The 144,179-nt window shown below is 44.0% G+C and overlaps 3 protein-coding genes and 1 long non-coding RNA gene across 9 annotated transcripts in view; 2 read left to right on the top strand and 2 right to left on the bottom strand.

The window, feature by feature from the left end:
* LOC117354791 (ly6/PLAUR domain-containing protein 2-like) overlaps positions 1-93 on the top strand; it is a 20,913-nt gene extending 20,820 nt beyond the window's left edge. Inside the window, exon 4 of the mRNA XM_033932771.1 lies at positions 1-93. This exon is cut by the window's left edge and continues 223 nt beyond it. Coding sequence (XP_033788662.1) covers positions 1-4 — 4 coding nt within the window. The 3' untranslated portion in view covers positions 5-93.
* A 12,430-nt stretch (positions 94-12,523) lies between these two features.
* On the bottom strand, positions 12,524-43,887 carry LOC117353460 (ly6/PLAUR domain-containing protein 2-like). The gene is made up of 3 exons (XM_033929408.1): positions 43,833-43,887; positions 17,506-17,625; positions 12,524-13,306 (listed from the first exon to the last, which is right to left on the bottom strand). The coding sequence occupies exons 1-3, from the start codon at positions 43,861-43,863 to the stop codon at positions 13,080-13,082; spliced, it is 378 nt and encodes a 125-aa protein (XP_033785299.1). The 5' UTR covers positions 43,864-43,887; the 3' UTR covers positions 12,524-13,079.
* Positions 43,888-75,596: 31,709 nt separating this feature from the next.
* Positions 75,597-96,695, bottom strand: LOC117353445. 2 transcript variants are annotated; one of them, XR_004537942.1, is made up of 4 exons: positions 95,895-96,693; positions 95,011-95,062; positions 94,612-94,715; positions 75,597-75,707 (listed from the first exon to the last, which is right to left on the bottom strand). It is a non-coding gene; the product is annotated as an uncharacterized LOC117353445 (long non-coding RNA). The 2 variants fall into 2 exon arrangements; XR_004537943.1 differs by lacking the exon at positions 75,597-75,707 and adding an exon at positions 92,891-93,126 and having other exon boundaries at positions 95,895-96,695.
* A 14-nt stretch (positions 96,696-96,709) lies between these two features.
* On the top strand, positions 96,710-100,192 carry LOC117353444 (histidine-rich glycoprotein-like). Of its 5 annotated transcripts, none has more exons than XR_004537941.1 (3): positions 96,710-97,495; positions 98,168-99,572; positions 99,919-100,192. XR_004537941.1 is itself a non-coding variant. In XM_033929384.1 (3 exons), exons 1-2 carry the CDS (start codon positions 96,901-96,903, stop codon positions 99,563-99,565), a joined length of 639 nt encoding a protein of 212 aa, XP_033785275.1. In that variant the 5' UTR covers positions 96,710-96,900; the 3' UTR covers positions 99,566-99,572; positions 99,919-100,192. The 5 variants fall into 5 exon arrangements, 4 of the variants coding, with proteins under 4 accessions (XP_033785275.1, XP_033785271.1, XP_033785274.1 ...); XM_033929384.1 differs by having other exon boundaries at positions 99,522-99,572; XM_033929380.1 differs by having other exon boundaries at positions 98,168-100,192.
* Positions 100,193-144,179: the final 43,987 nt, after the last annotated feature.

Genomic DNA, 144,179 nt, shown 5'->3' with positions numbered 1-144,179 from the left:
CTAATGAGCGTGAGAAACAACGGGGGATTCCGAATCGATGAAGACCCATTTAATCTGTTGGTAGCACCAAATGACTGTAGAGTGAACAGCGAATGGAAGCCACATAGACCTTTTCGTCATACATTGGGAATCAGCCCAGCCACTGACTTTTAGCTCTGCTCGCTACGTAGCTTATAGGATTTATCATTCTGTGGGTGCTTATGCTATAGATTGATATAAAATAAAGTTCTCATTCCTCCTCCACATGTAAATCATATTTTTATTTCTTCAACTTTCAATATTATATCAAAACATGTTTCTTTATCTATATACATAAAATCGGATGTATGTATGTATGTGCTGCGATCACGCAAAAAAGGCTTGACCAATTTGAACGAAACTTGGTATGCAGATCCCTCACTACCCGGGATGATATGTTCTGGGGGTCTTGCGGCCCACCTGCACACCTGGGCGGAGCTACAAACAGAAAATCAGATTTCACCCATTCATGTCAATGGAAAAAATGTAAAAAACTGCCATTCTCACAGTAATTCCAACTACCTGGGGTGATATGTTCTGGGGGTCTCGCGGCCCACCTGCACACGTGGGCGGAGCTACAAACAGAACATCAGATTTCACCCATTCATGTCAATGGAAAAAATGTAAAATGCTGCCATTCTCACAGTAATTCAAAAACGGCTTGACCGATTTGAACGAAACTTGGTATGCAGATCCTTCACTACCTGGGATGATACGTTCTGAGGGTCTCGCGGCCCACCTGCACACGTGGGCGGAGCTACAAACAGAACATCAGATTTCACCCATTCATGTCAATGGAAAAAATGTAAAATGCTGCCATTCTCACAGTAATTCAAAAACGGCTTGACCGATTTGAACGAAACTTGGTATGCAGATCCCTCACTACCTGGGGTGATATGTTCTGGGGGTCTCGCGGCCCACAACTCTATGTTGCTTGCTCAAGGGTGGGTTCACCCATTCTTGCTCCAGGAGGTGAAACTAAAATTGTTGTTTATAATCACGTTTTGCGTTAGTTGTATTGTATTCATTTTGTCAAATATTTCACATTATAATTTGAATATTGTACTTTTTATTAAGCTGTAAAACAATAATTTCATTCACCACTATAAAGTATCTTTATTTCAATCCATTTACAGTGTTATTGCTATAATTAAATACCCGTGCAACGCCGGGGCATCAGCTAGTGAACAGATAAAATGTCTCTCTCATTTCCTCTCCTTGTCTCCTCATCCTCATTGTTCCCTGTCTGAAAAAAGCAAAGACCAGAGACTTTAGAACTGGAATAGGCACCCATAAGAATTGCCATACTGGGACAGACCAAAGATCCATCCATCAAGCCCAGTTTCCTGTTTCCAACAGTGGCCAACCTAGGTCCCAACTACCTGACAGAAAACCAAAGAGTAGCAACATTCCAGAGCTGAGACTGTGATGTCATAATGCCTCATTCCACCAATGCCTAAGAGCCATCCTCATCAGTGATGTCACAATGGTTGGATTGTCCTATACTTGGCTCACATAAGAACATAAGAGCTGCCACACTGGGACAGACTGCAGACCCATCAAACCCAGCATCCAGTTTCCAATAGTGGATAACTCAGGTCCCCCATATTCATCTAGATCCCAAGTAGTAAAACAGATTTTATGCTGCTTATCCTAGGAATAAGCAGTGGATTTTCCCAAGCCTTCTCACTAATGGCCTATGGACTTCTCTTTTAGGAAAATATCCAAACCTTTTTTTAAACCCTGCTATGCTAACTGATTTCACCACATTCTCTGGCAATGAATTCCAGAGTTTAATTATACACTGTGTGAAGAAATATTTTCTCCGATTTGTTTTAAATCTACTACTTAGTAGCTTTATCGCATGCCCTCTAGTCCTAGTATTTTTGGAAAGGGTGAACATCTACCCTTTCCATTCCATTCCACTCATTATTTTATGTTCATGTAAATCTTTATATACCGCATATACAGCCCAAAAAGGACCATGTTACCCCTGAGCCATCTCTTCTCCAAGCTAAAGAACCTTAGCCACTTTAGCCTCTCCTCATAGGGAAGTTGTCCCAAACATTTTGTCATTTTTGTCACTCTTCTCTGTACCATTTCTAATTCTGCTATATGTTTTTTGAGATACAGCAACCAGTATTCAAGTTGTGGCCATACCACAGTTTGAGGGGAGTTCGGGGTGGTGGCAGGAGGGAGTGGGCATCCTCCCTGCTGTGGCCGCTCGGCTGATTGTGGCAGGGAGATTTCCTTCCTAGTTGAAATGTAGGCCAGCATTTTTATTGAGCTTAAGAATCCCTAGGCACCTCCCTGCATCCGTGACAAATGCCTATAGTGTAGGTGGCCTGCCTCTGGGTTTGTTTGTTTTTTAGAAAATGTGAGCCCCGATTGACTGGTTAAACAGCCGTTTATAGAATTTGCCCCTTAGTGAGTCTGGGTGGCAAAGTTATTGAGGTCTATTATTCTCCAGTTTGTCTTTATGATCTGTTTCTTGGTTTTGCAACAATTCTTCAATAGCAGATTTTGATTTGATTTGATTTAGATTTTGAATTGATGTTATAGTGTTTATTTTTAAACAGGGGTCAGATTTTTTTTTGCATGGTATAATAACTTGATTGCTGTGTTTTGAATTACATATTAACACGGTAACATAGTAGATGTCAGACAAAGACCTGAATAATCCATCTTGTCTTTGGTATTACTGGGTCATAGACCGCAGAAGCCTGCCCGGTACTGTCAAACCCTATCTAAACCCATTTGCAGGATACAATCTGTAAAAATCTGCTCAGCACCGTCCTCATGTTCAAATTACTGGAGTTCCTGTACAAGCCCTCCCCAGCCCATTCTAAACCAAAAGGCCGCATTGCAGTAATCCAGCTTTGTTATCAGGAAAGAGAGAACGAGTAGTACCACAAGATGCCACGGCAGCCATTATGCAGAGGCCCACTGCGAGGGTAGAAACAATGGGGCTTATTCCTGCCCCCAGTGGACCACCGAGCATAGAAGGTAGTCCTGGGGAGGAATCTACCTTGACCTCTGTGGGTGAGGGTAAGGTGGGAAGGGCTTCTTTCTAGGGGAGGCAGAGCACTTTCAGTCTGGCAGACTGGGGGAGAGGGTAGGAGGGACAGGAGGCTATGTGGGGTTGCCGTCATCATTCTGACACAGCATCAACAAAGGCAGGAGCGACTGGAAAATGCTCCTGCCCCATAGATTCCAGACACCAGAATTAGAGAATGACACGGTGACAAAATTCATCACCGTTCCCGTCCCCGCGGATAACCGCGGGAAATAATTCCATGTCATTTTCTAGTGTCTATTTCAACCTCAGTCCTTCTACACCAGCATTCTTCAGAGCAAAGCTTGCGGGTCAGTGGTTGTGGCCATTCATACTCTGATTCTTATGGGAGCCAAGGATAATGAAGCCATTGTGACATCACTGATGTGATTGGTTCTTAGGAATGAGGCATTATGACATCACAATATCTGCTCTGGATACCAGAGACTGTCATTCTGTAGTGTCTGTTTCAACCTCGGTCCTTCTACACCAGCATTCTTCAAAGCAAAGCTTGCGGGTCAGTGGTTGTGGCCATTCATACTCTGATTCTTCCCTCTCTCTTTAAAGAATGACATGAAGATGGTTTCCCGCGGTTATCCGCGGGAATGGGAACTGTGATGAATTTTGTCACTGTGTCATTCTCTAACCAGAATATCATCAGCTAGATATGGGGAGGGGCTCATGGGAGGTAGGAGGTGTTTGTGGGATGGGGTGGCTCCTCAGGGGAAGGGGGTTATAATTGTGGGCCAGAATATAGCACTGATTGGCAACTATGCTAGCTGACAACTGTAAAAGTTTTAAAAACTGACTGCCGCCAACTGAATGTCAGGGGAGGGAGGCTACTATGTCAATTGAATAATGCATCTTAAGGTGGACATTGCGAACTGTATTATTCCTGGAAAAATAATATCAGCTTATTTTTCCTGCCTGAGAGTCAGGGGCATAGCCAGTATTGGATTTTTAGGGGGCCCGGGGTAGACTGGGAGTGAGGCACAATTTGTCTCCCTCCCAGTTCCAGCAGCAGATCTCATCAGCAGGTGAGGACTGGGCATCTTCGCCAGTCAATCAAAGGGTACACCAGTTGTGGAGGGGACCTGAGCCCAAACTGGGAGGGCTCATCCCCCAAAGCCCCCCTGTGCACCACAGCTGGAAGCATTGGGCCTCAAGGGGTTTCCATCGCCAGTTTGACACAGAATCAGCAAAAGCAGGAATGATTGGGAAACGCTCCTGCCCCATATCTCCCAGATACCAGGATATCAAGCTCTAGGTCTGGGGAGGGGCCTAGGGTGGGTGGGAGGTGTTTGTGGGATGGAGCAGCTCATCAGGGGGGGAGGAGGTTATGATAGGGGGAATTATCTCCTCCTCAGGGGGGGAGGGGGAAAAGGTGAGATTTAGCTTTGATTGCCCAGCCTTTTTAAGTTTGCTCATAAGCTGCATTATTCATGTACCTTAGGAATGACTAAGCTACAGAAATACTTCAGTTTAGTAACTTCCTAGGTAAACTAAGATGGGACAAAAGCTCAATTTTTACTGCAACCCACCCCAAGTAAAATACCCATATGAAAAGAGTGGAAGTTTTCATAGCTCATTTCCGAAGATAAAACACTCTTTTAACTATTAGAATGACTGACAAATTCTCTCCTTTTTAACGGCTTGCACTGTCAAAAAGCAAAACCATTTGTCACACAGTCTTTTAACAGGAATTAGCGAGCGTCTAAGTCACCTTTTTTTATTTGGCTTCAACTGGATGAAGCCAAAATCTACTTTAATCCTGAATAATGCTTTTCTATTTAAGATTTTAATCCATTCAGAATGCTCCCGGGCAGAGTTTTAGAGTCAGCCACTCTGGATCCACTGGCTGGATGAGAGAGTACCTGAAAAAGTACAGGATACCCGAAGCAATCTGGCTGCCTGATAGAGCTGGAAGGAATCAAAGGACTTCATCTGGAATTTATTTATTTGGTTTTATAATAAAAGAACAAGAGGGCATTCAGAAAAGTTGAAAGGGGACAGATTCAAAACTAATGCTAGGAAGTTCTTTACCCAACGTATGGTGGACACCAGGAATGCGCTTCCAGAGAGCGTAATAGGGCAGAGTACGGTACTGGGGTTCAGGAAAGGATTGGACAATTTCCTGCTGGAAAAGGGGATAGAAGGGTATAAATAGAGGATTACTGCACAGGTCCTGTACCTGTTGGGCCGCCACGTGAGCGGACTGCTGGGCACGATGGACCTCGAGTCTGACCCAGCGGAGGCATTGCTTATGTTCTTATGGGAGAGGAGGAGATAGTGGATGCTGTGGATGGACCATTTGGCCTTTATCTGCCATCATGTTTCTAGGTTTCTATAACCATAAAGCTCTATGACATCACAATGCAGGTGTAAAGACCCTTAGCCAATAGGAAGAGGAGATGCAAATGTTAAGAGCCTTAGCCAATGCGCTTCCAGAGGACGTAATAGGTCAGAGTATGGTACTGGGGTTCAGGAAAGGATTGGACAATTTCCTGCTGGAAAAGGGGATAGAGGCGTATAGATAGAGGATTACTGCACAGGTCCTGGACCTGTTGGGCCGCCACGTGAGCGGACTGCAGGGCACGATGGACCTCAGCAGAGGCATTGCTTATGTTCTTATGTTCTTATATCCTGTTCTCCCAGGGGTAGGGTTATCAAACGTCCGGATTTCCCCAGATATGTCTTCCTTTTGAGGACATGTCTGGGGTTCAGACAGCTTTTCAAAACCTGGCACTACGTCTGGGTTTTGAAAAGAAATCGCGTCGGAAAGGGGCATCCGAACATGCACAGATCCAACACAGTGACATCAAGCACCTGCGTGTGACATCATCGTGTTGCATACGTGCATGGGCGGATGCCTTCCGGCTCAACGAGCAGGCAGTGGGGGTGGGACTAGGGATGGGGATGGGGCATTATGGGGGCGGGGATGGGTGGGCCTGTGGGCGGGTCTAGGGGTCTGGATTTTACTGGAGGAGGGTTGGAGGAAGGGGAAAAGAGAGAGAAGCAGTAAAAGGGTAGAGTGGATGAGAAGGAGAACCAAGGAAATTTATTTATTTAGATTTTTATCCCGTCCTCCCAGTAGCTCAGAACGGTCTACATGGGTGGAGTGTGGGCAGGGGTCATGTGTCCTCTTTGTTTTGTCCTCACAAATATGGTAACCCTATTCCACTGGCCATTATCAGTGTTCCCTATAAACTGTATGAGAGTCCTCCTTCTATATTCCTGCAGGCGGTGGTGCTGTTTCAATATTACATTTTCAATAGCAAGGGATAGGCTGCAGAACAACAGAGGATCTGCCTGTCTCAAGTTTGACTCGGTGACAAAATTCATCACCGTTCCCGTCCCCGCGGATAACCGCAGGAAATAGTCCCATGTCATTTTCTAGTGTCTATTTCAACCTCGGACCTTCTGCACCAGCATTCTTCAAAGCAAAGCTTGCGGGTCAGTGGTTGTGGCCATTCATACTCTGATTCTTATGGGAGCCAAAGATAATGAAGCCATTGTGACATCACTGATGTGATTGGCTCTTAGGCACTGGTGGAATGAGGCATTATGACATCACAATATCTGCTCTGGATACCAGAGACTGTCATTCTGTAGTGTCTGTTTCAACCTCAGTCCTTCTACACCAGCATTCTTCAAAGCAAAGCTTGCGGGTCAGTGGTTGTGGCCATTCATATTCTGATTCTTATGGGAGCCAAGGATAATGAAGCCATTGTGACATCACTGATGTGATTGGCTCTTAGGCACTGGTGGAATGAGGCATTATGACATCACAATATCTGCTCTGGAATGTTGCTGCTCAATCTCAGCATTCTTCAAAGCAAAGCTTGCGGGTCAGTAGTTGTGGCCATTCATACTCTGATTCTTCCCTCTCTCCTTAAAGAATGACATGAAGATGGTTTACTGCGGTTATCCGCGGGGACGGGAACGGTGATGAATTTTGTCACCGTGTCATTCTCTAGTATCAAGCTCAGTCACATAAGGGCCCGAAACCTAAAACACAGGCTAGGTCACAGGCCAAATTTTTTATTAAGATCCTGAGTATAGATCCTTCCTCACCCTCAGACACCTGTGGCGCGGTCAGGCACTTGTGTGGCACGCCCTGCTCCAACAGCTTTTTCACTGGGACTGGGTCCTTCTGCCTGCAGATGGATACAGAGGCAGCGTGCTGAGGAGCTTGGAGCACCACTGGGACCGGGGCTGCATGGTCAGGCGTACAGATGTGGCACAGTCACCACGGGCCACATAAAACGGCTAGGCATTCACTAATAAAAAATTCTATGGGGTCCAACAGAGGACATGAGTTGTTCCTATGGTTGGGATGTTCTGAGAGCGCAGATGGAAGATACCTGCAGCTTTGTGTTCCCCCTTTTTTCCCTACCCTGCGCTGTTTGTTATACTATAGTTTTCCCACCATCCCTATGCTCTTTGACGGTGCGGTTGCTTGTATTGCATTGCATTGTTCATCGCCGAGTTTTGGCTTGATTCTGCTTTTCTCGTATATACTTTTTGTATGCCCTGTGTTACTCTGGTTGACCTCAATAAACATGATATACAAAAAAACCACCAGCTAGGTGGGCCGGATTCGGCTCCCGGGCCTTGGACAATGTGTGCTTTGAACTATTAAACGTTGGTATATAAATTGACATTTTTTTTCCCAGCAATGCACTCTGTTTACATGAATTATGGGGACAGAACAGGAAGTCTTATGATAATGGGGTCAATATTTAAAAGAGGTTAACTGGTCAGAAGAGGCTCCCAGTCAGCATAAATTCATTGAGCTTGTAAGCTTACATTTCCTTCTTCCAGGTTTCCACCTCTCCCCCCTAATGTTTTTCCATTTATGGTTTCAAGTTTCAAGTTTAATAAATTCTTTGATTAGATCGCAAAATCTCATTTCATTGCGATTTACATCAGATAAAATAATAAAATCCACATATATCACATATACTGCTAATTGACATTAAAACATTAGGGAAAAGGGCAACTTAAATTACAATATTAAAAAAAAAAAAAACCAAAAATAAAATCAGGTATAGGTTTAGTACACACAGGATGGGAGACACCTACCCACATATTTCATTAACCTCCTCATCCTACCCTAAAATATAGTAAGACTGATCTATTAAAAAGCGTCTTTAAAAAGCCAGCTCTTTAGGAGACTTTTCAATTTGTTCAGTAGTTTTTCTTCTCTTAGATTAAGTGGAAGTAAGTTCCAGATTTGGGGGGCTGAAACAGAAAAAATCATGTCTCTCCTGCACTCTAAAAATATTGAATTGTAGTTCTGCCCTTTTTATTACCTAGTGGTTGGTCTGTAAGTCTGTTGGTCTTACATTACTTCTATTCCGCCTGTACCTTGCAGTTCTAGGCGGATTACATTAGAAGATAACTGGACATTTCCAGGAGAGTTACAATTTTTTGGTTACAAGTGAGATAAGAAAGCTGGATATTTCCAGGAGAAATTGAGAATTAGATAACAAATAAGCTAAGTGGACATTTCTAGGCAATATTACAAATAGGATAACAATTAGGAAAGCTGGACATTTCCAGGAGAAGTTGTGGAAGAGGATATCTTCCGTCTTATAGGACCTTCGTCCACCAGAGGGCATCCACTGAAAATTAGGGGAGGAAAATTTCATGGTGACTTCAGAAAGTATTTCTTCACCGAGAGGGTGGTCGATCATTGGAACGAACTCCCACTGCAGGTGATTGAGGCCAACAGCGTGGCAGATTTTAAAAATAAATGGGATATTCACGTGGGATCTCTAATGAGGTAAAGGCAGGGGGTGGTGAACAAATTCAAGGCGAAGGGTCACTAGAGTGGGCAGACTTGATGGGCTTTGGCCCTTTTCTGCCGTCATTTTTCTATGTTTCGGTGTTTCTAGATAACAAATAAGATAAGTGGACATTTCTAGGCAATATTACAAATAGGATAACAATTAGGAAAGCTGGACATTTCCAGGAGCTTTACATTTTAGGGGACTGTAATCTAGGTTGATATTTAGAAGAGGAAAAGATTACCAGAGAAGTGGAGGCTTTGAGAGGGGATTTTACCAGGGAGGAGAGGGATGAGGGTGAGAGTTAAGGTATCTGGACAAATTTCTTGACTATTGTTTTAAAATGTTTAAACGTTATGTTAAAATAAATGTTATTATTTTTTTTTTCCAATGTTGTAACTCGCTTAGTAAAAATTAAATGAAGCGACTCATCCAATTAAAATAAACTTGAAACTTAGGGCTCCCTTTATCAAGGTGCGCTACGGGGGTTAGCGCGTCGGTCATTTCATCATGCGCTAAGCCCCGCGGCACGCCAAAAAAACTAACGCCTCATCAACGGAGGCGTTAGCGACTAGCGCGGCAGGCGGTTGAACGCGCGGTATTCCGTGCGTTAACCGCCTACCGCAGCTTGATTAAAAGGAGCCCTTACACTTGAAACTTTGTAAAGTGCAATAATTATTATCCACCATTTTCTCTGAGCGCTGCCTGTGATAAAACACTAGAATACACTTCTCCCTCCGTATTTGCGGGGGATGCGGGCAGAACGTAGCCGTGAATACCGAAAAACCGCAAATAAATTTTTGCATGTTATTCACAGTTTTTCGGTAAAATAATATATAATAATGATAATAATAACTTTATTTTTCTATACCGCCATAATCTTACGACTTCTAGGCAGTTCACAGTAAAGAGAGCTGTACAATCAGCGAACTACAATATAGTATTAACATGTTACGGTGAAGGGGCTGGATGGCCAGCGAATTACAGAATACAAATGGAGAGGAAGACACTGAACCGACAGAGAGTACAGGATACAATTAGTGAGGGAGCGTAGTATCAGCATGAAGAATAATAATTATTAGAAGGAGGGAGTATTTTGACTAGGAAATAAATCTATTGAACAGAGCAGTCTTAATTTCTTTCCGAAAGGCGCCGTAAGTCAACCTGGCTCTATCAATGAGGTTGCCTAGCCAGGTTTGCTGTCTGCTAGCTTGAAACTTAAAAGATTCTTCAGACTGGCGGGGGAAACAAAAACTAGAGGGCACTCAGAAAAGTTGAAGGGAGACAGATTCAGAACAAATGCCAGGAAGTTCTTCTTCGCTCAGAGGGTGGTAGACACCTGAAATGCACTTCCAGAGGAAGTGGTAGAACAAAGGGGGATTGTGGGATTCAAAATGGGACTGGACAGGTTCCTGAAGGAAAAGGGGATTGAGGGGTACAAATAGAGGGGTACTATGCAATACAGAATGCTTTAGAGTAATAGATGACTTACAGGTCATTTGACCTGGGGGGCCGCCGCAGGAGCGGACTGCTGGGCAAGATGGACCTGTGGTCTGACTCAGTAGAGGTGATGCTTATGTTCTTATGTCCAGAAAGGTTCTGTATTTGCAATCTGTGATCTTCGGGTAGGCAAATAGATCTGAAAAAGATAAACCGCGAATAACCCGGCCTGCGATTTGCTCCACACGCCAGGAGCAGCGTTTTCCTCCATGAACCATTGGGAGCAGCGACTTCCAATGTGAAACGCCGGGCTCAGTGATGAAAATTAAGGAGCGGAGTCAGCAGTGAATCCGCAGATACGGAAACCGCGGATACGGTGAGAGAAGTGCACATGGTTGGCTGATAGCACTTTTGTGACAGCATTTGCCTTTTTTGCTTCAGCTCTCAGAGAAATTAAGGGCTCCTTTTACAAGGCCGCACTAGCGGTTTTATCGCACGCACCGGATTACGGCACGCTATAGCGCGCGCTAGCCGGAAATCTACCGCCTGCTCAAAAGGAGGTGGTAGCGGCTAGTGCCCGCGGCAATTTAGCGCACGCTATTTTATGCGTTAAGGCCCTAGTAAAAGGATCCCTGTTTCCCCTGTTTGGGTTTGTTGTAGAATGGTGCCACCTGCTGCATAGTCAGGAAATGACACTGCCCTAATTTTTATTTTCAAAGTTAACATTATCCTAAATTTAGGAATTCCCAAGACATGAAGCCTGTCTTTCCTCTCACTTCTTTCTCCTTGCTCCTCAGAAAGTTCCATCTAATTTTATTTATTTATTAAAAAATGTATATACCGCATACAACTATTCGGTTTCCATATGACATACATAGACTCTTGTTTCCCTCCGATTATCACATATAACATAGACATGTCAAGACAACATCGTTAATTTTCTCACAGATGTTCCCAAGAAATGACCTGTGAGTAGACACTTTCCTCCATTAGGCACTGGCTTCCTGTTGAAGCGAGAGTACTTTTCAAATTTGCTTGTGTTAGTTATAAAACTCTGTTTGGAAATGCGCCATGTTATATGTTAAAACATTTCAGATTTTCAGGCAATGACTGCCGTACATGTGGTGGCTCTTTTTTTTTTCTCTTTTCCATTCTTAAAAGGATGTTTGTGTACAAGATTCCTTGAAAGAACTCTGTCTTTTCAAGCTGGTAAATGGAGTAAAAAGCTAACCTCCTCTTCTGCTAAACCGTGCTAGTGGCTTTAGGGAAGGGAGCCGCGCTGAATGGCGTTGCACGGCGGTGCATAACTCAGGAGCGTGACCTTTGCGCTTCCTGCCTGGTCCCGTGCCGATCTGTAATTGGCTGCAGTCAGCGGCACGGGACCAGGTAGGAAGTGCAAAGGTTGAGCTCCTGTGTTATGCGCCGCTCGGCAATGAGAAAGGCAGCCGTCCAGCAGGAGACCACGCTGGACCACCGCCAGTTAAAAAAAGGTACCAGGGGGAGCTGCGGGCTGCTTTGGGCTTCGTGCTTCCCAACACCAGACGCACCTACGTGTCGAGGAGGAAGATCCAAGAAAAAAAAATCTGAACCAAATTTTTTTTTCTTGGTTTTTCCTCCTCTACACCTAGGTTCGTCTTATGGTCAAATACGGTATGTGATAAATATCTGCAACAGTTTACTTTGGGACTCAGATAAGTTGGACTGCTTTCATGGTCACAATATTTAATTGCATAATATCAACTATAGTGATTTTTTCATGTGAAGCAAGTCATTGGACAGTTTGGGGATTTATAATTTTATTTCCTTCTCCATGAAACAGCACTGAGGGCTTCTTTTATGAAGCTGCGTTAGCCGAAAAACTACCGTCTGTTCAAGAGGAGGCGGTAGCGGCTAGCACGGCCGGAAAATTAGCGTGCGCTATTATGCGCATTAAACCGCTAACGCGGCTTCGTAAAAGGAGTCCTGAGTGTTACATAAGAACATAAGAATAGCCTTACTGGGTCAGACCAATGGTCCATCAAGCCCAGTAGCCCATTCCCACAGTGGACAATCCAGGTCACCAGTACCTGGCCAAAAACCCAAGGAGTAGCAACATTCCATACAGAATCCCAAGGAGTACCAACATTCTAGAATCCCAAAGAGTAACAAGATTCTAGAATCCCAAAGAGTAGCAACATTCCATACAGAATCCCAAGGAGTAGCAACATTCCATGCTACCGATCCAGGGCAAGCAAAGGCTTCCCCCATGTCTTAATAACAGACTATGGACTTTTCCTCCAGGAAATTGTCCAAACCTTTCTTAAAAAGTTTTTTGGTCACAGATATTTATCACATATACAGTATATTAAAATAATTGGAAAATCAATTGCAATGAATTTCTTTGTTGATGAATGTTACAATGACAGTTTGGTGGTATATACATTTAAGTGTTTTGTGCATTTTTGCATTTAAAATTATGTATGCAATGTTTTAATCTGCCTTGTATAAAGGCGGAATATAAATAATAAACTATATTATTAGGTCTATTGAAACACACATTGGATGTGGTTTTGCCTGCAGAAAGGTATAAATAAACCAACGGTATTTTTGTGAATATCCTGCAAACTGGTCTGGTTAGGTATGTCTCCAAGGCTGGCTTGGGATACACTGGGTTAGGCTGCGCCAGAACGATCTGCTCAATCAAACTAAATCAACCCATTACATCACTGATTTTTCACATTAGCTACTTTGTGAAAAAAAGCATGTAGTTGCATCTGACTGCCTGAGGCGGTGTCTCACATGAACAGTTTGGGTGTGAGTAGGATACATAAGAGACTAGCAGCTAGTATTGCCAGATAGTTGAGGTGTACGCTGGTGGTCCCACTCTGAAGGTCAAACCGGTTGCAAAGGTCATAATTGCAACAGTAAACCGGACGTCTTATGGCAAACCAGCTTGTATCAGACGGAGTGCATTCTTCTGCACAGAAGCTGATGATGGTCTTGTCCTCCTGGAACGGAAAACCTAGACGAAGGGACACACCAGAATGCATGGTTAGATCTCTAAGTACGTTTTTGCTTTCTGAGGCACAGGCCTCCAGTATCACTGAAAAATAAAAATTCTGTCAGAGAGAAGGCTTCCGACACAGGCGTGGATTGTGAGAGGAGCCGCCGTGGCAGCTTTAAACTCAAAAATCAGTAAACACCACTGGTCTAGGTCCTAATCTAAGTACTTGCAAGGGACTTGTACCCGTGGTAATCCAGTTTAAGAGATTTGGGATTAAATATAGGAAAACTAGTGTTTAATCCCATTACATTAACGGCTGTTAGAATATATGTCTGTCTGTCTTTCTTTCTGTCTCTTTCCCTGCCCCTGTCTCTTTCTTCCTTTCTTTCTGTATCTCTCCCTTCCGCTGTCTGTCTGTCTTTCTGTCTGTCTGTCTCCTTGGCCCCCTTTGTTTTTCTTTCTTTCTGTATGTCTCTCTCTCTCTCTCTCTCTGGCCCCCTGTTTGTCTGTCTGTCTTTCTTTTTGCCTGTCTCTCTCCCAGGCCTCCTGTCTGTCTTTCTTGCTTTCTGTCTGTCTCTCTCCCTGGCTCCCAGGCTGTCTGTCTTTCTTGCTTTCTCCATCTCTCCCTGGCCTCCTGTCTTTCTTGCTTTCTGTCTGTCTCATATATTCTACTGGTGACCCCTCGTTTCTACCTGTGTGTCACTCCCATGGTTTGGAACCTGCCCCCTCCCCCTTGTCTGCCTTAAAAGTGGTCTTCTTTTGGTTTTTGGTACTGGTGCACATACGCTGTCTGTAACCTACTCCAAAGCTTTTCCTCTTGCTTGCCCCACCTCCTCTGACATCACTTCCTATTTCTACATGGGCAGGACCTGTCAGAGGAAAAGCTGCAGGCCAGGCTGAAGCTGTCATGGAGCAACAGAAGGCCATTTTTAAGGTAGACCAGTGCAGGAGTCCGGTGATGTTGAATTGAGGGTGAGGGGAAAGATGCTGTATCATGCCAAGGACAGGGGTTGGGAGTGAAAAAGACCAGAACAGATGTTTGGAGGAGACAGGAGATGCTGTAAATTGCTTAATTTTCATAATTATGATTTTTTTAAAATCACAATTAATAATTAATGCATTAATCACAGAGTTAACTGCAATTAACTTGCAGCCTTTATATATAGATATATAAGACATTCAATTAATTTGTTATGAGAGACCTCAGTAAATACATTGTGACTTCAAAAGCCGTATGAGACACAACATAGAAACATGATGGCAGATAAAGGCCAAATGGCCCATCCAGTCTGCCCATCCGCAGCATCCACTATCTCCTCCTCTCCCTATTGGCTAAGGCTCTTTACACCTGCATTGTGAGGTCATAAAACTTTAGTAACATAGTTAACATAGAAACACGATGGCAGATAAAGGCCAAATGGCCCATCCACAGTAACCATTATCTCTTCCTCTCTAATCTAATCTAATCTAAATCTTGGGTTTATATACCGCATCATCTCCGCAGATGGAGCTCGACACGGTTTACATGGTTAGGGAAGGAACGGAACTCCAGTGGAATTATATAAGTATGAGAGAAGAGAGGTTGGTGTGAGAGTGCCAGGAGCGGGACGGGGTTACGTTCTGGAGAAGAGCCAGGTCTTCAGATGCTTACGGAATGGTAGAAGGGGGCTCAAATTGCGGAGAGGGGAAGGGAGACTGTTCTAAGAGATTCCACGTGCCTATCTCAGGCTTTCTTGAATTCAGACACAGTCCCTGTCTCCACCAGCTCTTCCGGGAGACTGTTCCATGCATCTACCACCCTTTCTGTAAAATAGTATTGAGCCCTATAAAATGGTTCCCATTCACACAAAATACACCACTATTGAAAAACTATTTTGTCATCTGTACTTATTCATGTACTGCATGCAAACGATCCTACAGCCACGTGGAACTCAATAATGGCCTTCTAAAAAGCAGTGAAGACCTTCCTCTTCAACTGAACGGCTGTCAGCAGACAGACCCCCTCTCTACCAACGCTTGTTTTGCAGCCAGTCATGTCCTTACTTTACTGGGAACTTCTTTTGTAAATTACTGTGGATGGTCTCCGTGTAAACAGTCAAGTCCTTAGCTGCCGTGAATGTCTTTATAGACTGTGAATGTCCTTCTGTGTAACTTGTTCTGAGCTTCCGGGAGGATGGGATAGACATTGAAATAAATATATAAATAAATTATCCTTTTATGAAGCCGAGGAGGCGGTAGCGGCTAGCACACTATTTCATGTGTTAAACCGCTAACGCGGCTTCGTAAAAGGAGCCCATTGTGTTGGGATTTCCCATTTTCTCAGTAAATGATGTTTGCGTTCTTAGTTGGGTCTGCCATTTTGTATCCTTTGGCTGAGGAAGGAAATGGTCTCAGAAACAGGGCTCTGTTGAGCCCCTTACCCCCCCCCCCATCCCTCCGACTAGGAGAGAAGGGCAACATTGAGATAAGTGGATGTTTTTGATGATTTATTTTTAAACAGCGATTGCACTATCACATATTCCTTACGTAGTTGTTTTGGACTTTGGACAAACTTTGACATTTTGGATCTTTTCATTGTTACATATGGCGACAAACATTTGGTGGGTTATCACATTAAGAATTGATGAATACAATATTTCACAAGACACATTGGAATTTCATGTTTGATTACACATATTTATTTATTTCATTTTCCATACCGTTCTTCCAAGAGAGCTCAGAACGGTTTACATGAATTTATTCAGGTACTTAAGCATTTTTCCCTGTCTGTCCTGGTGGGCTCACAATCTATTTAGTGTACCTGGGGCAATGGGAGGATTAAGTGACTTGCCCAGGGTCACAAGGAGCAGCACAGGCTTGGAACCCACAACCTCAGGGTATTGAGACTGTAGCTGTAACCATTGCGCTACTCTAGAAATCAAAATGTAGCAAAAGTGAGCCGAGTAAAGGACAATCCAGCCATTGTGACACCACTGATGAGGTTGGCTCTCATTGGTGGAATGAGGCATTATGATGTCACAATACCAGCTTTGGTTATCAGAGGCTGAAGCTTTTCACTCATTCATTTTTCTATACTGTTGTCCCAGGGGAACTCAGAACGGTTTACATGAATTTATTCAGGTACTCAAGCATTTTCCCTGTCTGTCCCGGTGTGCTTGCAATCTATCTAATGTACCTGGGGCAATGGAGGGATTAAGTGACTTGCCCAGGGTCACAAGGAGCAGTGTGGGTTTGAACCCACAACCTTAGGGTGCTGAGCCTGTAGCTTTAACCACTGAGAGCCCAATGATGGTGCATTTCGTGTGAATGGTGGTCTTTTCTTAGGGCTCATATTCTCTTGTGACTCATAGGCTTGCGAAAGGCAAAGCCTCATTTGGAAGTCACAGTGAACGCACTGAGGTCTCTTATCCCAAATGAATTGCACGATCGACGTCTCATTCATCTCCATATACTGTATATATCCGGAATATTGATTTTTAGGTTTCTACTCCCGCTTACTAGGTTTTTGAGGCAAAACGAAGGTGCCAGGTCTGATTTTAGTCACCATGGTGACATGACGCCTGGGGATTGTCAAGTCCCGATAGATAGACGTCCTTTCTTTTGTGTGTTAACCTGCTCATGCCAATAAAGCTAGATGAATTTGTGCCCTGCCCCCATCCACTCCAGTTCCGGGACACCGGCAGCATTCAAGCGCATGTGAAGGATGTTTTGATGCTCTGTCCAACCAGACCGACGACCCGTGGCTTCGACCTGCATTGCTTACCAGTCACAGATTCGTGGACTATTTCAGCATTAGTTACATGTTTTTATCTTCCCATAATAGAGCTCTCCATGTTTTGTACCATGTGGAACATATAAAATTATATATGTTTTTTATAAAATGTTTAAAAATATTTTGTGTTTGTTAGGCTTTCACATTTTGTATAGTTTTCAAGTAATTATTTATCATGTGTATTTTTTCTTTAGATTTTTAATAAGCAAGTCACTTTACCTAAAGACCCATGATTGATTGTTTTTCCCAGTAAGGATGAAGAAAATTTGAATAAAATAATGCCTTGGGAAATATAAGGTCTGGTAGTGTATTCATATTTGATATGTTTTGTCCTCTTTTTGCATTTGATTTATCATTTTTTGGACAATTCTAGTTTTTCTTCAACTTTTTTTCATGCTCTGTCCAACCAGACCGACGACCCGTGGCTTCGACCTGCGTTGCTTACCAGTCACAGATTCGTGGACTATTGTCTTGCAAACCGTCTGATTTTCATGGCAGTTCTGGATTATTGTGCACTTCATAGACGGAGATGGAGCCTGGCACAGGTAGCACCGCAAAGAAGAAGCTGCAAGGAGAAATGGTGTATTCGTGATTACCTTCCAAAAAAAAAACGACACGCACAAAGAGTGAAGCTAGGGTTCCAGATTTTACGCCTGTATAATCTGGACCCCCCCCCCCCTTAGCTTCGCCCCCAGGCCCGCCCAGTTCAACCCATCCCTGCCCTGTTACGCCCATGCCACACCCCAGCCTAGTCCCGTTCTCTCAGCCTGCTTGTCTCAGTTAGTCGGGTATCCACGCTTACGCTAGATGCCCCTGCCCAAGCGATCTGCTTTTCAAAATCCGGACAAGTGCCGGGTTTTGAAAAGCCATCCAGATGCCTGGATATGCCCTCTAAAAAATAGACATGTTTGGGTATATCTAGCCGTTTGGTAACCCTAAGTGAAGCCAGCATCATCATCTTTCACTGCTAACGACTTTTGCCTCACGCCATTGCTGATATCAGGGGGAGGAAGGGAACAAGAGATGTTTGGTCAAGGGTTGGAATGAAAATGAAAAATGAGTCTCTACCCTGAAATCATAGTCAGGACTTGCTGCGTGGTTTGTTGTTGGAGATTTGGTTTCATTTATGATACAATAAGGACAATCCTATGAACTTGCACCTTCACCTACGTGCCACTTACATGAGCACCAATCATTGTCAGCTATCAATAACTCTGTGTATTTCAGTATAGAGCCCATGCATTGTAACACCTCACGACTCCTTATGGTAACATCTCTCCAGAAGCTCATGTAGTGTAGGGCCTTTGCAGAGGCTCATGTAGACCGCTCTGAATTGGCTCCCCAGTCATTAGTAATCATACGATAGCACCTAAGTGCCGTAGCTCATAACACCAAGGGATGCACATGTGGGTGGAGCTTGGGCAGGCCACGGGCATGATACTAAGTGACACATTCAGCTTATAGAATGCTACTTTGGGGCATGGCACACTTAGGTATGCCAGTTGATGCCAGCAATCGACCTGGCATAAGTGGTCACCCCTAAATATTGATGCAACAAAGATGTTTTATGCTAATATTCTATAAAGTTTTAGGCACAGCCAGAAGCCGTTATACCTGTGATTCCCAACCCTGTCCTGGAGGAACACCAGGCCAATCGGGTTTTCAGGCTAGCCCTAATGAATATGCATGAGAGAGATTTGCATATGATGGAAGTGATAGGCATGCAAATTTGCTTCATGCATATTCATTAGGGCTAGCCTGAAAACCCAATTGGCCTGGTGTTCCTCCAGGACAGGGTTGGGAACCACTGCGTTATACAACTGGGGCCAGATTCTAAAAACGACGCCCAACTCAGTAGAAACCCAGCAAAGCGGCACCTACTGCATATCAATCAAGATAGGCACCAGTAAGCGTCATAATATTAAATGCTGGAATATTAAGCCAGGGTTATCTTGGCCTACTATACCAGCACCTAACATAGACACCTTCAAATTTCAAGTTTATTTTTGACTTATTGAATCGCTTAATTTAATTTGCTAAGCGATTTACAGATAAAAAATAGATACATCAGATTAATTATAAAGGATACATAAATTTGACACATTATCATACAGAATAGTAAATAAAATCATACAAACTAACGGATTCACGGGGAAAGAAAGGGTAGAACTACAATCGTATATATAAAAGAAAACATAAATGGTAAAAAAACAACAGGTGGGGGAGATAACGGGGAAATAAAAAGTTAAAAAAAGGAAAAATTTGATAATAATCCTTAGTTAAGTTTATAAATTAAACGCGTCTTTAAAAAGGAAACTCTTTAAGCTGCTTTTAAACTGTTTCAGATCATTTTCTACTCTAAGATACTGGGGCAAACTGTTCCATAATTGTGGGGCCATTACAGAAAAAATGTCAGGGCGACGAGTTCCGATGACTTTTAGTGATGGAACTGTTAGGAGTTTTTGATCGGTGGATCTTAGAGAACGAGACGTATATAAGTAATCTTCAAGTTTCAAGTTTATTGAGTATTTGATTAATTGCTTATATCAACTTCTAAGCGACGTACAGAAAATAAAAAATATTGAGTTACATAATCAAAGGGAGACAAAATTGTATAAATATGACTTACAAGACAGGACGATAGATTCGAAGGGAAGGAGGATAAGAAATACAAGTTATAAATAGTAAAGAAAACATATAGGGAGAAGGACATTAGGGAAGGGAAAAACAAAAGACCACAAAGGAATCAGAGCCTAGGCTTATATAAAGCTCCTGATCCAAATTTATTATTATTAACTAGTTTTATTAATTGTCAAATGCATCTTTAAAAAGAAAGCACTTTAAATTGCTGTTAAATCTTTCCAGATCCGTTTCTTTGCGCAAGTATATAGAAAGTAGATTCCATAGTTGGGGGGGGGGGGGGGGGGGCAGTAACGGAGAAGATAGTTTGTCGCCATGTATTTATGGTTTTTAAGGTAGGAACTGTCAGGAGATGCTGGTCAGTAGATCTGAGTGATCTAAGGGGAGAATAAGGAATCAATAATCTATGGATAAAAGCTGGTGCTTTATAAAGAAGGGATTTGAAAGTCAAAAGACATCAGTCCATACCTACTTTCCATATAGGCGGTGGTAGATGCCTCAGTGTAGATATCTACTGTGAAGTGGTAGACACATACAAGCCAATTAACCTCCCCCCCCCCTTTATAAGTTGGGCTGCTGAGCCAGCCAAAGGAATAGAATGGGCGGTTCAGCATTTAGCTCATACTGTTTGGCAGCTTGTCTTGATAAAAGGAGGGGGGGGAGGGTGTAATTTTTTTATCTTGGGGTTTTTTCATCAGTTTTTAATGGCGCTTTCAATTATCAGTGCCAGTTAACTGGATTAAAAAAAATTAAGTTTGGCGCCTTTTATAGAATCAGGGTCTTGGTGTTTAACGGATGCCATTATGACGCCTACTTTGAGATACCAAGTTATAGAATTGCACACAATATTTTGCATGCCCAGGACTCCTATGTGGCTGGCATAAATTAATAATAATAATTTATTTCTTATATACTGCCAAAGCCATAGTAGTTACCATTCATTTCTTCTGTATATGTGCTTTTGATCAAATAAAGGACTTTAATGCATTTTAAAATACCACCTTTAAATAAATTACAGCCTTAATCATATATCTTATCCTTTTCCCCCCTGATTTACATTCTTGAACTCTTATCTAACTGCAATTAAATATCAAATTTTTATGAAAAAACCCAACTTTGTTGATTTCCCCTCGAAGTGCAATAATGTGTTTGTAATATTTCTTTAATATGTTAGGTATTTTTCTTGTAACATATTTAATAGATTTAAAAAAATTTTTTAAAAACCAACAACTTTGTTACACAATGGAGCTCATTTTCAAAAAAAAAGAAAAAGAAAAACATCCATAAAAGGGCATAAAGTGGAGATGGGTGTTTTTCTCGCCAAACCAGTGGCGTAGAAAAGGGGAGGCGGTCCGGCCCTGAGCACTGTCTTGGTGAAGGTGCCAGCTCTCCCTCCGATGTCACTTCCGTGTCTTGTGCCTAGGCACGTTAGTGATACTGCTTGCACCAGAGACGTTAAAAGAGGTACAGGGTAGGGAAAGGGTGTGCACGTGTAGCAGGAGGGATGGGGGTGGAGAAGAGGGCAGGGGAGGAGGAACCACCACCAGGGCGCTTCTCACCCTCGCTTGCTATACCACTGTGCCCAACGGTGTCAGGTCAAAAGCGTGCCGGGACAAAGGCGCACCCAGACAATTGAGAGCAGCGCGGAGGCGCGCGCCGCTCTAAATTACTGTTTTTAGGGCTCCGACGGGGGGGGGGGGCGTGGGGGGAACCCCCCCACTTTACTTAATAGACATCGCGCCACGTTGTGGGGGGTTTTGGGGGGTTGTAACCCCCCACATTTTACTGAAAACTTCACTTTTTCCCTGTTTTTAGGGAAAAAGTTAAGTTTACAGTAAAATGTGGAGGGTTACAACCCCCCAAACCCCCCATAACGCCGGCGCGATGTCTATTAAGTAAAGTGGGGGGGGGTTCGCCCCACGCCCCCCCATCGGAGCCCTAAAAACAGTAATTTAGAGCGGCGCACGCCTCCGCGCTGCACTCAATTGTCCGGGCGCGCCTTTGTCTTTCGCGCCGTTGTCTATGAACCGCACCCAACCCTTCCAATTCGCAATTTTTGAAACCTACATGGATAGCTGTGCTGTTCATCTGCAGTTTATCTAAATCTCAAGGGGTATGTTAGAGGCGTGCTGTGGGTGGGGCTAGGGTGGGCTTTTGACCTGAATGGTTTTCTAAATGAATTGCTGAAACCAAGACTTCTCAATATATGAGTCAAATAATAAATTTTAAATATAAATATTAGTGAAAAGAGAATAATACAATCTTCACATACACTCAAATTTGTGTAATCCGACCAAGAGCCAAGGCTCCTATAGTCTCAGCTCAGCTGATCCGCACCTAGCCCCGCCTGCTGCGGAACTACGTCAACATTCTCCATTTTGATATTTAAGTCGGCGTTCCTTTCACCGCCACATTAATGAATAATCAGAAGAGACTTTTTCGTTTCAACTTATGGCAAGTATCCTTCTTCTGTGTAGCCTTTTTAGAGTTCTATTATAAATATGTTATTACAGTAGTATGCAGTATATTTTTTAAGGATTGTTATTTATATATTTTTCACTAGAACACAAGTCTTTCGTCCGAATCACACAGCCACCAATTCTCTGGCATTTGAAGTTTTCCATTTCTCCTTTGGGTTCCTTGAAACAGACCCTCGAAATATGGCCCATGTCGGGACCTGTTAACACACCTTAAAGTTAAGTGGAGTGGTTTTCCTCTTATTGCCATTGAGAACAAATATAGTATGTAAAGAGCACATTGCCTTCAGTTCAACTTTTTTGCACTAAAGTCATACACAGTGATAGGACGGTGGGTTCGACTATAGGAGCCTCGGCTCTTGGTCAGATTATGTGAAGATTGGATTATTCTCTTTTCACTAATATTTATATTTAAAATTTATTATTTGACTCATATATTGAGAAGTCTTGGTTTCAGCAATTCATTTGTCAACATTTTTGACCTCTCAGCGTTGTATTCATTGAGAGCATTCACCTCACTATTAGTTATTTTTGACTTAGTCTGAATGGTTTTCTGCCATAATCAAACATTTAAGAATATGTCCAGGACACAATTTAGATGTCTGGGGCTAGACCTGTTTTAACAAAGAATAATTTTCTAAAAGGTGCCAAATCTGACTAAATAACCACTGGAGGGATTTAAGCATGACCTCCCCACACTCCCCCAGTGGTCACTGACCCCCTCCCTAACCCCCAAAGATATGAATGAAACAGTAGATACCTGCCTGTATGATAGCTTCAGATGTTATGATCAGTCTTAGTAGAGGAGCAAGCTGAAAAGCCCTAACCGTTTTAGTCTTTCCTCATACGAGAGGAGTTCCATCCCTTTGTAAACCGCATTGAACTTTACACGCTCCCGTTTGGGCCCACGCCGCTTTCCAAATGGCTGCCGGCAGTTCTCGCGAGTCCCACAAGAACTGCAGCCAGCCATTCAGAAAGCGGCGCGGGCCCAAGCAGGAGCGTGTAAAGCTTGGCCCCGACCGCCATGCTCCTGACTCGTGTACCTGCTGCCTGAATATAAAACAGAGCCGTACACTGGACCACCAGGCTTGGAAAAAGGTATGGTGACGACGACAGCGGTGGCGGCGGGGGGGGGGGGGTGGTGTTTAAAAAAAAGGTAGTACAGCTATGGCGCGGGGGGGTGTTTTGTAATTGTGCAGGGGGGTGGCAAGCGGTGCTGAAAGATGGGGGAAGCGGGCAGTGTTTAACAAGGTGGTGCGGCTGGTGCGTGGGATTCAAAGTTTGCACCTTCGCTTCATAAGACGCACCGAGATTTCCACCCACTTATGGGTGGAAAAAAGTGCATCTTATGGAGTGAAAAATACGGTAAGTTACATAGCACCAGTCCTAGTACAGACCCCTGCGGCATTCCACTGTTTACCCTTCTCCATTGAGAAAAATGACCATTTAACCTACTTTCTGTTTTCTATCCAGTAACCAATTCCTAATCCACAACTCAACTTTGCCACCTATCCCATGACACTTTAATTTTCTCAGGAGCCTCTTGTGAGGAACTTTTATCAAAAGCTTTCTGAAAATCTAGATACACTATATCAACTGGCTCACCTTTATCCACATGTTTATTCACACCTTCAAAGAAGTCAAGCAAATTGGTGAAGCAAGATCTCCCTCGGCTGAACCCATGCTGACCCCGTCTCATTAAATCATGTTTGTCTACGTGTTCAACAATTTTATTTTTTTTTTTAATAATTGTTTCTATCATTTTGCCTGGCACTGAAGTGAGGCTTACCGGTTTATAATTTCCCAGATCTCCCCCTGGAGCCCTTTTTAAAAATTGGCGTAACACTAGCCACCCTCCAATCTTCAGGAACTACAGACGATTTTAGTGACAGGTTACAGCTCACGAACAGCAGGTTAGCAATTTCATGTTTGAGTTCTTTTAGTACCCTGGGATGTATACCATCCGGTCCTGGCGATTTATCACTTTTTAACTTGTCGATTTGGCTTAATACATCTTCCAGATTCACCGAGATTTCTGTCAGTTCCTCTGCATCATCACCCTTGAAATCCATTTGCAGTTCAGGTAGATCTCTTACATCTTCTTCTGTAAAGACCGAAGCAAAGAATTCATTTAGAGCCTCTTTTACGAAGCCGTTTAGTGCGGGCCGCTACAGTAATGGCCCCGAAGCCCATAGAGATTTAAAGGGCTTCGGGGCTGTTGCCGCGTGGCAGCCACTAGTGCGGCTTTGTAAAACAGGCCCTTAGTCTTTCCGCTATGGCCTTATCCTCACTGAGCGCCCCTTTTGCTCCTTGATCATCCAACGGTCCCTCACTGCTTCTGATGTACCTAAAAAAATTGTTATGAGTTTTTACCTCTTTTGCAAGTTTCTCTTCACATTCTTTCTTAGCTGTCTTTATCAATGTTTTGCATCTAACTTGTCAGTGCTTGTGTTTCTTTTTATTTTTTTCATTTGGATCCTTTTTCCATTCTTTAAAGGATGTTTTTATGGCTCTAATAGCCTCTTTCACTTCACCTTTTAACCACGCCGGCTCTCGTTTTCTCTTCTTTCCACCTTTGATGATACATGGAATACATCTGGTCTGGGCTTCCACAATGGTATTTTTAAATAACATCCATGCCTGGTTTACAGTCCTAACCTTTGCAACTGATTCTTTTAGCTTCTTTTTAATCATTTTCCTCATTTTATCATAGTCGCCCTAGTGGCGGCCTGGGCGATTAAACGCCTGGATGTCCAAGTAGGCCATCCTCAAAAGAAACCCATTTTGGACATACTTTTCGAAAACGGACATTTTCCTTCTGCCAACTTTGAGCGACTAGCGCCTTAGCCAAACACGGACAGCCTTTTTTTTTTTTTTTTTTAAATTATGCCTTTCTATGGATCTTAATAAAAAATGTGGCCCATGATAGTAAATGGGGACAAGTATAGGGAAACATTACCAATGAGGGGACAAGTATAGGGAACATTACCAATGAGGCTGGTTCTTAGGCATTGGTGGAATGAGGCATTATGACATCACAATACAGGGGGGCCGCTGAAAAGTTCTCAGCTCAACTAAGAAAGGAATGGGGAGAGTGTAGTGCTGTGGGTTCAAACTCACACTGCTCCTTGTGACCTTGGACATGTCACTTAATCCCCCCATTGCCCCAGGTACATCAGATAGATTGTGAGTCCACTGGGACAAACAGGGAAAAATGCTGCAGTACTTGAATAAATTCACATAAACTATTTTGAGCTTCTTTGGGAGAACAGTATAGAAAATTGAATGAATATATGTTCTATATTTAACACTAGCTGATGGCCCGGCGTTGCACGGGTATTTAATTATAGCAATAACACTGTAAATGGATTCAAATAAAGATACTTTATAGTGGTGAATGAAAATATTTTTTTACTTTATAAAAAGTACAATATTCAAATTATAATGTGAAATATTTGACAAAATGAATACAATACAACTAACACAAAACTTGATTATAAACAACATTTTTAGTTTCACCTCCAGGAGCAAGAACATATACATTATTGGGTGAACCCACCCTTCCCACGTGTGCAGGTGGGCCGCGAGACCCCCAGAACATATCACCCCAGGTAGTGAGGGATCTGCATACCAAGTTTCGTTCAAATCGGTCAAGCCGTTTTTGCGTGATCGCGGCACATACATACATACATCCGATTTTATATATATAGATACTATGAAAAGGCAGAAAACATATAGAAATAAACTTAGATAAACATTTAGATGTTCTTGCCTTTGGGTTGGGATATCTGGACTGACTTACAGCCAATAAATTACAGAACCTGATGTCCACTCCCTAGCTCTTGCAAAAGAAAAATCCAACAGGAACTGCAGCAAAGCAAAAAAACCCCAAACAACTGCAGACTATGTACAAGATGCAGGCACTGTCTATTACAAGCTTTAATGGTATATACAACCTTATTACCAAACCAGGGACCCGACACAGTCCGTGTTTCGGACAACACGCCTTCTTCAGGGGTCCGTGGCATTCGCAACGTTTTTTATAATCCAGCACTACTTTTTTGGGGCACTCGTTTGTTCCTTTTAACGCTGTTTGTCATAACACCTTATCGACCATGGACCCCTGAAGAAGGCGTGTTGTCCGAAACACGGACCGTGTCGGGTCCCTGGTTTGGTAATAAGGTTGTATATACCATTAAAGTTTGTAATAAACAGTGCCTGCATCTTGTACATAGTCTGCAGTTGTTTGGGGTTTTTTTGCTTCACTCCCTAACTCTTTGCATGATTACAGCTTATTTTTCTCCAAAGAAGCATTATTTATGAGTACAGCCTCCTTCAAGGATATAGAGCCATAATTTAATGAGAGAGCAGAGAGGGTGGAGAAGCATAGTTTGGACAGGACTCTTGAGTTGACACCCATACTCTTCTCTTGTGATGTAAAAGATTCATGTGTCGTAAGGACAGTAATGTTGACGTGGTGCAAAGTTTGCCTGATTCACTTTAGAGCCCATTTCCCAATTATGACAACAGGGACAATCCCACGACACACCTACAGGTCTGCTTTGAATAACTAGAGGACTGGTTGCATTCAGTGGCGCAACGAGCAGCACCTGGGGTGGTGGCGCCTCTCTCCTGCCCTCCTCCCCCCCCCCCGCCGCACGCTCCTTCACAGTACTATTAACTGTGGCGCAAGCAGCCACCAACTTGCTGCCTGCGTCGGCTTTACCATTCTCTATGACATCACTTCCTAGGTGCGGGTCCCGGAAATGACATCAGAGTGAGAGCCGAAGCTGGCACAAGCAGCAAGTAGGGGTCTCTGCTTGCGCTGGCGAAGAACTAGAGGTATTGGGGGGGGGGGCGAAGAAGTGAGAGGGAGCAGGGGGGCGGAGAGGAGGAGGGATGCCAGTACCCCCACCAAGACAGCGCCTGGGGTGGACCAACCGCCCTACACCACACTTATTACGCCACTGCTAGGTTGCATAAGGAGAGGTATGGTCAGTAGGAAAAAGGAGGTATTGATGCCTCTGTATAAGACTGGTGAGACCTCATTTAGAATATTGTGTACAATTCTGGAGGCCACACCTTCAAAAAGAGATGGAGTCGGTTCAGAGGAAGGCTACTAAAATGGTGTGTGGTCTTTGTCATAAGGCATATGGGGACAGACTTAAAGATCTCAATCTGTATACTTTGGAGGAAATATGGGAGAGGGGAGATATGATAGACTTGTTTAAATACCTACATAATATAAATGCGCATGAGTCGAGTCTCTTTAATTTGAAAGGAAGCTCTGCAATGAGAGAGAATAGGATGAAGTTAAGAGGTGATAGGCTCCGGAGTAATCTAAGGAAATACTTTTTTACCGAAAGAGTGGTAGATGCGTGGAACAGTCTCCTGGAAGAGGTGGTGGAGACAGAGACTGTGTCTGAATTCAAAAGGGCCTGAAATAGGCATGTAAGATCTCAGAGGAAGAGATAATGGTTACTGTGGATGGGCAGACTGGATGGGCCATTTGGTCTTTATTTGCCATCATGTTTCTATGTTTTTAAATGCGCCTGAGTTGAGTCTCTTTCATTTGAAAGGAAGCTCTGGAATGAGAGGGCATAGGATGAAGTTAAGAGGTAACAGGCTCCGGAGTAATCTAAGGAAATCCTTTTTTTACAGAAAGGATGGTAGATGCATGGAACAGACTCCCAGAAGAGGTGATAGAGACAGAGACTGTGTCTTATTTGAAGAGGGCCTGGGATAGGCATGTAGGATCTCTTAGAGCAGGGGTAGGGAACTCCGGTCCTCGAGAGCCGTATTCCAGTCGGGTTTTCAGGATTTCCCCAATGAATATGCATGAGATCTATTTGCATGCACTGCTTTCAATGCATATTCATTGGGGAAATCCTGAAAACCCGACTGGAATATGGCTCTTGAGGACCGGAGTTCCCTACCCCTGTCTAAGAGGGAGGAAGAGATGATGGTTACTGTGGACAGGCAGACTGGATGGGCCATTTGGCCCTTAATGTGCGCTAAGTGCCGCATGGTCCTTAGGTAGAAAGTAGAATGTACAGCTTTTAGCGCACGCCAACGGTTAGTAAAAGGGCCGTTTTGTTATTAACAAAACATCAGTATGACTTCCCTCTGGTACTTTTTTGATTGTAAAGCATAGAAACACCATGGCAGATAAAGGCCAAATGGCCCATCTGCAGTAGTGCTGCCTGATTCATGATTCGAATTGGTTCACCGATTCACTTCAGGTGAATCGATTCGAATCGATTTAAAAATCACAAAAAATCAGCTTCCCGATTCGGCTGACCCTACCCCCTCACCCCCTAAAGCAGAAGCGGCAGCACTGCTCTTGTTGGCCGGCCGCTACCACACCTGCTTTAGAGGGTGAGGGGTGAGGGTCAGTCGCGAAGTGCCGCTGTCCAGTACCCACCCCCTGGTGTCCAGTTCCCCCGCTGGCGTCCGCTTCGCCCCCCCCTTGGCGTCTGGCCTTTCTGCACCCGTTTACCTATGAAGAACATTCTGCACAGAAGATCGCGGCGTTAGTGATGTTTGCAAACAGCTTCGGAGCTGTTTCCTCTGCCGCGTCCCGCCCCTCCTCTGATGTCAGAGGAGGGGCGGGACCGCGGCAGAGGAAACAGCTCCGAAGCTGTTTGCAAACGTCGTTAATGCTGCGATCTTCAGTGCAGGATGCTCTTCAGAGGTAAACGGGTGTGAGAAGGCCAGGGGGGAAGCCAGACACCAGTGGGAGGCCAGGGGGAACTCGCAGGCCTTCCAGGGAAGGGGGGTGAGTAGTCCTTCAGGGGGAACAGGCAGGCAGGCCTTCAAGGGGGGAGACAGGCAGGCCTTCAGGGATGGGATGCAGACATTTAAGGGGGGGGGACAAGCCTTCAAGGGGGGAGACAGGCCTTCAAGGGGGGGAGACAGGCCTTCAAGGGGGAAACAGACCTTCAGGGGGGATAGGTAGGCCTTCAGGGGTGGGGTGCAGGCCTTCGGGGGGGACAGACCTTCAAGGGATGGGGCCCTGGTGTAGAAGTACACAGAGAGAGGGAGGGAAGGGGGGTTGAAAGAGACATGCATATGCTGGACTTTGGGGGGGAAGAAATAATGGGTCTAAAAATAGAGGAGAAGAGAGATGATGGACAATGGGATTTAGGGAAGGAAGGAACAGAAAGGGAGAGTAGTTGGACACAAGGGATGGTGTGGAGGGGTGGTGGTGAATAGAGATACTTGATAGGGGCGTAGTTGGAAAGAGAGAGGGAGAGCTAGTGGTGGGAAAGGAGGGAGAGATGCTGGATGAAAGGGTAGTTGAGAAAAGGAGAAATGATGGATCTGGGGATGGTGGGGTCCATCACTGCAGCTGTGTGGATGGAGATGAAAAAAAGGAAAGATGCCAGACCTCCGGAGGAAGGAAGGGAAACAGAAGGGGAGGATAGAGATGGAAGATGGATGGTTAGCACGGAGAAAGAAGGAGACCCTGGCAAGTGACTTCTCAGAAGACAACCAGAGCCTGGGACCAACATGATTTGAATAAAGACCAGACAACAAAAGGTAGAAAAACTAATTTCATTTTCTGTTTTGTGATTACAATATGTCAGATTTGAAACGTGTATCCTGCCAGAGCTGGTGATAGACCGCAAACGTGACCTAGGATTTAAGAGAGAGAGGAAAAGTCTTTTTTGTTTGTTTATTTTGTTTACATCACAGTGCCAGTGTGGTTAGGAGAAGGCAAAGGGGGTGAAGAGGCTATAAAATAAACCCACCAGGATGTATGAAAAAACACCCAATTGGGAAGGAAAGTCAAATCGAATCAAAAACCAATTCAATAGGCCGAATCGAATTGAATCAAAATTTTTTTTCCTGAATCGGGCAGCACTAATCTGCAGTGGTTAAAGTTACAGCCTCAGCACTCTGAGATTGTGGGTTCAAACCCACACTTTTCCTTGTGACCCTGGGCAAGTCACTTAATCCTCCCCATTGCCCCAGGTACATTAGATAGATTGTGAGCCCACCAGGACAGACAGGGAAAAATGCTTGAGTACCTGAATAAGTTCATGTAAACCATTCTGAGCTGCCCTGGGAGAACGGTATAGAAAATTGAATGTATAAATTATCTCTTCCTCTCTCTCAGAGATCCCACCGCTCTCCCATGCACAGCAAGTTTCTACCATTTGAGCTAATTTCCTTGATAAAAACTTGCAGCAAGCAAAGAAACCCAACCATTCCACAGTAGAAAGAGAATTGTATACCACCTTTTTGTGGCTTTGGCATTTCAAAGTGGTGGGTAGAGAATGACACTGTGACAAAATTCATCACCGTTCCCATCCTCACGGATAACCGCAGGAAATAATCCCATGTCATTTTCGAGTGTCTATTTCAACCTCGGACTTCTACACCAGCATTCTTCAAAGCAAAGCTTGCGGGTCAGTGGTTGTGGCCATTCATACTCTGATTCTTATGGGAGCCAAGGATAATGAAGCCATTGTGACATCATTGATGTGATTGGCTCTTAGGCACTGGTGGAATGAGGCATTATGACATCACAATATCTGCTCTGGATACCAGAGACTGTCATTCTGTAGTGTCTGTTTCAACCTCAGTCCTTCTATACCAGCATTCTTCAAAGCAAAGCTTGTGGGTCAGTGGTTGTGGCCATTCATACTCTGATTCTTCCCTTTCTCCTTAAAGAATGACATGAAGATGGTTTCCTGCGGTTATCCGCGGGGACGGGAACGGTGATGAATTTTGTCACCGTGTCATTCTCTAGTGGTGGGCACTGGAAGATTAAGTGAATTGCCCAGGAGCAATAGTGGGATTTGGCCTCACAACCTTAACTGGTTTGCCACATTTGCATAACGAAGGCACAATTGAAGCAAAATATGGAAAAGGGGACTATAACCAGGAACTTGGTATGTTTGTAAAAACTTGAAAAGTTGTTTATCTCCCCCCCCCCCCCCCCCCGCAAGCTACGCTCAGCTGATAAGTCCATCCTATAGTTTAGAGTTTATTATTTATATTCTGCTTTTAAATAAGGCGGATTACAGTACTCCCCCCGATATTTGCGGGGGTTCCGTTCCAGGAACCCCCTGCGAATCTTGAAATACCGCAAATACGGTTTTTAGTGGAGGAGACAGGAGAGGGCAGCCGGAGAGCAGCCAGAGCGCTGGCGAGTGAAGGAAATCACTCGCGGTATGCTCCAATCGCCTCTTCCTGCTTTGACACGCAGCTCCTGATTGGTGAGGCCTGACTTTCGTGCAGGAAGAGGCGGTCGGAGCATACCCCGAGTGATTTCCTTCACTCGCCAGTACTCCGGCTGTTCTCTCCTGCCTCTCCAGCTGCCCTCTCCTGCAGTTGGAAAATACCGCAAATGACCGGGACCGCAACTCACCTACCGCAAATGACCGGAGGAGCACTGTATAACCAAACATACATAATTTAAAAAATAGCAAAACAAACATCAAAAACCTTCATTAAAATTGCCAATTCATACAGAAGGCATCAACCATCGTACTTCATCTTACGCAACAGATGGACGCTTTAACAATTTTTTAAAATTTACACAAATCTTTCTGTTGCTTGAAGGATTCTGGCAGCCCTTCTCTTCGGTTCATAGACAAAATTGCGCGAGACAACGGCGCGCCGACAACTGAGCGCAGACAACTGAGCGCAAGGTTGACGGCGCGCCGATGAAAAGCACTATTTTAAATGGTTCCGACAGGGGGTGTTGGTGGGGAACCCCCCTATTTTACTTAACAGACATTGCGCTGGTGTTGTGGGGGGCTTGGGGGGTTGTAAGCCCCCTCATTATACTTGAAATCAAACTTTTTGCCTGTCTTTTAGGGAAAAAGTTCAGTTTTAAGTATAATGTGGGGGGTTACAACCCCCCAAACCCCCACAACGCCAGCACAATGTCTGTTAAGTAAAGTGGGGGGGTTCCCCCCCACATCCCCCGTCGGAGCCCTTTAAAATAGTGCTTTTCTTCGGCGCGCTGTCAACCTTGCGCTCAGTTGTCGGCGCGCCGTTGTCTTGCGCGATTTAGTCCCATCACCCTTCTCTTCAACTGCCAACTCCAGACTCCGTCCCTTCTGCCTTGCTGCACCATATGCTTGGAACAAGCTGTTCAAATCCCTACGGCTGGCTCCGTCTCTGGCCAGTTAAAAGCCCACCTCTTCGAGCGTGCTTTCAACTCCTAACTCCTCTCGCCTTGGGTTATGCATCCTTAACCCTATATGTCATGTCTGTCTGGCCAAGTTAGATTGTAAGCTCTTCTGAGCAGGGACCGTCGATTAAATGTCAAAATGTACAGCGCTGCATACGCCTTTCAGCGCTATAGATGTGATAAGTAGTAGTGATAGTAGGGGAAAAGATCTTTGAGCCTTCCTTATGGGCCTCTGCTCCCTCATATAATGGGGTAAATACTCACCCCATTATTTTAAAGCACTTCATCCTCCCCTTGCAAGAAAGCTGTGAATTGGCACACGCCGCTCCTTCTATACAGGGATCTAGCAATTCTGTCTCGTGCTTCTTACCTAAATCCACGACGCATAGAGCTGCCACCAGCAGAAGGACCAGGGATGCCTTCATCCTCACAGCTGACCCATGAAGAGTGAATGCTAATGGGAGGCTTTATATACTTTCTCATTGGGTTCACAAGATTTCAGCCATATAATTGCCTGGCAAGCAACGGAAGGATTGGGACAGCCACAGACTGGCATAACAGGTTATGTTCTGTTAGAAGGCGATTCTGCCAAATGCTATAATTAAGGATCCATGTTTTGGGTTAACAAGGAACGTTACTGGCAGGCCAACACTTCTAAATGACTGGGTGACTCCTAGCTTCCAAATCACAGTCACAACTTAGCAGCCAAATGCATGCACAAATGGGCAGAACTGCATCGTAGAAATATATAAGGGAAAAGCTTAAATGACATAATAGCATAGATCAGAGGTTCAAAACCTTTCTTCTGTTGTGACACACTTGACAGATAATGTTCATGTATTTTAACACACCAAGCATTAAAATTCGCAGCTGAATAAAGTACGCCGAAATCTTTCATTATTTAACTGTACGTTTCTTATGAATTTGCCTATGGCGCTGCCAGACGTAAGCAGTGCTGTACATTTAAACATGTATGAGACAATCCCTGCTCGATAGAGCTTACAATCTAATCAAAACATACAAACTGGACAAATAGGGGTTAGGGAATTTCTTACAGAGGGAATGATAAAACAAACAGCTAAGTGGGAGAAGTTAAAAGCAGCCTTGAAAAAGTGGTCTTTTAGTCTAGATTTGAATATTTATTAGAAAAATGGTGCAGTAAAAAATACAATATCATAAAATGCACAATATGGATGTGGTATAGACCTGACATGGGCTGATGAGGCACACTGTGGCTTGTGTTTTTGCTATTATCAAATCTTATGCACGAATACAGGATGTCCGGTGCTATACTCGGAGAGAATCCCCAGGAGAGAGACTTGAGAGTACTTGTAGACAAGTCACTGAAACTGTCCACACAATGCGCGGCAGTGGCGAAAAGGGCAAACAGAATGCTAGGAATGATTAAGGGGATCACAAACAGATCTTAAAAGGTTTTCATGCCGTTTTACCGGGCCATGGTACGCCCCCACCTGGAATACTGCATCCAACACTGGTCGCCATGCATGAAAAAGGACATAGTACTACTCGAAAGGGTCCAGAGAAGAGCGACAAAAATGGTTAAGGGACTGGGGGAGTTGCCGTACAACGAGAGGCTAAAGAAACTGGGCCTCTTCTCCCTTGAAAAGAGAAGATTGAGAGGGGACATAATCAAAACATTCAAGATACTGAAGGGAATTGACTTAGTAGAGAAAGAGAGATCGTTCACCCTCTCCAAAGTGAAGAGAATGAGAGGGCACTCTCTAAAGTTAAAAGGGAATAGATTCCGTACAAACATAAGGAAGTTCTTCTTCACTCAGAGAGTGGTAGAAATCTGGAACGCTCTTCTGGAGGCTGTTATAGGGGAAAGTACCCTTCATGGATTCAAGACAAGGTTGGATAAGTTCCTACTGGAACAGAACATACACAAGTAAGGCTAGACTCAAACAGGGCATTGGTCTTTGACCTAAGGGCCGCCACGTGAGCGGACTGCTGGACATGATGGACCACTGATCTGACCCAGCAGCGGCAAGTCTTATGTTCTTTTATTTTTTTGCATTTTTTTTGTGGCTCTCAGCAAGACTGGATCCCGGAAGAAGGTCATTGTCACGACCGAAACACAGCCCATGTCGGGTCTATGCCACATCCGTATTGTGCATTTTATGACATTGTATTTTTTACTGCACCGTTTTTCTAATAAATTATACCACTTGTTCCACTGTTTCCCTTTTTGCTGTGCGGTTTGCTTTTGTGGAACTATTCAGTTGGATTCTCTTGGTATTTTCTCACTTGATGAACTGACTCATGCAGTCTGTTCCAGGCATATGGTACAGCAAGATAGAAGGGACGGAGTCTGGAGTTGGCAGTAGAGGAGAAAGGTACAGAGTTCCTGGGAGGAGTATAGGGAACGATAAGAGAGGAGAGATACTGAGGAGTTGCAGAGTGAAAGAACTTGTAAGTCAATAAGAGGAGTTTGAACTCTATGTGGAAATGGATAGGGAGCCAATGAAGAGACTTGAGGAGAGGGGTCATGTGGGCATAGCAATATTGATGGAATATGAGGTGTGCAGAAGAGTTCTGTACAGATTGAAATGAGAGAGATGGTTTAGCAGAATGCTAGTGAGAAGCAGGTTGCTTTAATCTAGGTAAGAGGTGATGAGGGTATGGATGAGGGTTTTGGCAGTGTGCTTAGAAAGGAAGAGTCTGATTTTAGTGATAGTGTAGAGAAAGAAACATCATGTTTTGGCAGTCTGTTGGATATGTGAAGAGAAGGAGAGAGATGAGTCAAAGATTACCCCAAGGTTGCAAGCCAACAAGACAAGGAGGATGAGGGTGTTGTTCACAGAAATAGAGAACAGGAGAAAAGGAGAGACAGGTTTAGGTAGAAAGATAAGGACATGTTTAATTTTAGATGGCGGTGAGTTCTCCTTATTAGGCAATTGCATAATTAATTGTCCTTGATTATACTCAATATATTGTGGGTGGGTCATGAACAGTGGATCATGTAATCAATGAGTCATAGGTCACTGGTCTCTTACATCTCCTCTGGATGTATACATCTCTCTCTCAACAACATTTGCTTCTCACCCCCTCTCCTCCTTCAGCAGTCAAGCTGATAAGGATAATTGTATTATGCAGAATATAAGGGGGGGGGGCCATAATTAATATGGCCCCAATAACCAATATATCTTAGATACACTTTTAGTTAGGGCTTTAAAAGATACTAATATTATAGATGAATAATAGAAATCCTTCAGTAACCTGTGACACACAGCAAAGTATAAACAGCAACTAACAAAGTACATATTTTTCCTTCATAGAACAAAATATTATGGTTTAATGTCTGAAACAAGATGCTGGAGCCATAACATAGCAGGCCCCTGCAAATAAGCTACAAGTCACACTGACATATTTGTCGATTGAGGAGTTAGGGGAAATCATGTGACTATAACCATGTGTTTAGCAAATGAGATAGTTTCTGGTGAACATATTTTTCTTCCAGTGGTTGTTCAGAAGGTTTAGAGAGAAAAACACATCTGTTTATAAGAACATAGTTTTCTTCCACTTACATAGTTAGGGCAAATATTGATGAGTTAGCATGTGATGAGTTAAGTCACTATTGCTAAGGAAATTACTAGCAAAGTAAAATTCAGAAACCATGTGACTTCACTTTGTAAATGGATTGTGATTGGATACCAACTACGTATGTTTAATAATTAATTAATTAATTGATGATGTCAATAAAATGGCCAGTCACTTGTATTGGGGAAGCTGTAGGTAGATTTATGGGTATAACAAATTAGTGCTACATAAACAAGTCACGTGCATATCTAGTTTCTAGGGCAACCCATAAACACCTCCACGGATTCATTATCTTTGCCAGTTTATACTAAGACAGAGACCAGAGCTATATGAAATATTTTTATTATAGAAATAGAAAAATATAATTCACAAGCCAGCAGTAAATAATAACTAGTTATTTGTTCACAATTTCTCTGAATACATACATATATCTCATTACATAATTATTACACAATAATCCCTAAGTAAATGAGTAACTAATTCTTACACACTAAGTAATTCCTTATAATATTAAATTCCTGATTATAGCAGCAATCTAAAAATAGCTTATCACCACAGGACCTTAACTCTCCTTATTCCAAAACAATTGAATTTTATCTAGCCCAGCTGATAAGAGATAATTCCTTGTTTTCACTACTTGAAGGTTTTGCCTCCTCAGAACAGGGAGATGGAATTCGTTCATTTCCTTCAGCGCAGCAGATGTGAAAATTCCTTCGAGTTAGATAGGGTAGTTTGTCACTATAGCAAGCTGTAAGATATCTCTGCTAAAGTTTCTTATGTGATGTATAAACCAGATCTGTTTCAAAAGCAGTTCTTTGTTTCAGTCTTATCCGAGAGCTAAGTCACAAGAGGTACTTATCAGTTTTTAATTATTAGAAGGTGTGTGAAGAGAAACCTATGTGAAGATCCAAGCTTCCTTACATCCCAGCATAGACTACTCATTAATTAGACTCCTTCTTCTTAGTTTTCATCAGATGACCTCCCTCAGACCAATCCAGAAACAGCACCAATTTTTGTGTATATTCGTGCACCGACCTTGAGAGAGAGGTGCCTTAGTAGATAGGAGAGACACATACCAATCCTAGCAGCTCATCCCTCCTCCAACTTTCTCAGGAGCTGAGCCGGGCAGATGTCCTTGACTGAAGAAACACATAGTTCTTGTAAACAAGCCCAGAATGCACCTGGCAGGCAGCAGAGATGATTTTTCTTGCAGAACATGGTTCATGCTTCTTGACATCAGTGAGAGAGAGGCCTAACCTTAGGTGTGAGGAAGGTAGGAATCACTCCTACAAAGCCTTTCTGATGTCCCATTATTTTAGAGGATGCAGAAACACTTCTCAAAGCTTTGACTATTTACCATACTTGTGTGAGAGATTTCTTTCCTGAACTCCCCAGATACAGAATTAAGAACTGAGGAATATATGGAAGTATTAGGAGGCAGATAGCTAGCCTGAGTAGATGGTTATTTCAACCAAACAATCCTGTTCCCTCTACTTCTGACATTTACCTTGGCCAGATGTGGCCTCCAAAACTAAACACAATTCTCCAAGTGGGGCTTCACCAATGACCTGTACAGAAGCATCAACACCTCCTTTCTTCTGCTAGTTATACCTCTCTACCTCTCTCTATACAGTCTAATATCCTCCTGGCTATAGCCACCGCCTTGCCACACTGCTTTGTCACCTTCAGATCCTCAGACACTATCACCCCAAGCTCCCTCTCCCTGTTTGTGCATATCAGCCAGCACATACATCTCACTTGGATTTTTACTCTCCAAATGCATCACTCTGCATTTTTTTGCATTGAATTTTAGTTGCTAGACATCAGGCCATTCTTGCAACTTTTGAAGATACTTTTTCATGTTTTCCACAGGGTGTCCTCTGTTACCAATCTTGGTAACATCCGCAAAAAGGTAAATCTTTCCTTTTAGCCCTTCGGCAATATAACTCACAAGGCAGTCCACTATTCACCTTTCCTTCACCCTCTGATGCCTGTCTGTTAACTAGTTTCTAACCCAGTTTACCACTTTGGGTCCTAAATTCAGCCGGTCAGATTTGTTAAAGAGCCTCCTATGAGAATTGCGTCAATGATTTTGCTGAAATCTAAGTAAATTATATCTATTGGACTTCCTCGGTCTAATTCCCTGGTTACCCAGTCAAAGAATTCAATCAAATTTGTGTGGCACAAGTTACCTTTAGTAAAACCATGTTGCCTTAGATCTTGTAACTTATTAGATTCCAGGAATTTCACTATCCTCTCCTTCAGCAATGCTTCCACTAATTTTCCAATAACCGAAGTGAGGCTTCATCTGTGCGACCACTTTTGTGAAGAGTCTCCAATGCCACAGAACCACTCCCATCGCTAGGGATTTATTGAACAAATCTATAAGTGGAGGCTTCAGAACCTTTCTGAGCTCCCTCAGTATCCTGGGATAGATCCCATCCGGTCCCATGGCTTTGTCCACCTTCAATTTTTCAAGTTGTTCATAAACACTTTCTTCAATAAATGGCGTGGTATCCATTCAATTCTCACATGTAATTTTGCCTGTCAATCATGGTCTTTTGCCAGGATTTTCTTCCTTGAACACAGAAGTATTTATTTAGCATGTTGGCTTTTTTCTCATCACTATCCACGTAGTGGCCCATAGCTTCTTTTAGTCTCGCAATTCCATTTTTCATCTCCCTTCTTTCATTAATATACCTGAAAAAAATGTTGTCTCCCTTTTTTATATTTCTGGCCATTTGCTCTTCTGCTCGTGCTTTCGCCATATGCATCTCTCTCTTGACTTCTTTCATTTTCATCCGGTATTCTGTTTTGTGCTCCCCTTCTTGAGTATTTTTATATTTTATGAGCACCAACTCGTTTGCCTTTATTTTCTCCACCACTAGTTTGGAGAACCATATCAGTTTTCTTTTACTCTTGTTTTTATTTATTTTCCTCACATAAAGGTCGGTAGCCATTTTTATTGCTCTTTTCAGCTTGGACCACTGTTTTTTTCACTTCCCTTTCATCCTCTCATTCTATTATTTCTTTCTTCAGATACTCCTCCATTTTACTAAAGTCCACACATTTGAAATCCAGGACTTTGTTTTGTGTGGTTGCTCTCAACTTTAGGTGTTATACCAAACCAAACCGTTTGATGATTACTAGCGCCCAGGTGGGTACCCACTCGGACATTAGAGACACCTTTCCCATTTGTGAGCACCAGATTCAGTATCGCTTTTCCCTCCATCAGTTCCATCACCATTTGTCTGAGCAGAGCCCCTTGAAAGGCATCACTATCTCTCTGCTTCTTTCCAATTCCGCAGAAGGAATTTTCCAATCCACATCCGGCAGGTTGAAATCACCCAGCAACATCCCCTCTCCTTTCTTCCCCAATTTATGGACATCTGCAACAAGATCTTTATCAAATTGCTGTGATTGAATCGGAGGTCTGTAGACAACACCCACGCAGTTAGAAGTTCCATCTTCTCTTTTCAAAGCTATCCATATTGCTTCTTTTTTTCCCCTGCAATTCAGTTGCATGGATGTTGATCTTTACATAGAGAGCTACTCCTCCACCCTTTCGACCTTCTCTGTCCTTCCTAAAAAGATTATAGCCCGGTATGTTTGCGTTCTATCCATGACAATCACTGAACCATGTCTCTGTGATTGCTACAATATCCAACTTTGCCTCTAACATTAGGACTTGCAGATCATGGTTTTTGTTGTCTAGACTGCAAGTGTTTGTGGTCATTGCTTTCCAGCTACTTTTCTGTGGCAATTTCATTTTTTGTCTAGTTTTTTTGTTTAGTCTCATTTTCTGTTGCCTTGCTAAGAAGTGTATTGTTCATATTGTTGTGTACATTGCTATCTTTACTACCGTCACATCTTGTCATTTGCCGGGGGTGGCCACCATAAGTGTTCTGCATACATATGCCACCCTCATCTTCTAGTTTAAACACTTAGAAGCATATTGCATGAATTTCTCAGCAGATTCTTTTACGTGTCATAATAAGATGCAGCAATAAATTCAGAAAAATCCAGTGGTTACTTATTGATTAAATCAAAACCAACAAAACTACCAATTTAAACCAAAATGACACTGAAGGTATTGTTTTATCTAAGGGAACAAGACTCAAATCATGGAGTTTTAACCATTCTGGGTTTTCTTAAAGAGACAAACAACTCTGTTCTCTTACTCCTGCTTACATCACCGGCTTGAACCCATCCTCCCTACCTTTAACTCAATTAATTAATTTTTCATTACTTTAAGTTATAAGTACATACAGTAAGAATTGCCATACTGGGACTTACCGAAGGTCCATTAAGCCCAGTATCCTGTTTTCAGGAGTGGCTGACCCACGTCCCAATACCTGGCAGAAACCCAGAGTAGCAACGTTCCAGAACTAAGATTGTGATGTCATAATGCCTCATTTCACCAATGCCTAAGAGCCAATATTACAATGGCTTAATTGTCCTATACTTGGTTCACATAAGAACATAAGAACTACCATACTGGGACAGACTGAAGGTCCATCAAGCCCAGTATCCTGTTTCCATCAGTGGCCAACCCAGGTCCTAAATACCTAGCTAGATCCCAAGTAATAAAACAGATTTTGCAGTGGATTTTGCCAAGCCATCTTAATAATGGCCTAATGACTTCTCTGTTAGGAAATTATCCAAACCTTTTTTAAACCCCACTAAGCTAACTGATTTCATCACATTCTCTGGCAACGAATTCCAAAGTTTAATTACACGCTGTACTATATATTTATTCATTTCAAATTTTTTATACAGTATTATCCCTTGTGGCTGAATCATACAGGAAGCCATTTTTTTTCATGAGCACTTATAATATTTGTGTTTTGTTCATTTATCTTTGACAATTGATATGCATGTTTTTTGTCCTTTATGATAGCCCAATATTTATTCTGACCCCATTTTTTAAAATGTGACATTTCACGTCCTTTCAGACATTCTCTTCATTAGTTTACAGAAGACTCATTGCTTATGTAACAAGGAGTATTTGCATCACACGATGAATTTTTACACCACTTTTGCTTTGCAATGTAACCGAAGGGAGGCCATGTTTCTCAATAAATGCCTTTTATTCATTCTCCCTCCCATGGGTGTTACACCAACAGTTATTATGACAATGGAAAATTGATTACAACAGGCTGGGAGTATGTTAACATCCTTTAGAGTTTGCTACATCACTTATAAAACACCATTAAATCAAAACTGAAATAAACTTCAGCATAGAGAATGACACGGTGGCAGTTACCCGCGGGTTGCCGCAGGTGACCCGCAGAGACGGTGGAGGGGGGAGTGCTTACTGCGGGCACGGGGACAAGGCCATCCACCGCCCTGTGGAGCAGTGAATGGCCTTGTCCCCGCAGTTAAGGCAGGGAAGGCGCGCGGTCACCAATCGCACGCGGCTCCCTCCCTCCCTACAGCCAAATCTATCTCCCTCCCCCTTACCTTCGCGGCGCTTTAATAAAGAAACTTACTGAAGCCTGCCTGCCTGCAGTCACATGTGTGTGGGTGGAAGCTTCTCCTCTGATGCAACTTCCGGTTGCGTCAGAGGAGAAGCTACCGCCCACACACATGCGACTGGCAGGCAGGCACAGGCAGGCAGTCTCCATCGGCTTCAGTAAGTTTCTTTACTAACGCGCTGCGAAGGTAAGGGGGAGAGAGGGAAATTCTCAGGCCGCTGAAGGGCGGTGAGGTGTCAAGAGGGAAGGGTGGATGCTGCGGGGACGGGGCTGTGAAGGGGTTGACGGAGATGGGGTGGTGAAGGGGATGGTGGTCCGGTGATGGGGCAGTGACAGGACAGATTTTTTTCCCCGTGTAATTCTCTACTTCAGCATCAACAACCAGGCCTCAGCATCTGAAGGTGTCCAATACCTTCTTGACTATTTCCATTGATTTCTGTCTAGTGCAGGGGTAGGCAATTCCAGTCTTTGAGAGCCGGAGCCAGGTCAGGATATCCACAATAAATATGCATGAGATAGATCTGCATCTCAAGGAGGCAGTGCATGATATCCATCTCATACATATTCATGGTGGAGATCCTGAAAACCTGACCTGGCTCCAACTCTCGAGGACCGGAATTGCCAACCCTGGTCTAGTGCAACATGGCTTAATTCTTGGTTGCTCTGCACAATTCCACAATATCATATTCCCGTTCTTTGTGAGGTCATCCACATCTTTTGGGGGTCATCCATCGGATTCCAAATCCCAGTGCTTTATTGTAGGGATGGCGGTCTGATAAGTTCAGATCCAGGGCATCAGAACACAGGTAACATCAGCACACAGGTAGTTCTGAACCAGGCCAGGTCAGCACACTGATCTAGGCCCTGTGTACGGGTCTAGGCCCTGTGTGTAGATCTAAGCCCTGAGTAAGGCTTTGAGGCCCTGTATAGAAGTATGAATTCTTTCTCTTTCCCTCTTGTAAAAGCAAAAGGTTTGCACCTTGAGACAGAATGCTGAGGCATTCCCCCCTCCCCTTTTGTCACAAGATTTTTGCCACATATTAACCTGACACAGGTTTACTCTTATCTTATCTCTTATCTTGTTTAAGCATCCTTTATATGGGCAACAATCAGACTTTGCCTGAGCAGGCCCTGACAAGGCTAATCAAGAGAGCTTAAGTAGCATGCATTATAATCTTTGGACTGTCACATGCTATAGTAAGATTTGAGACATATCAGAAATGTACACATTGGGAATCACTTTATTGTAACTATTATTATGTACTGTATTCATATGTCATGTGAAATAGTAGCTTTGAGAAGCACATGAAATAAGTAAACAATGAATTACCTTGGTCTAATCCTCACTGTAAATGCATTATGAAATTATAACTTGTAGAGCTTTAGCTAAGTAATTAATGGAGCTATGATTCTCAATAAAAAGGGGGAGAGACCATCCATTTAGAGTGCCTCCTTCCCGACTCTAAGACTGCGTGTGTGTGTTTCCTTTGTGACATTCCTACACTTTATCTTCCTGTCTCTGTTGATCCTACAGATGTATCCAAAAAGTCTCAGGTTCTTCTGACTCAATTTTCTTTTGATTGGAGCCTCTTGAACAGTTCTTTGTTTCTTAACTTCCTATTTGTGGAATCTTTCTGATTATTATTATTAGTAATAGTAACATTGGCCCTCTGTTACTAAGCCATGGTAGAGGTTTCTACCGTGGCCCGAAGCGCTAAATGATCTGATGCTGCTCTGATGCTCATAGAGTTCTATGACTATCGGAGCATTTAGTGCTCTGGGCCGTGGTAGAAACCTCTAACATGGCTTAGTAAAAGGGTGGAGGGTATATCATTTTTTAAAAAATTAGGAGGCTATTGATGAAGGGGCCCTTTTTATTAAAGTTTAGTATGTGCCAATAGTGTGTGCAGTGCTAAGAAGCCTATTTTCTTTCTATTTTATAAAGTAGACACATATTGGTTTTAAGAAAGATTTGGACAATTTCCTGGAGGAAAAGTCTATAGTACCTAGGAAAAGGCAGCATCTTACATACTGCAGTGAGCAGTACAACATCAATTCACCCATTTTAAAACTAAACAAACCAGACTAGTACAGATCAGTCCTACACCGTCAATCCTAACAGAAAACCATGTCTTTCGAACACACAGAACACAGAAAACACCTTTGCCTAGTATGGAATATGTCATCACAAACTAACCCCTCCCCCTTTTACAAAACTGTAGTGTGGATTTTAGCCATGGTGGTAACAGCTCTGACGCTCATAGAATTCTGAGCATCAAAGCTGCTACCACCACAGCTGGCGCTAAAAAACGCTCCACGGTTTTGTAAAAGGAGGGATAAAATAGAAATACATAGACAAAGTTAAATTGAACCAGTAAGAAGCTGGACTCTGCATACAAGGCAACACCACAGAAACAGTGACACATGTCTCCTAAAGCAATAAATAAATAGAACATTTTTGTTCTACCTTTGTCTTCTCTGGTTTCTTCTTTCCTCATCTTCTTATTCAGTTCCTTCCATCCACTGTCTCTCTTCTCTCTGCGTCTTCCATTTGCTCTGTTACTGTGCCTCTCCCTTTCTCCCCCCTTCCAAATTGGTCTGGCACTCATTTTCTTCCCTCCGCTTCCCCCATAGTCTGGCATCTCTGTCTTCTTCCCTGCCAGCGTCTTATCCCCATTTTCTCTTCCCCATGTGCTTTCAGCGTCCTTCTCCCCACTGTCTTCCCCATGTGCTTTCAGCGTCCTTCTCCCCACTCTGTCTTCCCCATGTGCTTTCAGCGTCCTTCTCCCCCTCTGTCTTCCTCATGTGCTTTCAGTGTCCTTCTCCCCCTCTGTCTTCCCCATGTGCTTTCAGTGTCCTTCTCCCCCTGTCTTCCCCATGTGCTTTAGAAACATAGAAACATAGAAAATGACGGCAGAAAAGGGCCATAGCCCATCAAGTCTGCCCACTCCAACAACCCTCCCCTAATCTACACTCTATCACTCGTCCCCAATCTGCCCTCCTCTATGCTACCTTTGTAGGGATCCGACGTGGGCATCCCATTTATTCTTAAAATCTTGTATGCTGCTGGCCATGATCACCTGCTCCGGGAGCTCGTTCCAATGGTCCACCACTCTTTCAGTGAAGAAGTACTTCCTGGTATCCCCATGAAATTTCCCCCCCCTGATTTTCAACGGATGTCCCCTTGTGGACGAGGGCCCTTTTAGAAGGAAAATGTTGTCTTCCACCTCTATTCGACCAGTGATGTACTTAAACGTCTCTATCATATCTCCCCTCTCCCTACATTCCTCGAGAGAGTATAGCCGCAACTTGTGCAGCCTGTCTTCATACGAGACATCCTTGAGCCCCAGGATCATCCTGGTGGCCATTCGCTGAACCGACTCAACTCTCAGCACATCCTTACGGTAGTGCGGTCTCCAGAATTGCACACAGTATTCCAGATGAGGTCTCACCATGCTTCTGTACAGCGGCATAATGACCTCTGGCTTCCGGCTAACAAAGCCTCTACGGATACATCCCAGCATTTGTCTAGCCTTAGATGAAGCCTTCTCCATTTGATTGGCTGATTTCATGTCTCCACTAATGATTACCCCCAAATCCCGCTCTGCTGTAGTCCTGGACAAGGTTTCACCATTCAGTGTGTATGTCTTACACGGATTATTGTTACCAAGGTGCATGACCTTGCATTTTTTCGCATTAAAGCCCAGCTGCCAGGTTGTGGACCAATGTTCCAGTAAAAGCAGGTCCTGCCTCATGCTGTCGGACAAATCATTTTTACTTGCGGTGTCAATCACAGTGTTACATAATTTGGCATCGTCGGCGAATAATGCTATTTTACCTTGAAGCCCCTGAGTCATGTCTCCTATAAATATGTTGAAAAAGATCGGGCCCAAGACTGATCCCTGCGGCACTCCACTGGTCACCCTCGACGTTTCAGAGAGGGTACCGTTAACTAACACCCTCTGAAGTCTCCCGCTTAGCCAGTCGCCGACCCATGCAGTCAGTGTATCACCCAATCCCATTGATTTCATCTTGCTCAGTAATCTACGGTGGGGGACGCTGTCAAAAGCTTTGCTGAAGTCCAAGTACACGACATCTAGGGACTCTCCCAGGTCCAGCCTCCTAGTTACCCAGTCAAAGAAGCTGATAAGATTGGATTGGCATGACTTACCCTTGGTGAAACCGTGTTGGTGGGGGTTGCGTAGGTTCTCCTTATCAAGGATCGTGTCTAGTTTGTGTTTGACTAGTGTTTCCATGAGCTTACTCACAATCGAAGTGAGACTCACCGGTCTGTAATTTGCAGCTTCTGCCTTGCAACCCTTTTTGTGCAGAGGAACGACGTTAGCTGTTTTCCAGTCCAGTGGGACTTTTCCCGTACTGAGAGAGAGATTGAAGAGTACGGCTAACGGTTCCGCCAGAACGTCACACAGCTCTCTGAGCACCCTTGGGTGCAGATTGTCCGGTCCCATGGCTTTGTTCACCTTGAGTTTCGATAGTTCGTCGTAGACGTCACTGGGTGTAAACTCGTGGTTCTGAAATGGGTCTCTCGAGTTATGCTTCACCTTTAACTTTGGACCTGACCCTGGTGCCTCGCAGGTGAAGACTGAGCAGAAGTACTTATTTAGTAGTTCGGCTTTATCTGTGTTCGATTCTGCATATTTTCCGTCGGGTTTTCTGAGGCGTACTATTCCATCTGTGTTTCTTTTTCTATCACTAATATACCTGAAGAAAGATTTGTCCCCCTTTTTAATGTTATTCGCTAAGTTTTCTTCTACTCGGAGCTTGGCTTCTTTGACTGCCAGTTTGACTGCTGACGACTTAGTCATATATTTTATTTTAGCCTCTTTACCCTTCGTGCATTTGTAGTGAATGAATGCTCGTTTCTTGTCTTTAACGAGGTCAGATATCTCTGAGGTGAACCATTGAGGTCTGTTTTTTATTCGCCGTTTACTCACGGATTTTATGTAACGGTCTGTTGCTGCGTGTAGGGTTGATTTCAAGGTTGACCACATAGCCTCCACATCATTGGTCACTGCTTTGTGACGCAGTGCTTGATGGACAAAATCCCCCATGCCTTTAAAGTCAGTACCTCGAAAGCTGAGAACTTTTGTTGTCGTGTTAGATCTATTGAACCCTTTCTTGAGGTCAAACCATATCATGTTGTGGTCGCTGGAGGCTAGCTTGTCGCCCACTGATACCTCCGAGACACTTCCATCGTTGGTGAGTACCAGATCCAGTATCGCCTGGGCCCTGGTAGGCTCCAATACCAATTGTTTGAGTTGTGCTCCCCTTATGGAGGACAATAGCCTTTTACTTCCGCTGGTAGATGCTGAAAGTGTGTTCCAGTCTGCATCAGGCATATTGAAGTCCCCTAGTAGTACCGTATCCCCCCGTAAAGCATCCTTCTCCCCCTCTGTCTTCCCCATGTGCTCTCAGCGTCCTTCTCCCCCCTCTGTTTTACCCATTTCCCTTCAGCATCTTTTCCTCTCCACCCCACCTTTCCTCCCTTTCTCCCTCCCTGCCCCTTACCTTCGTGGCGCTTTCACAACCCCCCCTCCCAAACAGGTCCGGTCCGACCAACCTTCCTGTCCTGTGGCCGGCGACGTCTAAACTTCCTTCTTACAGCAGCCGGAGTGTTGCATATGGCTGCCATAAAGATCGTCTCTGATGCAACGCACGCAGAACATCTGTTCCATTTTTAAAAAAGCAAAAGCCCTGACAGCAGTGACGGGAGGCTGCTTCCCCTGTCACTACTGTTAGGGCTCTGTACTGTGTCAATCGCTCACTGAGTGATTGAGTCGGTGGGTTTGCACGCAAATGATTTGAACCTTGATAGTGAATCAATCGCTGTTGGAAAATCGGCCAGAGAATCAGCCAACAGCGACTAAGGGCTCCTTTTACAAAGGTGCGTTAGGGCCTTAACATGTGGAATAGCACGCGCTAAAATGCCGCACGCGCTAGCCACTACCGCCTCCTCTTGAGCAGGCGTTAGTTTTTCGGGTAGTGCGCGTTATAGCACCTTTGTAAATGGAGCCCTAAGTCTCTATCTTTAGTGAATCTAGCCCTATGACCTGTAAGTAGCTGTACTGATCTACCTGTACTAGCAGCTCTATTGAATGTCTGTGTCAAACTGTCCATTGTAACTTCCTGAGTAATGTAATCCGACCTTGTAATGTAGTCCAACCTTGAATTGAATAGGTAAAGACGGATTAGTAAACCTGAATAGCATAACAGAACTGCATATTAACTGCATATTCTCCAAGCAAAATGGTTCCAAAAAACTCCAAGTGGTGTTATGAGAGTATTAACTACAAGTGTGTTCCTTCTGCTGCCCCTCAATATCTCTCCTCACTTCTCTCTCCATATCCACCTCCCAGAGAACTCTGTTCCTCAGATAAATCACTCTTAGTGTTACCCTTCTCCTCCACTGCCAATTCCAGACTTCGTTCCTTTCATCTAGCTGCCTCCTATGCCTGGAATAAATTACCCGAGTTTGTCCATCAAGCCCCTTCCCTTCCCTTGTTTAAAAGCAGACTGAAAACCCATCTTTTTGACATAGCTTTCAATCCATAATCCTGCTCCTCTGCCCTCCAACCCAGCCAGCTGATTAACCGTTCCCCTTAACTGCATCCATGACATCCTGTTTGTCTGGTCTGTTTAGACTATAAGCTCTTTTGAGCAGGGACAGTCTTCTTTGTGACTCTATACAGCGCTGTGTGCGTCTGGTAGCACTATAGAAATAATTCATAGTAGTGGTAATAGTAGTGTGAAGAGTTTCAGTCTTTGGGAAGCAGAGCTAAGCTTGTGATATCATAATGCCTCATTCCACCAATAAGAGCCAACCTCATCAGTGATGTCACAAAGGCTTGATTGTCCTGTACTCCCCTCTGCCCTCCAACCCAGCTGGCAGATTAACCCTTCCCCTTTACTGTATCCATGACATCCAGTTTGTCTGTCGTGTCTGTTTAGGTTATAAGCTCTATGGAGCAGGGACTGCCTTCTTTGTGACTCTGTGCAGCGCTGCATGCGTCTGGTAGCACTATAGAAATAATTAATAGTAGTAGTAGTAAAAGTATTCTCCCACTGGTCACTGTTCTATCATGTAGAACTTGTGCATCAAAAGACTTTAATCCACAGTCATTGCAACTTTAAAAATTTGGTCATCAAATATTGCCAAAGATTTTGTTTTATGACTATCCACACAAGTCCTTGGTTTCTATATATGATGCTAAAATATATGTCAACACTATAAAGTATTCCTACTTTTCCATTGAATCCTAATAATATTAATTGACCCACCTGAAAGTTATCATTTTATCTTATCACTCTTTGTGTTTCCCTTCCTCTCTCTGTCTGTCTGTCCAAAGCAGCATTCCCTCCCCCTCCATTTCCCTCCCCCCCACCAGTTCCCTGTGCAGCAGCATTAGCGTTTCCTCTACCCCCCCCCCCCCCTTTCCCTTCCTGCGGTCCAGACTACAAACGTGGTGATTCCAGCAGCGCTTGCATTAGTCTCCACACGCTGCTTCGGGTCCTTCTACTGCCCTGATTTACTCTGGCACGTCCCTGATGACATCATCAGAGACGCGGCAGAGCAAATCAGGGCAGTAGAAGGGCCCGAAGCAGCGTGTGAAGACTGATGCACACGCTGCTGGAATCGCCATTCGGGCCCGCGGGAAGAGAAGGGGGTGGGCGGCAAAGGAGGAACGGAGATTGGCGGCGGCAGGAGGAACGGAGATCGTCGCCTGGCTGTGGTCCGGCTTGTGGAGGCGATCGGCTGGTGACGTATTAGCGCGCATGCGCACTCCTTCGGCCACAGACCTACATGCGCAGAGAACACGCAAATAGGAGTGCGCATGCGCGGCTAGCTCTTTATTATATTAGATTAATACTAGGTGGAAAATTGCCTCAGACCTTGACAAACGATAAAATGAAGTATGAAGTAAAATATTAAATTATTAATTTTATAAATACGAAGTTAGATAAAATAATAAATAAAGGGGTGGATGGTGGATAAAAGCCAGTGATTTGATGTTCAGAGCCCACAAAACATTTTTTGTTATAGACGCTCTAAGTCTGAGGCAATTTTCCACCTAGTATTAATGATAAGATAAAATGATAACTTTCAGGTGGGCCAATTAATATTATTAGGATTCAAAGGAAAAGCAGGAATACTTTATAGTGTTGAGTGATCGATCCATTGAGAAATAGTGTTGTATGTACCAAATTTTGTGCACAGTCATGCGATGTGTGATCATCTTAATTGCTTAACCCTTTCAGGACCATAAGGATCGTAGGCTAATTTTTGTGGTTTTGACGACATTTTTATGGTAAAAAGGGCTTGCAGATGCCAAAAAAATTGATTTTTTTTTGTGAAATATCATTATTTTTAAAAAAAAAAATCAAACTTCTGGCTTATGGACAGTGTGGCAAGTGAATCTTCTCATCAATCTGGCAACGACGCTAATGAATGAATGTCGGAACCAGTTTGTTTACATAAAGGCAGTATCATATGGAATCCGTACATATCAAATTTAGAACTGTAGACTATCCCAATCAAAATTGATAGGATTTTAAAGTTATGGGACAAATATGTCCCTTGGTCCTGAAAGGGTTAAGGAGCCACTTAGAGAGAGATTCATCAATGAACGCTTATTATATTCCTATGGACGACTTAGCATTTAGCTAAATAGCTAAATGCTAAGTCGCCCCATAGGAATATAATAAGCATCTGGGCCCATAGGATTTTGGATGCAATAAATAAGGCTGTCATCTAGGCAGAAAGATTTAGGAGCTATGTTTGCATAGTAATGTTGAAGCAACATGAGAAAGATTCTTAGTTGACGGAACCCCCCCCCCATCCTGCCCAGCAGATCAGAATCCAGATCATAACAGAGCACATAGGAGACTTGACGAAAGAGTCATTATCCAGAGCGAGACTGCACCATTCAAGTTGTTCATATCACTGCTGGCCGCTGGTTTAATGTTTCGGTGATTGCAGAGGTCGGTACTGCAGCATAAAGTGAGCCGGCTCACGGCAAACCAATTTAGGTCGGTTGCGATACACTTAGAAGTACATTGTCTGACAACGTTTGAATCTCCTTGGAAGGGAAAACCTGCACAACAAAACATTAAAAGAGAAATTTTATTTTGCCTTTGGTACACCTCCTGCAGTGCTTCCAAACCAATTGAAAACTGCTCCAATGTGACCACGTTACTAAGAAGATATAGACATTTCTATAAACTAGGGGCTCCTTTTACAAAGCCACGCTAGCGGTTTTAGCGCACGCACTGGATTAGCGCGCTATAGCGTGTGCTAGCCGAAAATCTATCGCCCCGGGAATGGGGCGCCTCAGCCAATCAGGGCCTTAGGCCCCTCCCCGCGCAGCAGATGATGCATCGGGGCGTGGCCTAAGGCTGCGCTCGTCGTCGTAGGAGGCGTGGAGCAGGAGGGACTGAGAATTCCTCCTGTTCTCAACAATATTAAGGTACGGGGAGGGGGTGAGCCTTGCCCGGTCATCCTGCCGGCCTCGGAGGGGAGCGGGTGGGCTGGGCCTGGCCGTCCATCTGTCCGTCCGTCCTGCCGGCCTAGTGGGGCCGTGTTTGGGGGGGGGGCATTTTGCAGGGGTTTGGGGAGGGAGAAAGCAGTTCCGGGGAAGAAGGGGCTTTATTTTTTTTTTAACCGAGCTGATATTTTGCTTGTGTAAAACACGCAAACTATCTGCCTGATTAAAAAAAAAAAAAAATACAAGCCTTGACAGCAGTGACAGGAGGCTGCTTCTCCTGTCACTACTGTCAGGGGCTGCGCTTAAGCGAGGATCGCACATTTACGATCCCTGCTAGCAAATGGGGGCGTTCCTCTGATCGCCACCCCCCGTTTGAATATGATTGATTTGTGAATCAGACCTGCCCGAGTCGGAAACAGATTGTTCCGATTCGGGCAGGTTAGTAAATCTAGGCTAAAGGCCGGTTCTTAAGTGCTTTCAGACTTGAAAGAGAGGATAGCATGCAAAATTAGTTAATAAGCTCACAATAAATTATTGACTAATTGGCACTGATTTGGACTTAGATATGGATCTGCCTACATACTATTCTATAATGCTGTGTGTCCAAAGTTTTTCACACGCAACCCAGAAGGGAGCATGGCAATGGAAAGGGCATGGGCAGCTCAGGGGCATTCCCAAAATTTCAGCTTAGTGTTATAGAATACTGGGGTTATGTGGTCAACTTTATTTATTTTATCATTTATTTAGCCCGTCCTCCCAAAAGAAGCCCAGAACGGGTTACAAGAGTACACTCATAGTATAAGTAGGACAAACTTTAGTGAGAAATACAGACTTGGCGGACATTAGGGGGTTCGGATTACAGCATTTACAGTACAGACATAACATACAGAGTTAAAAATACAGACAAAGGTGTGTTAGGGCCTTAACGCGTGGAATAGCGTGCGCTAAAATGCCACGCGCGCTAGCCATTACTGCCTCCTTTTAAGCAGGTGGCCATTTTTCAGCTAGCGCGTGCTAATCGTGTGCGTGTGATAAAAACGCTAGCGCACCTTAGTAAAAGGAGCCCTTAGTGGACCGGGCCAACCAGCTTCCCCCCCCTCTCGACGTCAATTCTGACGTCAGAGAGGAAGTTCCGGGCCCGCCAATTGCTGCCTGGCTGGCCAGGAACTTTCTCTCCGATGTCAGAATTGGTGTAGGGGGGTGGGGGGGAAGCTGGCTCGGCGCTTCTGTTTAACGTGTCAGGAAGCAGGGAGAGCTCACAATTCGGCGCCGGGCAGCTTGGGGGGCCTGTTCCCTGATGACGGAAGCGGTGGCTTGGGGGAGGACAAGGAGAAAGAAAGACAAAGAAAGAAAGGGGGCAGGCAGGGAGATAGAAAGAAGGGAAACAGAAAGATAGAAAGGGGGGACAAGGAGACACAAAGAAGGGAAGCAGAAAGAAAGGGGGGACAGAAAAAAGAAAGGGGGCATGGAGAGAGAAAGAAAGAAGGGGGGCAGGGAGAAAGAGGAAGCATACAGGAGGCTGAAAGAAGGGAAGAAATATTGGATGCACAGTCAAAAGAAGAAAGTGCAACCAGAGACTCATGAAATCACCAGACAACAAAGGTAGGAAAAATTATTTTATTTTCAATTTAATGATCAAAATGTGTCTATATTTTGCACTATGGCCCCCTTTTACTAAACTACAATAGCGGTTTGTAGCACAGGGAGCCTATGAGCATCGAGAGCAGCACGGGGCATTCAGTGCAGCTCCCTGTGCTAAAAAACGCTATCACGGTTTAGTAAAAAGGGAGGGGGTATATTTGTCTATTTTTGTATAGTTGTTACTGAGGTGACATTGCATAAAGTCATCTGCCTTGATCTCTTTGAAAAAACCCCGGAATATAAATGATAATTAGCATTTTCTCTGCATACAGTGTGCTTTGTGTTTTTTAAAATTTTATTGTTGGTAGATCATTTTGACTTGGTCATTTTAAAAGTAGCTCGCAAGCCCAAAAAGTGTGGGCACTCCTGCCTTACATCTTACATCTAAAACTGGACCGATGAGATGTTTGGATTTAATGATTGAATGGCATAGAAGAAATAAAAGAAAACAAGGCCAGCAAAGGAATGTTGTAGCAGTTTGGTGCTGATTTTATTGTACACAGTATCATGATACACCATGTGCATTTGGAATATTGAGGTCAACGGACTAAGTGGAATCTGAGCCAGTTAAGTTAAGTACATGATATAGTCCCTTTTCTAACATAACACTGGTTTGGTGGAAGGGTGCAATGATGTTCCAAGCCTATGTTTCCAGTGTGTTTTGCCTAACACAATGGTAATTGTGCTTTCACTGAGCATCATGAATATATAAGAATTATAGATAACTAGTGTTAAAGCCCGTTACATTAACGGGTGCTAGAAAGCAGCCCCCTTTCCCTCTCCCCCTCCCTGACTGTCTCTCTGTGGGCCCCTAGTATTTAAGCCCATTACATTAACGGATGCTAGAATCTATGTCTGTCTGTCTTTCTTTATTTCTGTCTCTCCCTCCCACTGTTTTTCTTTCTGTCTGTCTCTCCCTGGCCCCCTTTGTCTCTGTCTTTGTGTCTCTCCCTGCCCCTGTATCTTTCTTCTTTTCTTTCTGTCTCCCTCCCTCCCACTGTCTGTCTTTCCTTCTATCCCTCCCCCTCTATTTTTCTGTGCAGCAGCAGTATTTTCCTCCCCCCACCCCACTTCCCTGTGCAGCCGCACCAGCATTTCCCTTCCCCCCCACTTCCCTGTATAGCAGCCGCACCAGCATTCCCTCCCCCTCCATTTCCCTTCCCCCACACCACTTCCCTGTGCAGCAGCAGCATTTTCCCCTACCACCCCTTTCCCTTCCCGCGGTCTGGCTGGCTCCCTTAGTCCCTTGCCGCCCCTCCTTCCCGTGGTCCCGACAAACCTGCCGACTGAAGCAGCACAGCACTCCACACACTGCTTCGGGGCCTTCTACTGCTCTGATTTACTCTGGCACGTCCCTGATGACATCATCAGAGATGCAGCAGAGCAAATCAGGGCAGTAGAAGACCCCGAAGCAGCATGTGTAGAGTGCTTTGGACACTGCTGGAGTGGGCAGGTTTGTCGGGACCACAGGAAGGGAAGGGGGGCGGCAAGGGACTAAGTCAGTCAGACGGCGGGAAGGGATGGGAAGGTCATATCGTGATGGGAGGGTCAACGGTCAGGACCACGGGAAGGGAAGGGTGGCGTCAAGGGACTAAGTGAGTCAGTCAGACGGCGGGAAGGGATGAGAGGGTCAGACCGCGATGGAAGGGTCAACGGGGGTTCAGGTGCTTCGAGGATGGGGTGCGAGGGGGGATTGCCGACAAAGAAATTACTTACTGTGAGTGAGGGGGAGCCGGCAAAACTGCAGGGACCATTTTATGCGCGCAGGGTGCTAGTCTGTCTGTCTGTCTGGTTTTTTTTTTTTCATTTGTCTCTCTCTCCTTGGATGCTGTCATTCTTTCTGTCTGTGTCTTTCCTGGCCCCCTGTCTATCTTTATTTCTAACTCTATCCTCTTCCCTCAATCCTGCATGCTGCTCCCCCTGTCCTCCACACTTCCATTCAGTGTCTGTCTCCCTCTCTACCCCTTCCATCTACTGTTCACCCTCTGTCTTGCCCCTTCCATTCACTGCCCTCTCTTCTCTTTCCATCCAGTGTCCGCCCTCTCTCTCTCTGTTCCATATGGCCTCTCTCCATCTCCTCCTTCCTTTTCCCTTGGTCTGGCATACCTTCCTCCTTCTCTCCATGCCCTGCCATCTCTTCTTCCCTCCAAGCCATTATCTCCCCCTCTGCTCCCTTTCCTCCTTGAACTACTTCATCGGGCAGCAGCAGCATTCACAATTCATTGCTGTTGCTGGCTTCAGGTCTTTCTCTCTGGCGGGTCCTGTCTTAATGAAAACAGGAAGTAGGCAGGACCAGCCAGAGAGGAAGGCCTGAAGCCCCAACAGCAGCGAATTGTAAACGCTGCTGCTGCCTGAAGCACCCAAGGCAGACGCTTATCTCCCCTCCCAGCCCAACCCCCGCTGACTCTGCGAACCTCCCAGCGAGATGACTTTTAATAACAAACCTCCCTTCAGCGTTGGCAGCCGCAGCAAGTTAAACAGGCTGCTTCCCGGCTTTCTTCTGCCGTTGAGTCTCTCTGTCGCGTCATTGATGACGTCATCAGTGACACGGCAGAGGGACTCAACTGCAGGAGAAAGCCGGGAAGCAGCCTGTTTAACGTGCTGCGGCGGCCAACGCTGGAGGGAGGTTTGTACCGGTATGTGCAGAAGCGATATGTACCTCCCCCTCCGGCATCCCTCCGGCGCATCCTCCCACGATCCTGAGTCGGCCACAGCGCTCGAGTCTGTTTCTCGTGCTTTGTCTGGCCGCCGCATACGCACTCTGGCCACGGACCTACAGATCACGGAACAGGGATCACAGATCACGCAGGTCTGAGTGCGCGTGCGCGGCTAGCGTTTTATTATATAGGATGAGCTTTGAATATAAGGAGATGAAAAAAGGTTTTATTGATCCTCTGTGGTGAAGAATATAGTGATATTGTATCGAGAATTGAGTTTAGAAAAACGGCTTTACTCCCTCTTATAGGGCAAGTCTGGATAGAGGGGCATTTAGAAAGTTATTAAAAACACAATTATTTGTAAATGTTTTCCTTTAAGCTACTGATTTTTTTGTCTGCTGATTCCAAGAAGAATTCAAAGTTGTTTTAATTTGTTTTAAAATATTAAGTATGTAACATTTTTGTAAACCTCTTTGGTTAAAAACAGTATAGAAATGTTTAAAATAGGTTCACAGTCATAAAAACGCAGGACACAGGCGCGCCGACATTACAGAGCAGACAATTGAGCACAAGATTCCAGCTCGCCGTCGTAAAAGTTTATTTTAAAGAGCTCCGAGGCATTATGGAATTGTCAATTGGTTGAATCTCCAAAAGGGGTGTTATTCGGTAAAGCAGCAACTTGTGGGGGTTTTGGACAGGATAGATGTATTCTATTTCAAAAGGCATGTATGATTGGTCATAGATGCATATTGCAATATTGGTTACAAAAAGATCCTCCAAGTTATTGGCATTGGAGGAATCAATTCCATCGTTTAATTTTATTTGAGGTTTTGGAGGTTTGTAAATTTCCTAAAAGAACACGTTTATTTAAAAAAATTTGGGACCCTTATATACAAAAATTATCCTCGAAAGCAAGAAGTATGATTCTTAATAATTTATATTAAATTTAAGTAAATGTTTTTAATATTTTTATTCATCTGATATTTCATGTCACCTTTCATTCTTGGGTAGGTAGGGAAATAGGAATGATGATTTTAATATATGTTAAATAACTTGAAATGTTTTTCTGTTTAATTCATTTATTATCTATATATATAAAATCGGATGTATGTATGTATGTGCCGCGATCACGCAAAAACGGCTTGACCGATTTGAACGAAACTTGGTATGCAGATCCCTCACTACCCGGGATGATATGTTCTGGGGGTCTCGCGGCCCACCTGCACACGTGGGCGGAGCTACAAACAGATAATCGGATTTCACCCATTCATGTCAATGGAAAATATGTAAAGAGCTGCCAACGCAAAAACGGCTTGCCCGATTTGAACGAAACTTGGTATGCCGATCCCTCACTACCTGGGGTGATATGTTCTGGGGGTCTCACGGCCCACCTGCACATGTGGGCGGAGCTACAAACATAAAATCAGATTTCACCCATTCATGTCAAAGGAAAAAATGTAAAACAGCTGCCAACGCAAAAACGGCTTGCCCGATTTGAACGAAACTTGGTATGCAGATCCCTCACTACCTGGGGTGATATGTTCTGGGGGTATCGCGGCCAACCTGCACACCTGGGCGGAGCTACAAACAGAAAATCAGATTTCACCCATTCATGTCAATGGAAAAAATGTAAAAACTGCCTCCGCAAAACCGGCTTGCCCGATTTGAACGAAACTTGGTATGCGGATCCCTCACTACCTGGGATGATATGTTCTGGGGGTCTCGCGGCCCAACTGCACACATGGGCGGAGCTACAAACAGAACTTCAGATTTCACCCATTCAAGTCAATGGGAAAAATGTAAAAAGCTGTGGGACCAATTTGAACTAAACTTGGTATGCAGATCCCTCACTACCTGGGGTGATATGTTCTGGGGGTCTCGCGGCCCACCTGCACACATGAGCGGAGCTACAAACAGAAAATCAGATTTCACCCATTCATGTCAATGGAAAAAATGTAAAAAACTGCCATTCTCACAGTAATTCCAACTACCTGGGGTGATATGTTCTGGGGGTCTCGCGGCCCACCTGCACACGTGGGCGGAGCTACAAACAGAACATCAGATTTCACCCATTCATGTCAATGGAAAAAATGTAAAAAGCTGCCATTCTGACAGTAATTCAAAAACGTCTTGACCAATTTGAACAAAACTTGGTATGCAGATCCCTCACTACCTGGGGTGATATGTTCTGGGGGTCTCGCGGCCCACCTGCACACGTGGGCGGAGCTACAAACAGAAAATCAGATTTCACCCATTCATGTCAATGGAAAAAATGTAAAAAGCTGCCATTCTCACAGTAATTCAAAAACGTCTTGACCAATTTGAACAAAACTTGGTATGCAGATCCCTCACTACCTGGGGTGATATGTTCTGGGGGTCTCGCGGCCCTCCTGCACATGAGGGCGGAGCTACAAACAGAAAATCACATTTCACCCATTCATGTCAATGGAAAAAATGTAAAAAGCTGCCATTCTCACAGTAATTCAAAAACGTCTTGACCAATTTGAACAAAACTTGGTATGCAGATCCCTCACTACCTGGGGTGATATGTTCTTGGGGTCTCGCGACCCCCCTGCACACGTGGGTGGAGCTACAAACAGAAAATCGGATTTCACCCATTCATGTCAATGGAAAAAATGTAAAACGCTGCCATTCTCACAGTAATTCAAAAATGGCTTGACCGATTTGAACGAAACTTGGTATGCAGATCCCTCACTACCTGGGGTGATATGTTCTGGGGTCTCGCGGCCCACCTGCACATGTGGGCGGAGCTACAAACAGAAAATCAGATTTCACCCATTCATGTCAATGGAAAAAATGTAAAAAGCTGCCATTCTCACAGTAATTCCAACTACCTGGGGTGATATGTCCTGGGGGTCTCGCGGCCCACCTGCACACGTGGGCGGAGCTACAAACAGAACATCAGATTTCACCCATTCATGTCAATGGGAAAAATGTAAAAAGCTGTGGGACCGATTTGAACGAAACTTGGTATGCAGATCCCTCACTAACTGGGGTGATATGTTCTGGGGGTCTCTTCACCCAAGAATTTATTTGTTCTTGCTCCTGGAGGTGAAACTAAAAATGTTGTTTATAATCAAGTTTTGTGTTAGTTGTATTGTATTCATTTTGTCAAATATTTCACATTATAATTTGAATATTGTACTTTTTATAAAGCTGTAAAAAAATAATTTCATTCACCACTATAAAGTATCTTTATTTGAATCCATTTACAGTGTTATTGCTATAATTAAATACCCGTGCAACGCCGGGGCATCAGCTAGTAATATAATAATAAAAACAATCTAAAGTAATAAGGGGGATATAGGGAAAAATAGATCAGATATTTAAAATATATTTTGGAGGAATGATAAAATATGTATGCAAATGTTTTTTTATGAATTTAATTGTAATGAATATCTCTTTGTATCATTTTATTGTATATCTATTTGATTCCTTCAATAAAATGTTATAATATATAAAGAGCTCCGAGCGGGGGTTTAAGGGGGAATCCCCCCAGTTTACTTAATAGTGTTCACGCTGCCATTGGGGGGTTGGAACCCTCCATTATAGAGGAAACAACTTTTTCCCTATTTTTTAGGGGAAAAGTTAAGTTTTCTGTATAATGTCAGGGTTACACCTCCCCCCTCACTCCTCCCATCGGCAGCACAAACACTATTAAGTAAAGTGGGGGGGGGGTTCCCCCCCCTTGAAGCTCTTTAAAATAAACTTTTAGGGTGGCACGCTGTAGTCTTGCGCTCAATTGTCTGCTCTGTAATGTCGGCACGCCTTTATCTGCACACTTTTGTCCTGTCACCTTAAAATAAATAAATAGCTGATCATCTTACATCTGACATGTTTAGGAATAAAGACTTCCTTTATTGTAGAACGCACTGTGTCCCTGTGTTCCTTTAAAGGCTTGGAAAGACCATTAGTCCCACCGTTACTGCTTTTTGGACTCCTCTGTGCTCCTTATAATTCTGGTACTCACCATCATCAGAGTCATATAAGATGGTCTTGCACATCATCTGACTGCTGGAGCAGTTAGTGATATCTGAGCATTCAGAAGCAGGTGTCGGTGCAGAGCAAGTATAACACTGTAGGGAATGAGCTGCAAGAAAATAGCATAGAAAAACATTTTATAGGGTGGTTTTTCAAACACTTGCCGGCTGGCATTCAGTGTTATTTGGCAGGCCAGCAGCCAAAGAGCATAAAGCAGGCTAGTCACTGTACAGTGAAACCTTGGTTTGCGAGCATAATTCGTTCCAGAAGCATGCTCATAAACCAAAGTGCTCGTATATCAAAGCGAGTTTCCCCATAGAAAGGGAAACTCACATGATTCATTCCATGTCCCAAAAAGAGCCCCCCCCTACCCCCGGGAACTGGCTTCTCCCACCCCAACCCCGAGAACCAGTATCACCCCGCACGAACCAGCATCACCCCCTAACCCGCCCGCACCCTTACGGGATTGGGCACCGGCACGCAGCATCAACCCACAGGATGTGCAGGTGCCCAAAGAGCCTGCCGCCTGCCAATGATTCTGCTGGGCCTTGAGCATCTGCGCATGCTCAAGGCCTTCTGGCCATCTGCTCTTTCCGAGATTCTAATGAGTTTCTCGGTGTCTCAGAGAATCTCATTAGAATCTCGGAGAGAGCGGGAGCCAGAAGGCCTTGAGCATGCGCAGATGTTCAAGGCCCAGCAGAATCAGCGGCAGGCTCTTTGAGCACCGGCACATCCTGTGGGTTGGTGCTGTGTGCCGGTGCCAGATCTTGATAAGGGTTTGGGAGGGCGGACGGATGATGCTGGTTCACGGGGGCAAAGCTTCGCATTTCGAGTCAACGCTTGGTTTGCCAGGCAAGATTTGCAAGAATGTTTTGCTCTTCTTGCAAAACATAAGAACTGCCATCTCCGGATCAGACCTTCGGTCCATCAAGTCCGGCGATCCGCACACACGGAGGCCCAGCCAGGTATACACCTGGCGTAATTTTAGTCACCTATATCCCTCTATGCCTCTTGTAAGGAGATGTGCATCTAGTTTGCTTTTAAATCCTAGAACGGTGGATTCCGCAATGACCTCTTCTAGGAGAGCATTCCAGGTGTCCACCACTCGTTGCGTGAAGCAGAACTTCCTGATATTTGTCCTGGACTTGTCCCCCCTTAGCTTCAGTCCATGTCCTCTTGTCCATGTCACATTGGACATTGTAAATAAATTTTTTTCCTGCTCTATTTTGTCGATTCCTTTCAGTATTTTGAAAGTCTCAATCATATCCCCTCGCAGTCTCCTTTTCTCAAGGGAGAACAATCCCAGTCTCTTAAGTCGTTCCTCGTATTCCAAGTTCTCCATACCTTTTATTAGCTTTGTTGCTCGTCTCTGCACCCTCTCCAGCAGTTTTATATCCTTCTTTAGGTTGGGAGATCAATGTTGGACACAGTATTCCAAGTGTGATCTGACCATTGCTCTATAAAGCGGCATTATAACTTTCTCCGATCTACTCGTGATTCCTTTCTTTATCATGCCTAACATTCTATTTGCTTTCTTTGCCGCTGCCGCACATTGTGCCGACAGTTTCAGTGTCATATCTATCAGTACACCCAGGTCCTTTTCTTGTTCGCTCTTACCCAGAGTTGCACCTGACATTCTATACTCGTGTTCCTTGTTCTTTCTGCCTAAATGCATTACTTTGCACTTTTCCACATTAAACTTCATCTGCCATTTCTCCGCCCATTTCTCCAACTGATTCAAGTCACTCTGGAGTTCCTTGCTATCCTTCTGCGATCTGATTGCCCAGCATAGCTTTGCGTCGTCTGCAAATTTAATGATCTCACTGGATGTTCCTTCTAGGTCATTGATGAAAATATTAAATAAGATGGGCCCAAGTACCGAGCCCTGAGGCACACCGCTAGTCACTTTCTCTCAGTCTGAGAACTTCCCATTTATGCCCACTCTCTGCTTTCTGTTCTCCAGCCTATCCATCTTAGTATATCTCCCTCTATTCCATGGCTTTGTAGTTTCCTGAGAAGTCTTTCATGTCCAAAGCTTTCTGGAAGTCCAAGTATATTATGTCCACCGGTTCTCCACTATCAATTTGTTTGTTCACGGTCTCAAAAAATTGAAGTAAATTCGTCAAACATTCGGACACCGACTAGCCCGCCTACTTCGCAGGGCTTTAAACTAGGTAAGTTGGGGGAGGGGACCTACTCATATACTGGGGTGGAAAGGAACTATCCTGATGGGACGAGTCGACACTCAAATTCCGAGGTAAGGACCCAATATGCAAACAGTTCTCTTGGAGCCACACAGACTCGGTCAGGAATAGCCTTACAGGGACTCAGCAAACACAAAGTGTGGAGGGCCATGTATGTTAATGCACACAGTTTAGGCAATAAAATTCTAGAACTAGAAACTGAAATAAGGGATGCCAACCTAGACGTGGTGGCAATATCCGAGACTTGGTTCACTGACGCACATGGGTGGGATATGGCTATACCGGGGTACAATCTACTTCGTCAGGACAGAGAGGGCAGGTTAGGTGGAGGGGTAGCACTATACATTAAGGAAGACATCAAAACTACCAGGATCACTGATGTCAAGTATACCGGGGAGTCCCTCTGGGTTAATCTGGCACGAGGTAGTAAAAAATGCCTGTATCTTGGTGTGGTATACAGACCTCCAAGACAACCGGAAAACATGGATGCAGAATTAATTGAAGACATAGAGAATATAACTCTACGGGGTGACACTGTGCTGCTAGGGGACTTCAACATGCCTGACGCAGACTGGAACACATTTTCAGCAGCAACCAGCAGCAGCAGGAGGCTTCTGAACTCCATAAAAGGAGTACATCTCAGACAGATGGTAACGGAGCCCACTAGGGCCCAGACGATCCTAGACCTGGTACTCACAAACGGGGAAAGCATCTCAGAGGTCTCAGTAAGAGATACGCTAGCCTCCAGCGACCATAACATGGTATGGTTCAACATTGGGAAAGGATCCCCTAAATCAATTTCAAAAACAAAGGTGCTCAACTTTCGGGGCGCCGACTTCGCACGTATGGGAGATCACGTTCATCAGACGTTACAGGACCAAGCAGAGACCGGCAATGTGGAAACTATGTGGTCGTACCTGAAATCATCCATACACGAAGCAACTAATCGCTACATAAAATCAGTAGATAAACGGCAAAGAAACAACAAACCCCAATGGTTCACTGAAGAGATCTCACTCCTCATTAAGGAGAAGAAAAAAGCATTTCTTTCCTACAAACGCACCCAGAGAAGAGAAACTAAAGTAGAATATAAGACCAGATCGGCAGCGGTCAAAACAGCAGTTAGGGAGGCCAAACGTCAAGTGGAAGAAACTCTGGCAAAAAACATTAAAAAAGGGGACAAATCCTTCTTTAGGTATATCAGCGATAGGAAAAGGAACACAGACGGTATAGTACGCCTTAGACAACCGGACGGAAACTACGCGGTGGCGGATTCAGAAAAAGCAGAACTACTAAATGAATATTTCTGCTCAGTCTTCACCTGCGAAGCACCAGGACACGGACCACAGTTGATGATAATACAAGACGTGGATGACCCGTTTCAGAACTTTGAGTTCACTCCTGGGGACGTCTACAACGAACTGGCAAGGCTAAAGGTAAACAAGGCCATGGGACCGGACAATTTACACCCAAGAGTGCTCAGAGAATTGAGAGATGTCCTGGCAGAACCATTGGCGGTGCTCTTCAATCTCTCACTAAGTACGGGGAAAGTTCCGTTGGACTGGAAAACAGCCAACGTCGTTCCTCTACATAAAAAGGGTTGCAAGGCTGAAGCTGCGAACTATAGACCGGTAAGCCTCACCTCTATAGTGTGCAAACTCATGGAAACACTAATTAAGTATAAATTAGATACGATCCTGAACGAGGGAAATCTCCGGGATCCCAGCCAACATGGATTCACCAAAGGTAGGTCATGCCAGTCCAATCTAATAAGCTTCTTTGACTGGGTAACAAGAAGACTGGACTCAGGAGAGTCCCTGGACGTCGTGTACCTGGACTTCAGCAAAGCGTTTGACAGCGTCCCACACCGCAGGCTGCTGAACAAGATGAAATCTATGGGATTAGGAGAGACTCTAACTGCATGGGTTAAAGATTGGCTTAGTGGCAGACTTCAGAGGGTGGTGGTCAACGGTACCCTTTCTAAAATGTCAGAGGTGACCAGCGGAGTGCCACAGGGTTCGGTCCTGGGCCCACTCCTCTTCAACATATTCATTAGGGATCTGACTCAAGGGCTCCAAGGCAAGGTAACCTTATTCGCTGATGACGCCAAACTATGCAATGTAGTAAACGGCTATAATCTTCAGGATGCTATGGAGCACGACCTGCGTACTTTAGAAAGTTGGTCCTTGATCTGGCAGCTGGGCTTCAATGCCAAGAAATGTAAGGTCATGCATCTCGGCAACGGAAATCCTTGCAGAACTTACACCCTGAATGGAGAAACTTTAGCCAAGACTACGGCAGAATGAGACTTAGGAGTAATCATCAGTGCTGACATGAAAGCATCCACTCAAGTGGAGAAGGCTTCATCTAAAGCACGGCAAATGATAGGCTGTATCAAGAGAAGCTTCGTCAACAGGAAACCTGAAGTCATGATGCCACTGTACAGAGCCATGGTGAGACCGCATCTGGAATACTGTGTTCAATTCTGGAGGCCACATTACCGTAAGGATGTGCTCAGAGTTGAATCGGTTCAGCGGATGGCCACCAGGATGGTCTCGGGGCTAAAGGGTCTCCCGTACGAAGAAAGACTGAGCAAATTGCAGCTCTACACTCTCGAGGAGCGTAGGGAGAGGGGAGACATGATTGAGACATTTAAGTACATCACGGGACGGATAGAGGTGGAAGATGATATCTTTCTTCTCAGGGGACCCTCGACCACAAGAGGACATCCGCTCAAGCTCAGGGGAGGGAAGTTCCGTGGAGACACCAGGAAATACTTCTTCACGGAGAGAGTGATTGAGCATTGGAACGAGCTTCCAGTGCAGGTGGTCGAGGCACGCAGCATCTCAGACTTCAAGAACAAATGGGATACCTATGTGGGATCCCTACGAGGTCATGCCAAGGGATAGGGTCACTAGGACTGAATGAGCGGGTCAGTAGAGTGACATTATAATTACAATTATTCTTTAGGGGGTCAGTAGATTTAAGAGGGTGGGTAAATGGTGTGGGCAGACTTGATGGGCTATGGCCCTTATCTGCCGTCATCTTTCTATGTTTCTATGATTTCCCTTTCCTGAAGCCATGTTGACTGGCTCTCATCAGGTCGTGTGTATCTAAGTGCCGGACTATGCTATCTTTAATCAGAGCACAAGCCGCGTGGAGGCTTGAAATCGGAGAGAGGTAGCCGGGAGTAAGGAGGGCTGAGGAGCAGAAGGTAGCGGCGGCGAGGGCGGGCAGCGGCGAGAGTAAGCTCCGCCCACCCGCACCGCGTCACCAGCGGAGCCAGAGGCCGGACCACCCCTAAAGAGGAGGGGAGCTGCGGCGCGAAGGCAGCACAAGCCGCGTGGAGGCTTGAAATCGGAGAGAGGTAGCCGGGAGTAAGGAGGGCTGAGGAGCAGAAGGTAGCGGCGGCGAGGGCGGGCAGCGGCGAGAGTAAGCTCCGCCCACCCGCACCGCGTCACCAGCGGAGCCAGAGGCCGGACCACCCCTAAAGAGGAGGGGAGCTGCGGAGCGAAGGCAGCACAAGCCGCGTGGAGGCTTGAAATCGGAGAGAGGTAGCCGGGAGTAAGGAGGGCTGAGGAGCAGAAGGTAGCGGCGGCGAGGGCGGGCAGCGGCGAGAGTAAGCTCCGCCCACCCGCACCGCGTCACCAGCGGAGCCAGAGGCCGGACCACCCCTAAAGAGGAGGGGAGCTGCGGAGCGAAGGCAGCACAAGCCGCGTGGAGGCTTGAAATCGGAGAGAGGTAGCCGGGAGTAAGGAGGGCTGAGGAGCAGAAGGTAGCGGCGGCGAGGGCGGGCAGCGGCGAGAGTAAGCTCCGCCCACCCGCACCGCGTCACCAGCGGAGCCAGAGGCCGGACCACCCCTAAAGAGGAGGGGAGCTGCGGCGCGAAGGCAGCACAAGCCGCGTGGAGGCTTGAAATCGGAGAGAGGTAGCCGGGAGTAAGGAGGGCTGAGGAGCAGAAGGTAGCGGCGGCGAGGGCGGGCAGCGGCGAGAGTAAGCTCCGCCCACCCGCACCGCGTCACCAGCGGAGCCAGAGGCCGGACCACACCTAAAGAGGAGGGGAGCCAACGGCGCCCAGCCGTTCGGCGCGCGGCGAAGGCAAGCGGAAAAGGCGCTCGCCTTAGCGAGAGCGCCTTTGCGAAGGGCCTTAAGAAGGGCAGGCCAGGTCACTACATCCAAGGACTCCAAGGAAGGAAGACAGCAAGGTAAGGAAGTAAACACATACACGCACACACACAAGTAAAAGGGAAGCAAACACAGAAAAGAAGGAAGGAGTAGGCCCAGGAAGGACCACACATCAAAGGAACGACAGGCAAGGAAGGCACTGAAGAACAGTAGCAAAGGCAAAAGACAAGGTAGAAGCAGGCTAAGAAGGTAGCGCACACACATACACAGAGACAGCAGTAACAAGCTCAGCAGGACAAGAAAAGGCGGACTCAAGAGAGAACACGAGCTAAAGGAGAAGGCAACCACAGAGTGTAAGCAAGGGGCAAATAGCACAAGCGCATAAATAAAAGGAAGCGAAAGACGAAGAAGGTAAGCAAGAGCCAGGCACAGGAGTGAACACACTAGCAAAGAGCAACAGGACTCCTAGAGAGCGGACAAATATGGAAGCGGAAGGAACCCGAAGGATGTGCTTCCCAGTGTACTGCACGGACTGCCACATGTATGACTACCTCCCCTCCGGGCAGCAGTCATATGTGTGCGGACGATGCCAGGAACTGGAGAGCTTGAAGAGCGAAGTCAGCCGACTGAAGATCAGGATCCAAGAGCTGGAGGGACTCTACATCTCCGAAGCCCCCTTCCAGTCAGCCGAAGACCCCATGCGAGAGGGGTGCATCAAGGAACAAGTCAGGGAGCTCGAGAGGTTCATCGAGGATGCCTACAGGAGAGTGGAAGAACATGAGCACGGAAGGGAGGAAGACACACAGAGCAGAGGACAAGAGGATGCCTACAGGAGAGTGGAAGAACATGAGCACGGAAGGGAGGAAGACACACAGAGCAGAGGACAAGAAACATCTGACACCAAGGTAGAGGATACCCACGGAGGAACCTTGCTGGAAGAAACAGAGAACACCAAGGACACAGACCTGCGACCGACACGGAGGCTGAAAGAAGGGAAAGCTGCAATCCTGGTGGGAGACTCAATCCTGAGGCACGTTGACAGTCACATAGCAGGAGGGAGAGAGGATCGGCTAGTGACCTGTCTCCCAGGAGCAAGAACAAAGGACATCGTTGACAAGATTGAGAGAATCCTGGAAGGAGCAGAGACGGAAGAGACAGCAGTGATAGTCCACGTCGGGACGAACGATGTCACCAGGAGGGATTACAGCAAAAATGCACTGACTGAACAATTCAAGATCTTAGGAAGGAAACTGAAGATGAGGACCCAGAGGATAGCCTTCTCAGAGATCCTTCCAGTACCGAGGGCAGAAACGAAGAGGCAGACAGAGCTACAATCAATTAACGCATGGATGAGAAAATGGTGTGAGGAAGAGGGATTTCTCTTTGTGAGGAACTGGACAACGTTCTGGGGAAAGAACAAGCTTTTCAAGAATGATGGTCTACACCTGAGCAAGGCGGGAACTAAGCAACTAGCAAATAACATCAGAAGAGCGATAGAGCAAGCTTTAAACTAAGTAGTAGGGGAAAGCCGACAGTCGACCTGGTATCGACGGTTCGGGAAACAGTACCCAGTGAGGGTACTGAGGGGAAAGATTTTGGGGAAGACACAAGTGGCAAGCAACAGACTATGAACAAACAAGGGAGTCAGATGAAGCGAGAAGGGGAAAGGAGGAACATACTGAAAGGGGAAGTCAAAACGGGACTGGATGATGTGAAAGAACAAGAGGAGGACAGTAGAAACACGCCACAAGGGGAAGGCAATAGGAATCTACCACAAAGAGAGGACAAAAGAGACAATACTCAGGAGTTGGCAGGCCAGGAAGGGGACAGAATGAAGCAGGAAATGCAAGGGAAAATAGAAAGGAAGGGAAAATGCCAGGACTTGAACTGCATGTATACTAATGCAAGGAGCCTAAAGAACAAAATGGGGGAACTAGAAGTCATGGCCAAAAATGAGAGACTAGACATCATAGGGATCACGGAAACATGGTGGAACGAGGAAAACAAATGGGACATAGTACTGCCAGGATACAAACTCTACCGAAAAGACAGGACTTACCAGAAGGGGTGAGGAATAGCACTATACATAAGGGATACCATTCACTCAACCACTGTGGACACAGCAGAGACAAATGCCCAACTGGAGTCATTGTGGATCAAAGTACCAGGAAGCAACGGATCTGAGATAAAGATGGGATTGTTCTACCGTCCACCTGGGCAAACTGAAGCTGAAGATACAGAAATGGTAGCCGAGCTGAGAAGGGAATGCAAGAACCCAAACACCATAGTTATGGGAGATTTCAACTACCCTGGGATAGACTGGTGTCTTGGAAATTCAAAATGTGCAAAGGAAATGGAGTTCCTGGAAGCAATCCAGGACTGCTTCATGGAACAACTAGTCGAGGCACCAACGAGAGGATCAGCGACTCTGGATCTGATCCTCAATGGGCTGAAAGGCCCCGCGAAGGATGTGGAGATCATAGGACCACTAGGAACCAGTGACCACAACATGATTCAGTTCAAAGTGCAAGTAGGAGTACCTATGGGAAAGAGAACCAAGGCAATAACATTTAACTTCAAGAAAGGGAACTATGATGCCATGAGACAAATGGTGAGAAAGAAGCTCAGAAACAGCTCCAAGGAAACTCGGACTGTGGAGCAAGCCTGGTCCCTATTCAAGGACACAGTAAACAAGGCGCAAAACCTATATATACCAAGATTTAGGAAAGGTTCCAAGAAAAATCAAACAAAGGACCCTGCATGGATAACCAGTGAAGTAAAGAAAGTGATAGGAGACAAGAAAAAATCATTTCGGAAGTGGAAAAAGGACAAAACTGAAGGAAACTGGAGAGAGCACAGGAAGCAACAAAAAGAATGTCACCGAGTAGTCAGGAAAGCCAAGAAAGAGTATGAGGAGAGACTGGCCAAGGAAGCAAGAAATTTCAAACCATTTTTCAGATATGTGAAAGGGAAACAGCCAGCGAGGGAGGAGGTGGGGCCCCTGGATGAGGGTGACCGGAAGGGAGTGGTGAAAGAGGAAAAGGAGGTGGCTGGTAGGCTAAACAAGTTCTTCTCGTCGGTCTTTACAATAGAGGACACATCCAGTGTGCCAGAACCGGAAAAAATCTTCAGGGGAGATCAAGAGGGGAAATTATCATGCATGGAGGTAAGCCTCGAAGACGTTCTTAGGCAGATAGATAGATTAAGAACGGACAAGGCTCCGGGCCCAGACGGGATCCACCCGAGAATACTGAAAGAGCTCAGAGATGAAACAGCAGAGTTACTGCAGCATATTTGCAACCTGTCCTTGAAAACAGGGGTAATCCCGGAGGACTGGAAGATAGCGAATGTTACACCGATCTTCAAGAAAGGATCGAGAGGCGACCCGGGAAACTACAGACCGGTGAGCTTAACCTCCGTTCCAGGGAAGATGGTCGAATCAATGATCAGGGAAGGTATCAATGAGCATATAGAAAAAAATAATCTGATGAGATCGAGCCAGCATGGTTTCTGTAAAGGCCGATCATGCCAGACAAATCTACTGCATTTCTTTGAGGGGATAAGTAAGCAATTGGACCAAGGTGACCCAGTAGACATTATATATCTAGATTTCCAAAAAGCCTTTGACAAGGTGCCCCATGAACGATTACTGAAGAAACTGTGGAGTCACGGGGTGGAAGGGGACGTGTACAGATGGATCAAAAATTGGCTGGCGGACAGGAAACAGAGGGTAGGAGTAAAGGGGCACTACTCTGACTGGATAGGGGTCACAAGTGGTGTTCCGCAAGGGTCAGTGCTGGGACCATTGCTGTTCAATATATTTATTAATGATCTAGAAACGGGGACAAAGTGCGAAGTTATCAAGTTCGCGGATGACACAAAACTCTCCAGCAGGGCCAGAACTGTTGAGGAATGCAAAGAATTACAAAGCGACCTGAACAAGCTGAGTGAGTGGGCAAAAAAATGGCAGATGAGCTTCAATGTGGAGAAATGTAAGGTCTTGCACATAGGGAAGGGGAACTCCATGTACAGCTATACGATGGGAGGGAGGGTACTCGGGAAAGGCAGCCAGGAAAAAGATCTGGGGGTATTGGTAGATAACACAATGAAGCCGGCGGCACAATGTGTAGCGGCCTCAAAAAAAGCGAACAGAATGTTGGGCATTATCAAAAAAGGTATCACTACCAAAACAAAAGAAGTTATCCTGCCACTGTATCGAGCAATGGTGCGCCCACATCTGGAATACTGCGTCCAATACTGGTCGCCATACCTCAAGAAGGACATGGCAATACTCGAAAGGGTCCAGAGGAGGGCAACGAGGATGATAAAGGGTATGGAGAACCTTTCATATGCCGAACGGTTAGACAGGCTGGGGCTCTTTACCCTGGAGAAGCGGAGACTGAGAGGGGACATGATAGAAACTTATAAAATCATGAAAGGCATAGAGAAGGTGGAGAGGGACAGATTCTTTAGACTAGCAGGGACAACTAAAACAAGAGGTCATTCAGAAAAACTGAGAGGAGACAGATTCATAACGAATGCAAGGAGGTTCTTCTTCACTCAGAGGGTGGTGGACACCTGGAACGCGCTTCCCGGAGAGGTAATAAGACAGAGTACAATTCTGGGGTTCAAAAAGGGACTGGATGACTTCCTGGAAGCGAAGGGGATAACAGGGTACAGATAGAGGTTTACCGTACAGGACATTGAGCGAATAGGGTATGGATATTTCAGGTTAGGTAGGGAACACTTTCAGGTCATGGACCTGGGGGGCCGCCGCGGGAGCGGACTGCCGGGCACGATGGACCCCTGGTCTGACCCGGCAGAGGCAACGCTTATGTTCTTATGTTCTTATGTTCAACCGAGGTTTGATTGTATTTGTATTTCTTTATTTATACCCTGCCTTTCCCAAGGCGGGTCACAATAGAGTACATACACAAACAGAATCACATACAGTATAGCAAATCGAACATGAATCTAATATAATAAAAGGCTAAGCCGCGCATGCGCACTTCCATCGCATGTTCCGTTTTCCATGCGCTGTAGGGCACCGCAGATAGGAGTGCGCATGCGCGCGAAACACTCTCTCTCCGCCCCCGAGGCAATGTCGGCCGCGGCAGCTGTGAGTGGTTGCAGGCTGCGGGAGCCAGGACGCCATTTAAAAAACAAAAAACAAAAAAAAGGCAAGTTTTTAAAGTCATGAATTGAGTCCTCGGTATAAAAAAAAAAAAAAAATTGTTTGGATGTCGGGCGCGGTGGCTGTCAGCCGTGCTGTTCTTTGGTCTGCCCTGCTCCTTGCCTGAAGTCATCTTCCTCCCCCGAGGCGGATGCCGGACGCGGCGGCTGTCGGCCGTGCTGTTCTTCGGTCTGCCCTGCTCCTTGCCTTACTATATTTTTAAATTGAAAGACGAGGCAGCGGCTCCTCTCAGGATCCCCACTTGCGTCGGATGTCCGATGCAGTCAGGGATCTTGAGAGGAGCCGCCGCCGCCGCGTCTTTCATTTTAAAAATATAGTAAGGCAAGGAGCAGGGCAGACCGAATGTAACTCACCGTGAGCTAAATTCAAACATGCAAATCAAGAATGGGTCAAATCAGACTAATAAGTTGGTTATGTTAGCTCTGTTGCATGAAAACTTTCTCTTCTCTCAGTTTGCCAGCGACCCTAGGAATGACACCATTTACCGGAAATATCTCTTTGTCTTAGCAAGTCGGGAATAGGCATCTGCGCAGTCACGGGATCTCCACACTACCTCCCCGCCCTGTGACTGTGTGGAGGTCTACCTGCAGTCCACCGGCATGAGAGTCTTCAAGATGACTTTCCATTCATCTATGAAGCTCAAACAGATCCTGCTGGGGCGAGAGACTGAGCGAGCCCTGCTGCGTTAACACGTACAGATATTACCTACTCAGCAACTTTTTCCTCTTCTAATAGCTTCAGTGCCTGTTGCTTTCAGGACGCACACCACCAATACCCTCAAATTCTGCTCTGGCATTTGCAGCCCCTGTGCTCATGTATATTTTATTACAGGCTTCTCTCACTATTTTCAGCTCCTGTATTTTTTGCATTTTTCTGGATTCTAGATGTAGAGGACTCAGGCAGAATAGAAGTAATAAACTATAATATGATAATGGGGCCAGGGAGAGAGACAGAAAGAAAAGTGGAGGGGGAGAGGGAAAAGGGACTGCTTTGGGGGGGAGGGGTGTGCTGGGGGGGGGGGGGGCAGGCAGCAATCTTGCTTTGCTCGGGGGGCCAGAGAGAGATAGGCTGAGGGTCAGGGGGAGAGACAGACAGAAAGAAAGATAAACAGACAGATAAGGGGCCAGGGAGAGACACAGACAGAAAGAATGACAAACAGACAGGGGAGCCAGAGAGACAGACAGACAGCGGCTAAGGAGACAGAGAGACAGAAAGAAAGACAGACAGACACACACATCTGTTCTAGCACCCGTTAATGTAACGGGCTTAAAGACTAGTAAAACATAATAGTGATAATGTAAAGCCTCCTAAAATTACAAAGAAGCTACCAGCGCCTCGCATCAAAAAACTATAAATCAAGTCCCATAGTTCATCTTACAGAAGAGGTGTTTCTTCAACATTTTCTTAAAATTACTCAAACTTGTTCGCTGTCGTAACTATCCTGGAAGCTTATTCCATTCCCGAGGACCCACACACGAAAATATGCTAGCTCTAGACATAGCTTGCCACAGCTGTTTCACTGTCGGAATATGGAGGTCATCGTGATATTCAGCGGGAGCTAATAGGCTATTTCCTGCTGAATATCCTGGTCCCCAGATTAGCCGGTGACAAGCTGTCAGAGCTGAAAATCCAAGATAAGATCTGAATGGTAACAAAGCCTTTATTGCTTTGTTGCTCAAATTAGGATAACTACTGCATTAAAAATAAAAGTTATTTGCCATTAGTTTCCAATCACGTCAAAGAATGATGCTTGTCTGGGCAGTTATATCCTTACTCACACAGACATTAATAATATTGACAGACTCTTGCGTACACAATGTACATGTCATCTATTCTAGTGTATATGTATGAAGGGAACTTTAACAATAAAGTAAAATGCTGGAATCTCTTGTGGCACACCACTGTGCCACGGCACACGGTTTGAGAGACTGAAATATTGGCTTGGCCAGTTAAGACCACAGTGGTGAATTTTGACCCGGAAATTTAATGCTGGTGGCCAGATAAATATTCAGAATTGCCACGGACCGCGGGAGGTAGCTAGGCTGCCTTCCGCAGTCTCAATATCAGGCAGTTAGAATCTACATAAGTAAAAACAGGGGATTATGTGATCTAAGGGCTCCTTTTACGAAGCCACATTTTTAGCGCGCGCTAACCCCCGTGTACACCTGGCTGGGCCTCCGCGTGCAGATCGCCGGACTTGATAGACCGTAGGTCTGATCTGGAGATGGCGCTTCTTATGTTCTTATGTAAATATCAGTCTGTAAATCCCTTCCCAGTTGAAACACACCAAATAGAGAATGACACAGTGACAAAATTCATCACCGTTCCCAACCCCACGGATAACCGTGGGAAACCATCCCGTGTCATTCTTTAGTGTCCATCTCAACCTCAGTCCTTCTACACCAGCATTCTTTAATGCAAGGCTTGAGGGTCAGTGACTGGGCCCATTCATACTCTGATTCTTCCCTCTCTCCTTAAAGAATGACACAGGGATGATTTCCTGTGGTTAACCACGGCGACGGGAACAACCGTCTCTATGCTCTTATGCGAGCCAAGTATAGAACAATCAAGCCATTGTGTGACATCACTGATGAGTAATTGGCTCTTAGGCACTGGTGGAATGAGGCATTATGACATCACAATCTCAGCTCTGGAATGTTGCTACTCTGAGTTTCTGCCAGGTTGTTGGGACCTGGGTTGGCCACTGTTGGAAACAGGATAGTGGGCTTGATGAACCTTTGGTCTGTCCCAGTACCGCAGGAAACCATCCCATGTCATTCTTTAGTGTCTATCTCAACCTCAGTCCATCTACATTAGCATTCTTCAATGCAAGGCTTGAGGGTCAGTGGTTGTGCCCATTCGTACTCTGATTCTAACCTCTCTCCTTTAAGAATGACATAGTAATGGTTTCCCGCGGTTATCTGCGGGAGGGGAAGGATGATGAATTTTGTCACCATGTCATTCTCTAACCCAAACCTTAAATCTTTTTGCAACCCAAACACACAAAATCGGAACCCCCTAAATCCTGAAGTTTTTCCCACTCCAAATATACAAACCTGAACCTTGTTTAAACCTGAATACACAAAACTCAGAATCTTTCCCACCCTAAACAAGTTAAACCATATTGCCTTTTTTCAATCCAGTATGTCATGTGCTGAATCCTTTCTTAACCAAACATAGAAAGCTTCAAACCCTTTCTGTTCCTACACTTAACATCAAACACTCAAATCCTTCCTATTTTAAAAGCACAAAAACATTTACAATACTTCACATCCCACTGAAACAGTCTCTCTCATTCCCTGCTCTCTCTCTCCCCAGATAATCCAACACTCTTTCCATCCTCAAACATTCACGAAGATTAGCCTGGTGGTTGAAGTAGCAGGCTGAGAGCCAGGAAAATCAGTATTCAAATCCTGCTTCTCTGATTGATGCTCCCAATAACCTTGGGCAAGTCATTTCACCCTCCATTGCTTCAACTAGAACTTATATTTATGCTCACTGGGACAGGGAAAGGGCAGGTTAGTTATCGTCATGGGCTACTTTAAGATATGTAATGTTATCACTAACTCTTGCTATTTTACCACAGGTCCCATTTTATGCAATGGGACCCACTGTAGTTACTAATAACTGGAGTTAAGAACATAAGAACAGCCTTACTGGGTCAGACCAATGGTTCATCAAGCCTAGTAGCCCGTTCTCACGGTGGCCAATCCAGGTCCCTAGTACCTGGTCAAAACCCAAGGAGTATCAAGATTCCAGAATCCCAAAGAGTAACAAGATTCCAGAATCCCCAGAGTAGCAACATTCCATACAGAATCCCAAAGAGTAACAAGATTCTAGAATCCGAAAGAGTAGCAACATTCCGGAATCCCTAAGAGTAACAAGGTTCTAGAATCCCAAAGAGTAGCAACATTCCGGAATCCCTAAGAGTAACAAGGTTCTAGAATCCCAAAGAGTAGCAACATTCCGGAATCCCTAAGAGTAACAAGGTTCTAGAATCCCAAAGAGTAGCAACATTCCATGCTACCGATCCAGGGCAAGCAGTGGCTTCCCCCATGTCTCTCTCAACAACAGACCATAGACTTTTCCTCCAGGAGTTAACAGCAAAATAACATGTCTTATTGGTAGTCCATATTGATAACTTCCCCCCTAAGTAGAAAATTCATAAGGATGTGTACGGGGAAAAGAAGTTGCATTTCATTTGGCTTTTTATCAGCTTTAGATTTTTTTTTTCTGTTCATTTCAAACACTTGAAAAAAAATTAACGCACAGAGGACTATAAATTGTTTGCAGATTATCTATGAAGTAATAAAAATGAATAAGATTACATTTTTGTACACCAAATCAAACTATAACAAAAATTGCAATGGCACCCAGTAGCATGAATAACTGTTAGCACTCATAATATTAAAACTATGAATCCCCGGGGCACTAGAAGGTTCTAGAAACCTGAGCCACTGAATGAATTATTCAAGGAAGTATCTTGTTAGTATGCCAAGTTAAATATATATCTCTTAATCAAACACCAACTAATAAGGCTTCATGGGCGTCATGTTTTGACCCCAATAATGAATCTGCTTTTTATTTCTACCACTATGGGCTCCTTTTACGAAGCCGCTTTAGCGGTTTAACGCACGTAACAGTGCGCGCTAAACTGCCGGCCATGCTAGACGCTAATGCCAGCATTGAGCTGGCGTTAGTTCTAGCCGCGTAGCGCGCGCTAAAAAGTTGCATGCGCTAAAACCGCTGACGCGGCTTCTTAAAAGGAGCCCCATATATTGATTTAGTGTGGAATCTATATAGCGAAATATAGATGAAGCACATCTTACCCAGCTCCACACATAGGACAGAAGCCAGCAGAAAGCTGGGGATTGCTGTCATCTTCACAGAGTTGTCCCCAAAGCCTGCAGATGAAGTTCAATGTGTACCAGGGATCTTTATATACCCTCACGGGATTTCTTCAGTACTACATTGATACAAGCATTGAGACATCCATGGACTGGAGTAACAGGTTAGCTGAGTTAGGAAGAGGTGGCACAAGATGCTATAATTAAAACTACAGGGTTTCCTTAAAAAAATGGAAAACTACAGCTAGGAGAGGGCATTGCACAATCAGGATACATGTAATTAGAAGCAGTAGTTCTAGATATAGCAATACCGATTTTCTCCAAACATAAATTATGTTTGTTTATGGACTTAACATATAGTATATGGAAAAATACATTAGCAGAGAAAAGCTATACAGAACATATTGAAGTCAGAAAAATATAAATAAAAGGTGGTAGATGCATGGAACAGTTTCCCAGTAGAGGTGACATAGTAATATAGTAGATGACGGCAGATAAAGACCCGAATGGTCCATCCAGTCTGCCCAACCTGATTCAATTTAAATTTTTTTTTTTTTTTTTTCATAGCTATTTCTGGGCAAGAATCCAAAGCTTTACCCGGCACTGTGCTTGGGTTCCAACTGCCGAAATCTCTGTTAAGACTTACTCCAGCCCATCTACACCCTCCCAGCCATTGAAGCCCTCCCCTGCCCATCCTCCTCCAAACGGCCATACACAGACGCAGACCGTGCAAGTCTGCCCAGTAACTAGCCTAGTTCAATATTTACTATTATTTTCTGATTCTAGATCCTCTGTATTCATCCTACGCTTCTTTTAACTCAGTCACCGTTTTCCTCTCCACCACCTCTCTCGGGAGCTCATTCCAGGCATCCACCACCCTCTCCGTAAAGTAGAATTTCCTAACATTGCCCCTGAATCTACCACCCCTCAACCTTAAATTATGTCCTCTGGTTTTACCATTTTCCTTTCTCTGGAAAAGATTTTGTTCTACGTTAATCCCCTTCAAGGTGGTGGAGACAAAGATCGTATCAGAATTCAAGAAAGCGTGAGACAGGCACGTGGGATCTCTTAGGGAGGGGATAGTGAATGCAGTGGACGGGCCATTTGGCCTTTATCTGCCCTCATATTTCTTTGTTTCTAAATAGCACAAAATAGGGGCTTCCATTTTGCTTAGAGAGTGATTACTGCACTTGATCGGCTGACTCTTGCTACTTTGGCTGTTGGACAAGGGCTCCTAGGCACAGAACATTGGCTTAAGGTTCACTTCATTATGCTGGAAGTGGATAGATTTCTGCACAAATAACATAAGAGTTGCCGTACTAGGTCAGACCAAAAGTTCATCAAGCCCACTATCTTGTTTCCAATCCAACTCACAAGCGATTGCTTCGGTCCACTGATCATTTTGATCTGTCAATTCCAACTGTGCGGGACTTGAGGCTATCATCATCCAGGAATAGCGTTTTCCATTGTATTGGTCCCAGGGAATCGAACAACCTTCCAGAACATATTCGTCAACAGCAGACTAAACATAATTTTAAGAAAGTACTTAAAAGACACTTGTTCTGTCAAATGAAATATAGGGTCTGAGATTGGTCTAGGGAGGAGGAGTAGAGGGTGCTGGTCATTGATGTATTCCATGTCTCTGGTTAGTTTTTATTGGTTATAATGATGTTTGTCGTTGAGGCGACTTGTATGTTATATGTAATTTTATATTCTGTATTTAAGTGTGTCATTTGTTTTATAGTGAGGTTTGTTGTTGCTGTGATGTAATGTAATATTATATTTTGTATGTGAGTGTGTAACTTGCCCAGATAAGGGCGGGGGAAAAATAAACAAGTACCTGGTAGGATCCCAGAAAGTAGCAAATACACCGTCCAAGAGATAAATATTGGATTTCCCTGAGGCTCCCTTATCCAAATCTTTTTTTTTTTAACCAGTTATGCTAACTGCTTTGACCACATCTTCTAGCAATAAGTCCTAAAGATAATTATACATACAGTGAAAAACTATTTTCTTCTATTTGTTTTAAATGGTCTATTTGGTAACATCGTGGCATGTCCCTTATTCTTGGTATTTTTTGAAAGAGTAAATAACTGGAGGCTTATTTTCCCCACACACCCCTGTATTTTAGCTGCTTTGATATTGTCTTTTATATAGATTCGCCTCCTTTTTTTTGCAATCTCTGTCCTTCCTGAATTATTTGTAGCCTGGTATAGTATCCCATTTATGAGATTCATTGAACCATGTTTCCATAATGACCAGAATTTTATGACAAATCCGACCATCTCTGGGAAAAGGTGTGTAGGTATAAATAGTGCTACTGCCTCCTATGGGAAAACAGTGCAATGCGGAACATAAATGTGTGTAATGGCATTTTGTTTAGCATTCTGAATGTATTATTTATTCATGTATGTTCCCCTGTGGTTAGATCTGAACTCTTACCTCCTGAACAACACAGACGAGCAATGAAACAGGCCAATTATTATAAAAAATAAAATCTATTTATTTAAAAGCAAGTGGCAGCTAAAAATGGTCAAAACAGTGTAGTTAGAGAATGTGAGACTTATACCAGAGAATGACACAGGGACAAATTTGTCTCCAACCCTGCAGGAACTCAATTTCCCCATCTTGTCCCCATGAGTTTTGTCGCTGTCCCTGCCCCCTTTCTCTAAGTTCTGCCTTAAGCGCACAAGCTTCAAACACGTATGATTTTAAAGTGTTTGAAGCTTGTGCAGATGTGGACAGAGCTTGCAGGAATGGGGCAGGGGCAGGAAAAGGACTTGCGGGGATGGGACAGGAAAATGAGTTTCCGTGGGGACAGGGAAAAATTTGTCCTCGTGTCATTGTCTTATACACTAAACAGGAAAAAATACAATAGATCTTGTTGTACTATTTCATGAACACTTTGCTTCAGAGTAGATATACGATTATGCAACATGCCTTAAATGATGTCTTTTAGATAACACAATGCCAAAAGCAAATCTGCATACAATCTATCAGAGAAGAGGAGGCTCTTAGATCCAGAGGAGTCAGTCTGGCAGAGGAACTCTGAAGCGATGCCACAGTGCAGAGTCAAGTCAAGGGGAGCCCAGCAGTGGATACGAGCTGAAGAAGCACTAGAACTCTTCTCAGCTCGGATCTGACCAAGGGATCAGATGCTGTGATCCCTAGAGGTGCTTCCTTTATATCCCTTGGGCAAAGGGCTTATATGTGGAGGAACTTGGAGAGCTCTGGCTCAGGAGTTTCACAGGTCTGTGTATGAGTCATAAAAATGCACCCAATGATCACGGCATACGGCAGTTTGCAAGTGGTGGCGTTTTTGCAGTGTGAATTATGTGATATTTAATTGATCATTGGATACGTTTTTTTGACTCATACACAGACCTGTGAGACTCCTGAGGCAGGCCATTCGGGCCGAAACATGTACATGTCGAGTCGATGTATGTTGTATTGAAGAAATAAAGGATTTTGTGGAATATGTGAATTCACCAGTCTTTTTTGGACTTATTCACTCCTTCGTGTCTTAAACACTGACCACCAAGGGATAATTTAGCCATTGATATTCAGTGCTGGGCCATGTCCAACAATCACACACTGAATGTTCAGGACTAATTCAATGGTGTTAGCCACCAGAGCTTATGTGGGTGCTGGCTGAATCTCGGCTGGGACCCACATTGAAAAAAATGTCAGGTGAAACAAACTCCTATCCTAATTTTCACCTCCAATTCCTCCAGCACTAAAAATACTCCCCTTCACAGTGCACCCACCTATGAAGGAAATGGAAGGCTGCCTACCCCCCCACCCCCTTAATCCCCCCTCCCAGGGCCCATCTGGAGATGTCCCTGAGGGTCTAGGGGGAAATTGGGCAGGTATGACGTATACAGTACCATGAGGCTGCTGCTGCTAGAGGTTGCAAGTCATTGTGGAATGCAGGCCAAAGCCTAATAGGAGAAACTGGGCATTTCTGTTGCCTGATTCCCCCCTGGACCACAAGGGACCTCTCCAGGTAAGCCTGGGGGGGGGGCAGGGGGGGACTGGGAGAGCCTTCTATTTCTATCAGGGAGTGATAGGGTGAATTGCAAGGGGTGGGGGTCCGTCTGACCCTAGGTGAATTTAATCAGGCACTCACCAATAATTATAATTTGGAGGAGTGTGTGGCGCAGTGGTTGGATTTACAGCCTCAGCACCCTGGGGTTGTGGGTTCAAACCCCGTGCTGCTCCTCGTGACCCTAGGCAAGTCACTCAGTCCTCCATAGCCCCAGGTACGTTAGCTAGATTGTGAGCCCACCGGGACAGAGAGGGAAAATGCTTGAGTACCCGATTGTAAAACCGCTTAGATAACCTTGATAGGCGGTATATAAAATTCTAATAAAACTTGAAACTTGATAATCAGACAGGTGCCTGGTTAAACTTGGTGCATAAAATTAGTGCTGCTTTTTTATTTTCCTGTCTAAATTTTCTGTGCTTACCTAGCTGGTTGCTTTCCTAGTTGTTTCCGCTAACTGGCTAGGTCCATATTTCACCCTGTGTCTGCCCCTCCCCATCCCTAACCTTGCTGGTTACATGTTGGCTGTTCAGCAATATCAATGGCATCCTGTTTGTCTGTTTAGATTATAAGCTCTTTCGAGCAGGGACTTTCTTTATGATGCACTGTGTACGTCTGGTAGCGCTACAGAAATAATTAATAGTAGTAGTATACAAATCCTAAACTAAACTAAACTAAACCTTAGGTTTATACACCGCACCATCTCCACAGTCGTGGAGCTCAGCACGGTTTACAGGAATAGTAATGAGAAAGGAACTCCAAGGAAAGGGTTAGATGAAGAGCAGAGGGAAGAGGGAAGTTAGAGGGTTAGGATGTCAAAAGAGGAGGGAAAGTTAGGTTTTTGAGAATAACCAGGTTTTCAACTGTTTACGGAAGGGTTGGAGAGCACTCAGATTACGAAGAGGGGAGGTAAGGTTGTTCCAGAGCTCGGTGAGTCTGAAGGGGAGGGAAGACCCTAGTATTCCTGGGAGGGAAATGCCTTTTAGTGAGGGGAAGGATAGTTTCAATTTTTGGATGGGTCTGGAGGTATTGGGGTTTGAGGAGTTCCAAGAGAGCTGAATTAAAGGTGGAAGGATGCCGTGGACGATCTTGAAAGTTAGACAGATGCATTTGGAAGTGGACTCTGGAAATTATCGGAAGCCAATGAAGCTTGAGAAGGAGCGGTGAGGCGTGATCGAATTTACTTTTTGAGAAGATAAGCTTGGCCGCGGCATTTTGAATCCGTTGGAGTCTGTGAAGGTTTTTCTTTGTTAGGCTTATGAAGATAGAATTGCAATAGTCCAATCTGGAGAGGATGATGGATTGGACGAGAACGGCAAAATGTTTTTGATGGAAACAGGATCTTACTTTCCTCAGCATGTGAAGGCTAAAATAACATTTTTTTACCAGGGAGTTGAGGTGGTCATTGAAGGACAGTGTAGAATCGATAATGACGCCCAGGACATTGCTGGAGAATTCGAGCTGCAGAGTGGAGCCAGAGGACAGTGGGATTGAGGTGGGTAGCTGATCTAATTTTGGGCCGAGCCAAAGAAGTTTTGTCTTGGATTCATTCAATTTCATTTGGACAGTGTGGGCCCAAGATTGGAGGTTCGAGATACAAGAGGAAATGTTGTCAGAGAGATTAGTGAGGTTCGAGTCGGTCTCGAGAAGGACAAGGATGTCATCTGCATAGGTGTAGATTGTTTCAAGGGGGGATAGATGGAGGAGTTTTAGAGAGGACATATAAATGTTGAAAAGGATGGGAGATAAAGGAGAGCCTTGCGGGACTCCGCGGGTTGGTGTCCAGGGGGAGGATGAGGTGCCATTCATATTGACAATGTAGGATCAGGAACGAAGGAATTTTGAGAACCAATCAAGGACTGTAGAGGTGATGCCAATCTCAGGGAGTTGGTAAATTAGAATATCATGGTGGACGACGTCGAAAGCAGCAGAAAGATCGAATTGCAGGAGGACGGCGAACTTGTTGTGGGAGTGAAGTTGTTGAACCTTGGAGATTAGAGAGGTCAGTAGGGATTCGGTGCTGAAGTTGGGGCGAAAGCCATATTGATAAGGTAGGAGAATGGAGAATTTCTCTAGATAGGATGAGAGTTGGGTCGAAATGATGGACTCAAGCATCTTAGTTAGGAGAGGGATATTTGCTATTGGGCGATAGCTGGATGGTGCAGAGGGGTCGAGGTCGGGTTTTTTCAATAGAGGGGATAAGGCGATATGGCCCATATCTGGGGAGAATAGGCCCGAATGTAGGGCGGAGTTTAAGAGTTTGGTAATGGAAGAGATGGCCTGAGTGGGTATTTCCTCGTAGAGGTAGGAGGGAAAAGGTTCTAAAGAACAGTTGCAAGATTTCAGTTTGAGACAGATTTTAAGTATGAGGGATTCGGATACGTGCTCAAAGGCAGCCCAGAATCTGTCGGCTGGGATAGAGCTAGAGGCCGTTAGAGTAGGGTTGGGGTACGTGAGCATCAGGGAGTTGTAGGAGACTGCAGGTGGGAAGGAGCATCGTAAGAATTCTTCATTGAAGAATTCTGCTAGAGCTTCGGCAGAGGGGGAGGAGGGGAGAGAGGTGGAGTCTATTATGGAGGTTAGAGAGCGCCAGATTTTGAAAAGTGTACTAGTCTGGTTGTTAGATCTGGAGACTTTCTCGCCATAGTAGTTCATCCTTGCTTTTTTTAGTGCTGAGTTGTAGAGCTTAATGTTGGCTCTCCAGGATTGTCTATCTATAGGGGAGTTAGATTTTTTTCCATTTGCGCTCCAGGGCTCGGCATTTCTGCTTTAGTTCTCTGTGATAAGGGAGGTACCAAGGGGCTTTGCGAGGATAGGAGATAGATTTGGTGGAAAGGGGGGTGAGGGAGTGGTAGGTAGACTCGGAGAGGGCGATCCTGTACTTTCTTAAAACATTTTTCCTAGTTAAAAGCTTCCATAAACAATGTGGTTTTCTTAAACTAGTTGACAATCAATGAGAAGGTCTATAAGGGTACGGGTTATAGAACATCTAAGCAAAATTCGAAGGGGAGACATGGGAGCTCCCCTTTCTCAACATTGGCGCATCCAGTCACATACCTTAAACGATCTTAAGTTTGTGGTTTTGGAAGCACCATGATTGAAAAGAGGGGGAAACATGGCAACCTTTCTGTGGAAGAAAGAACAATCGTGGATATATTATTGGCGAACAGTAACCCCTACAGGGTTGAATCGTGAGGTTGAGTGGTGGGCGTTTCTCCACAAATGAGTGACAGTTCAGCTTAATGATAAATCGGGATTTCAGCTGAGAGTGATGTCACATGAACCAGATATTAGAGAAGTCAGGAGAGTTATGAAGGTATCCATAAGCAGCGTCGTAAGTTTGCTTTGAATTATAAATTTTTCAACATAGTAAAAGGGGTTTTTTCCATCTTCTTTTGCTAGAATGAAGCTCTTCTCATTGAATGTCAACTAGTTTAAGCGGGTTCTCTGAAGAAGCCGTCTTGGCGAAATGTGTCAGACACCCGCTTCAACAAGACAAGTTTCACCTTGATTCGACTCACAAACGAGTTAAGTTGAAGTTTATATATTGAAAATCTTCTGAAAATTTCACCAAAAAAGTCTATTTATTAACAATTGTAATTTATTTATAAGCACTTCTATTGATCAAGTTTTACATCATATGAAACAACTTTATACAAATTCAAGATGGAGCAATGATAGACACGTTGAAATACACTTTAGGGTTTATCCCTGATTGTGATTTCCATACCAACTTACGGTTCTTAGCTTCTCTAATAAATTTATAAAGTGTTCTTATAATTGTAGTGCTCCCCTTTATTGTTTTTGTTGAGTGCTTCACCATTTTGAGACACAAGTCTTTAAATTTATTATTACTCAGCAGTGGTCTAAGGGGGTACGCTGAAGGAAAGTCAGGATAGGGGATATATGATAAAGATATTTACCGTATTTTCTCGCATATAACGCGCACGTTATACGTGGTTTTTACAAACCGCGCATACCCTTGCGCGTTATACGCGTGAGCGCGTTGTACAAAATTTTTTTTACATAGTTTCCCCCCCGACGCCCGATTCATCACTCGGAAGAAGCGCTCGCACTCCCACCCCGAAGGACCGCACGCACCCCCACCCGAAGGACCCTTCGCACCCCCACAGCCTCCCCCCTCCCCCATGGAGAAGCTGTCTACCTTGTTTCCGGATGCCAGCCCAGCTGCTTCCTCTGCCGGTGGTCCTGCCCCTTCTCAGAGCCCTGTGCTGCGCTGCTTCCTGTTCAGGCGGTCCCGCCCTTTCTCTGATGTCAGAGAAAGGGTGGGACCGCCGGAAGAAAAAGCAGCGCAGCAGGGCTCAGAGAAGGGGCGGGACTGCCGGCAGAGAAAACAGCTGGGCTCGCTGGCATCTGGAAACAAGGTAGACTGCTTCTCCATGGGGGAGGGGGGGAGGCTGTGGGGGTGCGAGCGGTTCTTCGAGGTGGGAGTGCGAGCGCTCCTTCGGGGTGGGGGTGCGAGCGGTCCTTCAGGGTGGGGGTGCGGGTGCGTGCGAGCGGTCCTTCGGGGTGGGGGTGCGAGCGGTCCTGCGGGGGGGTGAATCGGACGTCGGGGGGGGCATCAGGCTTTCAGGGTAGGGACAGGACTTCAAGGAGGAAAGGAGAGTCGGGGCGGGCGAAAACAGAGTCGGGGTCTCCAGAGGAGAGTCGGGGCGGGCGAAAGGAGAGTCAGGCAGCATGCACGGTATACGGGTGTGCGCGGTATATAAAAATTTATATACATAAATATGTGTTTTTTGCGCGCTATACCCGTGTGCGCGTTTTACACGGGTGCGCGTTATCTATGTGAAAATACGGTAAATACCTCCAAAGTTTGAACTCGTACAAGATGGGTCTCTTTCAATGGAAAGGAAGATCTGGCATGAGAAGTCATAAAGTGAGGGTGAATGGGGGTCAGACGCTTGAGTAATTAAAGAAAACATTTCTTTACAGATAGAGAGATAGATGAGTTAAACAGCTTTTCAGTGGAAGTACTGGAAATGTAAGGATAGCATCTTGGAAAGAAAGGAAATTATTATATTATCCCGGTTAGATTATTGCAACGCCATTTATCTTGGCATCACTAAGAACTGCCTTCAAAGATTACAATTGATTCAGAATACCACCATGAAGTTGATCTATGGAAAGAGCAAATTCGACCATAGGACTCCTTTGCTTTTCTCTCTCCATTGGCTCCCGGTTTATTTTAGAATTCAGTTTAAGCAGGGCAGGATTAATTTTTTGAGGGCTCCTAGGCACACAAGTACACTGGCCCCCCTGGGCCTGCCCCACCCCCATTTATCTGTTTTCTTATTTACTTCTTTATTTCCACTTATATTTCTTTTTTTTTAAATTCAAAACAAAAAATAGCATACCAGTGCACAGTTTTTCTTCTATGCAACTCCCAAACATCTCTAAACAAATCCCCCTTCCTTCCCTTCCCACCTACTTACCCAGGACTTTAACTCTGAACCCTTTCCATGCATATATAAAAGTGTTCAAATATATTGTACAGCAGTAACACTATCCAAAATATAGGGGATGGTCCAGACTGATCCCCCTGCACCCTGAACCCCGACCCCTACTCAATGCTCAACGGCCCCTACTCAACGGTGATCTTCTGGACTTTATTTCCATACCTGGGAGTTCCACACCAAATGCCGGAGGGATGTCTGGTGTTTCCTCGGGGGGAAGAGGACCCGAGGTATCGGACTGGGAGATTTCTCTCTTCCCTCCGCCAGCTGTGCCTCCACCACGTCCAGACTATCCTGCAGCTGAGTTCAGGGACCCCAGCAAATGTTCTCTCGCGAGGGGCAGGGGCAGGGGCAGAAGCAGCAGAAGTTCTGGTTGAACAACGAGATTTGGAAGGTAAGGTGGCAACCTCCACTCCAGCAAGATCATCTCCGGTGGTTACATTAGAGAGCATTTGGAATACTCTCTTGAAGCTCAACTCTTCTGTCGATAAATCTTCACAAGAGCTAACAATGCTTATGAGTACTGTTAAATCTCTATCTGAAAAATTTGAAGGAACTAAGCAGCAATTAACTTCGGAGGTTAAGCAGGTGAAAGAAAAAGTAGAAGATCCCAATCTTTATCCTCAGGATTGGTTAAAGACAAAATTCTTCTTAAAAGAAAAATAGAACAATTGGAAAACTATAACCGAAGACTTAATGCTCACTTGTTAAATTTTCCAAAATCATTAGGAGTGACTCCCATGGAAATGTTCAGGAAATTCTTGATTGAAGTTTTCAACTATTCTGCTGACTGTATTCCACCAGTCAATCATATTTACTATATTCCTCTTATAAAAAAGGACATGGGAAGGTGAAGGTGTCCAGAATCCATCAGAAGCTGTTTTGAATCTCACAAATTTTCTTGAGACTTCAATAACTGAGACCTCAGAGCGTGCCACTTTAATTGTTTCCTTTGTCTTTGAACAGGATATGTCTGCTTTACTTAGGCAATATTTCCGTAATTCTCAAGTATCATTCCTGGGGAAAAAAGTCTGGATCTACCCAGACGTTACTAGACAGATGCAAGAGCGCAGGAAATTATTTCTTGCTATGAGAGTTGAAGTCATAAAGCTGGGTGGGAATTTTCTTTTGGCTTATCCCTGTGAGTGTATTATAAAGTATTTGGGGACAAAATATGTTTTTTTTTCTCACCTGAACAACTACACGCTTTTATAGATATGAAGAAATTGTCAAAAAGTGGCGTTTACAGTACAGTAATGTAAAAGGTTGGAATTTTCTGTGAAGCCAATACCTGTACGTTTGCCTTAGAACAGCGGTCTCAAACATGCGGCCCGCGGGCCACATGCGGCTCTCCAGGTGCTATTTTGCGGCCCGCGGTCTGGACGCGATGATCAACTGCTCCCTTGCTGCAGTTGATTGTTCCGGTGAAAGCTGCAGCCGGCGGCGGCTCCTGGTGCCATCCACACCAGCATTTCTCTTCCCCCTTCCCTTGTGGAGCAGCAGCGTGTCTGGCTGGCTCAGTCATTGTTCTGTTCAAAGCCGCGGGTGGCGGCTCCTCGCGCTATCCACTCCTGCATCGGAAGCCTCTCTGACGTCACAACATCAGAGAGGCTTCAGATGCAGGCGCGGATCTCGCGAGGAGCCCCCACCCGCAGCTTTAAACGGAACAATCGACTGAGCAAGGGAGCCGGCCAGACAAGCAGCTGCTCCACAAGGAAGGGAACGGAAGGGGAGGGGAAAGAGAAATGCTTCTGCTACATAGGAAAGGGGGATCCTAGGGAAATGCTGCTGCTGCTGCTGCACAGGGGAAGGGAGAGGGAGGGAAGGGGGAAGAGAAATGCCTCTCCTGCACAGGAAAGAGGGAAGGGAAATGCTGCTGCTGCTGCACCACAGGGAAAGGGAGGGGGAGGGAAAGGGGAAGAGAAATGCTTCTGCTGCACAGGAAAGGGGGAAGGGAAAGGCAGCTTCTGTTGCTGCTGCACCCAAATTGGGGAAAGAGAGGGAAGGAAGGAGAAGGAAGACAAGGGAGAGGAGAGGAACAAGAAATGCCAAGTTCATGGGAGGGAGGGAAGGAAAGAAGATACCAGACCATGGAGGGGGAGGGAGAGATGCCAGGGCATGGGGGAGGGAAGAAGACAGATGCCAGACCAGGGGAAAGGAAGGAAGGAAGGAGGGAGGGAGAGAAAGGAAGGAAAGAGATGTCAGACCATGGAAATATAGATGGAAGAAGAGAGAGATAGAAGGGAAGGTAAGACATGGAAATGTAGATTTTGAAAAGAAAGCATAAAATTTGAATATTAAGTTAATTCCAAAGATGGATGCAAGGCAGAAAGTGAAGATGGAGAGAAAAACAGTCAAAGGACAAGAAGGCCCTGGAAACATAGTTGAAAGCACAGAAAAATAAAGTCACCAGCCAACAAAGGTAGGGAAAATGATTTTATTTTCAATATAGTGATTGAAATGTGTCAGTTTTGATAAAGAAAAGATATTAAACTTTAAATGTGAGAGCTGCAGAAAAAATAGAGTACTTGGAGGGCCGCAGAAAAAATAGTTAATGTCTTATTAAAGAAATGACAATTTTGCATAAGGTAAAACTCTTTATAGTTTATATATCTTTCCTTTTAACTGTTAAAGGAAAGTTTTATAAACTATAAAGAGTTTTACCTCATCCAAAGTTGTAATTTCTTTAATAAGACATTAACTATTTTTTTCTGCGGCCCTCCAAGTACCTACAAATCCAAAATGTGGCCCCACAAAGGGTTTGAGTTTGAGACCACTGCCTTAGAGGGTTCTCTTCACCATTTTCTGATTCCTTTCCCTGGAGGGCTCTATTGTGGTCTAAGGAAGATATATCTTTTTCCTATTTATGTTTAAATATACCTTAAGATTTTCCTATCTATATTTTTTAGCAAGCATTATATTGTATATTATTTCTAAACTTAATAAAAAATTAAAAGAAAATAAAAAAAGAAATATAAATATATATTAATAACCAAGTTTACAACATCTAACTGCCTCACTCTACATCAACCAACTGTAACCCATAAGTATGTATAAACAACCAAATCTGTAACTCCTCTAGTATGTTCCACACAATAGAAACATAGAAACATAGAAGATGACGGCAGAAAAGGGCCATAGCCCATCAAGTCTGCCCACTCCATTAACCCTCCCCTAACAACCTCCTAAGGGGTCGCTCACAGGTGGTATCACCTCTATACTGCCCTCATAAAGATCCGACGTGGGCATCCCATTTATTCTTAAAATCTTGTATGCTGCTGGCTGCGATCACCTGCTCTGGGAGTTTGTTCCAATGGTCTACCACTCTTTCTGTGAAGAAGTACTTCCTGGTATCCCCATGAAATTTCCCGCCCCTGATTCTCAGCGGATGTCCTCTTGTGGCTGATGGACTCTTGAAAGAGAAAATGTTGTCTTCCACCTCTATGCGGCCAGTGATGTACTTAAATGTCTCAATCATGTATGTTAACTTGCAACGAAACAACAAGGCAAGCTGTCCACCAAAGAATCCAACATGAAACAAAAAAAGATTGGCAGAAAATAAGGAGATTCAAATCAGATTTATTCAAGGTGCTTCCAAGAACCATGCCCGATACATTTCGCCAAACAAGGTTAGTCAACGCTAACAAAAAACCATGTCTTTCATACAAACAGAACACAGAAAACACTTTCACCTAGTATGGAATATGTAATCACAAACTAACCTCTCCCCCTTTTACAAAACTGTAGTATGGTTTTTAGCCACGGTGGTAACAGCTCAGATGTTCACAGAATTCTGAGCATCAGAGCTGATACCACCATGGCCAGCGCTAAAAAATGCTCTAAAGTTTCGTAAAAGAGGGGATAAAATAGAAATATGTAGACAAAGATTAAATTGAACCACCAAGAAGCTGAACTCTGCATACAATGCAACACCATAGAAACAGCGATGCATGTCCCCTAAAGAAAAAAAAATAAATATAAATTTTTTTTTCTATCTTTGTCTTCTCTGGTTTCTGCTCTCCTCATCTTCTTGTCACTCTCTTCCTTTCATCTGTCCTTCTATGCCACTTCCAGAAACTGTATTCCTCCCCCTTCCATCTTTCCCTTCACCCCCATTGGTGTGGCATCCATCTTCTTCCATTCTTTCCTCCAATGATCTGGCATCTCTCTCTTCTTCCCTTCCCTCTCTCACACCAACACCCTCATGGTCTGCCATTTCACTCTCTCCTCTCTCTTCACCCCCTCTCATCAGCATCTTCCCTCTTTCTTTCACCCCAACCTAAATCCATCCAGTATCCTTCCCCCTTATGTCTTCCCCCTTTCCCTGCACACCAATTCCATCAGCATCTGCCCCCTTTCTTTACCTCCAACCCAATTCCATCCAGTATTCTTCCCCCTTATGTATTCCCCTTTCCCTGCATACCAGTTCCATCAGCATCTACCCCTCTTTCCCTCAACCTAAATCCATCCAGTATCCTTCCCCCTTATGTCTTCCCCCTTTCCCTGCACACCAATTCCATCAGCAGCTGCCACCTTTCTTTACCTCCAACCTAAATCCATCCAGTATCCTTCCCTCTTATGTCTTTCCCCTTTCCCTGCACACCAATTCCATCAGCATCTGCCCCCTTTCTTTCCCTCCAGCCTAAATTCATCCAGTAGCCTTCCCCCTTATGTCTTCCCCCTTTCCCTGCACACCAATTCCATCAGCATCTGCCCCCTTTCTTTACCTCCAACCTAAATCCATCTGGTATCCTTCCCCCTTACGTCTTTCCCCCTCTCCCTGCACACCAATTCCATCAGCATCTGCCCCCTTTCTTTACCTCCAGCCTAAATTCATCCAGTAGCCTTCCCCCTATGTCTTCCCCCTTTCCCTGCACCCCAATTCCATCAGCATCTACCCCGTTTCTTTACCTCCAACCTAAATCCATCCAGTATCCTTCCCTCTTATGTCTTTCCCCTTTCCCTGCACACCAATTCCATCAGCATCTGCCCCCTTTCTTTCCCTCCAGCCTAAATTCATCCAGTAGCCTTCCCCCTTATGTCTTCCCCCTTTCCCTGCACACCAATTCCATCAGCATCTGCCCCCTTTCTTTACCTCCAACCTAAATCCATCTGGTATCCTTCCCCCTTACGTCTTTCCCCCTCTCCCTGCACACCAATTCCATCAGCATCTGCCCCCTTTCTTTATCTCCAACCCAATTCTATCCAGTATCCTTCCCCCTTACGTCTTTCCCCCTCTCCCTGCACACCAATTCCATCAGCATCTGCCCCCTTTCTTTACCTCCAACCCAATTTCATCCAGTATCCTTTCTCCCTTATGTCTTCCCCCTCTCCCTGCATACCAGTTCCATCAGCATCTGCCCCCTCTTTCCCCCAATCTAAATCCATCCAGTATCCTTCCCCCTTATGTCTTCCCCTTTCCCTGCACGCCAATTCCATCAGCATCTGCCCCCTTTCTTTACCTCCAACCCAATTTCATCCAGTATCCTTTCTCCCTTATGTCTTCCCCCTTTCCCTGCACACCAATTCCATCAGCATCTGCCCCCTTTCTTTACCTCCAACCTAAATCCATCTGGTATCCTTCCCCCTTACGTCTTTCCCCCTCTCCCTGCACACCAATTCCATCAGCATCTGCCCCCTTTCTTTATCTCCAACCCAATTCTATCCAGTATCCTTCCCCCTTACGTCTTTCCCCCTCTCCCTGCACACCAATTCCATCAGCATCTGCCCCCTTTCTTTACCTCCAACCCAATTTCATCCAGTATCCTTTCTCCCTTATGTCTTCCCCCTCTCCCTGCATACCAGTTCCATCAGCATCTGCCCCCTCTTTCCCCCAATCTAAATCCATCCAGTATCCTTCCCCCTTATGTCTTCCCCTTTCCCTGCACGCCAATTCCATCAGCATCTGCCCCCTTTCTTTACCTCCAACCCAATTTCATCCAGTATCCTTTCTCCCTTATGTCTTCCCCCTTTCCCTGTACACCAATTCCATCAGCATCTGCCCCCTTTCTTTCCCTCCAGCCTAAATTCATCCAGTAGCCTTCCCCCTGTCTTCCCCCTTTCCCTGCACCCCAATTCCATCAGCATCTACCCCGTTTCTTTACCTCCAACTTAATCCATCCAGTAGCCTTCCCCCTTATGTCTTCCACCTTTCCCTGCATACCAATTACATCAGCATCTGTCCCCTTTCTCTCCCTCCACCACCCTTTCCACACAGCAACGGAAACGCTATAGGAGGGGCCTTAGGCGCTTGGGCCTATTAGGCCCTAAGATCCTGTGGGTTGGGCATGGGAGGGGCAGGCCCGCCTTACTTGAACAGAGGCGGGCCTGCTGGCCGGATGGTGCGAGGACCTGTCCTGCCAACTTGCTGGTAAGCCTGAAGGAGGGTTCCGGGGTAGGGGATTTTGTTAGCGGGGGTCTGCAAGGAGGGGCTGGGCACCCTTCTGTCGGCGATCTTTGGGAGGGGGGAGGGTTCTGTCGGCAGGAAGAGTTGGGCACCCTCCTGCCACAATCGTTGGGTGGGGGGAGGGGAGACTGGCGGCCATATCTGTGGCCACTATACTAATAATGGCAAGGAGATCCCTTGCCGCGATTAAGTATAGCGGCCGTGTCTAAACAAACCCGATTCTGTAACCGGCATCTGCAACATGGACGTCTGTTACAGAATCGGGTTTACTTTGGGCGGGTTTTGTTCCGATTCTGTATACAGAATCTGGACCAAAACGTATGGTAGTTAGGTTTTCCCTGTACTGGGCTGGCTCTAACTAATCTAGAATATTATTACTTACTCAGCACTCATTTGATATAGTTCATCAATAAATATATTACTACTACTACTCATTTCTATGGTGCTACTAAATGTATGCAATGCTGTATACATTATATGCAGGTACTTTCTCTTTCCCTTGTGGGCTCATAATCTAAATTTGGGTTTGTTTGTTTGTTTTTTTGTACCTGGATTAATGGAGGGTTAAGTGACGTGCCCAGGGTCAAAAGGAGCTGCAATGGGAATTGAACACAGCTTCATTAACCATTATGCTACTCCTCCATTCCATAGTAGGCTGTTCTTCCAGTCTATATTGTAAAGCCATTTCAGCCTTCAGCTGTGTTTCTTTGCATTACTTTAATTATACATCTAGGCCCTGGATAAAATGCAGACATGGGTATTGAGTATGTTTGTAGAGATGGAGGTGATTCTCATCCTAACTTGCCTCCCCCACTCCCAGCCCCAAAGAGCTTAGATGAGACCAGGGGTTTGGTCCTACATGGAAATGTTCTACACACTCACAATCCACATAGCCCCACCTCCAAAGCAGGAACTCTACCATTCATTTGCTGGAATATGTTTTTAAAACTTTTTATTCATAAGAACAAAAGAATTGCCGCTGCTTGGTCAGACCAGTGGTCCATCATGCCCAGAGTCCGCTCACGTGGCGGCCCTTGGTCAAAGACCAGTGCCCTAAATTAGACTAGCCCTACCAGCATACATCCTTGTTCAGCAGGAACTTGTCTAACTTTGTCTTGAATGCTTGGAGGGTGTTTTCCCCTATGACAGATTCTGGAAGAGCGTTCCAGTTTTCTACCACTCTTTGGGTGAAGAAGAACTTCCTTATGTTTGTACGGAATCTATCCCCTTTCAACTTTACAAAGTGCCCTCTCATTTTCCCTACCTTGGAGAGGGTGAACAACCTGCCCTTATCTACTAAATCTATCCCCTTCAGTACCTTGAATGTTTCAATCATGTCCCCTCTCAATCTCCTCTGTTCAAGGGAGAAGAGGCCTGTTTCTCTAATCTTTCGCTGTACGGCAGCTCCTCCATTCCCTTAACCATCTTTCGGGACCCTTTCGAGTAGTACTATGTCCTTCTTCATGTACGGCGACCAGTGCTGGATGCAGTAATCCAAGTGAGGGCGCACCATGGCCCGGTAAAGCGGCATGTTAACATTCTCCGATCGGTTCGTGATCCACTTCTTTATCATTCCTAGCTTTCTCTTCGCCCTTTTCGCCGCTGCTGCACATTGTGTGGATGGCTTCATCGACTTGTCAATCAGAACTTCTAAGTCCCTTTACTTGAAAGCAGATTAGAAATAAAGAATTGTATTATATGCACAAAAGCATTATAAGAAATCATAATTAATTATTTAGTCCACAAATTGGGGTGATCCAAGAACAGAAAATATCAATAAAGGCCTCTGGCCCAGACTTTCTCGCCAACGTCAGAATTGACGTCGGGAGTAAGGCTTCTGGGCCGGCGGCGTGCAATCGCTGCACCCGCCTGGCCTTTCCCTTCCTCTACTTTCGCTGCAGTGAGTAACCAGCAGCAGCGGCGGTGGGTGAGGGGTGAGCAATGGCGGCAGCCTAAATAAGGTAAAGGGGGGGATTGGGGTATTCGCTCCATAGGATGCACCCTTTTTTCTACCCACTTTTTTGGGTGGAAAAATATGTCTTATGGAGCGAAAAATACGGTATATTAGTACTTTTAGTTTGTGGTCCTGTATTTGCATAGGGGTTATCTGTGTTCTGCATGTGCGACCAAGGCCAGGTGTTCTGGTAGGAATGAATGTTGAGAAACATACAGTGTGCTTTGCGTAGTTTAATTTTGTGGTTAACCATTATGTATTGTTAATAAGATTATATTGTGTGTATATATGAAAAATGAATGGAAAAAATGGTATTACAATTAGTACTATTATGGGGCGGGGTCTGGGGCAGAGCTTGCGAGCCCCACCAAACAAAAAAGCGTTCTGCTACCTATGATTCTTTTTAAAGATGCCTTTCAAGTATAAATGTCCTTTTAAGGATTAAAAAAAAATTATTTATTTTTTATGAGTCCTCTTGTATTGGACTTATTTGTTTTTAACCCCTTCCTTATGTTTATACCTTTATATCTTACTTTTCTTTAACCATTGTAGTTCTACCCTTTTTTTTTTTTTCACTCGTACCCATTTGTCTACACTTTTCCCTCCATATTTGCGGTTTCAGCATTCGCGGTTTCGATTATTCACGGTTTTTAGCTTGCTGGCTCCTCCCCCCAAATTACATCAGCTTGTATAGAGAAATCGCTGATTCTAAGCGTTTACAGAGAAAATCGCTGATTTCCAGCACTTTCTTCACCATGTTTTGCCTCTTCTTCAGGAACAGACCAAGTCTCCCACCATGTTATTCGCGTTTTCACCATATTCATGATGGTTTTTAATAGAAAACAGCAAATAACATATAAAAAAGTTATTTGTGGTTTTTCAGTATTTGCCAAAGCTGACTTGAAATTCCTTCTCTGATGTGACCAACCCAGGTGTTCAGAGGCATTCAAAAGAACTTGTGGAACTAAAGAAAGTCTGTCTCCCCACAAACTCTCTCCTCCCCTAAACCTACTTCATACCACACATTCTTTATCTCTGTCTAAATCCATCTCCCCATACACTGTTCCTAGTTCCTTTTCCTCACACTCATCAAATCCTATTCCAGAGTCTCAATTCCCACCATTCAGCCTCCTTTATCCTGCACTAGCAGCCCCATCTGTCTGCCTCCATATAGATTTTAATCCCTTCTCATACCTTCACCAGAGGATTGTTTGCAAAACCACTTCTGTCTTCTTTATAACTCCACCCAGAGTTTGAACCTTATGATACTTGAATTCTCACACTCTTCTCTCAGCCACCTGAAAACAGTGAATGAATTTGGGTAACATGAGAGGCAAAAAAACCCCACAAAACACAACAGAATTGGGTACAGAGTATATGCATTCTCCTTCAGAAGTGGGGAGATTACATGCTTATTTTTAGTCCTGACCCCTAGTCTTGTGCAAAACATACCCAAACCAGGACCTCTTGCACATTTTCCAATTTTAGATGTGTGTATCCCAGCTTTGTGAAATTGGGATTTAGATGTGCTATAAATGTCTAAATGCTATTTATGCAAGCCTACCACACCAGTGGTGCTTCTAAAATAAGTACCTTAGCATCAGTATGATCCACCAGTGGTCCTCGGGCCTTACATTGAAGAACACTGAAATAAAATGTTGCGAATTATTCAGAAAAGAATGCATAATAAAACTGGGAATATCATAATGCAGGTACAAAAAGTGACAGAAAAATGATAAAAAATGATAGAAGCTCTAATGAAGACGAGCCACACACATATCAGGTCTAACTTAGAGATGACAGAAACATAAAAACATGACAGCCGATAAAGGCCATGCAGTCTGCCCATCTGCAGCATCCACTATCTCCTCCTTTCCCTAACAAGATAGTGGATGCTGAGGGAGTTTATGCTACAAATGATATCATAAGTGATGTGAAACAAGTTAATAGAGAATGATTTAAATGCTCTAGCAAATAGTGCTAGAATTTGGGAGAACTGCATGAAACCAGTAGATTTAAGCCACAGAAATGTATTTTTCTATCAATGCTCATATAAGCTATGTGGAATTTTCTTGTTTATTTGTTTTTTTTAATATTTATTGATTTTCAAACTTTGATAGTGCAATACAAATAATTGAACATAAAATAATGCATAAAACGCACTATTAATTACACAAGTAATACATAAAACAATCATTTTCTCCCATCCTCCTCCCAATTATTAATACAATAAAACATATTATGTGACTACAATATTATAATTAAGTAATTTTAACATCAAAATACACTTCCCTCCCCCTACCCACCCACCCTGGATGTGTAAGGAAATCTAAGAAAAGGAAAAATACATGACCATTACTGCGAGGTAACAAAAGCAGTCAGTCAATGGGCTCCACACTTTATTAAATGAATTATGAAACCCCAAACATTCCACATTCATTCTCTCATATTTATATGTGGTACACACATTTGCTTACCAAAATGCGTAATTAAGTCTGTCATGGCTCTTCCAGTTATGTGTGACCATTTGTACAGCTATTCCCATCATGATAAAAAGACGGCTTTTATATTTGTCTAAAGTAGGCTTAACGTGTAACCTACCACAAATTATGGCTTCATAAGTTAAGGGAATAGATGATTGAAGAATAAGATTTATTTGGAATTTATTGTAGAGTTTGGGGTTTCTTTTTTTTTTTTTTTCCAAAGTTTGGCCACATTTCAGAGGACTGATCTGTTATTAACAAGTATTCAGGTATACAGCTGTGGAGATCACATCTAGTCCTCTCCATTGGGATGTAGTTCTTTTCTTATATTCTGAATTATTTTTCTTCAGCTTAAATCTATACCACTTTTCCAATGCCCACCCTTTCTTCCCAAATCCCCCAGCCACATATATAAGAAGCACATTGAGCTTCTCCATAGGAAACCCCCGGTTTTTTTTTTTCCGCACAAGCTGAAGGTGTCTCGTGGAGAAACAATAAAAAGGCGGGAAACGCTTCATTTTACGTCACATATGTTGGTTGTTTGGGTGGGGGGGGGAGGAATTTAGCCCTCGCCAGAGGCGGTTGTCACTGACGAGAATAAAAACACGCTCTCCCTCCCTCCCCCTCCCACCCGGCTTTCTGTGACGCGGCAGCCGCGCGCCCCTACCTCACAGTGGCCAGCGTCACAGACCCCGCCGCGGACTATAAAAAGGGCGGGCTGCGGCGCGCGCGGCGGTCAGTTCAGTTGTTAGTTGAGCGCTGGAAGGAGAGGGAGACGTTCTCTGAAGCGCAGTTCTTAAATTCGAGGTTTTTTTTTTTTTTTTTAAACTAATTTCTCCTTCCCCTCCCCCTCCTCGTTCTTTTGTTCCCCCCTCCCTCCTCCCTCCCCCCACTTTCCCTTCACCGTTAACGTCCCCTCGATAGTAGTGGTGGGTGGGTGGTGAAGGTGGTGGTGGAGGGCGTCTCGTCCGTAGTCATCGGGGAGCGGCCGGCAGCGGCCATGGATTCCGTGCAGAGCCCCGAGGTGGACGGCCTGAGGAAGCAGAACGTGCGGCTGCTGACGGAGAACGGCGAGCTGCGCAAAATGATGGCCCTGATGCAGGAGAACCTGGAGCTGAGGTACGCGCTGCGCGACCACGATAACCGCGCGCGCACCCTATCGCCGCCGCCGCACGGCGGCAAGGAGCAGCCGCCGCAGCACCACCACCACGAGCGCGGCCACGGCAAGGAGCCGCACCACGAGCACCACAACAAGGACTACCACGAGCATCACCCCAAGGAGCACCACCATCACCACGAGCACCACCCCAAGGAGTACCACGAGCACCACCCCAAGGAGTACCACGAGCACCACAACAAGGAGCACCACCACCACCACGACCACCACCCCCCCAAGGAGTACCACGAGCACCACGGGAAGGAGCACCACCACCACCATGACCACCATCCCAAGGAGCACCACCACCAGGGCAAGGATCCTCAGCACCACCACCACCATCACCACCACGGGATGGATGTTTGCCCCTCCGGCAAAGACACTCCCTTTTCCTGCGGCAAGGATAGTCCTCCTTGTGGCATGAAAGATCTTATGCCAGGTACACGGTCCCTAATCCTCTGGCCCCCACCCACTTCGTCCCTCCAGTAACAGCAGAGTACACAGTGCGTTTTGGAGGACAGGTAGGTGGAGGCCCCTTCAGGAGCACCATCTCTATAGGAAAAGCATCTTTTCAGGAAGGGGGATTTTGGGACATTCACGGGTGCTGAACATCTTGGGGGATGAATAGTATGGCCACATGGTGACCCCCCTCCCTAAGCTGGCCACTTTGGAACTGAATGGGATGAGGTATTATATAGTACAAGGAAGAGAGAGTTGTGGAATTCTGTTATGACAACCCAGGACGCTGCATAATGGGGAAGGGGAATTTTCAGATGATCCCCTACAAGGATATGTTTGTACTCTGTATGTTTTTGGAGGAGCGAGGGGGTTAATAAATAATCCCTTTGGCCAATATAGAATGACTGTGTTATGAAAGGATGAAGTTATCTTGCATCCAAGTTTTTCCAGGTCTTATATTTTACATTGTGACATATTGATGGTGGAGGTGTTTGTCCTTTCATGCTAGTATCTTTATGTGCTATTGGATTTTGCTTAACAAAGAAGGACAGATGTCCTCCCCATCATCAGATTTTGTATAATATGTGGGGGAGGGTCTGTGGGAATATAATTTACAACTGTTTAATCTATATTGTACCACCATTTTTCTTAGGACACAGGAAACTCCTAGAAAGTCTTACAAAGCTCCAAGTACAGGACGGGAATAATAATCTTCCCAAAGATCTTCATCTTCAAAGGATGCTTGCAGATTATATAGATAAAAAATAGAGCCTCCAAGAAGATTTACATACCCTCTCCATTCTTTTTATTAATTAAAAAAAAAAAAATCCTGAACAAAGATTCATCTGAATTAGAATTACAAACTATTTGAATCATAGTGAGATGGTATTGTATAAATAAAGATATCTTGACTCATGTTGTGGATAATTATTTTATTTCACTTGAAAAAAGTAATTTTAACAATGGAAAAATTGATTTTAAAAAGTCTGCCATAGGCCCTCTTTTACTAAGGTGTGCTAACCGATTAGTGCGCGCTAATTGATTTAGCGCATGCTAAATGCTAACACGTGCATGTTAGTCTATGGACACATTATCGGTTAGCGCACCTTAGTAAAAGAGGGGACTAGTCTCTGTTATGCCACTAGCTTGAGCAAACCAAGGCCTCCTTTTACTAAACTGCGATAGCAGTTTTTAGCACAAGAAGCCACGCTGAATGACCCGCGCAGCTCCCAACGCTCATAGAATTTCTATGAGCGTCAGGAGCAGCGTGGGTCATTCTGCGCGGCTTCCTGCCCTCAAACCCGCTATTGCGGTTTAGTAAAAGGAAGCCTAAATCTCTAAAGTTGCCTCGGATACAAATTTAGATTGTAAGCCCCCTAGGGACAGAGAAATGCCTACTACTGTACCTGAATGTAACTCACCTTGGACTACTTCTGAAAAGGCATGAGCTAAATCCAAAATAAAACTAAACAATAATCTATGTTTAACTGATGGGGCTTTTCCTATCATTTTCTTATCACAGTAAGTTTGCATGCAATAATTGATTTAGTCCCTGTACTTCCAAGTTAGCTGTTAACAGAAATTATTGCAGAATGTGCTACTTGCTATGTTAATAGCTAACATGTTAGTACATAGGTCCCAGTGTGGGTTACACTCAAATAATGTAATATTTGGATGATGTCTGCTAGGAGCCCAGTGTGTGTTTGTTTTTTTTAGAATTGTGAGCTATCCCTTACATCTTAGGAAAAAGTGTGCACCTGTATTAAGCAGGAACATAAAAAAATATGTGGTGTAGACAGAAATGTATAATGTATCAAGGCAATATACTTACAAAGAAAGTGACTTTCTGGAAAAAGGCAACTAAAGTAATGGACACTTAGTCCAGTGAGTGTCCAGTTTTTCCATCCTGTCAGAAAAATAGGTTTTGTTAAATTTTTAAAAATATTGTTTTAAATTGTTTTTATTTTTACCAAACTTTTCAAATTGCCCTTGTATTTTACTTACAGATGAAACTGCAAATCACAAGCACAATGGTCTTACACAAGATTAACAAGAAGGTACGGAAGTACATAAAGTAATCCAACAGTACCTGTTGTAGCAACCATAAACAGAATAGTAAAAGTTTTCTCCCCTCCCCTCCCCCCCAAAGCAAATCTACCACTACCCCTCCACAGTCGAATCCATCCTGGAAATGCACCCTGTAGACCACAGATAAAATGGGTACCCAAGTGACTGAAACAGTAATTTTCAGATTTTGCTTTGAACTTTTAGTGCCAAAGTATGGATCAGTTTTCTCTGCAATGGTTACCTGGCACAAATGTTTGTTATACCTTGTAAGTTAAATTTTTTTCTACAAAAATAGATTATTTTGTTTTAAGTATGTGAATCATTTTCTTTGTGCAGGGAAAAATGTAATACAAGATGTGCGGTATTGAAGAATTTTTATACGATATGCCATAAAGCAAAAGGTATTGCCTGTGGATGTCCACCTGTGTAGTGTGGAGATTTTGTTTTCTGCGTTTCCCCACGTGATCTGCACAAACATTTGGTTTAGCCGTTTGGGGAAAAAATTGTCGATCCATCAACCAAGTTACAGAACTCCATCATGAAATCCTTGCTTCAGATGCATTTCTTGCCGTTCCCAGAAGGAATTTATAATAAATGGATGTAACTTTGACACCTTGGACTCCCTCCTGTTTTTGGACCTCACTTTCTCTTTGCTGGAGTTTATTGAACTAATCATAGTTCAAAAAAACACTTCGTTTCCTTTAAAATAGGGTAGTCTAAATGCAGTAAGGTTATTCCAGGGCTTCTGGTGATATACTATAGCCAAAGATCAATTGCTTGTCTCTGAGGTTCTGGTTAGCAAACAGTCTGGGAAGAGATCAAAGAGCTATTTGAGATCCCAGAAGGTAGTTTTCTTATAAAAGTGAAGTTTTTATGTAGCTATTTGGACAACAATGGAAAGGCAAGAGCAGTAGTGCTCTTGGATGCAAAAGTGGAAGAAATTTGGACTAAACCATAGACAATATTTTCTAGACTTAGGCCTAGATTCACTAAACTCACCGTTGGGCGATCCATGGCCGAGTCCTGCCGGACAATCAATTCACCACAGCGTCCTTATGCAAATTAGGTGATTGGAAGCACACCCCATAGCGACCCCATAGATCGCTGCAGAGCGATCCAGACACATCCGCAGACCATGCTGTTTGCCTGTAGATGTGATCCGCGCGTGAACTTAAAACATACACACGACTTGTAACAGCCAGGATCGCTATTGGGTTTACTGAAGCAATGAAGCAGCTCCTTGCAGAAAGGAAGTCAACAACGGCAATATTTCTTCCATTTTGTGAAGAATGGCTTCCTGATGAAAGAAAGTGCCCCTGAAATGGGTCTGGCCACTGTTGTGTTCTAATGCAAGGTGGCGGGCAGCCCACAGCTCCGGACACAGCACTGTGCGGCACCTATATTGTGGAGCATAGTTTACTGTAATACAGAGGAGAGGACTTCGGTGGAAATGGGTTAAAACCACGGGCTCACACTGCGCTTTTTGCACAAGGGAGATGTGTTTTAACATTCCAAAAATGTTTTATTTTGATGGTTTTATTTTTTATTTTGATACTGAGATTTCAGGGCAGCAGAGAGCAGGACAGTCGGCAAGGACGTGAGTGACTGGTCCTCAGCAGTCACTTCATTTTGGATCGTCAAGCCCAATCGGTGTTCCTTCTGTTTAATGAATTGCTGCCTTCCTACTTATGCATGCCATTTCCCCTCATTTGCATGTGCCGAACAGGCAGAAGATTAGTGAATCGGGGTCGGAGAACGCTCGCAAACTGGTCGGGACACGATTGGTGAGCTTAGTGAATCTAGCCCTTTGACTTCCATTATAAATAGAATCAGGAGAAGTAGAACTGATGTAAGACCAAGGGCTTGTCAGCACTGGCAAAAATAGGAGATAGAAAAGATATTTAAATCTTATAGTAGAAGAAATGTAGTAATTGAGAAAATATTCCAATCAGATGATTAGACAACCCAAGTAGGGTAAGATAGATGAAAAAGGTTTTCTTCATGTTCTTAAAGGTTTGACAAGCAATGTAAATCCAGGAAAAGAACTGTTTTATGGAACTTCTGTTGATCAAATTGTGAAGGGGCATTTTTGATTTGACATCCAAGTCCAGTTATAGATGTTTTGATGAAAATGTCTAAAATTTTCATCCATATCACACATTTTTTGTGCTTAGTATATGTTTCTTTAGATACCAGAAAAAAAAGTCCCAGAGGAAAAAAACATAAAAAAACAAGTCATAGGGATGGGATGGTAAACTGGTCACATAGTTATCCCAGCATAGCAGAAGGAGAACCTAGCAGTCAAGGCTGTGGTCTTCACATATGGGATCCAGGTAGAAATCTCAGCTTAATACCCTTATTTTGTATTGTGAACTCTCGAGGAACACCTAAAAACCTACTGGGCCTAATATGCAGAACAATATAAGTGGGCCAAAGAGGCTCTGGTCTGTTTAAATCGCCCCTCAGCGGTGAAATGCTGATAATCGGTGGCACTAGGCTGGGCAGTGCTACTGAATATTGGATCTGACCATCCCATAAAAAAGTGGACCAGTCGAGTGATGCTGGGGAGGAGCCAGGGCTCAGATAAAGTGAATTTAGGACAGCTGTCTAAAATTTGCCTGCTCATCTTAAGCAGGTTCCAGCTTGCCTAATTATTTCTGTTATTTTAAAACAAACCTGGAACCCCCAATTCTTCTAACACCCCCACCTCCCCTTACCCACACAGATACCCTCTTCCCTACATTGCCATGTCAAGGTAAGCCCCGGTGATCCAGCAGAGTCTTCGGGGGCAGAAGTATAGCCCTTGTAGCAGCCTTTCAAAATGGTTGCCATGACCTTTGGTATTTGGAAAGGTTGCAGCAGCCTTTTTAAAAAGCCATAAGGGGGAAGTAGTATGGGGGCTGCACTCCTGTTCCCAAAGATCCTGCTAGACCAGATATTTAGGTAGACCTGGGGGCTTCCTAGGCATGGTGGGGGAGTGAAGTGCGGCATGGTGAGAAGAAAAGGTCATCCTTGGGGTGTGGGGTTGTAAAAGGAATTGGGGGCTTTTAAAAAAATTTAAAGAACAAAATGCTTATGGAGACCCAGCACTGAATATTGGGGTATAATTTAGCTGGTGACAATGTTTAATTTAGTTGGTGACAACATTCAGCTACCGGCTGAATATTGGGGAAACGGCCTAACTACACACTTGTATTTGGAAGGCTCACAATTTATTTTTTTTATTTATAATTTTAAACTTAAATACCAAGCATTTATAACTTGTACAGAAAGAAATTAAACCAAAGAACATGTTCCATTAAAGTATACAACTTTAACAATAAATAAAAGGAAAGAAGAAAACAGCAATAGGTTTAACTACTCAAGTCCCCTAATAGGATCCAAGATTAACAAATGGCAAAAGACATAATAAAAATAAATCAAGCATGTTAAAGGCTATAGAGCTGAGGGCAAAATGAATTGCTGCTGCTGGGTCAGACCAGTGGTTCATCGCGCCCAGCAGTCTGCTCACGCGGCGGCACCCCAGGTCAAAGACCTGTGCCCTAACTGAGACCAGCCCTACCTGTGTTCATTCTGGTTCAGCAGGAACTTGTCCAACCTTGTCTTGAATCCCTGGAGGGTGTTTTCCCTTACAACAGATTCCGGAAGAGCATTCCAGTTCTCCACTACTTTCTGGGTGAAGAAGAACTTCCTTACGTTTGTATGGAATCTATCCCCTTTTAACTTCAGAGAGTGCCTTCTCGTTCTCTCTACCTTGGAGAGGGTGAACAACCTGTCTTTATGTACTAAGTCTATTCCCTTCATTATCTTGAATGTTTCCGATCATGTCTCCTCTTTTCAAGGGAGAATAGGCCCAGCTTCTCTAATCTCTCACTGTACGGCAACTCCTCCAACCCCTTTAGTCGCTCTTCTTTGAACCCTTTCGAGTAGTAATGTGTCCTTCATGTACGGCGACCATTGCTGGTCGCAGTATTCCAGGTGAAGGCGTACCATGGCCCGGTACAGTGGCATGATAACCTCTGATCTGTTCGTGATCCCCTTAATCATTCTTAGCATTCTAAATCAAAAGAGTTTAAGGTTTTTTGTGGGGGGTTTTTCAAACGAGATAGTGACAAAAAGGTAGTCAACTGAAAAGGTTAAAAAAAAAACCCCAACATAATTGCAAGGTGATACACGACCCACTTACAGGGATGTCTCAAATAAAATGTAGCCCCTAAAGCTAAGACACTGGGCTTAAGAAGAAGAAATTCACGTCTACGCTTCTGCATCTCATGTGACAAGTCGGGAAACATCTGTATTTTAAAGCCAAGAAATTCTTTCTGCCTGTTCTTAAAGAAACAACCTTAACCCTAAAAGTCCTGGATAAACACTCCTCCCCCCACCTGGACCTTCTAGCCTGCCAACTATCCGACCACACACTCACAGGTACCTTAACTTGCCACCAGGCAAATGGAACACCTCCAAACACGAACTCGAAGACTTCATCTTCCAGAACTCTCTTAACTCAACACATAATCTGCTCCTCGGAGACATTAATCTACACCTAGAAGACCACACCTCAAAACAAATCGAAGATCTACTCTCATACCTAAAATTTAGACCTAAAATTCAATTTAAAAGAACGAACTGTAGTGTTCAAACCTGCTGGTTTTAAGGAACCTAATTTAAAAATCCAGCGGGATTCTTTCTGCATTAAGAGTCTTTTACGATCTCCCCCTCTTCTATCTAATACTATTTTGTCAAAGCAAAAACATTTTATATCTTGAAAATTATGTTTCATTATAGTGCAATGTTCAACCAAGGGGGCTGTTAGTCTCCCACACTTCAGATTAGACTTATGTTCACTGATCCTGATTTTAAAAGGTCTAGTGGACATGCCCACGTACCACTTCTCGCAGGGGCAAATAATGGCATAAACAATATGATCCGAAGAGCAGGTTAGAAAATGTTGAATTTTATAGATCTTTCCATCTTTTGGGCTGATGAATTCTTTCAAAGGTAAGGTAATTTGGCAGATAGTACATTTGCCACATTTATAGAATCCATTAGGAAGTGGACTCTGTATGATCTCACTTGTCCCCCTTCTTGATACTTTTTCCCTTAATACTTTAGTTCACTCCCTAGTAATATCAAAATTAGATTATTGTAATTCCTTATTAAAAGGGGCATATCTAAAGGATATAAGGTGTCTTCAACTTATACAAAACACAGCAATAAAGATAATTTCAGGTTCAAAAAAATTTGACCATGTCACACCTCTACTTCAAAAAGCTCACTGGCTGCCAATAACATATAGGATTACATATAAAATAGCTCTTTTAGTCTTCAAGACAATAAAGACAAATACACCTGCATTTATAGATAGGCTTCTGATTCCACATAGTTCATCAAGAGTTCTTAGATCATCCTCTCAGTTTACTCTTAATGTTCCCTCTTTAAAAATTATCGGAACACGCCGTGCTTCTATCTTTTCTGTAACTGCTCCAACGATTTGGAACTCTCTTCCTTTATACTTAAGACTCGAACAGGATTTGCAAAAATTTAAGAAAAGTTTAAAGTGCCTTCTTTTTAAAGAAGCCTTTAACTGAAAGTTCATTTTCACGGTAAAATCTTATAGTTTCCAACCTCCCTTAAATCAAGACTACTAATAGCTCTCTCATTTGATCTTTCTTCTATCACCAATCCTTTTCCTCATACCCCCCTAATGTACTTACCTTTTATGTACTTTTTCTTTAAAAAATTGTATTTCTTCCCCACTTTCCTATTGTTTCTAGTAATTTTTAAAAGTAGTTACCCTTGTATGTTTGATTAATATACTATGTATAAGTGATTTCTTTAACTCTTATTTTATCTTTTGTACAACGCTTTGTAATTTGGAAAAGCGTTCAATCAAATAATATGAATAAACTTGAAGTGTACTGCAGGTGATAATATCTCCTTTAAATTTCTATCTCTGGAAAATGCAATTTGCAGGTCCGTATTTTGTAACAAAGGATTAGTTTTCATGATCTTCTAGTTATCCTTCATGATGTCAGCAATCTCTTTTCCTGCAGTAGAATACTTCAATACACATGTCATTCAATCTTTATCATCCATACCTTTAATGCGTTTCTCTAACAGCCATTCCCGATGATAATACTTTGCCCTTTTATATGCCTTTTTTAAGAGGTTTCTTGGGTAACCCCTGCGTTCTAATTTTTCAATTAGAAATTTTGAATGTTTGTTGTAACTTTTATTATTGGTACAATTTCTTTTCAGTCTTAAAAACTGAGAAAAGGGGAGGTTCTTCTTTAAAGATGCAGGATGACAGCTTTGAAAGTCCAGGAAAGTATTTCTATCTGTTGATTTTATATACAAATCAAACTCAAAATGGTCTAAATCTTGGATCACCATCACATCTAAATAATTTAACCTTTTAGTTGAATATTGAACAGTGAATTGAACATTGTTATCGCAGCTATTAAGCCATGTTATAAACAAGTGCAAACCTTGTTCTGTACCAGTCCAAAGAAGTAAAACATCATCTATAAATCTGTACCATTTGAAAATACAGGAACTAAAAGGTGAATTTTCTAACCAAACAAGTTCAAAATCTGCCATGTACAAATTCACCACTGAGGGGGCAAAGGTGGCACCCATCGCCACTCCCTTCTTCTGTTTAAAATTTTTTCCATTATACATGAAAAAATTCTCTTTCATGGCTAATCGTGCCAAGGACAAAAGGAACTCTGTTGGTATAGGTACTGGTCATTCTCTCTTATCAAACGTCTTTTTTAAGGTGTCAAGCGCTTCATCTTGAGGTATAGATGTGTATAGTGAAGTGACATCTAGCAATACTGGTTGCATAAGTAAAATGTGCCAAAACTGAACTGGAAATCCAAAAACAAGCTCAGCAAGTACAGTAAAACATTGGATTGCAAGTAACTTGGTTTGCAAATGTTTTGCAAGAAAAGCAAAACATTTGATTAAATTTTAACTTGATATATAAGCAAGTCTAGTGTTTAAGCCCGTTACATTAACGGTGCTAGTAAAGCCTCCTTCCTTCACATGTCCCCTATTTTCAGCCCCAGCTCCAGCTTCAAACCCATTTCTCCCCCCAGCCCCCTTCTCCCATCTTTTCCCTTTCAGCCCCAGCCCCCTTTTCTCACCAGCAGCATTTCCCTGCTCACCCCACTTCCCTGTACAGTAGCAGCATATCCTCCCCTCCATTTTCCTGTGCAGCAGCATTTCCCTCACCCCACTTCCCTGTGCAGCAGCACCACTTCCATGCTCCCCTGTCCCTCTTCCCTGCTCCCACAGTCCAGCACACCTCTTCCGTGCTTCCCCGTCCCTAGAAGACAAACTCACCGAGCATGTCCGGTGCCGGGCCATGAAGCAGGCGTCGTCCCCCTAGCACACGACATCCGCGGAAGAGGAGCAGAGCGTGGGGAAGAGGGAGGGTGAGCCTGTTAGAGCCGGTTCCTGCGCATCTGCCATGAGGTGAGCCAACCCACCGCCATCTTCCACTTTTGACGTCGTGTTCCGGACGCAGTAGCCTGGGAGCCAGGCCCCCTACGCCCACGCTCCGTTAATATTCAGATGCGATCATCTCTCTGTCTCGCAGCAGGCTTGCTGGCTCCGGCCAGACAAAGTTCATTTTTAGTTCAAAGTCGACGCTGAATCTCCTCTCTTGATCCCTGCCAGAGTCGGAAGTCTTCTCCGTCTCTGGTGAGGTTCAATAGAGGAGCCGTGGCGGGGGCTTGAACAAAAAAATGAACTTTGTGTGGCTGGAGCCGGCAAGCCATGTGCGAGACAGAGAGATGCGTGGTAAGCGTGCATGCGCACTCTGTCGGCCACGGAACTACAGATCAGGTAACACGGCATTAAGAGTGCGCATGCGCGCTTAGCGTTTTATTATTATAGATGTCTTGCAATACAAGTATGGTATGGGCAGACTCGATGGGCTATGGCCCTTTTCTGCTGTCAATTTCTATGTTTCTATGTTTCAAGTTCATACAGTATACACACACCACAACTGAGCCGATGGTTCTTCTCTCGCTTACGCTTCAAGAGTGTAGTGACTGTTCTAAACGAGCGAGGTCTTGCAATATGAGTTTGTATAGTATTTTGGATTAAAGTTTTTGGGTTGTGGAACGAATTGTGAGTTTCCATTATTTCTTATGGGGAAATTTGCTTTGATATACGAGTGTTTTAGATTACAAGCATGTTTTCAGAACGAATTATGCTTGTAAACCAAGGTTTTACTGTACTTCATTTTGTTATGGCATAACTATGAGAGGGGGTTGGGCCTCCCACTTTGAGCTTAGCTCCCCTCAAAATGAACATCTCCCTTGCTGTAGCTGATGGAACATTTTGTTTTTCCATCATCTTGGTCCCAGTTTCTGCTTTTGCCTATCTTCTAATTCTCTTTCCAGGCCTCGGGAACCATGGTTCCATCCCTGTGGGAGTCCTGTGAGCCTGGGGGGGGGGGATCCCTGTGGGAGTCCCGCAGACCTGGGTGGATCCCTTTGGGGGACCCATGGGATTCCTGCAATCCCCATTCCCGTGCAGACCTCTAATATGGACCTATATCCTTTTCTCTACAGTCCACTGTACTAATCACTAGTCTCCTAAAAACCGCTTGCCACTCTTTAATAGGAATGACCATAATCTCTGAAGCTGTCACAAATGTTGGTATGCACTGTCACATGGTTGGGGAAGGGGGTGGTGGAAGGGGGTCAGTGACCACTGAGAAATTAAGGAAGGCTTAGGTCTTAATCCCTCCAGTGGTCAACTGGTCAATTAAGATACCTTATTGTGACTTAGTTGTGATTGAAAGAGGTCCAGTTAACAACATTCAATTTATGCCCTAGATCAGGGGTAGAGAACTCCGGTCCTCGAAAGCCGCATTCCAGTCGGGTTTTCAGGATTTCCCCAATGAATATGCATTGAAAGCAGTGCATGCAAATATTTCTCATGCATATTCATTGGGAAAATCCTGAAAACCCAACTGGAATACAGCTCTCGAGGAACGGAGTTCCCTACCCCTGCCCTAGATGTTTTTATCTTGTTTCTTTATCTCTTGACAAAATCCAAATTCTGTACCCACCCTAATGTCACCCAAAGCACGTCTCCTTGTGGTTTAGATGAATTGTGGAGAAAAAAAAGTTTCAAATCTGAGTTTTGAAAATCGTGACTTGGCTGTGTTCCTTGGGGGAAAAGTGCATCTACCGCTTTATGCCACTTTTGTAATGTTTATCTCTTTTCAAAATGAGCACCATAGTGTTCTTGTAGAAACTTTGGTGACTATTTTACTCTCTTGGTAAGGTTCAAAATAGATTGAGCTTTAAATTCAACAGGGCTGGCTTCAATGGAGTGAAACCTCTGCAATACCAAAAGAAGAAAAAAGAGGAACAGCCAGTAGCACACAAAAAAACTTTATTGAAGAAGTACCCAACTTGGCTAAGTTTCAGCAATTTAATGCATGAGGGGTAGTCCATTTAATGATATCTTTTCACTTCAACCACTGTTATTAATAATAATAATTTTATTTTGTATACCGCCATACCCAGAAAGTTCTAGACAGTTCACAACAATTAAATTGAAATACAAACAATGCAAATCATTAAAATCAACAAGTTATATGCATATAATATAAGAAAAATACATACATGCCATAAAAGAAGGGTACAACAATCTTAAAAGAATAAAAGATTATAATAATAATATTAAGAACTTGGCCTGTTAAATAATTGAGTTTTAATCTGCTTTCTAAAGTCAAGATAAGAGGCGAATAGCTCAAGGTATGTGGAGATTCCAAGATGGCTGCGGTACAGAAGTGCTGAGAGGATCACATCTGAACTGCGTCACTCACAACTTTTTTCCTGCCTATTACTGACAGCTCCTGTAGCCTACCTTCAACGAAGAAGAGAGGCAGGAGTGCCGCTAGCACCTCGAGGTGCCCCGATGTCCTGACCTTTGGCAACATCAAAGAGTGCGGAGGATGCAGGGAGCTGTAGTTGCGCGCCAGAGGCCAGCCCGCTGAGGGTGCCTGGACATGACGAAACCAGAGTCGCTTCTGGGCCAGATACCACACTTAGTCCCAACGTGAGAGCCCCACCTCCGCAACCCTGAGTTACCTGCTCTCCAGAGGAAGAGGAAACCCCGGAGATGGGGGAGGAACTCTCCCCTGAGGCGAGAAGTCTACCGTCGGAGAGTTTGGAGACAGAGCCCCTGGTTCAGAGTGTCTCTGTAGGAGAAACCGGGGGAGACTCAGCTACCGGAGGTGAAGATAATCAGCTAGAACAAAGTCAAGAGTCAGCTTATACAGAAGGTAGGCATTTCTATATTCAGCAAAGGCTTTTAATTTTGGATAAACCAGCACAAGTGACTCTGGAGTCTTTATGGGACTTAACTATAAATTTTACAAAGACTATCAGTCCCAATTTCCAATATGTTGAAGCAAAATTGATTCAACATACTAAAGAGCTTAAGGTGTTAAAAGAAGATCTGAGTTTCAAAATCCTCAATTCAAAAGCTTGACCAAGACTTATTAACTAAACAAGTACAACGAATCCCTTGCTAAGCACCAAGTGAATCTTAGGAAGAAGTTAGAAACACTTGAGAACAACGCGAGGAATAATAACTTGAGATTAATTAATTTTCCAAGATTGACGATGGTAACTCCTAGGGAGATGCTTAGGAGATACCTGGTGGAAATCTTACAAATTCCAGAGGAAACATTGCCACCTTTTTCCCAAGTGTACTATTTGCCTAACAAAGGAGGGAACCAATTACATACTAAATTAACTGATCAAGCACCATTAAATGTATCGTAAATTTTGGAAACATCAGACAGAGATATTGCTATACCATCTACGATGATATTAACAGTAGCTCTTTCAATTGATAAAATGTGGTTTTTGAGGCTTTTCTTTAAAAACAAACAAATAATTTCTTGGATGTAAAATTCAAATGTTTCCTGATCTTTCCAGGGAAACTCAAAAGTGTCATAGAGAATTTCTTCTCCTGAGACCAGGAGTCACTTCACTGGGGGCAACATTTTATCTGAGACATCCTTGCAAGTGTATTATTTGCCACCGTTCAGTTAAATATGTTTTCTTTGAACCCCAACAATTAAGTGCTTTTTTGTCAATGTCCCGGCTAGATGAAGGAAACTCAAGTGCTCAATAGTTATAGAAGGAGCTCCTACCTCAGCACTATTTGTAGTCTATCTTGCTATATTGTAGTATTCTTTTCCTTTATTTTTCGTCTTTGTGTAATCTTGGAATCCTAGGTTGAGGACTTGAGTGACTTAGTCAAATTTTTTTGGGTTTTTAATTTATCTTTGTAAATTGTATTAAGCTATGATTTACACTTTATGAAGTTGTACTTTGACTAATCCACTTTCTGTACAAGTTTTGTTTACTTGGTATGTAATAATGAAAACTTATAAATAAAAAAAAGAAGAGGCATCAAGCACAATTTGGGCAAGCCATGAGTTTAGCTGCCTGGAAAGAAAAGGTTCTTTCAGAAAACCTTTTGTAATAGGATAACACCAATGAGGCTTGGCAGGTACAGTAACGAAGATCTTAATTTTTGAATTTTGGAATTAAAAAAGTCAGCCAAACTGTTAGCAGTTAAAGTAGATTCTTCAAGGATGTCAGTAAATGTCTATATTGTATAAATCGTTAACCAGTTTAAAAAGGCTGCTACTATTAATTGATAGATTATCAATTTTTGGGGGGTAGAAATTTTTGCGTTTTTCCTTGGACAGATTTTTGTAGTTTTTTAATTTTAATCTCCAAGCAGCTCTATGCTCTTGAGTTCCTGATTTTAACCATTGTCTTTCCAATTTTCTTAGATCTCTCTTTACTATTAGCAGCTCTGTATTGAATCATCCCTCTAAGTTTCTAAGTCTCTTTCTACTGGTTTTAATGAGAGCCATTTTATTTAAAATATTTGTGCTATCATTAATCCAAGAATTCATAAGTTGTTCGGTCTCTTCATTTTGTTTTGAAACTATCTCATAATGAGACCAAAATTCTACAGGATTTATCTTACCTCTACTAGCATTAAATTTTTTATTTCTTGTTTTGTCGTTTTTATTTATTGCTTTAGTTGTCTTTAATTGCCAATCAATTTCAAAATTGCATAGTCTATGATCAGACCATAAAGAATCTGTCCAATTTTCTTGTTTCCAATAAATTTTGGGATTAGTCAAGCCTCTAGAAGAGAATGTAACTAAATATAACTGATGACCTCGTTGATGGGTTTTAACTGGAGGAGGTTTAAAATAACCTAATAGAGAGATAAGAGTCCATAATTCAATAATTTCTGGTTGGTCTATTTGCTCAAGGTGAATATTAATATCCCCACATAATAAGTTGTATGGGCTGTAGGAATGGAACACAGCAAACAAACACACATAGGATACAAGTCTGGATGGAGGCTCTGCCAATGGCTAGCTCCGAGTCCCTTTTATTATGCTTCTAATGACATCATAGTAACTCCCTCATTTACACATCTAATGATTGGTGGATACAAATGTACATGCTTTTACATTGGTGTATACAGAGGTACATGCTTTTACATCATGATCACCCTCCCTTTACCTCATGCTTTAACTCGTGATTACCCTCCAACTCAGCACTTAGACAAGGGCCTGATTAACACGTGGACAGAACCTGAGTCTTTGCAATATGCAATGCAATGCCTGTTAGCTGTTGTCCTTTCCAAATAAGGACAGCTTAAGATAAGGGTTAATATGTGACAGGGGTCTTGTGACAAGAGGGGGGGGGAATGCCTCAGCATTCTGTCACAAGGTGCTAACATTTTCCCTTGCTTTAGAATGGCCGGCTACATGGCAAGAGGGGAGAGGGAATGGAAATAATTCATAATTCTTACACCGGGGCGGTGAAATCAGTGTGCCAATCTCGCCCTGTTTCAGAATGGCGTCCCTACATTTCCCCTTAACTATTTTTAAGGGCTTTATAGAGGTGAAGCAAATCTGCTCGGGATAATTTGCGATATGGACTGATGCATAAAGCAAACAAGGAAGGCAGGCATTGAATAAGACAACAGAGAGTAATCAAAAGACCTATTCCAATGAGTAGACTGAAAAATGACTGGAACCACTGGCCAGACCATAGAGCATTCCACCATTCTGGTAAGTTATCTTGACGCATATTGGAGGCCAATTCATGTAATCTATGGCTGCTCAGTTGTCTAACACAGCTGTCTGTATTTTATGTTCTTGATTTAGCAAGCTAAGTGCGTGAGGTATGATTAATGTTTTTTGTCAATGCACAAGCTAATGATTATATAATGCTAGCCCAGGTAAAGAGACAGCCAAAGAGATAATTTCAGCTTTTCAGAGCAAGTTAACATTACTATAACACTGATCAGTTAAGGCATAACTATCAGAGGTTATAGAGACAGAGAGTCTTTCTTTAGTAATCCTGGGATTAATCAATTGTTTGTTATTTACTAATGCTGGCACTAATCTACTTAGGCAGCATTGGGTATTGTGTGTTAAATTAGCAGGAACATCCTGCAGGAAGGACAAGGGGAGCATATATGAAATATTTGCAAAATGTGAACAGTTCCACAAAGCTAGTCAACTGTTAAGGCAATTTCTAGTACAGATTTTTATGATTTGCTACTATGGGGGTATAAATGGTCATGGCATCCCAGGGTAATTTTCTGGCTACTTTTCACCATGATGTAAACATGGTATGTGATACTTCATCTTCAGTTATGAAATCAGTTAGTTGGGAAATCTTTCCTATTCCCCTTGGCGCTAACTTAACTATTTCCATATAGTGCCTCTGGAAGTTTCAAAATCTAAAGTGTTAGTAGTAATGTTTTTGTATGCGCATAACAAATATAACGACACACCCACAATTCACGCACCTAATCAAACACATTCTCACACACAGACTGGGGCCCCAAACACATCAACGCATATCTATCACATATTTAATAATTACTAATAAGGTGCATATATCATAATCAAAAATGTGAGTCCCTATATCTTCCTAAGCCAACTGAGAGGTCTGGCATTAATTAGCATTCCCTAGTAGATATGTGAGGCATATTAAAAAAATCCCTAAATGTCCCTAAAATAAGAGAACCTCAAGATTACTTTCCCTATACCCAGAAGTACCGGGCATAGTAACCTAGAATTAATTGCATTAAGATGAAGAAGAAATGTCCAGTGCAAACCCTAAAAAGCCCAAATATATGCATAATGTGTACAGTTAACACATGTGAAGGTGATACAAGCAATGAATACACACAAGACATATTTTGTCTTCTTTGAGTGTGGTGCAAGACCAAAGTCCTCAAATTAAATTTAAATCGTTAAAAGAACTTGTGATGTGTGAGCAAATAATCAAAAATGTAAATCACTGCCACATGTGGGAAAGGCCTATTACCTGCGACAGGTGTTACAGTACATAAAAATATGGGATAAACAAAGAGTTCTGAGAACAATGCATGAGACAATAATAAATAAATAATATAACAGCTAACAATATCATAATGGGCCTATTAGATTATGCAATAAAGCATAATTATATTTCAGAAGTACAATTCAAAGAAGGTAAATTAAGGTATAATGGCAATAAATGTAGAGGATCCTCTGAAGATCTGCAGTGCTCAGTCTTTTTCAAGGTGAGAATGGCTTGGTCACTCAAGCTTTTAATGTGTCCTCAAGTTACGGGATCAGTCTTAGAATTATTTTCCAGTCATCTTGCGTGATATGGGAATTTGTTGTGGTTTCCGTAAGATGAAATCAAATTCAGGAATGGGATTCTGTAAATGCTGGTGCCAGGACATTTCTTTCTGCTGCTGTAGTTTCTGAGACTGGAACAGGTGGTGTGTCAGCAGCTTCTTCTGTAGGTTCGGAGATGGGAATGGGCAATGGGTCAGCGGCTGCGTGGGCCAGTCGGACGTGTCTGTTCGGTAGCCAAACTGGACCTGTAGGAGTTGAGACAGTGGCATAGCCCTTCCCCCCATGTTATTAAGGGAGCAGGTCCATGCCAGACAGAATACTCTGCAAAATAGTTCAAATGGTTAATAGTGAACAAAACAATGGATAAAGACGTTTGAACCTGTCTCAAATTAGGAACGGCATATTTCACTGGTTTCTGTTTTAATAAATAAGATTTTAATGTACGGCTCGCATGTTCTACAATGGCTTGTCCTGTAGAATTATAAGGCAAACTGTGAATCAGCTGGATATCCCAGTGTAAGCAAAACTCAGAAAAAGCATTGGAAAAATATGCAGAACCATTGTCTGTTTTTAAAGTTTTTGGCTTTCCCATAACCGCAATGCATTGTACCATATGATTAATTACTTGATTCATTGTTTCTCCTGTTTATGACATTACCCAAAGATAACCAGAATAGGTGTCAATAGTAACGTGTAGTATTTCCATTTCCCGAAAGGGGGATAGTGTGTGACATCCATTTGCCACACTTGATTTACTGCAAGTCCCCTGGGGTATACCCCATACTCAGCAGCCGAATGAAGCTGTGAGCATTGTGCAAGATAGTTGTAGCCTGATTTAAGGGAATTTTAAACATTTTTACCAAGGCTTTAGCATTTTGGTTGAAGAATGCATGACTGTCTATTGGAGTGGTAAATTGTGCAAAAACCTTCCTGGTTCCAGAGTCTGCAATATTATTTCCTGTAGAAATGACTCCAGGAAGATTTTGATGGCTACGAATGTGAAACACACTAAGAGAGTGTTTACATGTTGACAATAACGAGCGTAATTCAAGAAACAAATGATAGTAAGTTGTCATCAATTGACGGGGTGACGTAGGCACCAGGAAGCTGGTAAACTAAATTACGAACGTACAGACTGTCTGTGATTAGGTTCAATGGACAGTGGGAAAAGATTTGCAGTGAAAGAATAACAGCGGCTACTTCTGAGCGCTGAGTGGATTGTTGCGGGGGAGTGAATAAGATTCGAGAAGCATATTCTTGAGTCTAGTGCACGACGCTTGCTGTCTTGCTGCCGTCTGTATAGACAGTAAACGCGTCAATTATAGGTGTTAAGCTTAGTGCAGAATGAAAATCCAAAACGCCTTCTGCAACTAGAATTAATCATGTATCTTTAGGATAATGACAAATATGACCGATGTAATTTGTTAATGCAATTTGTAATTCCTCATTATATTTAAAAAGAAATACCCATTGCTCTTGTGAAATGGAAACGGTGATAGATACCAAGTCCAATCCCATAATATTTAAGGCTTTATTTCTTGCCTTACAAATTAGAGAACTATACATGTATTGAGGAGAGCTAATATTCTTAGGGGGCGTATGTGGTAAATAGATCCATTCCACTATATGTAAACGATTATCTGGGGTTAGCTGGCCTAAAACCGCACTAGGTTGGCGTTTCTGCAGAAGGATTAATAAGGAAAGTACTATATTATCCTGAATCCTATCAACCCATTACGCTAATAAATGCTGGTTAATAATCGCTATCACATTTTGAATGTCTGGTATTATATAGATCAAATCTGTAGGTTGTTTGCAACAAATTACCAAAATACTATTAATATACAAATGAAGGATATATTAATTCTTGTAATAACATGATTCAGAAATAGCTTACCTTAATTGCAATTATCTTGGAAGGCATTCCATATCTGGGGACAGTTCATTCACTGACACTGAATCACTTACCCATTTTTTCTGTAAAACATTTTTCTTTTCACAAATAAAAGACATTAAATACAACAACTGTTAAATTGCAAGTTCATTGACTATCACCGTAGAAGGTTCTTATAACCTAAAAATCTCAGAGTCAGCCCTGCAATGTAGTTAATAATTGTCAGAATTGTCAGCATGTTCTGATGGCTTAACCAGAGTGAGCAAAAGCTATGGAAGGTTACATCCTTCATATCTAATCTTGGACAAACCTAGATAACATCAAAGTTATCAGTACTGAAGAGTCGCAAACAAAAGGACTTGGGCTGCAGCCTGTCAACAAACTTGATAAGATGTGCAAAGGTCAGGTAGTTAGAGTGAATCTAGAAATTTACCAGTGACTCCAATTTATGAGGAATAATTCACACCCCATATCTTAGTTACCAGTATTTCAACCCATTTACAAAAATATAATTTATTTTTGTTATTTTCTGAACCAAGTCTCAAATTTACAAATATAAGAGGTTATAAAGATAAGAGGTTAAAATCCTTATCCTCTCTCTAGAGCTTGTTTTTCTTTTACATTTTGGACAAGTATTAGGTTGTCGCCCTCTGTTCAATATGGGTAGTTTATTACTATTTGCCTTGCAGTTTCGTTTGAAGTGTCCTGGCTTGCCACAGCCATAACAAGTGCCTTTTGGAGTGGAACTTTTTTGTACTGCAGCTGCTAAAATGCCCATTGCTTCCTGTAACCTGTTTATAATTTCTATATAAGTCTCGTTGGCTCCCTGTTTGATGCTTGCATAACTTTTAACTGGTGTTCCTGAGGCTGGTACTTTATGATATGCTCTGAAGGCACACTGACTCCCTATCATCAGCGTTTCTGTTGGAAGCACACCTTGTCGGGGAACAGTGGAGAAATTTCCTGTTCCATATAACTTATCTGGGGTATAAAGCCCTCCAGACTGTAAAGCTCTCCGTTGAGCCTCCCTTCGATATTCACTATTGCACATAACATATTGACCCGTAGTCAATACCAAGTGCATAATGTCTTTCCAATCTTGTGGTATTAAAATATGCGCTCCAGCCATGGATTCAAATAACCCGGCTGTGAAATTACTTCTTAAACCTGTCTCTGAAATAGATTTACAAATTTCTCGCAACATTGCAAAGGTTGATAAGTAGCTATCTGTCCTGGACCATTAGGATCTTGGGCATATGTGACTGGGTAGGCTTTAATTAAATCTTTCATGCCCTCTGCTGCTAATTGCCCTTCCTCTCTGGCCTTTTTTATCATTGCTTGAAATGCACTTAAAGGTTGCGCTAATGTTTCTGCCTTTTTTTCTTTAAAAGAGCTGGGGATACCTGTGCTAGAGATATGATTTTTGGATATGTGTTCTGACTTGAATAGTCGGGGGGACGGGACAGTTAATGAGACCATTAACACCTTGGAGGAAGCTTCTGTACTTACCTCTTCCAAGGCACATTTGCACTGATGCCACAAAATTTAATATGGCTGCCGAGGCCCTAGGCTCAGCATGCAAAACTTTCCCGACTCTAAGCCAGTCTTCTACTTTTAAAGATCCTTCTTCTGGATACCAGGAGCAATGCATTTCTATCTCTTGTACTAAACATTGTAACTGCGAATCAGATACCTCTGTATCTGTGTGTCTCAGAATATACTTCAATTCTTTCACATGAGCATGCTGCAAATCTGACAGGGAATTTCCCAAACTTACTCAAGGGGATCCTGGAGCACCAAGTCTTAGTCAGACGGAGCAAGCAGGGCGAAGGGTCCCTGTTCCGGGCGCCACTTGTATGAATGAAACACAGCAAACACACACACACAGGATACGGGTCAGGATGGAGGCGCTGCCAATGGCTAGCTCCGAGTCCCTTTTAATTTGCTTCTAAGCTTATGACATCATAATAACTCCCTCGTTTACACATCTAATGATTGGTGGATACAAAGGTACATGCTTTTATATTGGTGGATACAAAGGTACATGCTTTTACATCGTGATCACCCTCCGGATGCAGACAAGGGAGTGCTCGGAGGACCTGTTCCAGGACTTTACATTTACCACGAGCAGCGTCTACCATGAGCTATCGAGGCTAAAAGTGAACAAAGCCATGGGACCGGATAATCTACACCCCAGGGTACTTCAGGAATTGAGAGATTCCCTGGCAGAGCCATTAACTGCGCTTTTCAATCTTTCCCTAAACAAGGGAAAAGTCCCTTTGGACTGGAAAATTGCAAACGTCATTCCGCTCCACAAAAAGGGATGCAGGTCAGAGGCTGAAAATTACAGACCTGTGAGTCTCACATCAATAGTGTGTAAAGTTATGGAGACGTTGATTAAAAACAGATTGGATATGATTCTGGATGACGAGAGGCTGAGGGATCCCCACCAGCATGGATTTACGAAGGGAAGGTCTTGTCAATCCAGTCTGATAAGCTTCTTTGACTGGGTAACGAACAACTAGATAAGGGAGAGTCTCTGGATATAGTGTATTTAGACTTCAGTAAAGCCTTTGATAGTGTCCCACTCTTTAGGTTATTGAAAAAAATGAATACAATGGGACTAGGAGAAGCATTGATTGCATGGGTTAAAGACTGGCTCAGTGGTAGACTTCAGAGAGTGGTGGTAAATGGTAATCCTTCAGAAACGTCAGAAGTGACCAATGGAGTGCCGCAGGTCTTGGTCTTGGGTCCGATACTATTTAATATCTTTGTACAAGACCTGCCCCAAGGACTTCGAGGTAAAATTACATTATTTGCCGATGACACTAAGCTATGCAATGTGGACAGCGCAACTGTGCCCGACACTATGAGGCAGGACCTACTTTTACTGGAAAAATGGTCAAATACTTGGCAAATGAGTTTTAACACCAAAAAGTGTAAGGTTATGCACCTTGGTAGCAATAACCCCTGCAAAACATACACTCTGAATGGTGAAACCTTAACAAGAACTGTCGCAGAACGGGACCTGGGTGTAATCATTAGTAAAGATATGAATACTACCAATCAAGTGGAGAAAGCTTCAACCAAGGCTAGACAAATGCTGGGTTGTATCTGAAGAAGTTTTGTCAGCTGAAAGCCTGAAGTTATAATGCCGTTGTACAGATCCATGATGAGACATCATCTGGAGTACTGCATTCAGTATTGGAGGCCACATTATCAAAAGGATGTGAAGAGAATGGAATCGGTTCAGTGAATGGCCACTAAGATGGTCCCAGGACTCAAGGATCTCCCATATGAAGAATGTCTAAGCCGGCTGCAGTTATATTCTCTAGAGGAACGCAGAGAGAGGGGAGACATGATAGAGACGTTCAAATATCTTACAGGCCGTGCTGAGGGGGAGGAAGATATCTTTTTCATTACAGGTCCCACGGCAACAAGAGGGCATCCACTCAAACTCAAGGGTGGGAGACTTCATGGCGACATCAGGAAGTACTTCTTCACCAAAAGGGTGGTTGAATGGTCTTCCACGTCAGGTAGTCGAAGCCAGCAACGTGCTCGACTTCAAGAGACAGTGGGATAAACATGTCGGTTCGCTCCAGGGAAATGCTTAGGGGAGGGTTCTTTTAGGGGGAGGGTTCTTTGAGTGGGAAGACTTGTTGGGCCATTGGCCCTTTTCTGCCGTCATACTCTTATGTATTCTATGTAAGGGCCTGATTAATACATGGACAGAACCTGAGTCTTTGCAGTATGCAATGCAATGCCTGTCAGCTGATGTCCTTTCCAAATAAGGACAGCTTAAGATAAGGGTTAATATGTGACAGGGGTCTTGTGACAAGAGGGGAGGGGGGAATGCCTCAGCATTCTGTCACAAGGTGCTAACATTTTCCCTTGCTTTAAAATGGCTGGCTACATGGCAAGAGGGGAAAGGGAATGGGAATAATCAGTGTGCCAATCTCGCCCTGTTTCAAAATGGCCTCCCTACAATGGACTTAATAATGAATTAGTTAGTAAAAATTCAGAAAAGTCCTCTTTGGCTAAATTCCACTTTTTTGGTGAAACATAAAACAGAATAGTTGCTAAAGGAGCCACTAGGGATTTAGATGTTAATGTAAGTGATAGAATTTCCAAATTGGAAAAAGATTTAGAATTTAAAATAGAACAGTTTAAGTAATCTCTAAAAATTATTGCTAGTCCTCTCCCCCCTTCCCCAAGCTCTTGCTAAAGATAGAATCTTAAAACCTGGGGGAAGGCAGTCTTGGATGATAATATTATCATCTGATAACAACCATGTGTCCGTGAGTAGAACAAAGTCAGGGTTAGTTTCTTTCCACCAATCTTTAATCAATGTGGACTTGTTCCTCATGGATCTTATATAAAAACCATGTAAATTCTGGTAGCTAGCATGATCAATTGGAAAAAAAAATGGAAATGGGATAGATTTAATGATCGTTGTTTTTTTATGTATGGCTTAGTTAGTTTACGCAAAGGTGGTAAAATTGGTATTGGAAATGGACCGGCCTCCGGGTAATCATGTAATACACAATGCGAAATTGTTGAAAATTTTGTCTTTACCGTACGAAATGTAAAATAATGAACTGGGATTGGAGCAGAATAAAGTGAGTTGAACTTATTAAGTAAAATAGAAGCAACAATAAGAGTTTGGCAGAGCTATGATGCAATTCCTTCAGGTAAAAAAGTTAAAATATTGACTAAAATTCATAAATAATTTAAAAAAGAGTTAGTCTATGATAATCTATAATAATCAATTAGAAACATAAATTCATAACCACTGATATCTATGTATTCTTAAATTCATAGCCATAGATACCTAAGCATCCACAAAAGATTCTAAAATAATTTCATATCCATTACTTAAATACCTATCCATCGGAAGCTTCATTTCCATCATAAATTCATATCTATCAGCAAATTTAAATCCATCAATTCGGTCTTACCATAATGTAAAGTATATCACAACCTAACATAAAGAGGAAAGAGTTTGAATACTTACCAATCTAAAGGTCCAGTCTACGAGGCCAAATCCAGATAATAAAAACAGCCATTGGAACAAATGTCCAGTCTTCGAGTCCTGACTTAGATCTTCTGTTACTTCAGCCAGTCGCTTCACAAAGGCACACTTCTAAGGCGCGCCTTCAACGGCACGCCGTTGATGCAGGACCTTTTGAATCCGGCAGTCCTCAGATGATAATCGCTGATAGCTAAATGGACTACCTCCGATGCATGCAACAGGCCAGGTTGGGTCCTTTTCAGTAAAGGTTTGTTTTAAGGGTTGTACATCAATTTAAAAACTTGTATGATTAATCACGATTAAAATTTTTAATCATATGATTAATCACATAAAGCGCCCCTCACATTTCCTTCTGTATAGTGTAATATAACGTATACATAACAGACAAATTCTCAAAACTGACACATTTCAATTTGGTTGTCCCATAGGCAGTATAATCATACCATCATCCCCTTACTAAACTAAAAATAAAATCATTTATCCCAGGACAAGCAGGCAGCATATTCTTACGTATGGGTGACGTCACAGACCACTTTAAGATCTTAGAAAGTTCGCAATAGCCCGAACCACACATGTGCGAGTGTCTTCCCGCTCAACGTAGGGCGCGCGGTCCCTCAGTTTCTTAGTTTCCCCTGAGCTCAAGAACCTCTTGTATCTGATGATGAGGTTTCTTCAGATGAGGATTCTCATTTACCATCTTTTCAGGAGCCTACTTTCAAATCTGACACATCTTTTTAAAAATTTTTGAAGGAAATGTCTCTCTCTCTCTATTTCACTTGAAGCTGACTCCCAAAAATCTAAGCAGATTTTAAATGCCTTAGATTATGACCAGCCACCTAAGGAGTTTCTCAAACTGCCTCTTCACGACATCTTAACAGAGACTTTTTATATAAAACTTGAAACTCCTTTAACCATCCCAGTGGCTCCTCATAAACTTGATTCACTTTATAGGGTGATTCCCATTCCAGGGTTTGACAAATCCCAATTCCACATGAATCACTTCTGGTGGAGCCAACCCTGAAGAAATCAGCGGGAGCCAGAGCGTCTATGCCTCAGTACCTCCTGGCAGAGAAGGTAAGACTATGGACAAGTTTGGCAAAAGATTGTTCCAGAGCACTATGTTGGCCAACTGTTCTGGCAACTATGCTTTTCATTTCTCTATTTAAAGCACTTCGTTAACCAAGTTGCTAACTTTCATAAATATTTGCCTGACCGCAAACTCCCTACTTTTCAGCATTTCATCTCTGACGTACTTCAACTTCATAAGTACCTCATCCGCTCTATTTAAGATACCTTTGAACTCTCCTTCCGTGCTGCAGCCATGTCAGTGGCCATGCGATGCCTAGCCTGGCTTAGAATTTCGGAGCTTGATATCAACCATCAAGATCGGCTGGCTAATGCTCCTTGCTTAGGGGATGAGCTTTTTGGAGCCTCTTTGGACCCAACTACCCAAAAATTATTGGCTCATGAGACTAGGTTGGATACTCTTGTAAAGCCTAAGGAAAAACCTATCCCTTATTGGCCTTTCAGACAATCCTCCTACCAGAGATGATTCACTGCAAAACCTATGACTCTGGCTCCTTCTCAACCTAGGAGGCAGCGGCCACAACAGCAACAAGCATGTCAGCAATAATAGAAATAACAGGCTGCCCCTCCAAAATCCACGCAGCCTTTTTGACGTGTTTCTTTAGAGCATAGTCAGTGTCCCCACTTCGCATCCTTTGCCTCAGTCCATCGGAGGCTGTCTTTAACTTTTCATAGGTCGATGGGAGCTCATCACCTCTGACCTCTGGGTCCTCAACATCATTCGTCAGGGTTATTCTCTCAATTTTCAAACCCTTACATCAGACCATCCACCAAGCGAGTCTGTTTTGGACCCTCTCTTCTACAGGAGGTTCAGTCCCTTCTCCTGCTGAGTGCCATCGAGGAAGTTGCCCTCAATCAGCAGAATCAGGGATTCTACTCCCATTACTTCTTGGTTCCCAAGAAGACCGGAGGACTCCATCCCATCCTGGATCTCAGAGCTCTCAACAAATTTCTTGTCAATGAGAAATTCAGGATGCTATCCCTCGCACTGCTTTATCTTCTCCTCAATCAGAGCGACTGGCTATGCTCCCTAGATCTCATATTACACATTCCAATTCATCCGGCTTCCAGGAAGTACCTTCATTTTCAACTCAATCGATGCCATTACCAGTACAAAGTCCTTCCCTTCGGCCTGGCATCTTCTTCCAGAGTCTTCACGAAGTGTCTGATTGTGGTAGCCGCATCTCTCCGATCACACAGCCTTCAATTCTTTCCTTATCTGGATGACTGGTTAATCAAAGCTGTCTCATCTCAGGAAGTGGTCCAAGCAACATCTCAGACCATTTCTTTTCTTCAGGTTCTAGGATTCGAAGGCAAGCTTCCCCAAATCACATCTCATTCCAACTCAACGTCTACAGTTCATTGGGGCAATCCTAGACAGCATTCTCATGAGAGCGTTTTTTCCTCCAAATCGACTTCAGGCTCTCATCCGTCTGTGTCAGCAATTGCTTCCTCTTCAATCCATTTCTGTCAGACACATGATGGTTCTTTTGGGCCACATGGCCCCAACTGTCCATGTAACACCATTGGCAAGACTGCATCTTTGCACTCTTCAGTGGACCCTTGCTTCTCAGTGGTCTCAAGTGACAGATCATCTCTCACAACATATATCTGTGACATCATCTCTTCTGCTGTCTCTTCACTGGTGGATGACCTCTTCCAATCTCTCCAGAGGTCTCCTTTTTCACTTGCCTCCTCATCACAAGGTCATCACTACAGACACATCCCCTTTTGCTTTGGGGACTCATATGGACGATCTTCAGACTCAGGGGTCTTTGGACCGCCACTACATAAACAAGCAAGGAGGCATGGGCTCTCTCCTGTTGTGTCAGGAGGCCCAACAAATTTGGACTTGGGCGACAGCTTCCAATCTATTCTTGAAGGCTGTCTATATTCAAGGGGAGAAGAATTCCCTAGCAGACATCCTCAGCAGAATTCTTAAGCCTTACGAATGGACTCTTAACTCTGCAACTCTCCAGTCCATCTTTGCTCAGATAGACTTGTTTTCAGCTCCTCGCAATCACCAGTTGCCCCAGTTTTGCTCCAGACTTTCCTCTCCATCTGGAAGCAGATGTTTTTCTCCTAGATTGGACAGACCTGTTTCTATATGCATTCCTTCCAATTCCTCTCATGTTGAGAACTCTGTTCAAGCTCAAGAGAGAAGCAGCCACCATGATTCTCATTGCCCCACAGTGGCCCAGGCAACATTGGTTCCCCCTTCTCCAACTCAGCTCCAGGGAGCCCATACCTCTTCCAGTATTTCCTACCCTACTTAGTCAAAATCAGGATTCACTTCTACATCCCAATCTGCAATCTCTACACCTGACAGCTTGGTTTCTCTTGGGTTGAATCCATCTCACTTACATCTTTCTCAGCCTGTTCATCATATTCTTGATGCATCCAGGAAGCCAGCCACTCAACAATGTTATCAACAAAAGTGGACTCGGTTCTCTTCCTGGTGTCTTCTTCATCATCATAATCCAACCTCATTATCTCTGGCCTCAAATCTACATCTGTCAGAGTCCATTTCAGTGCTATTACAGCTTTTCACGCAACAGTCGATGGTAAACCTCTTACTGCTCACCCTTTGGTTTCCAGATTTATGAAGGGGCTTTTCAATGTGAAACCACCTCTCAAACCTCCACATGTCTGGGACCTTAATGTAGTGCTTTCCAGTTTAATGAAGCCACCATTTGAACCAATGGCCACATCTTAAGTTTCTTACCTGGAAAGTGGTCTGCCTTATTGCTCTCACCTCTGCCAGAAGGGTCAGTGAGTTACAAGCATTAGTAGCAGATCCACCCTTCACCATTTTCCATCATGACAAAGTGGCTCTGCGTACACATCCAAAGTTTCTTCCAAAAGTTGTCACTGACTTTCACCTCAATCAGTCAATTGTTCTACCAGTGTTTTTTCCTAAGCCTCATTCTCATGCTGGGGAAACCGCTTTGCATACTTTGGACTGTAAACGAGCTTTAGCCTATTTCATTGACTGGACAAAGCCTCATCGAACATCTCCCTAATTGTTCATATCTTTTTATTTTTTAATTCTTTATTCATTTTTAAACTTTCATCAAGTGTACAGAATTCATAATAAACACTATTAATTAGACCACTTGAACATCTTATCATTATCTATATATATAAAATCGGATGTATGTATGTATGTGCCGCGATCACGCAAAAACTGCTTGACCGATTTGAACGAAACTTGGTATGCAGATCCCTCACTACCCGGGATGATATGTTCTGGGGGTCTCGCAGCCCACCTGCACACGTGGGCGGAGCTACAAACAGATAATCGGATTTCACCCATTCATGTCAATGGAAAAAATGTAAAGAGCTGCCAACGCAAAAACGGCTTGCCCGATTTGAACGAAACTTGGTATGCCGATCCCTCACTACCTGGGGTGATATGTTCTGGGGGTCTCATGGCCCACCTGCACATGTGGGCGGAGCTACAAACATAAAATCAGATTTCACCCATTCATGTCAATGGAAAAAATGTAAAACAGCTGCCAACGCAAAAACGGCTTGCCTGATTTGAACGAAACTTGGTATGCAGATCCCTCACTACCTGGGGTGATATGTTCTGGGGGTATCGCGGCCAACCTGCACACCTGGGCGGAGCTACAAACAGAAAATCAGATTTCACCCATTCATGTCAATGGAAAAAATGTAAAAACTGCCTCCGCAAAACCGGCTTGCCCGATTTGAACGAAACTTGGTATGCGGATCCCGCACTACCTGGGGTGATATGTTCTGGGGGTCTCGCGGCCCACCTGCACACATGGGCGGAGCTACAAACAGAAAATCAGATTTCACCCATTCATGTCAATGGAAAAAATGTAAAAAACTGCAATTCTCACAGTAATTCCAACTACCTGGGGTGATATGTTCTGGGGGTCTCGCGGCCCACCTGTACATGTGGGCGGAGCTACAAACAGAAAATCATATTTCACCCATTCATGTCAATGGAAAAAATGTAAAAAGCTGCCATTCTCACAGTAATTCAAAAACGGCTTGACCGATTTGAACGAAACTTGGTATGCAGATCCCTCACTACCTGGGGTGCTATGTTCTGGGGGTCTCGCGGCCCTCCTGCACACGTGGCCGGAGCTACAAACAGAAAATCAGATTTCACCCATTCATGTCAATGGAAAATATGTAAAAAGCTGCCATTCTCACTGTAATTCAAAAACGGCTTGACCGATTTGGACGAAACTTGGTATGCAGATCCCTCACTACCTGGGGTGATATGTTCTGGGGGTCTCGCGGCCCACCTGCACACGTGGGCGGAGCTACAAACAGAAAATCAGATTTCACCCATTCATGTCAATGGAAAAAATGTAAAAAGTTGCCATTCTCACAGTAATTCAAAAACGGCTTGACCGATTTGAACGAAACTTGGTATGCAGATCCCTCACTACCTGGGGTGATATGTTCTGGGGGTCTCGCGGCCCACAACTCTATGTTGCTTGCTCAAAGGTGGGTTCACCCAAGAATTTATATGTTCTTGCTCCTAGAGGTGAAACTAAAATTGTTGTTTATAATCAAGTTTTGCGTTAGTTGTATTGTATTCATTTTGTCAAATATTTCACATTATAATTTGAATATATGTGTGTGTGTGTATGTATGTAAGTTCCAGCATAACTCTTCAATGCATGGACAGATTTCAACCAAACTTGACATACACATAACTTACTATCTGAGGACAAACACTGTGGGGGTGGGAAGGGGGGATATGTAAAAATGATTGAAAATGACAGATTTTAGTATCTACCCCATAGTGTTTTCGGGCTCACACATGAATACTCAGCATAACTCTGAAACGCATGGAGAGATTTCAACCAAACTTGGTACACATATGACTTACTATCTGGGGAAAAATATTGTGCAGGTGGGACGGGGTAAAATACTGTGGGGGTGAGAAGGGGGTGATATGTTAAAATTATCAAAAGCGACAGATATTAATGTCCAACCCATAGTTTTCGGGCTCGCAGAGATGAATACCGACACTCCCGATGCCGTTTAAGTCTAAGTTCAGCCCCATAGAGAGGGACATTCCTTTGGGACATGTGGAGGGTAGGGGGTTGGGACATGGGGGTGGGGCATATGGGACATGTGGGGGGGGGGTGTAACGTGGGGGGTGGGACATGTGGGACATAGGGGGGTGGGACATGTAGGGGGTTGGACATTTTGGGATAAATAAATATCCGGGCAACGCCGGGTAATCAGCTAGTATCTTATAAATATAAATGCAACCCTCCCCCCACCCTCCTTCTAATCACATTATTCATATCTTTTGATCCAAACAAGTTGGGGCATCCTGTTTCCAAGAGAACGATTTCCAACTGGCTGGCTGCCTGCATCTCGTTCTGTTATGCTCAGACTGGACTGGCACTGGAGAGTCGTGTCAAAGCCCATAAAATTAGAGCTCAGATCTACTCCTATTGAGGAAATCTGTAAAGCTGCCACCTGGTCCTCAGTTCATACCTTCACTTCTCACTACTGTCTGGAGACTTTTTCCAGACGAGATGGGCGCTTTGGCCAATTTGTGTTACAAAATTTATTTTCCTAAAGGCCAACTCTCCCACCATCCCATTTCTGTTAGCTTGGAGATCACCGATACATGAGAATATGCTGCCTGCTTGTCCTGGGATAAAGCACAGTTACTTACCGTAACAGGTGTTATCTAGGGACAGCAGGCAGATATTCTCACAACCCACCCACTTGGTTGGCTTCTTAGCTGGCTTATCTTAACTGAGGGACCGCACGCCTAAGTTGGGCGGGAAGGCACTCGCCCATGCGCGGTTCGGGCTATCGCAAACTTTCTAAGATCTTAAAGTGCCAAAGCACTTTTAAAGTGGTCCACACCGGGGCTCCGTCAGTGACATCACCCATACGCAGTGGCGTACCAAGGGGGGGGGCGGGGGGGGGCGGTCCGCCCCGGGTACCAAGCCCTGAGGGGGTGCTCCCGGTCCGGTCCAGTTACCCCCCCCTGCGCCCGGTGTCGCGTCTGGAAACAGCCTGCAGCAAGATCGCGATGCCAGACATCTTTGCCTGCTTCGACTGTTTCCTCCGCCACGGTCCTGCCCCTCCTCTGATGTCAGAGGAGGGGCGGGACCGCGGCGGAGGAAACAGCCGAAGCAGGCAAAGATCTCTGGCATCGCGCGATCTTGTTGCAGGCTGTTTCCCCAGGGCAGTAGCGTACCAAGGGGGGCGAGGGGGAGGTCCATCCCGGGTGCCGCCTTAGGGGGGGGTGCACAGCTGGCCCGGTCCCCTATCGCGCTCCTACCCTCCCAGCGAAAGCAGCATCGGCGCCATTATCGAAAAAGGTAATGGCGCCAGGCCTTGGAGCACCAAGGCAGACCGCTTCTCCCCTCTCCCAGCCGAAACCCCGCTGACCATCCTATCTCTCTCCCCCCCCCAAGTGAACCTTTCTGACCCTCCCAGCGAAAGCAGCAAACCTCCCTCCAGTAGCGTCGGCTTTATCCTCCCTCTGCCGCATCACTGATGACGTCATCAGTAACGCGGCAGAGGGAGGAGAAAGCCGCGAAGGAGGTTTGCTGCTCTCGCTGGGAAGGTCGGAAAGGTTCACGGGGGGGGGGGGGAGATAGGAGGGTCAGCGGGGGTTCGGCTGGGAGGGGGGAGAAGCGGACTGCCTCGGTGCTCCATTACCTTCTTCGGGCAGCAGCAGCGTTTACAATTCGCTGCTGTTGCCGGCTTCAGGCCTTGTTCTCTGCCGGGTCCTGCCTACTTCCAGTTTTCATGAAGACAGGACCCGACAGAGAGGAAGGCCTGAAGCGGGCAACATCAGTGAATTGTGAATGCTGCTGCTGCCCGATGAAGTTCAGGACATCAGGACATCGGGGAAGGAGCAGGGAGAAATCGGCTGCTGGCTTGGGGGTGAGGGTAGGGAAAGAATCGTGGAAGTGAAGAAATCGGCACGATGGCTTTGTGCAGGCTAGGGGGAGAGAGAAAGAAAGGAAAAAATAAAGAGGGGGGGCCAGGGGGAGAGAGAAAGAAAGGCAGAAAGAAAGAGGGGGACCAAGGGGAGAGAAAGAAAGGCAGAAATAAAGAGGGGGACCAAGGGGAGAGAAAGAAAGGCAGAAATAAAGAGGGGGTCAAGGGGGAGAGAAAGAAAGGCAGAAAGAAAGAGGAGGGCCAGGGGGAGAGAGAAAGAAAGGCAGAAAGAAAGAGGGGGTCAAGGGGGAGAGAAAGAAAGGCAGAAAGAAAGAGGAGGGCCAGGGGGAGAGAGAAAGAAAGGCAGAAAGAAAGAGGGGGACCAAGGGGAGAGAAAGAAAGGCAGAAATAAAGAGGGGGGTCAAGGGGGAGAGAAAGAAAGGCAGAAAGAAAGAGGGGGGCCAGGAGGAGAGAGAAAGAAAGGCAGAAATAAAGAGGGGAGCCAGGGGGAGAGAGAAAGAAGAAGGATCAGAAGAAGGACCAGAGACTCATGAAATCACCAGACAAAAAAGTAGGAAAAATGATTTTATTTTCAACTTAGTGATCAAAATGTGTCCGTTTTGAAAATTTATATCTGCTGTCTATATTTTGCACTATGGCCCCCTTTTACTAAACCGCAATAGAGTTTTTTAGCGCAGGGAGCCTATGAGCGTCGAGAGCAGCGTGGGGCATTCAGCGCAGCTCCCTACGCTAAAAACCGCTATCGCAGTTTAGTAAAAAGGGAGGGGGAATATTTGTCTATTTTTGTATAGTTGTTACTGAGGTGACATTGCATAAAGTCATCTGCCTTGACCTCTTTGAAAACCCGCAGAATATAAATGATAATTAACATTTTCTCTGCGTACAGCGTGCTTTGTGTTTTTAAAATTTTATTGTTGGTAGATCATTTTGACTTGGCCACAAAGGTAAGGGGGAGGGAGGGAGGGGAACTGCTGAAAGACATCTAATAATCCTTGCAGGCTTGACTGCAGGGAATTATTTTTGTAAAATCATGTTTTGTTATGTGACTGGCATTATCTAGACTTTAATTTCTATGAATGAATAGAATGAAAATGATATAAAATTACTTGCTTGTTTTTATGTGCGTGCGCTGAAGGAAAGTGGAGAGAGAGTGGGCTGAGGATGCTGAAGGGAAATGGGGAAGAGAGTGGGGAGAAGACGCTGATTTATAAATTGACAATTGTACAGAATATTGTTTCTTTTTATACTTTAATATAAACAATTCAAGGCTTGTGTGGATGGAATCAGGTGGTTTGCGGGGATGGGGACCGAGCTTACGGGGATTAGTCCAATAAAATTGTATTTTTTTATATCTCATTATTTGTTTTATTTTTATTTGTTAATTTATAAAGTGGTGATTGTTATGTATCAGTTTTTTCAAATTTACATCTACTGTCTTTATATTTTGCACTGTATTAGAGGACATGTGTTACTGTTTTTTGTGGTGTTGCATTGTATCCAGGGTCTGGTTTCTTGGCGGATCAGTTTAACTTTTGTCTACATATTTCTATTTTTAGTTTGTGATTATTCCATTTTGGGCGAGGGTGTATCTCTGTTCTGTGTGTATGAAAAAGACATAGTTTTCAGTTGGCATTGACTACAGGACCAATTGACTGTGCGGGATCTGGCTTGTTTAGTTTTACAATGTATGTGTTGGTGTTCTAGTGCTCACTGCAGTGTTTAAGATGCAGCCTTTTCCTAGGTACACTCTTGTGGTGCGATATGTAGATTGGTACTAAAAATCATATTTTTCATATAGATGGGGGGGGTGTCAAAAAATGATGGGCCCTGGGTGCCACATACCCTAAGTATGCCACTGCCTGCAACTACTCCATATGTACTTCTAATGTCATGACAATTTAGACATAATTTATGTTTTGTTATGTTTGGAATAATGGTTACATATATGAGGTTCAATAAAAGAAAATTTTCACTGCCTGTTTCTATTCTGACCATTTATTCCATTTCATGGTTATTGCAAAAAAAAAAAAAAAAAATTTTTTTACATGGGGGTTGGGGGGGGTGTCAAAAAATGATGGGCCCCGGGTGCCACATACCCTAGGTACGCCACTGCCCATACGTGAGAATATTTGCCTGCTGTCCCTGGTAACACCTGTTATGATAAATAACTGCTTTTTCTTACCTTTGTTGTCTGGTGATTTTATCTTTCTAATCATCTCGTTCCACATCTCTGATTCTGCTTCCCTGTGCTCTTGTCTATTCACTCTTTCTTTTTTCTTCTCTTTCTGTCTGTGACAGAGTTGGGCAGTGTGCTCAGGAGAAGGGTTGCAAAGACAGACAGACCACACTGGGGATTCAGGAAAAAACCTCTTTAATTAAACAGTAGTGCAAAGCCTGTTTCTTTACAGGCTACTATAAGTTTGGGTTAAACTAAACTAAACCTTAAGTTTGTATACCGCATCATCTCCACAGAAGTAGAGCTCGGTACGGTTTACAGGAATTACAAAAGAAAGGAACTCCAATGGGAAGAAGAAGAGCTTGGTAAAAAGGGGAGAGAGAAGGGATTAAGTGTAGAGGAGAGGGAAGGAGTGGTTACATTTTAGAGAAAAGCCAAGTTTTCAAATGTTTTCTGAAGCGTTGGAGGGAGGTCGCACTCCGGAGAGGGGCAGATAAGCTGTTCCACAGCTCGGTGATCTTGAAGAGGAGGGATGTTCCAAGTTTTCCTGTATGGGATATGCCTTTTAAAGAGGGGAATGATAGTATGAATTTCTGAGAGGATCTGGTGGAGTTGGGATTCGAGGAGAGCCAGGATAGTGGAAACAGGGGAGGAAGGATGCCGTGTAGAGACTTGAAGGTTAGGCAGGCGCATTTGTAGTGGACCCTGAGGAGAACTGGGAGCCAGTGAAGCTTAGATAGAAGCGGGGAGACGTGGTCAAATTTGCTTTTTGCGAAAATTAATTTAGCAGCGGTATTCTGAATCCGCTGGAGTCTGAGAAGACTTTTCTTTGTTAGGCTTAGGTAGATGGAGTTGCAGTAATCCAGTCTAGAAAGAATAATGGATTGAACGAGGACAGCGAAGTGTTGTTGGTGGAAGCAGGATCTGACTCCTTAGCATGTGAAGGTTGAAAAAGCATTTTTTTACTAAGGAGTTGAGGTGATCGTTGAAGGACAGTGTAGAGTCCATGATGATTCCCAGAACTTTGCTTGAGTGCTCAAGCGGCAGTTTGGTGCCTGAGGATAGTGGGATGAGGGTGGGCAGCTGATCTAATTTTGGGCCTAGCCAAAGAAGTTTTGTTTTGGTCTCATTAAGTTTCATTTAAACAGTGAGAGCCCAGGATTGGAGGTTCGTTATACAAGAAGAGATGTTGTCAGAGAGGTTGGTGAGGTTGGAGTCGGTCTCGAGGAGGACAAGAATGTCGTCGGCGTAGGTGTAGAGTGTCTCAAAGGGGGAAAGTTTGAGGAGTTTCAGAGAGGACATATAAACGTTGAAAAGAATCGGGGATAGAGGTGATAGAAGAATCGGGGATAGAAGAATCGGGGATAGAGGGGGTTTTCAAAGAAAATAGTTAGGCTTTTCTCCAGTCTTCCCAAACACAAGACTTGTTCTCCATAGGGCTTGGCACGCCCCAAACTGTCTTTATTCTAGGTAAAGGAAACAGGCAGCATTTAGTTCCAGGTCTTAGCAGGCACTTGAACAAAGGCAGATGTTTACATGCAGTAGAGTCTTACCTCCTACAAACTCTATTAGTGCCAGGTCCTTCCAACCAGATTCTCCAGCTTCTAGGTTTCCTCTAGCACATACCTCTCCTCCTGGGTCTGGCTCGGCCTTTTAAGTTTCCCCGAGTCACTTCCTGTTTCCTACTTTTCTGCCCTCTCCCCTCCCAGAGGAAAACTCTCAATGCTGCTGTGGTTGTGAGACAATTTAGCCAGGAAGGGGAGGTTTATTCTAAGTCCGAAGCAGTTTCAAGCAGGGGAAGTGACAGGGTTTCACCCTCTGTCAAACTGTCCTATATCCATCTTTCATAATCAACTTTTCATGCCTTTAAACCTCTGCTGTAACATTTCAGTCTATGTAAGCTAACCTGGTGTACATAGCACATAATTATCTGCGGCTATAATAACAACTAGGTTTATATAAATCATTGCAGACAATTAGCAGTCAGTATTACACATTTAAATATTAGGTTTATGCAAGCTAAATTTGCAGGGCAGATCTACACTTCAGCCTGTATTGCAAAATGAGTTCCACCCCTTACTCCAGATATTGTAGGGCAAAGAATTTATGATTTAACTGCCAGGTAAACCTTTTTTTTAAATAAAATTCAAGGATGGATAATTGTCCCATGAGATTGCAGTGCTCCTGATCTACACTCACAAAACAGACGTCACAGCCTGAGACCCATTGGCTAATTCCTTTGAAAATAATCACTGACTGGGCCGAGGAGTTAAATATAAGCGGGCTTCTCCCTTTAGGTGTTCCAGTCATGCCTAACGTGACCATTTATATTTTTCCTCTACCCCCCAGCTAGCCAAGCCACCCTGCTTTCTCGACGCGCCCTGCTTCCCCTGCCCCCCTCCCCGACAAGCCAGGCCAAGCCACCCTGTTTTCCCTGCCCCTCGACAAGCCAAGCCACCCTGGTTCCCTGATGCACTCTGCTTCCCCTGTCCCCCGACATGTCAAGCCATTCTGCTTCCTCTGCCCCCCCAGCGCCAGGCCTAAAAGTCTTTCCCCCCCTCCCCTCCACATCAATTCTGACAGAGAGGAAGTTCCAGGCCAGCCAGTCAGAACTGACGTCAGTGAGGAAGGCTTGTAGGCTCGGTGCTTATACAGCGCAGATGCTGCAGCACCTGGCCTGTTGCTGCATCGGAGAAGCAAGGAGAAACAGGAAGAAATCCTGGGCTCTGAAAATGGGACATTTCAGGTGTGCTTCGGGACAAGGTAATTAAAAAGGGGACAGTCCCGTTCAAAACGGGACGTATGGTCACGTTAGGCATTCCTAGTCTAATAGAAAAATAGAAGATGAAGGCAGAAAAGGGCTACAGCCCATCAAGTCTGCCCACTCTGCTTACCCAGCCCCTGTCTATGCCCTAATGACCCAATTTTCTTATCTTGACCCTTGTAGGGATCCCACATGGATATCCCATTTATTCTTAAAGTCTGGCACGCTGTCTGCCTCGATCACCTGCACTGGAAGCTTGTTCCAATGATCAACCACTCTCTCTGTGAAGAAATACTTTCTGGTGTCGCCATGAAATTTTCCGCCCCTGAGTTTGAGCGGGTGCCCTCTTGTGGCCGAGGATCCCTTGAGAAAGAAAATATCATCTTCCACTTCGACACGTCCCGTGAGGTACTTAAATGTTTCGATCATGTCTCCCCTCTCCCTACGTTCCTCGAGAGTGTAGAGTGCTCAGATTCCAGTTTACAATTCTAGCGTAATCTGGTATCAATATGCTTTAACACTAGGTGCCCATGTTACACCAGCCATAGACCTGGCGTAATTGGTGGCTTCCAAATATAGCAAGAGCTTGTGTAAGTTCTAGAGTTAGCATATGGCTCCAGAAAAAGCAGGATAGATTGAGACATCTGGGTTTTACTTTCATCGAAAGCAATGTGAGTAAAAAAATGAATGTCTCAATCTGTCCTCCTTTTTCTGGGGCCGTAGGATGACCCTGTAACTTATGCATTGTTTTCTGAAATTGTGGCCCTCTACATCTATTTCTTCTATCAGAATTTGGGGTTGAATGGAAGAGTCCCAGGTCAATGTTGCAGCCTATGGACTATGGAGTGTATGTGCTTGTGTATGTGTTATTTGCTGTTCTTTTTATTAATAACATAACATTCCTCTATAATAAAACTCTAAGCACGCATGCACACTTAGGAGGCCGTGATCCCTGCCGCCCTGGTGTGTGCCTCTGTGCCGAATTCCATTTGTGATGCGAAGGGTGGTACGTGCGCTGGCTTGGGGTGCGTGCATTGCAGTGGCGGTTTGTCTCTACAACGAAAGGAGGGTGTTGTTTGGGTGCTGCAAGATATCCCATGCTGGTAAGAAGTGGAGGGGGAGAGGGAAAGGAGGCTGCTTTGGGAGGAGGGGTGTGCTGGGGGCAGACAGCAATCATGCTTTGCTCTGGGAGGGGGGGAAGGAAACAGAAGGGGGCCATGGAGAGATAGGTAGGAGGGAGGTTAAACAAAGGGAGAAGGGCTGCTGCTGGACATGAGCAGTGAAGGGGTGCTGCTGGACAGGTATTGATGGTCAGGAGGAGCAGGGAAGAGGTGCTGCTGGACAGGGGAAGCAGGGAAGGGGTAGTGGTGGTGGACAGCCGAGGAAAGAGAAAGACAGACAGACAGTGGCCAATGAGAGAGAGAGAGAGACAGAAAGAAAGAAAGACAGACACACACATCTATTCTAGCTCCTGTTAATGTAACGGGCTTAAAGACTAGTGTACTTATAAACCGCATAACCGTAAGTTCAATGTGGTGAATAAAAGATTAAAAATAACATAACCTAAGGATGATTTCAATTAGTTTTCTAAATATTTTGAAAAAAGATGAGTTTTCAATTGAGTTCTAAAGTGCTTGTAAGAGCAATCACTACGCAACAGTGGCCTAAATTTCCTGTCATAGAAAGCAGCCTGAAAAGCTAGTGTACGTTCCAAGGATTTCTTGCTCTTACAACCTTGAACAGACGGAAAATTACATTACATTACATTACATTACATTAGTGATTTCTATTCCGCTTGTGCCTTGCGGTTCTAAGCGGATTACAAGTTAGAAGACTGGACATTTCCAGTATCATTGTAGTACATGTAATCAAGAATGCGTCAAGTTACAATTGTTATTCTGGACTTTTCCAAATTAAACAATGCATGTGATTCTCTCCTATTTTTATGGAATTCTCTCCTATGTTTATGGAATGCTATGAGAATTCTATCGGTCATTAATGCTGTTCCTTTTTTTTTTAAAAAAAAACTCTTAAGGCAAGTTTCAAGTTTATTCATTATTTGATTGATCTCCTATCATAATTACTAAGCGATTTACATATACAAAGAATACAGGATAAAACAATAACAATAATATAACTAAAAATATAAAAATCATTTAAATACAAGACAAATTACTACAGGAAACAATAGGATAGAGGGGAAAGAAATACACTTTATAATAGGAAAGAAGAGAACATTGAGGGTAAATTACAAAAGGAAAGGGAAAAACAAAATAAATTCGGAAATAATATCTTTGGATGACTGGTATGAATGGTAGTAAAAAAGAGCAATTAGCATTTCAATTAAGTATTGAAAGCGTCTTTAAAAAGAAAGCTCTTAAGTTGGCTTTTGAATTTATCAAGATTTTTCTCTACCCTTAAATATAGAGGGAGAGAATTCCATGTTTGTGGTGCTGTAACGGCAAAGATATATTGTCTTCGGGTATTTATGAATTTAAGAGTAGGAATAACCAATAACAGATGTTCAGTGGATCGTAAAGTTTTTTGAGAAGAGTATGGAATTAAGTCTTTATAAATAAATGATGGAGTTTTGTATAGCAACGATTTTTACAATTTATACAATATTCGGTGTGCAAAGCCGTGCTAGCGGCTGCCGCGCAGCAACAGCCCCAAAGCCCTTTAAATCTCTATGGCCTTCAGGGCCGTTAGTGCAACGCAGCTGCTAGCGCGGCTTTGTAAAAGAGGCCGTTAATTTTATAGAATAGTACAATGCAGCGGTTGTGGGCCCAGGCTCACCCAGGGACGGCACCACACTGTCCTTTACTCCTTTCAATTCTGTGGCTTCCCGGCATATGCCCTCATATCTTGGACCCCATTCCTCCCTGGTGTACCCTACAAGCATCCCCAGTGTCAGCAATGATTCAATTTTTACTGCAGGCGCCAGCCCCGCCCTCCCCCCCTAAGCTTCCCTGTACTGCATTCTGCACTCACTTCCTGTTTCCTGTCCAGCGGGACATGGTAGAAGAAAGCCTGGGGGAGCCGGCACTGGCAGCAAAAATGAATCATTGTTGGTGCCAGAGATGCCTGGAGGGAGGGACAGGGTTTGGAGGGAGGGACGGGGTTAGGAGATAATTGGCCAGATGCTGGGAGACCATAGGGTTTAGAGGAGGAGAGAGATTGGAAATGGGGTATGTGTAAAAACCTGTATTTATTATTTTTTTTAATAACTCCTGGATGGATGGGGGTGGGTGGGGGTGAAAGGGCCCATTAAAGTTAACTGTGGCCTCATCCAAAATACTGGGTCTGGTTATTTCACTGGTAGGCAGCATATCAAATGCTAAATAAACATATTCTATATATTGCATGCCTACCCAACATTGAGGGGATCTCTTAAATACATTCTCCTTCCTGTACCTCTTGTAGTTGTCACCAGCAATAAGCAAGGTCTCCCCCTGCTGTTCACACTAGCCTCAGCCCTCCCTTTGATTTCACTTTCTTTTAGTGGGACCAGAAAGTGACATCAGAGGGTAGACTCAGCCAGCGCGATCAGCAAGCAGGGGACCTTCCTTGCTGCCAGTGATAACTACAAGAGGTATGATGGGGTGGGGGAATGCATTTAAGAGGGGGGGGGGGTTCCAGGTGCCTCTGCCCCAGGCACTACAGCCCCTTGCTACACCACTGCTCAGTCTGTCTGCAATGTTAAAGTCTTCTCTTCACCCTTGTATAACAGTAATAATAGTAGCTTGTGGGGTCCTGAGAGGAGGGAGACTTATAGTGGTACTCTGTTAGGGAGACTAATTTCTGCCCATATAATAAAATATGTGATTTATAAAACAGCTCCTAGCTGGAGACACATTAAAAAAAAAATGTTGAAAAGTGAATAAATAACTGAAAGAAAAGGACACCTTTAAAATGTTTCCACTATATTGTATTTATTTTTAAGATGAAAGGGTTCTCACAACATGGCTATTCTTATGTTCTTATTTTTTAAACCAATAAGAGGAAATATTTTTTCACTCAAAGAATAGTTAAGCTCCAGAACACGTTGCCAGAGGTTGTGGTAAGAGCGGATAGCGTAGCTGGTTTTAAGAAAGGTCTGGACAATTTCCTGGAGGAAAAGTCCATAGTCTGTTATTGAGAAAGACAAGGGGGAAGCCACTGCTTGCCCTGGATCGGTAACATGGAATATTGCTACTCTTTGGGTTTTGGCCAGGTACTAGGGACCTGGATTGGCCACTGTGAGAACGGGCTACTGGGCTTGATGGACCATTGATCCGACCCTGTAAGGCTGATCGTATGAGAAATCATGCTTGCAGAGATTAGCACTGTGAATGCTGTCCCCTGGTGGCAGGTAAGGGTGATTGTCCCTTTCTTTTTTTATTTTTATTTCAAGAAAGGGCTTTCGGCATAGGAGGAAGAAACCAGAGGTATATATTCCCTGCTTGGTTTTGAAGTTGGGGTGTGGGGGGTGTGGAAGGGGCAGGTGGTAATGTTTCTGCTATGTTATTAGAGATTTGCATCCTGCCTTATCCACACAAAAAGGGTTCACGGTGGGTTCCAATAACAATATAATAAAAGAGAAAGGAAATGGGGACTTGTATTCTGCCTTTTTGTGGTTTTGGCATTTCAAAGCTGAACACCAGAGGAGGAAAATCATACAAATTTAGGGCCCCTTTTACAAAACCGTGGTCAATTTCTGTGGGCATCGGGGCATTTGCCGTGAAAGAATTGCTACCACGGTTTTGTAAAAGGGACCCTTAGTAAATAAATAAATAAAATAGGGTTTTTTTGTTGTTTTTTTTGAAAAGCCATATAAAAAGGAATCAACAAATTTCTAAAGGTAATGAATTCCAAGCCTTAACTGATAGCAAATGGAATTTTCCTATACAGATTTAAATTTAATTCCTTTCATCGATGGAAAACATAGTAACAAATAGACTTGATTACAACTTTTGGTGAAGCCACCCAGCAACTCTGGTATGGGCACCTGAGCAGTTAAGCATAAAGTCCAAACCTTTCTTAAAACCAGCTATGCTATCCACACTTACCACAACTTCTGCCAACGCATTCCAGGACTTAACTATTAAAGAACATAAGAATTGCTGATTCAGGGTCAGACCAGTGGTCCATCGTGCCCAACAGTACGCTCCCGCGGCGGCTCTTAGGTCAAAGACCAGTGCCCTAACTGAGTCTAGCCTTACCTGCGTACGTTCTGGTTTAGTAGGAACTTGTCTAACTTTGTTTTGAATCCCTGGAGGGTGTTTTCCCCTATAACAGCCTCCGGAAGAGCGTTCCAGTTTTCTACCACTCTCTGGGTGAAGAAGAACTTCCTTACGTTCGTACAGAATCTATCCCCTTTTAACTTTAGAGAGTGCCCTCTCGTTCTCCCTACCTTGGAGAGGGTGAACAACCTGTCCTTATCTACTAAGTCTATTCCCTTCATTATCTTGAATGTTTCTATCATGTTCCCTTTTCAAGGGTGAAGAGGCCTAGTTTCTCTAATCTCTCACTGTACGGCAACTCCTCCAGCCCCTTAACCATTTTAGTCGCTCTTCTCTGGACCCTTTTGAGTAGTACCGTGTCCTTCTTCATGTATGGCGATCAGTGCTGGACGCAGTATTCCAGGTGAGGGCGTACCATAGCCTGGTACAGCGGCATGATAACCTTCTCCAATCTGTTCATGATCCTCTTCTTAATCATTCCTAGTATTATGTTCGCCCTTTTCGCCGCCGCTGCATATTGCGCGGATGGCTTCATTGACTTGTCAACCAGTACTCCTAAGTCTCTTTCTTGGGGGGTCTCTCTGAGTACTGCACTGGACATCCTGTATTTGTGTATAAGATTTTTGTTACCGACATGCATCACCTTACACTTATCCACATTAAACCTCATTTGCCATGTCGCGGCCCATTTCTCAAGTGTGTTTATGTCACGTTGCAGGTCTTCGCAATCCTTCTGTGTCTTCACTAATCTGAATAACTTCGTATCGTCTGCAAATTTTATCACCTCGCTCGTCGTACCAATTTCCAGGCCGTTTATAAATATGTTGAATAGAATGGGTCCAAGCACTGAACCTTGCGGCACTCCACGCCCACTCTCTGCTCCTATCCGCCAACCAGTTTTTAATCTTCGTGAGTATTTCACCCTCGATTCCATGGCTCGCAATTTTTCAAAGTAGTCGTTCATGTGGGACCTTGTTGAACGCCTTCTGAAAATCCAGATATACAATGTTGACCGGGTCACCCTTGTCTATCTGTCTGTTAACTCCTTTGAAGAAGTGCAGCACGTTCGTCAAGCAAGATCTTCCCTTGCTGAAGCGATGCTGGCTGGTCCTCATCATATTGTGTCCGTCAAGATGATCAATGATGCGGTCTTTTATCAGCGCCTCTACCATCTTTCCTGGTACCGAGGTCAGACTCACCGGTCTGTAGTTTCCCGGATCTCCCCTCGAACCTTTCTTGAAGATCGGCGTAACATTTGCCACTTTCCATTCTTCTAGAATCCTTCCTGATTTGATAGACAGATTGGCTATTAGTTGAAGCAGTTCAGCTATAGCCCCTTTCAGTTCTTTGATGACCCGGGGATTTATTGTTTTTAAGCCTATCAATCTGCCTGCATACCTCTTCTAGACTGACTGTCAACCCTGTCAGTTTCCCATCTTCGTTTCCTGCGTATAGCCTATCGGCTTCCAGTATGTTGTGTATTTCCTCTTCGGTAAATACAGACGCAAAAAATGTGTTCAGTTTGTCCGCGATGGCTTTGTCCTCCTTTAGCACTCCCTTTATTCCATGGTCATCCAATGGCCCAACTGCTTCCTTCGCGGGTCGTTTCCCCTTAATATATCGAAAGAACGGCTTGAAGTTTTTGGCTATTTTTTCCTCGTAGTCTCTTTTGGCCCTTCTTACCGCCTTGTGCCACCTGCTTTGATGTTGTTTTTGTTTTTTCCAGTTTTTGACCTTTTCCATTCCTTAAACAAAGTCTTCTTGTCTCTGATCGCTTCCTTCACCACTATAGTGAGCCACGCCGGTTCCTTGTTCTTTTTCCTCTTGGATCCCTTGTTGATACGCGGTATATATAGATTTTGCACCTCGGTGACTGTGTCCTTAAAAAGGGACCATGCTTGCTCTAGTGTTTTTACTGTGCTTATCCTCTTCTTATTCTTCCTCCCTTGCATTAGTCTCATCCCTTCGCAATTCCCTTTTCAGAAATTCAGTGCCATGGCTGTCGTTCTGGATCAATGTTTTGCCCCTGTGTCCAGGTTGAAGTGAATCATGTTGCGATCACTGCTTCCCAGCGTCCCTTCTACTTCTACACCTTGCGCCGGTCCGCGTAGTCCATATAGAATTACCGTATTTTTCACTCTATAAGACGCACCCACCTGAAGAGGAGAAAAACCCAAGAAAAAAAATTCCCACCGCCCTGCCCTGTACCCCCTCTGGTGGTCTAGTGGTAGGCCGGGACAGGGTCTTATAGAGCGAAAAACCTATAGGTAGCCCCCTCTGGGTCCCCACCACCACTTTTTTAGAGATTCCAGGAACAGCTTAGTGTTCACATTTCCCAGCCTAATAATAAGGGGGCTGTGTGATGAAACGATCTGATTTGCTGGCTTGATTTCGGAGAGACATGTCTCCAAACCCACGTAGACTGATCTGCCTCTGCCAAAAGCCGGGTCCCAAATTTGAATTCAGACCCAGACTATGCTTCTCCTCTTTGCATGCAGCTAAATACACATGGAACTGAGGAAGGGGCTATGGAGTACACAGGAGAGGCAATTCATTTAAGAAAGTGATAGCTGAAATGCACTTTGAGCTCTATGTATCCATTGTGTAATAGAAACCAAAAAAATGCCAGAGGCAGTGTTGATCTGGCTTTTATTTGTTAGTTTAGTTTGTAGGCTGTGCAGGGGTTATAACAGCATGGAATGAAAGTGGGAGGTCTGCCAAGGAAAGGCGATTTTCGTAAGATATTTTGTTCTTTCTGCTCCCCCCCCACCTCCCTGTCTATGATTATGAAAGGGCGATGCGCACAGGAATCTCAGTGCCGATACTTCTGAATCCACTCTGATCACTGTTCTATTTCGTAGCCAGCAGCGCACAGGTCAGGAACGCCAAGGTCAGGAGCGAACTTTCCATGCTCCTGCCTAGCCCTGTGCTGCTTTCTAAATGGCAGCTGTCAGTTCTCGCGAGTCCCGCGAGAAAATGACGGCAGCCATTCGGAAAGCTGTGCGGGTCCACGTGGGAGCGTGGAAAGCTTGCTCCTGACCTCCGCGGTCCTGACCTGTGCGCTGCTAGCGAAGGAGGGATACATGCTGGACCAGGAACTATAACGATGGCTGTGGCGGGCGGGGGTTTTAAAATGGTGCGCAGGGAGGGGAGGGTTTAAAAACTTGTATCGTCACTCTGTAAGAAGCACCGAGATATCCACCCAGAATGGGGGAGGACAAAGGGGCCGTAGCCTTCCCCAAATTTGTGCTTGCCATTGTTTCCCACCCTCCCTCCCATCTCCCAGTGTTAGGATTTTAATTTTTTGGGCAGCCACCTGGAACCATTCATTCTACTTCTGGGGGCAGGCCTGCTTGTGGACACTGGGAAGTGACTGCCCGAAGGTTTAAAATAGAGAATGACACGGTGACAAAATTCATCACCGTTCCCGTCCCCGCGGATAACCGCGGAAAATAATCCCATGTCATTTTCTAGTGTCTATTTCAACCTCGGTCCTTCTACACCAGCATTCTTCAGAGCAAAGCTTGCGGGTCAGTGGTTGTGGCCATTCATGCTCTGATTCTTATGGGAGCCAAGGATAATGAAGCCATTGTGACATCACTGATGTGATTGGCTCTTAGGCACTGGTGGAATGAGGCATTATGACATCACAATATCTGCTCTGGATACCAGAGACTGTCATTCTGTAGTGTCTGTTTCAACCTCAGTCCTTCTACACCAGCATTCTTCAAAGCAAAGCTTGCAGGTCAGTTGTTGTGGCCATTCATACTCTGATTCTTATGGGAGCCAAGGATAATGAAGCAATTGTGACATCACTGATGTGATTGGCTCTTAGGCACTGGTGGAATGAGGCATTATGACATCACAATATCTGCTCTGGATACCAGAGACTGTCATTCTGTAGTGTCTGTTTCAACCTCAGTCCTTCTACACCAGCATTCTTCAAAAGCAAAGCTTGCGGGTCAGTGGTTGTGCCCAATTATACTCGGATTCTTCCCTCTCTCCTTAAAGAATGACATGAAGATGGTTTCCCGCAGGGACGGGAACGGTGATGAATTTTGTCACCGTGTCATTCTCTAGTTTAAAACTATAGTGCCAGGAGGAAGTGCTGAGAGGTCGTGCGCTAGGGTGGAGCTCCTGGGCCCCCCCAAACAAAGCACCATTCCACTGCCTATGGACAGGGAAAAATGTTTGAATACCTGAATAAATTCATGTAAACTGTTTTGAGCTCCCTTGGGAGAACATTATAGCAAACTGAATAAATTAATAAAAAAAAAACCAAAAGCCCCACTGGCAACAGGATTTAAATATTGACCTGCATGTATTTCAAGGGACGTTCGAAACATTTATTTAGTCCTGCACATTGCACAGCAAACCCTTGTTTTAAAATTTGATATATCTGTGAACAATGTCCCAGGCCATCGTCCTCTTGAACAGATGGAGTCAAGTAGCATCATTGCTAATTTCAGTCCTGTGTAAATTAATGACAATTTTTAACTCATGAAATGATGTCCAACAAACAAACTAACAAACACACATTCTAACCAGACTATTTTCTCATATACTCTGCACGATTGTGGGGCATTTTTCTATAGATGTTCTAACATGGCTTGACCACAAAGAGGTTTCCATTTCTCACGTCCAGATTTCTGCATATAAAACAGCAAATCTCTTTGACGCAAGATTTGCTCCTTGGGTGTAGAAGATTTTTATTTATTTTTTTTTTTTAGTTCAATATTTTTTATTGATTTTTTTGAAAAAATATAAGAAACAGTTCAAG

This window comes from Geotrypetes seraphini, chromosome 2 (genome assembly GCF_902459505.1).
Source record: "Geotrypetes seraphini chromosome 2, aGeoSer1.1, whole genome shotgun sequence".
NCBI lineage: Eukaryota > Metazoa > Chordata > Amphibia > Gymnophiona > Dermophiidae > Geotrypetes > Geotrypetes seraphini.
This window is presented reverse-complemented; position numbering and strand designations above follow the sequence as displayed.

Bases quoted from the DNA above. Each gene is read 5' to 3' on its own strand.
- LOC117353460 (XM_033929408.1), bottom strand. From the start codon at position 43,863: ATGAGGAAAGAAGAAACCAGAGAAGACAAAG. The intron at 17,626-43,832 runs GTAGAACAAAAA...TTCTCCTTGCAG, and splicing joins AGAAACCAGAGAAGACAAAG to CTTCTTCTTTGCGGTGCTAC. The intron at 13,307-17,505 runs GTAAGCAACGCA...CCCTTCGTCTAG, and splicing joins AGTCCACGAATCTGTGACTG to GTTTTCCGTTCCAGGAGGAC.
- LOC117353444 (XM_033929380.1), top strand. From the start codon at position 96,901: ATGGATTCCGTGCAGAGCCCCGAGGTGGACGGCCTGAGGAAGCAGAAC. The intron at 97,496-98,167 runs GTACACGGTCCC...CATTTTTCTTAG, and splicing joins CATGAAAGATCTTATGCCAG to GACACAGGAAACTCCTAGAA.